A 144,179-nucleotide genomic window follows, 5' to 3' on the forward strand; every position below is an offset into this window, starting at 1 on the left:
TGTATCCATTTCTTATACCTTTTACCAAATCATTTGTGGAATGATGATACTTTGACCAATGGCTTTGAAATTTTTTGTGCTCAAACTAGACACATTCATGGTGATTTTGGTTTAGAGTTTGTGAATTTATCATCTCTGGTTGTTGAGTTATGATTTTTTGAAGTAGGGTGTGACAATTTGTGTCACACCATTGATGTGCAACTTGATGATTTTCTATACCATGCTTCTTGACCTCAAATTGGCTTGAATTTTTGCATGAATGAACCTATGGATGTCTAGTTTACATGTGATTTTTCTTGGAATTATTTGTGGCATTTCCTAATTGTTTGAGATTTTTCTCCCCTGTTTGGTCTTATGTTGACTTTTTGTGACACATCATGCCATTTCATTTGTGAAATACTCATACTCTATTGGATGAACATGAAATTTGACATGTGATTACTAGACATTTTAAGCTTTTCCATGGTGTTGATCCCATTCATTTCTTATATGTTATCACTGATTTATGAATTTTTGAAGTTGATGCATGTTTGGTTGACTTCTTTGAGCATGTTTGAAATTGTTTTGAATTTCTGATTTTCATTGACTATCTTCCCATGATCCAAATGAGCTGAAATTTTATGTGCATGTCATGTTATGGATTATGATTGACCTTGATTTATTTTATGATTTTTGGAATCGTTTATGATTGGTTTTGAGTTAAGTCTTGCTGTTGACTTCTATGAGCTTTCATTTTCCCTGCTTTGACTTCTTTTGCTTATGAAATGATGATGATGCATGATATGAACATGAAACCAATTGAGTTTGCTTCTTAAATGTTTGAACTTGATTTTGATTGGATATCACTTGCTGTTTTGACTTTCTCATTCTCTTTTGACCCTAGGCTTGCCCTAGTGGTCTTATTGCTTATGTTTGAGTTCATGTTTTCAGGTTAAGAAGCAATTGCCTCAAAGAAACTTATACAAGTTGAATAAGTTTATTTGTTTATCATGAGCTAACCTCTTTGTCTTTTAGGTTGCTTGGCTCATATGCCTTGAGACTTGTGCATTGCACATTTGTCTGTTTGTTTTGACTGTTAACCCTTACATCATTTTGCTTTGACTTTTGAACTGTGTACTGATTCTGTTTGACTATTTCAGGTACCATTAGTTGCTTAGTTCTTTGAACTTGCTTTGCTTTGCTATATAGCAATTTGCATTGAGGTATAATCCCTTTTCTTCATGTAGTCTGGAAGACCTGGCCTGTTATTTGGCCAGGCAACTGTCTGAAGTCCTCCTTAAGAGGCAATGCTTGTGTGTGTTTATATTTGTCCCAAGCAGGAAAAGTCCTTCAAATAAGGCAATTGGTAGAATCCAAGAGATAAGCAACCTATCTCCTACTATTCTGTGAGTCTTCTCCTTGCTCCCATTACATGGTTGTAGCATTGAGATCCAAACCCAAGATCTATAGAGTCTAAATATGTGGAGAGAGTTCCTACTTTCTGAACTCCCACACCTTCTGATATTCAAATGCTCTCCCTGACCAGGGATAAGAGCAATGAGGCACACCCCTCATATCCTTTCATCTGCTTCACCTTAGCCCCTCAATGGCAAGGTTAAAAGCACCTGTGACCCTATCCCAGTTGGCTTCAATGCCTAACCCTTTTGTATGAGCCTCCTTGTTTGGTTATAGTGTGTGCTGATTGACTTCATTGATTGATTGTTTGCTTCATATGCACATGTTTGCTTGCATGCTTTATGCATTTATCATCATTAATTGCTCATTAATGCATGATCATATCATTTGTCTTTGTGACATTATCATTGTTGATTTCCCCATGGAGAACAATTGTAAGACCATTCCTTTGGCCATTGTTTCTATGATATGGAAGTGAGTTGTAAGACCATTTCATTGGCCACTCATCTTATCTTTGCATGTTGCATTTGTTTGATTGTATGTGAGGATGCAATTATAAGTCCCTGTAAGTTGGCATTTGCTCTCCTATGATCACATGTTGCTTTGTTGGATTGTATGTGAGGATGCAATTATAAGTCCCTGTAAGTTGGCATTTGCTTTCCTATGATCATATGTTGCTTTGCTTGTTTGTATGTGAGGATACAATTGTAAGCCCGTGTAATTTGGCATTTGTATTCCTAGGACCATACTGTGGAGGTTAGAGTAAGCCCAGATAGATTGGCATCCGACATCCATGTTTTACTTTCTTTGTTTATGTGAGGATGCAATTATAAGTCCCTGTAAGTTGGCATTTGCTTTCCTATGATCATGTTTTGCTTTTCTTTGTTTATGTGAGGATGCAATTATAAGTCCCTGTAAGTTGGCATTTGCTTTCCTATGATCATATGTTGGATATTGGTATAAGTCGAGACAGATTGGCATCCGGTATCCAAGTTTCATTTTGTTAGGAGATTAGTATAAGTCCATTGAGTGGCATCTGATATCCAGTTTTGTTTTAGGAGATTGGTGTAAATCCATCTATTGGTATCCGGTATCCGCTTTTGTTTGTGAGATTGGAGTAAGACCATTGAGTGGCATCCGGTATCATTTGTTTGCTTATTATTATTATTATTGCCCATTCCAAAGGACGCACTTGAATCATCTTCCATATGATTTCAAGAGATGAACATTCTAGGAAGTTTTACAATCCATCCTCATCCATGCATCCCCATTATGTCCTAAACCTTTTCACACTTTGATTTCAAACTTGACATAGATATTGTGCAAACGTCTTCATGCTTTTTAAACTAAAAACCTGGACCCCAAGTCCTTGACTTTTTTCAAACTCCATTTCATGATACTTCTTTTGAATTAATCTTAATCATACTTTGACCCCACTTTCATACTCACAATCAATTAACTTCACCCATTCACTTGTTTTGGCTTTGTCCATTGATAATCTTTTCATGCATTAGCCATAGGTTTCAATTATCATTGTGGTTGATGTAAACCTCACCCTATCCTTAGTGAGTCGACTATAAGACTTCCGTACTGAAAACAGGGCTAACCCCTCTAGTACGTCGAAGCTATCCTCGCATGGTGGATGTTGGTCTTGGTCGAGTTTTCTCCCATTGATAATGAAAAGCCTCAGTGCTATTGTTTAAAATTGAATCCACCAACTTTTGGAAATCTTTTAGCCGAACTACGGCGTTTTGATCCTTACCTTTGATGGGAGGTACGTAGGCAACGGGTTCATCCGTTCGAACACAAAAATAACTAAATTGTACATTCTTTTCTCATCATCCCAATCATGTTTGCACAATACTTATGTCATAACAAATAACAATTTAGTACAACAAGTGTGAAAAGGGCTCCCTAGGAGTACCTAGGACGTAGTGGGTGCCTAACACCTTCCCATTGCGTAATTTACCCCTTACCCAGACTCTCTGATCTTTTTATTAGTTTTCTACGTGTAAAACTTCTTAGGCTTTTGTTCGCTTTTTAGCCAGTCCTTTGGATAAATAAAAGTGTGGTGGCGACTCGAAATTCATTGTATGCTTTGCTTATGGTTTAATCAATAGATCATATAGCGACGAATACACCGCTACACCTAGCACATGAAACGTTCTATCCAATTCCTCAGACAAACCCAATTGAGCTAAAGTATCAGAGCATAAATACCTTATTGGTGTTATCTTACGCTTGACGTGAGATTAGTAATGTCTCTCGTGCTCCGGGTTACCGAAAATTATGTCGTGAGAATTTGGATGACGGATGGTCCTTTTCCGAGGCCTTGATGGCTCAACCTCCATTTGCTTTCCCTTAGCAATTCGTTTAGGCGGCATAATTGGTCCCTGCAAAAATTTATGAATAGAAATAAAGTATGGAATAAGGAGAAAAGATTACCGTGTACTTGTAGAGGATGGAGAATGAAGCAGCTTTCGTGAAGTGAGTCGGCGATTTGGACGGCTTAAGGTGGTAAAGGAATGAGCTTTGGTAGTGGAAGTTATGGAGAAAAATGGAAAGTGATGGAGGAAGAAGGAGGGTTAAGTGAAAATGAGAGAGAGAAGTAATAAAAATATGATTAATGGGATTGATGGTGAGTTAAAAGGGTGTTAATTGGTGTAAAATCTGAATGGGGACCACACAAAGTGAATTTTGAAATTCAAAAATTCTGCCTCATACTGCCTGACACAGGCCGTGTCTTGTGACATGGGCGGCCGTATCAGCCTAATGGGAAACTCATGGTCCTGATGGCATTGCCTGACACGGGCCGTGTCAGGTGACACAGGCACCCGTGTCAGGACCCTGTTTTTTGCCAAAAAATTCATCTTTTCCATCTGTTTCTCCTTGCTCTTCTAGCAAAGTATATTCTATAGGTTAGGCTCAAACCTCTCCTTCCGTCCTGTGCGATTATTGTACGAACTTACAAACAAAAATATATGAACCACACCAAAACAACTAAAATCATTATAATTAAATAGCGTGGGTTGCCTCCCACGAAGCGCTGCATTTAATGTCACATAGCTTGATGGTTGTCCCTCTTATCCTCTGAGTCAAACATTGTCTATCAACCCACTCTCCTTCCCTTTTTAGTTATGTTTTAATCATTGTCCGTTCACCTTAAATGTATCCCCGTTACTTGGATTTTTAAGTTCTATTGTTCCACGGGGAAATACTTTGTGAACCAAAAATGGACCAGACCATTTGGATTTCAACTTTTCGGAAAGAGTTTAAACCTGGAATTGAACAAGAGTACCAATTGCCCCTCCACAAACTCCTTTCTATGGATCTTCTAATCATGCCACTTTTTTGTCTTCTCCGTATAGAGTTTGGCATTCTCATAGGCTTGATTCCTAAACTCTTCTAGCTCATGGAGTTGAAGAATTCGAGATTCACCAGCTTTGGCAAGATCATAATTTAAGAATTTGGAAGCCCAAAACGCTTTGTGCTCCAACTCGAGTGGCAAGTGACAATATTTACCGTAAACTAATGATAGAAGGACATACCTATAGGCGTTTTGAATTCCATTCTATACGCCCATAGTGCATCTTCCAGCTTCATTGCCCAGTCTTTTTGAGATGCACAGACAGTCTTTTCCAGGATTTGCTTTATCTGCTTGTTGGACACTTCGACCTAGCCACTTGTTTGAGGGTGATATGGGGTGGCGATCTTGTGTTTAACATTATATTTCTTCAGCAGATTTTCCATCAGTTTGTTTAAGAAATGAGTACCTTCATCACTGATAAGTTCTCTCCGTACTCCAAATCTCGAGAAAATATTATTCTTCAGAAAAGTCACTACCACTCTAGAATCATTAGTGGGCAATGCCACCGCTTCCACCCACTTTGACACATAGTCTACTGCTACCAAGATATAATTATTTCCAAATAAGGGTGGAAACGGTCCCATGAAGTCTATTCCCCACACATCAAACAATTTGACTTCCAGCATAGCATTCTGCGGAATTTGATTTCTCTTAGAAATATTGCTTTTTCTTTGACATCTATCTCACTCCTTGACTATTGTAAGACCCCAATTTTGACCCTAAGATCCCTCATGCTATTCTCATCATATGCATTAGCATTGGGATCACACCTGGGCATCCTCCTAACCCCTTTCTCATTGGGTTTGTATTGGGAGAGATCACCAAGCACCATTTGATTGTATCATACTTTGTATTTTTATCATTTTACTAACCAAAATGCCAAAAATATTTCTTTTCATTTGTCTAACTCTTTTGTAGGTAGGGCACATGCTCACCTTTGATCTATCAAGCTCATATCTAGGGTTTAAGACCCTCATTGCTAAGAGCTCAATCAAGAATGATCTACAATGGCTCTAGGAATCATATATGGATCCCCATGATCTTCACATGTTATTTTGATCAATAAATCATCAAGAGTTTGATGTTGGTTTGCCTTGGAAACCCTAGTTCATCTGGGTGTCTTGTGTAACTTCTTCAACAAGCTTCTTCAAATTTTGATCAAAATATTTCAAGGGATACTTCAAATTTCATCATCTATTGCATATATGATCCTCTTTGAGTCCCAAAAGTCAAGAGAATTGCAAGCTATCAAGTTGGTTGATGGTGGTTGACCAGAGGAATTCATCTGATCAAAACTGGGGTTCCCTAGACCCTATCTCCTATAACTTTTGTCATATGAAAATTATTACAAGAGAAAACTTACTCTAAATGACATTCCAAACAACTTACATGTTGAGGTCAAGAGATAGTTTTACTTTGAAAGTCATTTTTATGGTGAAAGATTATAGGTCATTTTGTCTAAGCCCTAATTTGGAGGTCAACTTCCCTAGGCCATAACTTGCTCAATTTTTATGAGATGAAAGATTTCCAAGTTGCACAATCAAATTCAAGATGTCTACTTAAACTTTTATGTTTTGAGTTAGAGCTAATTCAACTTTTATGAGCATTTGATATGAGGATACATTATAGGTCATTTTGGACCAATGTCATTGAATAAGTGATTTTCCTCAACTTCAAAAATGCATAACTCCTTTATATTAAACCCAAATGAGGTCAAATTTGTGACCATTTTGAAGGAAGTTGAGAGAGCTACAACTTTTATGAAGGAACGTTTCTCATTTGAAGCTCGCATAAAAAGTTAGCCAAGGTGGAATAAGTGATCGTATGGCTTGACACTCATAATTTTTTTTGACATGTTTGATTTTCCAAACTTCCACCTCAAAATTCACCATGATACAAGCTTCAAATGAAAAAGTGTTCAACATGAAAGTTGTTCCTCCCGATCTAACCTTTCCAAAAAGTCTAATTTCATCCATTTTGGAGAAGATTTTAGTAGGTTGCACATGGCTTGAACATTGCATCATCATTTGGCAAGATTGAACTTCAAACATACATGCACAATTGCCTAGCATTCCAACATGACTTCAACCTTGCTTACACTCAATTATGGATTAGATGGAGTGATTTCATGGGCCTGTACCCGCCCATGCACCCATGCATCACACATTGCTGATTTTGGAAGTTCACTTCAAGTGTGCAGATATCAATTGAATTGGCTATAAATAGAACCCTCCATGCTCAGAATTAGGGACCCTACGCGCCAACTTTGATCCTAAGCATCCAAACCCTTCCATTTGAGAGGATAAACCTGAGAATTTCCATTGGAAATTGAGTTTGAATCTCACTGTTTTGAGATTCAAATCTCCAGGGATCCAAAGCCTTTTGATCATTCTAATCTACTCCTTCAAGCATTCATAACAAGATCAAGCACAAGTAAGAGCAAGAACCATCGAATCCAGACCTGCATTGAAGGTATTTTTCATAAAATTTCATCTCTTCGATTCTCACCCAATTCTTTATAATTCTCTTGGATCTTTGGTTGTTTGAAGTCCTACCAATGTAGGCGACAAGATTGAGTTGCTTTGAGGTCAAATCGAAGCAACTCGGATCGTGCACCTCAAATTTCAACTCCTTGTATCTCTCAATATACTTGTAGTTAGGATAAACTGAGGCCAGATTCGAGCTCAGTGCTATTTATACTTTAAAATCATGTCCTTCTTTTTAATTTTGGTGATGGTTGTGACTGAACCAGTCCTGTGAAACTCACTGGAGAAGGAGACCGAAGTTGTAGCTATGGTGGTGAGTTGGCAGGTTCAGAACCATAGGATCCATTTGAAATGATTTAATCTTAAGCGTTGGTATGAATGACCATTGTTGTGGCGCGCTGACTAAAGACCATCGTGGATTACGCGTTTGTGACCACTTGATCTGCCACCTCAATAAATGAGGGAGATCAACAGGTCCACGTTTTTTCTAATTATTTGATTTCATTTTATTTGTTCTATTTTCATTAATTCATATTAATTTTAATATTGATCCAAAAAATATGAGAGTTTAACCGAAATTTTTTAAATAAATTCCTCTTTCATTTTTTGAATTAAAATTATTTTTTGGATCATTATTAATATTTTTCATGACTTAATTGATTTTATAAATATTATTAATTGTTTAAGAATACTTTTATGTTTCCAAAAATTATGAAATTTTTTCTCCATGGTCCTTTGATCTTGTTTGACCTATGATAAATCTCATGGCCATTTCTTTGGTGTTTTGATGAGATTTTAGGAATTTGACAAACCATAATTTTATTTAATGCATTATTTAATTGATTTTAATTGTTTAATTGCAAAATAAATTATGTTGAGCATTTGATATTGACTTGTTGAGTTTGACTTGTGTTGTTGGGCCTTGGTCAAGGTTGATTTGACTTTGTTGAGTTAAAATCATTGGATTTAGGGGATTCATGAAATGTATATTTCATCTCCCAAAATGAATGAATGATTTTAATTTGGTAAAAGTCCTCCTTTGACCAATTTGTGTTGATTCCATTTTCCCTCCCTCTTCATCTCATTCCCCTTCTCTATTCATTCATGTCATGGACCTATGATATCTCCATATCCTAAGGCTAGTTGATTGAAAAACCAACATGAGTATGGATGAGATTAGGTCCACCCTTTTGCATATTCTTTTTAACTGTGGTATGTTTTAGGAGCATGGTTCAAAATACCATGTCTCTAACATGCATTAACACTAAAATTTCTATTGTCCGACCTCAAATAGTTGTGACTTCTACATAAATCTAACTATGATTGCTTAACATAGCGCTAAATTTGTGACACAAAAGGCATATCATTCTAGTAAGTGAGATTTTAAGTCTCCCATCTTTCATGGTATTGTATGGAAACTTGGCCTTTTTTCCTTCCTTTGGAAGATGTCTTGGTTCAAAGATCCATGCTTGTGAATAGTGGGTTGAGTGTTCTCCAAAGAATGAATTAAACAAAACAAAACAAAAGCAATACTAACTTCTAATCAATTAACAACTAACATTTAATTTCAAGCCATTTACTTTTATGCACTTTAATTTCAAGCCTTTATTCATTTGCCATTATTCATACCATTCAATTTGTTTATTTTAATGTCATTTTCACTTTGCTCATTTGAGCCATACTTTGTGAATACATTGTGTTTGTATATACTTGTTTGTGTTTCTGGTCTTTTGACCTTAATGTACATAATAAGAACAAAAAACCCTAAAAGACATTTTGTGTGGACTGTTGGTTTGTTCTAAGACATTGGACTTAGAATTAGGCAACAATCCCTATGCAAAAGGACTTGGCCAATGCCAAATTTCAAAAACCAAGTGCTTGTGAAGTGAACTTTCATCTGATACCATATTGAAGATCCATTGGAGTTCATCTGCAGCATGATCATATTGAAGTTGTTATTTTGAACCTGTGTCTAGTGCATATCTTTGATGTTATTTGATACATGGCAAATTGTGAAGAAGATCATGGAGTTGCTAAGCTTGGATGTGACTATCTTTATTTGATGTCTTGCTCTTCATCTTGCTATTTGTGTATTGATATTGCTTGATTCTAAAGTCCAAGAGAAATTTGGGTTTCTATATGACATTCTTGACTATTGGATTGCAGCCCATTGGTAAGATCTTTTCAACTCTCAACTTTTAAATTTGTACTTAGGATTAGTCTCTTTATCTCCTCCCCATTTATTTAATTTCAAATCTATCCCTCCTTTTACAATCTTCTTTGTTTGTGATTTCTAAACTTTGACCATATTGCAAATTAGAAACTTTGGCCTTATGCCATTTCATTTTCAAACTCATTTTCTTAAGCAAACTTGTAAATGAACTAAATTATACTTGACTTAAAATTTCAAAAGACAAAAAGAACTAACACTCATCCAAACCTTTTTAGGCCCTTGTGCCTTTGTTAAACTTAAAATTTTGTTAAAAGCAACTCACTCACTTTGAAATTTATACCACAAACTACGAGGTTTTGATCCCTCATTTTATGTTGGTACGTAGGCACAAGTCCGAAGGTCTTGTCAAGCACAAAAATATAATTAATGAATTATTTTCCCATCCCCCACTCTACTTATTGTAAACATCATTTTGTACAAAAACACATATGCACACAAAAAAGGGCTCCCTAGGAGTACCTGGGACACTTTGGGTGCTAACAACTTCCCTCTATATAACCAACCCCCTTACCTGTAATCTCTGGCATTTTATTAGTTTTGATTTGAAAACTTCTTACCTCTTGGGTTTTGTTCGTACTTTTCCCTTTTCCCTTGGAAACAATAAAAGTACGGTGGTGACCCTGGTTTTATTGACGTCTAGCTAATCCATAGCTTTATGGTCATGAATTTACCGTTACAGAAATTAAGTGGCGACTCAGCTGGGGAGTAGTCTCTAGTGGGTTTAGCCTACTTTTTGTGTGTGTATATAATTGTATATTTGATGTATGCATATTGTAGCGGGGTATTCGTTACCATTAGAGATATTGACTAAATCCAAGGTAAATCATACAAGTCGAGTCGCCACCGCACTTCTATTTATCCAAAGGAATCGTTAGAAAGCGAACAAAAACCTAAAAGTTTTAACAAAAACTAGTAAAAGAGAAACAAAGATCTGGGTAAGGGGGTTAGTTATGTAATGGGAAGGTGTTAGGCACCCAAAACATCCTAGGTACTCATAGGGAGCCCTTTTCACACTTGTTGTAAGGTTGTTGTTTTGTGAAAGTTTATTTGTGCAAACATGATTGAAGAGATGAGAAGAGAATGTACAAGTTTATTTACATTTTTGTGTTTGGATGGATAAACCCATTGCCTACGTACCATCTTAAAAAAAGATTAGGATTAAAACCTCGTAGTTCGGGGTAAAAATCTCAAAAAATGAGTGGGTGAATTGATTGGTCCAAAAGCCTTAAGGTTTTTTGTTATCAAAGGGAGAAAACTCAACCAAACTACAAATCCACCATGTGAGGATAACTTCAACATGCTAGTGAGGGGTTAACCCTATAATAAGCATGGAAGACTCATTGTCCATCACTAAGGATATATGTGAGTATTACATCTACCACCAAGCTAACTCAAACCTAATAGCTAAAGGTTATGAAAGATTTGATTAATGAAGTGGCCATTGGAACCATGAAAAAGACATTTGAATGGGTTATATTTACCAATTAGAAGTATATACAAAATGGTCAAAGTTGACTTAAGGATTCAATCCAAAATAAGTGTTATGAAAAGAAGGTTGAAAAATCAAAAGCATAAGGCTTAGGTTTCTAATGTTTGAAAACAAAGGTTAAATGTTTGCACAAAAGTTTTGGCTTGGGTTAGAGTGGAGGGAAGAAGAAGAAGGGCTAAGTCCTAAGTAGAGCAAAGGTGAGGGATAGAGAAACAAAACCACAATGGAGATCCTCTCTTGAGATCATATTGATGATCCAAGTAGCTCCCATCCTTTGGAATAAGCAATCACACAAAGCATAAATTCAAGCAATCATCAATCAAAGTGAACTCTTGGAAAGACTCCTTAATGCATCTCGGATCTCTCTCTCTCTTAGAAGCTCATGGTAATGGTTCTTCAATTAAGCTCAAATGGGAACTCCTAGCACAAAGAAAACACACATCAAAAGGTTCTATAATAAAATGAAAGAATGGACAAAAGGGAGTTTAGAATATGGTCCTTTCAATGTTCATCTTCAATATTAAGCATTCTAAAGGCTCAATGCCTAGTTACTCTTTGACTCCAAGTTTGCATAGGGAAAGTCCTAAAGTCTAAGTCCATTTTGTCCATTTTTGCATTTTGGTTCACAACAATCAAAAACAAAACACAAGCACAATAGTATATACACAATTATGTGCTCAAGTGAGCAAAAGGCAAATGGCATTAACATAAACATGTGCTCAAGTGAGCAAAGGGAAAAGCAAATGGATAATATGTGCAAGAATAGTAAATTGCATAAAAGTAAAGAGCAAAAAGTAAATGTTAATGGTTAATAGTTATTGTTAGTAGTTAGTGTGCCATAAGGCAAAATTTAGCGCTATGTTAAGCAATCGTAATTGGACTTATGTAGAAGTCACAACTATCTGAGGCCGGTCAATAATAATGTAGGCAACAACACAAGTTAGAAGTCTTGATTAGTGAACCAAGTTCCAACAACTTGCCATGCCAAAAAGAAAAGAGAATTGATCTTGTATTGGTTTAAGCCTTTTGCATGATTTAGAAAACAACCTATCCTTAATGCAAAGTCATTCATTTGATCAATTGATCAAGATGAATTAGATTTGAATCAAGGAAGATTAAGTCTCCCTAATCAATACTAACTTATCAACCTTCAACTCATTGATCAAAGAGAAAGAAGAAGAAGAAGGAGATGAAGAATGGATAAGGAAATGGAAAGATTAAAATGCATAAGATGAAATAAGATGTACCAATCCATATGTATTGACCAAATGACATTGAAAGTCAAAGTCAAACAATGAGAAATCAGAAGTGAGATGAAGATTGGAGGTTAAACAATAAACAAAATATTTTTGGTATTTTTTATATTAAAATAAACTTGAATTAAAAATAAAAGAAAAGGTCAAACTTCAAAATCACTTCAAATCAACCTTGAAAGGTCCAAGTGATTTATCCTAAGTTCAACAAGGTCAAACAAAGCTTGACAAAAAATTTCAGCATTTTTAAAAGTCAGAAACTATTTTTAATCAATTAAAAATGAATAAAAATAACCTAATTAAACTAAAATCTCAAATAAATATCAAATCAATTATAAAATTGATGAGAGTATTTTTCATAGATTCATCATCATCCAAATAGGTTAGGAAAATATTTTTGTATTTTTTGAATATCAAAAACTATTTAAAATGAATTAAAAATAACATGAAAAGAGAAAATTCACAAAAAATATCAAATGATGAAATAAAATGAAGAAGATATGAATTTTTGAAAATAATGGAAATAAAAGAAATTAAATCAGAAAATCAAAAATGCCAAAAATCAGGGAGCCAAAACAGGGATACGAATCTTACTCGACTGGGGAAGAACAAAAGGCTTCGACCAAAGAGTGCATGAGATATATCATCTATTACCGTCAGAACGTAGATAATATACTCGCATGGAAGATTATCCACAACCGGTTACTGGGTTAATAAAGGATAAATCAACCGACAAAGAAAGGCACCGGGATACCGAAACTAGGTATATAATGATGACCATTCAGGGGAGCAACAAACATTACCGGCAACCGGTATATGAAAGATGACTTGCTGGGGATAAATTGCCTAGTATTGGATAATGATAACCGTCAAGGAGGGGATTACATCTACCGGATACTGGGTAGAAAACCACGGAAGAGTAACCGTCATCAATTAGGATGAATAAAAGGTTAACTCTACAAAGGGGAGAAAATAGGGTTTACAACTACCGGTATAAGGGTAGAAAACCACAGACTCCGCCGAGGATAAGATGAATGATTACTAATTACTGAGCAATTATTCATTTATACCACAGGGAAACATAGGAAACCGATCACAAGAGGCCAATTTAGGATCAAACCAAAGAGGCAAACTGAATCAAGACTCATCCTAGTGAGGGTATAACTCAGCAGGGAATCCCATCCCAATATGTGTTGGGAGGAAGCAAAAACAACCGTCGTCCACGAGGATATAACTCGGTGGGGAATGTGGAAAGAAAGATAAACACTTTCTGCTTAAAGGGCTGACTCTACATGGGGAGATCAGACACCGACATCTGCTTGGGAAATGTATTACCAACTAGCAGGGGATAAAAAACAAAGATATATGGCAAAGAATGAAATCATGAATATCTGAATGTTTGAAATTATATGCACACATGCGTGGTTTATGTATGATGAATGCTGACAAACACACATTTCTAACACAAACAGCTCCATAGAAAAAGTACACGAACATCCGGTACTACATCTCAAGAGAGAAAGCCAGGTTCACCGGAGAGTATCCAATATGATGAGGGCAAGAAAAACCAGGAAGCAAAGATCCCTGCAGGGAATGAACATCAGTTTTTCCAGTTGGGGACAGGAGTTATTGCACAGATAAAAATCTGCCGTATAAGCAACTCCACTGGGGAATCTATCCAGAGGATAAATGGATTCTGGGGATCAACCACCAAATACCATACTCACCTAGGAAATCACATCTGCTGAGGAGGAAAGGTCGCTACCCTGCTGAAGGGAAGAGTGGTGAATATCTCACCAAACACTCTACTCAGTAGAAAAACCAAAAAAAGCTCCGGAGGAAGAAGATATAGTCATGTCAGAAATATGAACAAATGTCTTACCCTGTTAGAGATCATACCATCCTTGGGAGAGCACTGAGGATCTCCTAAGTATCCTTTCGTCAATGTGAATGTTCACTTTGTTTAAAAACAAGTTATGAAAAATTCGATTATTCAAAACAATGGTATTTTCTCAATTAAAACATGCAAAACATTTGTTGAATAGAAACAAATAAGAGTGCCAATAATTGGATAAAAGGCTCAAATTCATTTGATGGAATGGTAGTCTGCAAATGGCAAGACTCCATAGATCTTTACAAGTTTGAAATTGGTGATATATATTAGAAAAGGGCTACATTGAACATAATGACCATTTCTCCGCCAATTCTGAATCCGATGTATTTGAAGCTTCAGTTGATGACGAATGAGCAAGAATCTCTGACGGATGACGATTGTAGAACAGAATCTTGTCAGGGTGCAGTTACTCGCCAAATCCCTAATTTTTGCCTAGATTGCCCCAGGATGAGGTACTCAATCTAGCGGGATACATATATTCATTTTTCATGTCTCTAACTTTTGCCTGGATCGCCCTTTCGGGTTTTCAATCCACCGAGACGCTCATTTTTGCCTAAGACGCCCTTTCGGGTTTTCAACTTAGCGAGCTATTCTGTTTTTATTTTTAGGCGAAGTATTTCTTGACTGCATCTGAATTCACAGGACGAGTGAAATCCTCCCCATCCATAGTTGTAAGTATCAAAGCGCCGCCTGAAAAGGCTCTCTTAACAACATATGGACCTTCATAGTTTGGAGTCCACTTGCCCCTGGAATCGGGTGCGAAAGACAAGACTTTCTTGAGTACTAGGTCACCTTCTCGGAACACACGAGGCTTGACCTTCTTGTCAAAAGCTTTCTTCATTCTTTGCTGATATAACTGACCCTGGCACATGGCAGTCAATCTCTTCTCTTCGATCAAGTTCAATTGGTCATAACGACTCTGAACCCATTCAGCATCAGTTAACTTGGCTTCCATCAAGACTCTCATTGATGGGATCTCCACCTCTACTGGGAGTACAGCCTCCATGCCATAAACAAGAGAGAAAGGGGTTACCCCTGTTGAAGTGCAAACAGATGTGCGATATCATGTAAAGCAAATGGAAACCTCTCATGCCAATCCTTATATGTGACAACCATCTTTTGGATAATTTTCTTGATATTCTTATTAGCAGCTTCAACAGCCCCATTCATCTTGGGTCTATAGGGAGAAGAATTATGGTGTGCAATCTTGAACTCACTACACAGTTCTTTCATCATTTTATTGTTCAAGTTAGATCCATTATCAGTAATGATCTTATCTGGCACACCATAACGACATATGAGTTGATTCTTAATAAACTTCACGACTACCTGCCTGGTCACATTTTCATATGATGTCGCTTCAACCCACTTGGTAAAGTAATCAATTGCTACGAGAATAAATCTGTGTCCATTAGACGCTTTCGGTTCTATCATGCCAATCATGTCAATTCCCCACATAGAGAAAGGCCATGGTGATGAGATCACATTCAGGAGTGTCGGAGGAATATGAATTTTATCCGCATAGATCTGACACTTATGGCATTTCTTCACATATTTGCAGCAGTCAGACTCCATTGTCAGCCAATAGTAGCCTGCTCTCAACATCTTTCTAGCCATGGCATGTCCATTGGAATGAGTACCAAATGAACCCTCATGGATCTCAGTCATTAACAGGTTTGCTTCGTGTCTATCCACGCATCTGAGCAGCACCATGTCAAAATTTCTCTTGTAAAGCACGTCGCCATTGAGGTAGAAACTTCCTGATAATCTCCTCAGAGTCTTCTTGTCTTTCACAGATGCCCCTGGCGGATAAGACTGATTCTGGAGGAAACACTTGATATCATAATACCATGGCTTATCATCTTTCACATCTTCTACCGCAAACACATGAGCTGGTTTGTCCAAGCGCATCACAGTGATATTGGGAACTTCATTCCAAAGTTTTACCACAATCATTGAAGCAAGTGTAGCAAGAGCGTCTGCCATCCGATTCTCCTCTCGAGGAATATGACGGAAGTCAACCTCAGTAAAGAACGTTGAAATCCTCCTCGCATAATCCCTATATGGAATGAGACCAGGCTGATTCGTTTCCAATTCACCCTTAATCTGGTTAACAACGAGGGTCGAATCACCATATACATCAATATGCTTGATCCTTAGATCAATACATTCCTCCAATTCCATAATACAGGCCTCATACTCAGCCATATTATTCGTGCATTTGAAAGTTAGCCTTGCTGTAAAAGGAATATGTGTGCCCTAAGGAGTTATAATCACTGCCCCAATACCATTTCCATACTGATTTACAGCGCCATCAAACACCATGCTCCATCTGGAACCAGGCTCTGGCCCTTCATCGAGTGTAGGCTCATCACAATCTTTCATTTTCAAATACAGAATCTCCTCATCTGGGAAGTCATACTGAACTGACTGATAATCCTCAATCGGCTGATATGCCAAGTGATCAGCCAAGATACTACCTTTAATAGCCTTCTGAGCTCGATACTCAATATCATACTCAGATAACAACATCTGCCAACGAGCAATCCTCTCTGTTAAAGCAGGCTTCTCAAAGATATACTTGATTGGATCCATTCTGGATATCAACCAAGTCGTATGATTCAACATATACTGGCGTAAGCGCTTAGCAGCCCAAGCCAAAGCACAACAGGTTTTCTCAAGCATTGAGTATCGAGACTCACAATCAGTGAACTTCTTTCTTAAGTAGTAAATAGCATATTCTTTCTTTCCTGATTCGTCTTGCTGATCAAGGACACAACCCATTGAGTCTTTAAGAACAGTCAGATACATAATCAATGGTCTTCCTTCCACAGGTGGAGACAGGATCGGAGGCTCAGACAGATACTCTTTAATACTGTCAAAGGCTTTCTGGCAATCCTCGGTCCAATCATGGGACTGATCTTTCCGGAGGAGCTTGAATATCGGCGCACATGTGGCAGTCATGTGGGATATGAATCTGGAAATATAATTCAAGCGGCCAAGAAAACCTCGGACTTGCTTCTCAGTTTTGGGCGCAGGCATTTCTTGTATTGCTTTGGCCTTTGTAGGATCAACCTCAATACCTCTCTCGCTAACAATAAAGCCCAATAACTTGCCGGAACGGACTCCAAATGTACACTTGTTGGGATTCAGACGAAGCTTGTACTTCCTCAAACGTTGAAAAAGCTTCAACAAGTGCTCTACATGTTCCACTTCCGTTCTTGATTTAGCGATCATATCATCAACATACACCTCAATCTCCTTGTGCATCATATCATGAAACAAGGTGGTCATAGCTCGTTGATATGTGGCTCCAGTGTTCTTCAAACCGAAGGGCATCACTCGATAACAGAATGTTCCCCAAGGTGTGATGAATGTTGTTTTCTCCATATCCTCGGGTGCCATCTTAATATAATTATATCCGGAAAATCCGTCCATAAATGAGAAGACATTGAATTTAGTTGTATTGTCTACCAACATATCAATATGTGGTAGAGGAAAATCATCTTTTGGACTAGCTTTATTCAAGTCCCTATAGTCCACACACATTCGGACTTTTCCATCTTTCTTAGGCACGGGCACAATATTGGCCACCCATTGAGGATATGTAGAAGTTACCAGAAACCCCACATCAATTTGCTTCTGAACTTCTTCTTTGATCTTCACTGCCATATCAAGATGAGTTCTTCTGAGCTTCTGCTTCACAGGAACGCACTCAGGTTTCAAAAGTAGGAAATGTTGCACAATATCTGTATCTAGACCGGGCATGTCTTCATATGACCAGGCAAAGACGTCAACATATTCTCGTAGCAACTCAATCAACTCCTTCTTCACAGATTCTTCCAAGGGTGCCCCAATCTTCACTTCTCGCACACAATCCTCAGACCCCAAGTTGACTGTTTCTAGATTCTCAAGATATGGCTGAATGATCTTCCCTTCATGCTCAAGTAGACGGGTAATCTCATCAGGAATCTCTTCAACGTCATCTTCTTCCGCCTCAAATACAGGGAATTCAAAGTTGGGAGATGGTGTTGGGTCATTATGTTCAATGGGTTTGATCAACCTGTATAATAATTTTGGATATGAAAAGCTTTAGAATTCAAGGCAAATCATTATGCAGATGAATAAATTGATTTTATTCTTATTTTTGAGGTTTTATATGATCACCAATTTCATGCAAAAAAGCGAAAAGGGAAAATAATTGGAAAACAAACATTTAACATGAATATATTGAATGAAAATATCATTGTATTTATGCGCCAGCAATGTCATCACTCCTCCTTTTGGCATGGGAGAAGGGTTTTCAAACGTAATGAACATTACTTTGACTTATGGATAACCGTTGGAATATCCACAGCGACCCAATTATTGCAGATTCCCCCAGGGATGACGAAGTTACCAGAATCTTCTTCGTCCTCTTCCAAGATGGCAGCAGCCTCCTCGCCTTGACTGGTATGGATGAACCCTCCACTCTTGAACAACCCTTGCGTGTTGAAGACCCCAGATGAATAACCTATGCCAGCCCGAGATTTGTTGTCTTCTAGCTCAATCATTTTTCCTAAACCAGCGGTTGCACCACGCTCAATGGCCAACTTTGCATCTTTGTAGGAAGCAAATGAAGGAGTTCTCTTCTCAATAGGTTCAGCAATAGATAAAGCTTGGAAAGGAGTTCCAACTTCATCCTCAGCATCTATATATGAGAAGGAAGACAAATGGCTAACCAGGAGAGCCTTTTCTCCCCCTACCACCACCAGCTTCTTATTCTTCACAAATTTCAGTTTCTGGTGTAGGGTGGATGTCACGGCGCCTGCCTCGTGAATCCATGGTCTACCTAAGAGACAACAATACGATGGGTGAATGTCCATAACCTGGAAGGTAATCTGGAAATCACTTGGTCCGATCTTGATTGGGAGATCAACTTCCTCAATCACAGTTTTGCGAGACCCATCGAAAGCCTTCACAACTACTCTACTCTGCCTCATGGGAGGCCCTTGATATGATAGTTTTGAGAGAGTGGATTTTGGCAATACGTTCAGTGATGACCCAGTGTCCACCAGCACATTGGACATGGCGTCGTCTTTGCAACCCATAGATATATGTAATGCCAAGTTGTGGTCTCTTCCCTCCTCAGGAAGATCAGAGTCACAAAAACTCAAGTTATTACAAGCAGTGATGTTTGCAACAATGCTATCAAATTGTTCTATCGTGACATCGTGATCCACATATGCCACATCCAAAACCTTCTGCAGAGCCTCTCGGTGTGGTTCTGAATTCAAAAGCAATGATAACACCGATATCTTGGATGGCGTTTGTAGAAGCTGGTCTACAACATTGTACTCGCTCCTTTTGATGAGTTTCAGTATCTCATCGCAGTCTTCTTTCATATTGCCGCCTGGGCCAACAGGAGCAGGAGTTTTCAATGTAGAGGAGGGCTTAACAACAAGTGCCGGATTCGAAGTGCTCACAGCATTCCCAATCGGGCGTTCAACAGAATCAACATTAGTTTGAGGCTTTGAGGGTGCTGAAAATACACGACCGCTACGTGTCAGACCGCTAACATCAGCAATGTTAACAACAGATGAAGATGGCAAGGACACCTCTTTCCCATTTTCTACTACGATAACATTGTAGCGATAAGGGACCGCTTTTTCAGAAGAGTATGGTACTGGTCCGGCCGGCTTGATGGTTAATGTGGGAGAAACCTTTTGCTTGCTACCATCATATTTGATGATAACAGGCTCAGGTATCCGGAACACCGGGGAAATCACGTTGACCTCATCAGCATCTTCGTCAACATTTCTGTTTTGAAGGATCTCAATAACTCCTTCATCCAGCATATCTTGAACATCTTTGTGTACCTGGCGACAACCTCTTTGATTAACAGAACAGATTCGGCATCTATCATGGTCATGCTCATAATGACTATAATCACATAGCAAATGATGCATCTCAACCAGAGATTGTCGAATATGACTGACATATTTGACTTTGTACTTGTCAGGGCAGCCCTGGACCATGTTGACAGATTTCCCATGCTCGGGAAATGGGTTCTTCTTTACGTTAGGACCTACGTCCTCGAAACACATAATGCCACACCTCACCAGGTCTTGGACTTTGGTCTTCAAAGGGTAACAATTCTCCACGTCGTGGCCGGGAGCACCAGAATGGTAAACACAGTGTAATTCGGGCTTATACCACCACTGGGGGTTAGTAGGTATAGCCGGTGGGTCTCGCGGAGTAATCAACTTTCTCTTTATCAAAGAGGGATATAACTCTGTATACGTCATCGGAATAGGATCGAAGGTGATCCTTTTCCTCTCGTAACTCGTGCTGGTTTGATTACTGTTTCGAGGCTGGTAGGCCTGCTGTTGCGGACGGTGTTGTTGATGTTGATATTGCGGATGTGGTTGCTGATTGTTGTTATGTTGCTGGTACTGTTGATTATCTCTGAAGACAGGTGCTATATGAGCCACCTGGTGCTGGTTACCGATGGGACGCACGGTCATTCTCCTCACAGGGGGTCTTCTTGGTTTCACATGGGAAGTCACAGCATGTGCCTCTCCATCTTTCTTCTTCGCAAACGACCCATAACGTTTGGCAGAAGAGCCTTCTTCTCTGGTCAGACGTCCTTCTCTAACCCCTTCTTCTAGACGCATCCCCATATTCACCATCTCGGTGAAGTCAGAAGGAGTGCTAGCAATCATCCGCTCATAATAAAAAAAACTCAAGGTCTTCAAAAAGATCTTAGTCATCTCTTTCTCTTCTAGCGGAGGCACAATCTGTGCTGCTAACTCTCGCCACCTCTGAGCGTATTCTTTGAATGTTTCCTTGTCCTTCTGGGACATGGCCCTCAATTGATCCCTATCGGGAGCCATATCCACATTGTACTTGTATTGCTTGACGAAGGCCTCGCCAAGATCGTTGAAGGATCGGATGTTCGCACTGTCTAAACCCATGTACCAACGGAGAGCGGCACCGGACAGATTGTCCTGAAAGTAGTGGATGAGCAATTGGTCATTGTCGGTCTGAGTTGACATTTTCCTGGCATACATGACCAGGTGGCTGAGAGGGCATGTATTCCCCTTGTACTTTTCCAAGTCAGGGACCTTGAATTTCACGGGGATCTTCACATTAGGAACCAAGCAGAGTTCGGCAGCAGACTTGCCGAAAAGATCCTTTCCTCTGAGAGTTTTCAATTCCTTGCGAAGCTCAAGAAATTGATCGTTCATAGCATCCATCTTCTCGTAGACATCTGGGCCTTCAGACGGCTCAGAATGATAGATGGTGTCGTATACTCTGGGCAGAGTATGCACGACAGGAGGAGGAACAGCAAGGATCGGGCTAGATACCGGCATAGAAGCAAAGGTGGGAGCAGGACCTTCGGGCATGAAATTTGGAGGCATCCCCCACGGGAATCCGGTTGGCATGGCCGTTGGAGCAAAGTATGCACTGGCTGCAGGCACAGTCGAGGAGACAATCTCAGAGATGACTGTCCTCTAGGGAGGAGTTGAAGGTGTCGGAGAAGACTGACTCTGAGCAGCCATGAATGACTCCATCAAGGCACTTATTCTGGCCACTTCCTCTTTCAGCTCGCGGTTCTCTTGTTCCAGATGATCCATCATTCTTGAAATGTTGGCTCTGGTGTAGTATCGGTGAGTCAGCTTGTCTTTGAAATAAATGAAGAACACAGAGTTAGACCACAAGACAAGAAGCCGGGAACAAAACCTGCTTACGCACATGATGCATGCGATGCTTGTGCATATGATATTTTCTTTTATTTCAAATAGGAACTTTAGGATTCTATTTGCAAATTTTTGGAAATATTAAACACTTTCATATGGAAACATAATATCTGGGAAACATTTTACACCAAAGAAGTACAGCATTGGTAACCATATACAAGAGAAATGGAAAATAATCATCTTATGGATCCCTAGAAACAATCATCTAAAGCTCGGGACACAGGAAGATAGGATGCACGAAGCCTCTTCACCTCCTTCTCATAGGCTGCCTCCATACCTGCCTTCTCCTTGGCGAGTCGGCCGTACTTCCTCTTCCAAAACTTGGAAGACTGAGGAAGTAGAGAAGTCCATGCATCATCAGGATCATCAATAACCTGGTGTTCGAGGAACTCTATCAAAGCATCCTTCTCCTTGATCTGCTGAAGCAACTCCTCCCTTTCACGGATCCAAGCACGTGATCGGTCTTCGTCTCTCAACTCCTCTACTCTTTGGTTAGGGAGGGTTGAAGGCCCAGCCATAACCTAAGGTGTGGGTCTCGGATACTCGTAAGGCATGAGATACTCAGACGCTCTCTTCCTAACCAAAGCAGTGTAAGGCTCCATAGCAACACAATTCTTAGGGCCCAACTATTTCCTTCCTTTCCTATGAATCTTGCGCCAAGCGCGGACTATTCTGCCCTTCAAGTTTTGGGGATCTTTACCCTCCTGAAAGAACACACCCTCTAACAGAATGTTATTGGGTTTATCCTTTAGGGGGAACCCAAGCTGACGACGTGCCAAAACAGGGTTGTAGTTAATCCCGCCACATATACCAAGAAGAGGTACATTGGAGAATTCACCACAAGAGTCGATAATCTGCACACCATCATACACACGGTTGTACCAAGAGATATCATCATTAGTCAGAGACATAAGTCTCGTGGACCACCGTAGACATCCCTTGTTCTCCTTGAAGGCGACCGTCTACGGTAAGTGAGAAATAAACCACTTATACAACAGAGGCAAACAGCACACAATGGCACCACCACCCTTTGCATTCCTCATATGCAAAGAGAAATAGGTATCACCCAACAGAGTCGGAACGGGATTAAGAGTAGAGAAAATCCTAATAGTGTTCACATCCACAAACTTGTCGATGTTGGGGAACAACACTAACCCATAGATGAGAAGTACAAATATGGCCTCAAAGGCGTCCTCACTCATGGCCTTCCCATACACACCAGCTTGAGCAATGAGGAACTCAGAAGGGAGACCTTGAATTCCACCTTTGGTAGTCATATGAGCACCAACCAGAGATTCATCTATGTGCAACATGTCAGCTATCTCTTGAGAAGTAGGAACACTCTCCAAGCCACTGAACGGCATCTGGTCTAGAATAGGTATACCCACAAGATAAGCATACTCCTCAAGTGTAGGCAAAAGCTAGAAATCCGGAAACGTGAAGCAACGGTACAAGGGATCATAAAACTGCACCAGTACACTCATCAATCCTTCGTCCACCTGAGTAGTCAGAAGAGGAAGAAGCTTCCCAAAACGAGCCTTGAAACCCAAGGGATCTAGTACATAGGATGTCAGGTTCCTTAACTCTTTCAAATCTGGTTGTCTAAAACTGTACTTCTTTGTATTCCTTCTTTGTCTTTCCATGTCTGAAAATTTTGCAAATAAACCCCTTAAGTTCCTTGAAAATTTTCTTCATTATTGATGATATGGATGCAAATGGGTGCATGAATGCATGAATGCAACAATCACACTCAAGGATCAAGCAAAGCACACCAAACAAAGGTCATGGGATGGATCATATTATCCTTAATATCAATCATCCATTTTGGTGGATTATGGTTTACACCTTATCAACACCCAAGTTCCACTAATATTAAGGATACATGAACGAATCAACCATGAATCAAGGGTTTGTTGCAAGTCACGAGCATGGAGTCTCGGTTAAGAACCACCTAAATGGAGTGTACTAGGGTTTAATCCTGCCAACCATGTTCTACAAGAGGTTCCCATAGTCATCATCCCATCTTTCGGATATTATCGAAGAAACAACTACTCGTATTCCAAAAATATTCTCAAGAGAGACTCTTATGAGTGTAGTATCGCGTAACAATCGTATCAAATCTCACACTTGAACGACTTTCGCACTACATCCTAAAAATAGGCCAAGATGGGCTTGGTAAACTAAGGTCCTTGGCTTCTAAGGTCTATATTGGAAAGAGTAATGTCTAACCACAACTTACTTGTGTGACATTATTGATCCCAATATGACCTCCACCAAGTGAATGGACTTGCAAGCCAACTTGCTAAGGAATAACTCCACACAAGTCAACAAGACTACGCCATTCTCCTATCCTAGGTGCACTCGAGTCCGGGTATAGAACTCATCTCACAAAGATCACCAAGCATACAACAAATTAATATCAAGCAATTCAATCATTGCATAAAATACAGTAATCCCAAATTGCACAAAAATATGTCACAACACAATACAATACAATACAACAAAATATTAAAAGTAGGCAAAACCCACTAGGCACATGTTTTGTCCCCAGCAGAGTCGCCACTTTTCTGTAGCGGGGTATTCGTTACCATTAGAGATATTGACTAAATCCAAGGTAAATCATACAAGTCGAGTCGCCACCGCACTTCTATTTATCCAAAGGAATGGTTAGAAAGCGAACAAAAACCTAAAAGTTTTAACAAAAACTAGTAAAAGAGAAACAGAGATCTGGGTAAGGGGGTTAGTTATGTAATGGGAAGGTGTTAGGCACCCAAAACATCCTAGGTACTCCTAGGGAGCCCTTTTCACACTTGTTGTAAGGTTGTTGTTTTGTGAAAGTTTATTTGTGCAAACATGATTGAAGAGATGAGAAGAGAATGTACAAGTTTATTTACATTTTTGTGTTTGGATGGATAAACCCATTGCCTACGTACCATCTTAAAAAAAGATTAGGATCAAAACCTCGTAGTTCGGGGTAAAAATCTCAAAAAATGAGTGGGTGAATTGATTGGTCCAAAAGCCTTAAGGGTTTTTGTTATCAAAGGGAGAAAACTCAACCAAATTACAAATCCACCATGTGAGGATAACTTCAACATGCTAGTGAGGGGTTAACCCTATAATAAGCATGGAAGACTCATTGTCCATCACTAAGGATATAGGTGAGTATTACATCTACCACCAAGATAACTCAAACCTAATAGCTAAAGGTTATGAAAGATTTGATTAAGGAATTGGCCATTGGAACCACGAAAAAGACATTTGAATGGGTTATATTTACTAATTAGAAGTATATACAAAATGGTCAAAGTTGACTTAAGGATTCAATCCAAAATAAGTGTTATGAAAAGAAGGTTGAAAAATCAAAAGCATAAGGCTTAGGTTTCTAATGTTTGAAAACAAAGGTTAAATGTTTGCACAAAAGTTTTGGCTTGAGTTAGAGTGGAGGGAAGAAGAAGAAGGGCTAAGTCCTAAGTAGAGCAAAGGTGAGGGATAGAGAAACAAAACCACAATGGAGTTCCTCTCTTGAGATCATATTGATGATCCAAGTAGCTCCCATCCTTTGGAATAAGCAATCACACAAAGCATAAATTCAATCAATCATCAATCAAAGTGAACTCTTGGAAAGACTCCTTAATGCATCTTGGATCTCTCTCTCTCTCTCTTAGAAGCTCATGGTAATGGTTCTTCAATTAAGCTCAAATGGGAACTCCTAGCACAAAGAAAACACACATCAAAAGGTTCTATAATACAATCAAAGAATGGACAAGAGGGAGTTTAGAATATGGTCCTTTCAATGTTCATCTTCAATATTAAGCATTCTAAAGGCTCAATGCCTAGTTTCTCTTTGACTCCAAGTTTGCATAGGGAAAGTCCTAAAGTCTAAGTCCATTTTGTCCATTTTTTCATTTTGGTTCACAACAATCAAAAACAAAACACAAGCACAATAGTATATACACAATTATGTGCTCAAGTGAGCAAAAGGCAAATGACATTAACATAAACATGTGCTCAAGTGAGCAAAGGGAAAAGCAAATGGATAATATGTGCAAGAATAGTAAATTGCATAAAAGTAAAGAGCAAAAAGTAAATGTTAATGGTTAATAGTTATTGTTAGTAGTTAGTGTGCCATAAGGCAAAATTTAGCGCTATGTTAAGCAATCGTAATTGGACTTATGTAGAAGTCACAACTATCTGAGGCCGATCAATAATAATGTAGGCAACAACACAAGTTAGAAGTCTTGATTAGTGAACCAAGTTCCAACAACTTGCCATGCCAAAAAGAAAAGAGAATTGATCTTGTATTGGTTTAAGCCTTTTGCATGATTTAGAAAACAACCTATCCTTAATGCAAAGCCATTCATTTGATCAATTGATCAAGATGAATTAGATTTGAATCAAGGAAGATTAAGTCTCCCTAATCAATGCTAACTTATCAACCTTCAACTCATTGATCAAAGAGAAAGAAGAAGAAGAAGACGGAGATGAAGAATGGATAAGGAAATGGAAAGATTAAAATGCATAAGATGAAATAAGATGTACCAATCCATATGTATTGACCAAACGACATTGAAAGTCAAAGTCAAACAATGAGAAATCAGAAGTGAGATGAAGATTGGAGGTTAAACAATAAACAAAATATTTTTGGCATTTTTTATATTAAAATAAACTTGAATTAAAAATAAAAGAAAAGGTCAAACATCAAAATCACTTCAAATCAACCTTGAAAGGTCCAAGTGATTTATCTTAAGTTCAACAAGGTCAAACAAAGCTTGACAAAAAATTTCAGCATTTTTAAAAGTCAGAAACTATTTTTAATCAATTAAAAATGAATAAAAATAACCTAATTGAACTAAAATCTCAAATAAGTCTAAAATCAATTATAAAATTGATGAGAGTATTTTTCATAGATTCATCATCATCGAAATAGGTTAGGAAAGTATTTTTGTATTTTTTGAATATCAAAAACTATTTAAAATGAATTAAAAATAACCAGAAAAGAGAAAATTCACAAAAAATATCAAATGATGAAATAAAAAATATTAAAAATCAGAATTAGAAACTAGAAATTATTTGGAGAAGAATGCAATTGGTCCCATATTTTTTGGATTTAAAATGAAGAAGATATGAATTTTTGAAAATAATGGAAATAAAAGAAATTAAATCAGAAAATCAAAAATGCCAAAAATCAGGGAGCGTTGGATCACATTCATTAATTGACGTGGCCAATCTGATGGTCCTGAAGTGCGCGCGTACCAAAGGCTTGAGTCAAACGCGTCACATGCTGAATTAAAAAAAGTCATATCATGCAATGACCAAGATTAGATCTGGAAAATGAATCCAACGATCCAGATTGGATCTGGCAATGGGACGGCCACCGGAGCCACCTTCTTCTCCGGTGAGCAAGAAGATTCCGGCCAGAATTGCAGGTTTTAAAAGCTTAACCAAAATACACGATCTATACACCATTGGAAAGCTGGGATGATGTACATCATCCCTGTGCCACTCAATTCCACTCTAGATCTCTATATTGAGAGAAATCAGAGATGGAAGTTCTGTGGTGTTCATCATGAACTTAATGGATTTCAAAAATTAAATGCATAGTCATGATGCCTCTATTGAGAGGACTTCAACCAACACAAGATCCAAGCAAATAGGTCAATATATGATGAGTTTCGAAGAAAAAACCAGTTGAAGAACAACCTTGATTTCTGGAAATTTGAGCTTGATTCCTTGCTTCCTTTATCAAAACAGAAGATCAATGAGCTGAAGGATGAAGGTTTAGAAGCTTTAGATCCAAAGATTCAACCAGATATAGTTGAATTTTGGATCTGAAAAAAAATGAAGAAAAGTGAAATAGCTTCTTTGGTGAGGTTGGGGAATCACTTCAGCAGGGTTTCAGGCGCCTTTTGGTTGGTTTATGATGGAGGTATGCACCTCTATTTATAGCAAAACCTGATGCAAGCAAGGTGAATTCCGTGTGCATGAAAGTTGAGAGCCTCCATGCATGGGCCTGTACAGGCGCATGGAGGGCCCAAAAGCCAATGCAAATGGATGCTGAAATGATTTGGAGAAGGTTTGGACGTATGGTTTGCACTCCAATTGCTTGCATATGAAGTTTCACCATGTTATGCATAATTGAACCAAAAACTTCCCCTCTTCGAAAATACCATTTGCCAAATCCAAACATGATCATGTGAGTAATGGTTGGAAAGGTTTTGATGTAAGGAACAATTGTTATGTTGGGAAAAAATCCATTTGAAGTGTAGAAATTGGTGAAATTGGAGTTTAAAGTGCAAGGTGCAAAACATGTGAAGGCAAAGTTTCTAAACTTATCCAATGTTCAAGCCCTTCTATTTTGATGATGTAAGCCCCAAATGGAAAAGCCTCCAACATCAGAGTTGTATATCTTTTCAAGACAATCAATTTGGACTTAAAGTTGGCATCATTTGGAATTTTGATGAAGAAGTTATAGGCATTTGAAGTTGGACTTTTTTGCCTTTCAATGCATTTGGTCCAAAGTGACCTATAATGTTTTGCATTATCATATGTATTTCCTTTGAGATTTTGAAGTTTTGTTCAACATAACATTTGAAGTAGACATCTTAATATTTCCAATGCATTTGATCCCACCTAAAAATCATAAAAAATGAATGAGTTATGTTCTTGGGAATTTGACCCAAAATTAGGGTTTTAGTCAAAATGACCTATAATGTATTGGAATGGGGGATGACCTTCCAAGCTTCAAATAAATTTTTGATGAAAATGAAAGTTGTTCATATTGTCCTTAAGAACATTTGTTCTTTTGGAATAATCTCTATTTGACCAACACATAAAAAGTTAGGTCTCAGTGCATTTCAAAATAGTCAGATGAATTGACTGATCAACTTATCAAGTCCATGACTCATATCTTGATGAATTGATGATTGAGGACACTCAAATAAGTTCAAATATGAATGAAATGATTTAAATAACTTCCCTTGATTGTATTTGACCATGGGTTGAGGTTGCTTCATGAGCAAGGCATTGTGGTGCATAGATGAATTAGGGTTCCTTTGGGGGACAAACCTCAAACCCTTTGACTTGCTTTGATAAAAATGATGAATTGAGATGCTAGGGATGGATGAGAGCTTTGGGAACCATTACCATGCTTGCTATCATCTTCTCTTGACCATATCTTTGTATCAATGATCTCTTTGAAGCTTTGGACCTTGTGATTGCTCAAGCTATAAACAAAAGATGTTAGTGACATATTTTTGTGCTTTTGGTTAGTAAACAAAATGAGAAAAGCAATGATATACAGTTCAAACATGCTTGGTGATCTCAAACCACTCACAAGGGGTCCTACCCAAAGGTAAGGGGAACCAAGATGCTTATGATCCTTGAGGCAATGCAAATGCAATGTTATGATGCCATGAGGGATCTTAGGGACAAAATTAGGGTCTTACACATATTTGTTTGTGTGATATAATATGCTTGTTGTGCTTAGTGATCTCTAAGTGGTGAGATAAGTTCTAACCCGAACTTGAGTGCAATTAAGATAACAGGGTGGTATAGTCATGTTTGACTTGTGTGGAGTAGTCCTTAACAAGTTGGCTTGAGACCCATCTACTCAGTGGAGACCCTTTTGGAGTTAGGAATGTCACACAAGTCATTTGTGGTTAGGCATTATTATCTCTGATTTGGGGTCCGAGAAGTTGAGGACTGTAGAACATTGAACCCCTCTTGGCCTATTTAGGACGTAGTGCAGAGACTGTTCAGGTGTTGACTTGATAACAGTTGTTACGTGATACTACACTCAGATGAGTTTCTCTTGAGAATATTATGGGTTGATGGGTCAGTCATCCTAACCTGTAGTATCTGACAGATGGAATTAAGACTCTGGGAACTTTTTAGAACATGATCTACCGGTTTTTATCCTTAGTTCATTCCTTTGGGATGGTTCTAGCCCAGACTCCATTCTCGTGACTTACAATAAACCCTTGATTATTGGTTATCCAATCAAGTCTTGTCAATATCAATTGAACTTGGGTGTTGATAAGGTGAAAACCATAATCCACCAAAATGGATGATTGATCTTAACAATGACTTGGTTCATCCCTTGACCTTTGTTTGTTTGCCTTGTGCGTGATCCCTTATTTGTGATTGTCGATTCATACATTCATGTGCATCATAACATTCGTCACATGAAAATTTCAAGGAACTGAGGTCTTATTTGCAAATATTTTCAGACCATGAATTATTGACCAAGGAACACTAAGAAGTATAGTTTCAGATGCCCAGATTTGAAAGAGTTAAGGAAATTATCATCTTTTGTATTAGATCCTTTGGACTTCCAGCAACATCATGGGAAGCTTATGTCCATCATGTCTGCTGATGTGGTTGAAGGACTTCTGAGTGTGTTAGTTCAGTTTTATGACCCTCTCTACCATTACTTCACCTTTCCTGATTATCAGCTTGTGCCTACGTTGGAGGAGTATGCCCATCTCTTGGGAATACCTGTTTCTAACAAAGTTCCCTTTAGTGGATTGGAAGAGATTCCTAGATCTCATCTTATAGCTGAAGCTCTTAACTTGAAAAAGTCTGAGATTAAGGCTCATTGGGTGAAGAAAGGAGGATTGTTTGGATTGACTGATGAGTTCCTCATCAAGGAAGCTACTGCCTTTTCTCAAGCCGGTAGTGTGGATGCTTTTGAAGTTATCTTTGTGTTTCTCATCTATGGTTTATCCTTGTTCCCTAACATTGACGATTTTGTGGATGTTAACGCCATTAGAATATTCTTGATTGGGAATCCTGTACCTACTTTGCTAGGTGATATGTACTTCTCTTTGCATCTAAAGAATTCTAAAGGTGGTGGAATGATTGTGTGATGTATTCCTCTTATGTATAAGTGGTTTATTTTGCACTTGCCTCAGACGCCTACTTTTATGGAGAACAAATAATGTCTACAGTGGTCTCAGAGACTTATGCTTCTCACTAATGATGATATAGTTTGGTATGATCTTTCCCTAAGTAGCTTGGAGATTATTGATTGTTGTGGTGAATTCTCTAATGTGCCTTTCATTGGTACACAAGGAGGAATCAAGTACAACCCTTCTTTGGCTCGTCGTCAACTTGGATTCCCCTTGAGAGACAAACCTAATAACATTCAGTTAGAAGGTCTTTTCTATCAATAGGGTAAAGATCCCTAAAATTTGAAGCAGAAGATTGTGCATGCTTGGCATAATGTGCATAGGAAAGGAAGATCCGAGCTTGGACCGTGCAATTGTGTAGCTTTGGAGGCTTAGACTCTTTGGGCGAAGAAGAGAGCTTTGGAATTGAAGATGCCTTATGCTTGTGAAAGACCTATGTCTATGGTTGTGGCTGAGCCATCAACTCTCCTTAACCAAGATGTAGAGGAGTTGGAAGACGCACTCGCCAATATGAAACAAGAGAAGGATATGTGGGAAGAGCATTTCCATGCTTTGAACAAAAAGCATGAGGAATTGCAGCTTGAGTCTAAGGACAACGATGCACTTATCGAGCTTCTTGAAGACTGAGTAACAAAGAGACAGAGAGAACCAGAGGTTTCATCTAGTATGCCTTAGCTTTCCATTGCTTGGAAGAAGATTATTGATCAGCTTGTCCTTGAGAAGACTCGGATGAAGACTTCTTTTGAGTACGAGATCCGACGCATCCGAAGGAAGTACGCGCCTGCATCCAGATCTTCTGATATTGTTGTTAAGGATCCTTAGGATGATTAGTCTCCCTTTATGTTGTATTTTGTATTTTGGTTTCTGAAAATGTACTCAGTGTAATCCTTCCAATTATATAAATAAAAGAGATTTTATGGTCAATCAAATTGTGCAATTGTTATTATTTATATATTTTGCAAATGAAAGAGTAAGTTCCTTGAAAAATAAAAACAATCAAGCATTGCATTTCATGCATCATTTGCATAGCAGGTTTCTCTTTCGCTAGATGTCTTATTGGTATCTCTTCTGTGCTTCAGTCAAGCTAACTCATCGATAAAGTACCCGTGCCAATCACTCAAGAATCATGGAACATCTAGAGAAAGAGAATAGAGACTTGAAGGACGAGATCGCTCGCCTGACTGCCATGATGGAGTCAGTATTAGATGCTCAGAGCCAATCTTCTCCAACGCCTGCAACTCCTCCTCCTCCTTAGAGGACTGTCATTTTAGAGGTTGCTACCTCTACCATTCCAGCTGCTGCTGCTCATTTTGGACCTGCCATGCCTGCCGGATTCCCGTGGGGAATGCCGCATAACTTTGTGCCCGAGGGTTTTGCGTCTACATTTCCTTCCATGCCAGCATCTATCCCGGTCCTGTTTGTGCCACCACCGGTTGTTCACACTTTACCCTGCGTTGAAGACACCACCTATGATTCTGAGTCGTCTGAGGGTCCGGATGTTTATGAGAAGATGGATGAAATGAAAGACCAATTCCTTGAGCTGCAAAAGGAGTTGAAGACCTTGAGGGGAAAGGATTTGTTCGATAAGAGTGTTGCAGAACTTTTCTTGGTTCCCAATTTGAAAATCCCGATGAGGTTCAAAGTCCCTGACTTTGAAAAGTATAAGGGGAATACATGTCCGCTCAGTCATCTCGTCATGTATGCTAGAAAGAAATTGATGCAAACTGATAATGATCAGTTACTGATTCATTATTTTCAAGACAGTCTGACTGGTGCCACTTTGAGGTGGTACATGGGTTTGGATAGTGTGAGTATCCGTACAGACAACAATTTGGGTGGAGCATTCGTGAAGCAGTACAAGTACAAAATTGATATGGCGCCAGATAGGGATCAGTTGAATCATTTTCTCAGAAGGATAAGGAGACGTTTAAAGAATATGCTCAGCGATGGAGAGAGTTTGCCGCTCAGATTACCCCTTCTTTGGAAGAAAAGGAGATGACCAAGATTTTCCTCAAGACCCTGAGCTCATTTTACTATGAGCGGATGATTTCCAGTTCCCCTAGTGATTTTACCGAGATGGTAAACATGGGGATGGGATTAGAAGAAGGTGTCTGAGAAGGACGGTTATCTAAAAAGGAGGTTTCGTCTAGCAAGAAATATGGCAGTGGGTTTGCCAAGAAAAAAGAGAACGAGACCAATGTTGTATCTGTTGGGAGGCAGAGGAGGCCTCATGTAAGATGAAGTCAACAACCCCGTCAACACCACCATCAAGTATCATCTATGATTCCAGTATTTTCGAACAATCAATCAACACCAATTCAACAACAACGTCAACAACCGCCACCGCAACAAACAAACACTTACAACAACAACAATATCAACAATCATTAATAACCATAAAATTTTGAGAGGAAGAAGGTCTCTTTTGACCCGATTCCTATGACTTATGTTGAACTGTATCCATCATTAGTTCTCAAGAACCTTTTGCAACCAAGAAATCCGCCTCAGATCCCTGAACCACTTCCATGGTGGTATAAACCAGAACTTTGTTGTGCCTTTCACCAAGGAGCTCCCGGTCACAATATTGAGAATTGTTACCCCCTGAAGTATGAAGTCCAAAAGTTGGTAAAGAGTGGGATGATGTCCTTTGAGGACCGTGCACCTAATGTCAAAGCTAATCCACTACCTGCTCATGGTAACCCTTTTGTCAATATGGTGGATGGGTGTCCTGGAGAGTTTAAGGTATTTGATGTCCGCTTTATTAGAAGGTCCTTGGTGACGACGCACAAAGATATCTGTTTGGTAAGCGATTGTGAGCATGACCATGATGGTTGTGCAATTTGTAGTGTCAATCCTAGAGGTTGTATGGTTGTGAAGAGAGACATCCAGAGGTTAATGGATGAAGGTATGATTCAGATTCTCCAGTCCTGTCACATGGATGACGATGTGAATGTTATTGTTCCAGTATTCAAGACACCAGAGAGAGTGGTAATCAGTTCAATAGCAGTAGTAGTAATAGTGTCAGCAACAGATCGGTATCGTAGTTGGTTATATGGTTAGCGGGTCCCATCCCGTATGCATCCGATAAGGTTGTCCCATATCAATACAATGCCACCATGTTAGAGAATGGTCAAGAGGTTTCTGTGCCTATGACCAGTTATGTTGTGAGCATAACTGATGTTACTAAGGTGACCCATAGTGGTCGTGTCTTTGGCTCGGTGTTCCCTAAGAATGTGGAAGATATGTCTGTCAGTAAGAATGTTGAAGTGCTTGCAGTTGATCCAACTAGCGCTCCAAAGTGTCAGTCTGGTGAATACAGCGGTTTGAAGCCTAGTGATGATGATGAGGTACTCTGGTTAATCAAGAAAAGTGAATTTAGTGTGGTGGAGCAGCTGCTCCAAACCCCCTCCAAGATTTCAGTGTTGTCTCTGCTTATGAATTCTGAAACGCACAGAGAAGCACTACAGAAGGTGTTAGAGCAAGCTTATGTGGAACATGATGTTACGGTGGATCAGTTTGATCATATTGTGGCTAACATCACTTCCTGCAACAACTTAAGTTTCTGTGATGAGGAATTTCCTAAGGAGGGAAGAAATCACAATTTAGCGTTGCGTATTTCAATGAATTGCAAGGAGGATGCTCTGTCGAATGTATTAGTCGACACTGGTTCTTCTTTGAATGTACTCCCGAAATCAACTCTGTCAAAATTGTCGTATCAAGGAGCTCCGATGAGATATAGTGGCGTGATCGTTAAAGCATATGACGGTTCTCGCAAAACTGTGATAGGTGAAGTGGACCTTCCTGTGAAGATAGGTCTGAGTGATTTCCAAATTACTTTCCAAGTAATGGATATCCACCCGACCTATAATTGCTTGTTAGGAAGACCATGGATACATGAGGCAGGAGCCGTTACATCCACATTGCACCAAAAATTGAAGTTCGTTAAAAATGGAAAGCTGGTTATTGTTGGTGGAGAGAAGGCTTTGTTGGTAAGCCACCTATCATATTTCTCTTATGTAGAAGCTGATGATGATATTGGAACTCCGCTCCAAGCCTTATCTATTGCTTAAGAAAAGAGAGTTAGGGAACCTATGTCCTCATTCAAGGATGCACAGAAGATTGTCGAAGATGGTAATTCTAATTAGTGGGGTCAGATGGTAGAGGTCGCGGACAACAAGAGCAGAGCTGGTTTGGGATTCCAACGAGGTTCATCTATGTTTAGAGCTGAAGATGTGCAACCCAGTTTCCATAGCGGAGGGTTCATTCATGGTAATGAACAACACTTAGCTGCTGTGATCGAGGGTGATGAAGACGAAGACTGCACCAATTTTGTGACACATGGAAAAGCCTGCAACAATTGGATTGCTGTTGATGTTCCTATTATTGTGCATCGATCTAAGTAATTGCTTTTATTTGTTTTTGAAAATCCTTCTCCTATGCCTAAGGGAGAAGTGAACATTGTTTGGGCACTTTCAAATGTGATCATCAATAAAATATATTTCTATTCATTCACATCTATGATTTTTGTTTTTACTTTTTTCTTTATTCTGAAAATGGTAATCATAAAAAACATAAATAAACAAATAGTAATTGTCCATCTGCATAATATTTGGTCACAATTCACTTCTCTAAAATCAAAATATCAAATCATTATGCAGGTTCGTTTCTAAACCCATTGAATACAATGATCCTTCTCCTTCTCCAAATTTCGAATTCCCTGTGTTTGAGGCTGAGAAGGAAAGTGATGAAGAAGTATCTGATGAATTGTCTCGTCTTCTTAAGCACGAAGGACAAGCCATTCAGCCATTCGAAGAGCAGATTGAGTTAGTCAACTTGGGTTCCGAGGATGACGTGAAGGAAGTCAAGGTTGGGTCTCGACTATGTCTAGAAGTGAAGAAGGGGTTGATTGATCTTCTTCGAGAGTATTCAGAGGTGTTTGCTTAGTCCTATCAAGACATGCCTAGTTTGGATTATGAGATTGTGGAGCATAGATTGTCGTTGAAGCCAGAATGCCCGCCAGTCAAACAGAAGTTGAGGAGGACTCATCCCGATATGACAGTGAAGATCAAAGAAGAAGTGCAGAAGCAGATTGATGTCGATTTCCTTGTTACTGCTGAGTATCCACAGTGGGTGGCTAATATTGTACCTGTTCCGAAGAAGAATGGAAAAGTCTGTATGTGTGTTGATTACCGAGATTTGAATAAATCCAGTCCGAAAGATGATTTCCCTCTGCCACACATTGATATGTTGGTAGACAATACAACTAAATTCAAAGTCTTTTCGTTTATGGACGGATTTTCCGGATATAATCAGATCAAGATGGCACCTGAAGATATGGAGAAGACCACGTCCATTACACCCTGGGGAACATTTTGTTATAGAGTGATGCCTTTCAGTCTAAAGAATGTTGGTGCAACTTACTAGAGAATAATGACTACTCTTTTTCATGATATGATGCATAAAGAAATCGAAGTCTATGTTGATGATATAATTGCTAAATCCATTGATGAAGAGGGACATGTTGAGCATTTGTTGAAGTTATTCCAGCTTTTGAGGAAGTACAAACTCCACTTGAATCCCAATAAGTGTACTTTTGGTGTTCGTTCTGGTAAATTGTTGGGCTTTATTGTCAGCGAGAAAGGTATGCAAGTTGATCCTGCCAAGGTCAAAAAAATAAAAGAAATGCTTGCGCCCAAAACTGAGAATCAAGTCAGAGGTTTTCTCGGCCGCTTGAATTATATCTTAAGATTCATTTCGCACATGACTGCCACATGTGCACCTATATTCAATCTTATTCGGAAAGATCAATCTTGTGATTGGACCAAAGACTACCAGAAAGTGTTTGATAGTATCAAATAATATCTGCTTGAGCCTCCAACTCTGTCTCCTCCTGTGGAAGGAAGATTGTTGATCATGTATTTGACTGTGCTTGATGAAAGCATGGGTTGTATTCTAGGTCCGCAAGATGAAACTGGAAGAAAGAATATGCAATTTACTACCTTAGTAAGAAATTCACCGATTGTGAGACTCGGTATTCTATGCTTGAAAAGACTTGTTGGGCATTGGCTTGGGCTGCTAAGCGTTTGCGCCAATATATGTTGAATCACACTACTTGGTTGATATCCAAAATGGATCCAATCAAGTATATTTTTAAGAAGCCTGCTTTAACTAGGAGGATTTCCTGTTGGCAGATGTTATTGTCTGAGTATGATATTGAATACCGATCTCAAAAAGCAATAAAAGGTAGTGTCTTGGCTGACCACTTGGCTCACCAACCAATTGAAGATTACCAGTCATTGCAATATGATTTTCCTGATGAAGAGATCTTGTACCTGAAAATGAAAGATTGTAATGAACCATTGCTTGAAGAAGGTCCAGAACCTGGTTCCCGTTGGGGCATGGTATTTGATGGAGCTGTTAATCAGTATAGTAATGGCATTGGGGCAGTGATTATTACTCCTCAAGGCACGCATTTTCCATTTACAGCTAGATTGACTTTCAAGTGTACAAATAATATGGCTTAGTATGAAGCTTGCATTATGTGGATTGAAGAGGCCATTGATCTCATAATCAAGTACTTAGACGTCTATAGAGATTCAGCTTTGGTTGTGAATCAAATCAAAGGTGAATGGGAGACGAATCAACTCGGTTTGATACCATATAGAGACTATGCGAGTAGGATTTCAACTTTCTTTACAAAGGTTGAGTTTCATCATATCCTCAAGATGAAAACCGGATGGCAGATGCTCTTGCAACGTTGGCTTCAATGATTATGGTGAAGTATTGGAATGAAGTTCCCAATCTGACTGTGATGCGTCTTGATAGGCCACCTCATGTGTTTGCTGTTGAAGAAGTCAAAGATGAGAAGTCGTGGTATTTCGACATCAAGTGTTTCCTCCAAAGTCAGATTTACCTGCCTGGGGAATCTTCGAAAGATAAGAAGACTTTGAGAAGATTAGCCGACAACTTCTACCTGAATGGTGATGTATTGTACAAGAGAAATTTCGATATGGTTCTGCTCAGATGCGTGGATAGACACGAAGCAGACCTATTGATGACTGAAGTCCATGAAGGTTCCTTTGGTACTCATTCCAATGGACATGCAATGGCAAAGAAGATGTTGCGAGCACTTTACTATCGGATGACAATGGAATCTGACTATTGCAAGTTTGTGAAGAAATGCCACAAGTGTCAAATTTATGCAGATAAGTTTCATGTTCCCCCGATATTGTTGAACGTCATTTCCTCCCCATGGCCCTTCTCCATGTGGAAAATTGATATGATTGGCATGATTGAGCCCAAAGCGTCGAATGGACACCGTTTCATTTTGGTGGCTATTGACTACTTCACAAAGTGAGTTGAAGCGATATCGTATGCGAATGTAACAAAGCAAGTTATTATGAGGTTTATCAAGAATCAGATCATATGCCGTTATGGTGTGCTAAGTAAGATAATTACTGATAATGGTTCGAACATGAATAACAATATAGTGGAAGCTCTTTGCAAAGACTTCAAGATTGCACATCATAATTCTTCTCCCTATAGACCTAAGATGAATGGGGCTATTGAAGCTGCAAACAAGAACATCAAGAAAATCGTTTAGAAGATGGTTGTGACGTACAAGGATTGGCATGAGTTGTGAAGGTGAGAAAAACAAGAAAGGGGGGTTTGAATTATTTTAAAAATTAAAAGCTTTTTCAAAAGTAAGAATACACAGAATTTTATACTGGTTCGCTTAGAAAACAAAGCTACTTCAGTCCACCCGGCCAAGGTGATTTCGCCTTCAAAAAAGGACTTAATCCACTAATCTTGAAAGATTAATACAACCAAACGTCTAAGAGAATGATCTCTTAGTCCTCTCAATTATACAGACTACGCAGAGTCACTTGAGGAACAAAAGCAATTTAGAAAAATAATTTTGTAATAGAAAGTGCTTCTAAGAGTAAGCAAGTATTATAGCAGAATATTTAAGCAAGGGTTTTCACGTATGAGCAGCAGCTCATAAAAAAACTAAGAGAGAATGTAAAGGATTTTTCTGTTCCTTGTTGTGTGTCTCTCAATGAGGTAGGCTGTCCTTTATATAGTAGTGAGAAGGACCGTTGGAGTGATGACAGAATATTCGTCTTTGATGAGCATTCAATTTCATTACTTCTGTGTTTCTTGCCATAACCAATTTGTCTCCCTGAATAACTTCTTTCTTAAAATACTTCATTTCCATATTGAGAATTTCTTTCCGTTACTCTTTCTGTATTTGGTGAGTCTTCATCAAAGTCTTTGTTGTCTCGGAGTCATACGTCAGAAGGAGATTATGTTGAGGTTACATCAGAGCTCCTCAGAGTACTAGTCTTCTAGATCATCAGAACAAAGACCAGTGGATGTTTAGAGCTTCTGGTTCTTTCTACTGTCTTGCTTTGCTCAGATTCAGAACTTCTTGGGCGCACTTCTTCCTCAGATGCATCTGATCTTCTAGTACTTTGTATCTGATCAAAGTTTGTATCTGATAAAATGATCAGAGTCCTTTGTTGCTGTTCAGAGTCCTGCACACTTAGAAAAATTTCGTTAGGGTGCCATTTTTGGTTTCATCCTTTGTTATCATCAAAATCCTGGAATTCTATTATAGAACTAATTTTGTTCTTACATTCTCCCCCTTTTTGATGATGACAAAACAATCTTAATTTGAAGATGAAACCTTTTTAGATAAGAGTTTTAGATCAGATAGAAGTGAGCTCCCCCTGAGATAAGTCTGGGAGTTCAGAAGTTCTTACCGGACCTTCCATGATATGGCGTTTCTAGATACTCTTCTGAAAAATTCTAAGTTAAAAGGATTAGAAACAATGTTTGTAGAGTACTGATAGGAGTTAGATATGTTTTCATCAGAGTTGTTTTTAGTTCTCCCCCTTTTTGTCAGAATAAAAAAGACTTAGTGAAATGAAGAAGCAAAAAAATGTATATAGATATATTCATAGATGACAGAAACACAGACAACAGATAACAGCCAGAAAGCAAAAATAAGCAAAATAGAAAGAAACAAGCAAAAGAACATATGAACAAGTCCTAGGTGCCTAAGGGTTTGGAGGTGGAGGCATCCTCTGGAGCAGCTGGGTCAGTAGATTCTGAATGTTGACATTTACTGAATCCTGTTGATCCAATCTGGCTTGGACTTCCTTCTGTTCTTTCTGAAGATCTTTAAGTGTCTTGAGAACCAGAGGGACAAAGGTGGAGGACTCCCCCTGAGTCAGAGCATCTGGTTCTACCCTGGTGGTAGACTCTTCAGCAAGGCGTGCTTCAGCTTCAACGGCTGCTTTGGCTTCAGCTTCAGCAGTAGCAGCGGCCTCAGCTAGAGCTTTGGCTTCAGCTTCCTTGATCCTTTGCAGTTCTTCTTGCCTGACTTTCTCTTCTGCTTCCTTGCGGGCTCGCTCCTCAGCTTCTCTGGCTAGGCGCTCCTGTAGTCTGATCTCAGCGTCTCTGATGAAGTCGTTGCGGACTTGCTCAGAGAGGCCCTTCAGTTTAAAGGCTTCAGCAGTCATCCAACCGATCACTCTGTTCCAGTGTGTCCTTAGAGCTGAAGGATCATCACTGATGCCAGAGTTGATGGTCAGAGACTTGACCTTGTCAACTGAGGCTTCTGCAAACACCATTATTGCTTCCTCAAGGGTTGGAAGGGTGTTTTCAGGTTCAGAGGCTAGGGGTGGAGAAGTGGGAGGGATTAGGTTGAGTGTGGGAGTTTCTGGTTCAGCGGATGTATTTGGTGGGGTTATGTCAGAGTTGGGTGGTTGTGTTTCAGCGTGGATTGTTTCAGATGGTGGAGGGTCAGAGGTGGTTGTGTTTGGTTCTTTTGTGGGTGAAGAGGTGACTTCTGGTTCAGGTGTGGGTTGTGTTGGCTGTTGTGAGGCCAAAGCACATGTTTGGAGCTGAGCCAGAGTCGGAGAGGGAGGGTCAGATGGTTCAGTATCTGTGGAAATGTTGTAGTAGGGGGTGATTCTGGAGAAGAAGATGAAGAGGGTGAGGTGGTTTCGTTCAACATTTCTGCTTCTAAAACAGGTAAGGTTGTAGTGGCAAGGTTGAATTTCTGAGATGGTTGGTTAGATGGTCTAGTGGTTGAGGGAGGAGTTTCTGAGTTGGTATAAATGGGTGTTGGTTGAGGGATAGAGGAAGCAATAGGCTTCAGTTGTACAGAAGGAGAGAGAGAAACAGACTTACCAGAAGATCCAGTCAGAGGTACTAGAGGTCTTGATCCTGAGGATTCTCCTAGCTTTGCTTTCTTCACTTACTTTGCCTTCTCAGATGGTCCTCGTGGTCGCTTCATGAAGTTGGGAGGCTCGTCTGGCAGCTGGCTTATGTTGAAATCTGAGATATTTACTCCTTGTTTTCGCAGATCATCTAAGTAATACAGGATTACCTCTGGAGGGTCGATCTTTGAGAACAGATAGAGTCCATTTGGGATCTTCCTCTGATCTTTGAGAGCTTCCCAGGAGGTGTCCATAGTGGGTTTGGCCCTCACTTGATCCAGAATCCCCATGCTCTTCAGATTGTGGGCGTTTAGAGCTCTTCCAGTGTCGATCATCACGTCGTCCATGAGTCTGAAGGTAATTAGATGATCTATGAGACCGCTTTCAATAAGAACATCAGAGATGAGTCTGCCCAGGGGAATGTAGTTTCTGGGCTTCATGTTATTTCTGGGATCTCGCATAGAGTCTCTGAGGTACTTGAAGAGAAGTGCAGGGAGGCTGAGCTTCAGACCCTTGTGGATGCAGTACAAAATGCACTTCTGGTCTGTGTTGATGTAGTCTGAGGAGTTTGAAGTTAAGCGATGATGGATGGTGCCCAAGATGATCTTCAGCCAGACCCGAAGGTTCTGATGTAGCTCCTTGTTCTTGGAGTGGTTGCCTTCAGCGTTTTGTTTGAAGATAGTTGGATTAATCTCATGGGACATATATTTTGCCCTAGGATTAATGTTGTAGATCCTTCTTCCTCCATCTTTCTCCATGCCCAGAAGAGCAGCAATGGACTTCTCAGTGATCACCATTTTGACTCCCAAAACATAGGAGACGATGTAGTGATCGTCAGCGTCAGCGAATCTCCAGAACTCCTTCACTAAGCTTGTGTAAACTGGACCATACAGACATTGGAAGTAGTTTCCCGAACCTTGATTCTTCAGTTCTTCAGTGAGGTCAATACCATTTCTTCGCATGTTTTCAAAGTCCACCAAAGATTCACATAAGACTTCCAGTTTCTCAAACGGTGTTGCAAGGTTGATATGTGGCTCACGATCAAGAATGTGAGGCTCTTTCTAGATGGGGGTTGAGACGACACCGGTAACTGCTGGGTTTCGGTTGCTTGAACTTAGAGCTTGTTCGTTGGAATCCATTTGTTGAGAGAAGTTATACACTGATTGTTGGTGGGATCCATGAATGTTGTTGATGAGCTGAGTTGAAGGATGAAGAGCTTGAAATGCACGCTGCAGGAATGCCTTGAGGGAGAAGAGGACTTGCAGAGGAATAAGAGTGTTTGTGAGAGGGAAAAGTGTGCAATGTGTGAAGAGAAGTGCTTAAATACCCAAATTAGGGCGCATGCAAAACGACACACAAAACAGAGTTTAGCCCAAAAACCAAGTATGCACGTTAGAGGGAAAATGATTACAGCTCATAAATGATGTCTAATCCCAACATGCAGTACACTTGTCGCGGCGCAAAAAATACCCAAGCGTAAGGAACGCTCGAAATATAAATAAAACAGAGTCGCCACCGAACTTTATTTATTCCCAAAGAGGGAAAGGGGAAATATCGATAAAACCCACGAAAAAACAAAAAGAAATGGTCGTTGCAACCAAATCGGGTTCGGGAATCGGTTATGCAAGGGGAAGGTATTAGCACCCCTCACATCCATCGTACTCGATGGGACCCATTTAGTTAATTTCGTGTTAGAGTGTTAGCGTGATATCGTTTGCGATCTTCTACTTATCGGGTAAGGAAAGAGAAAGAAAGAAAGGAAAGACTTAGGGTTTTTTAATATTAATATGCCTGACAATATTTCGCAATCCTGCTCCTACGTATCTCTAGGTGCTATGAAGAACTCAAGGCATACGTAGTTCTACCCAAAGAGAACTACTGGGTGGATTTCTTTTAAAGAGAGTGATGCTTGGATCATATTTGAGCGATTAAACCTTTACTTGCTGCTCGTTCTTGGAGGCTGAAGTCTTTGTTTGTTTCGCATTAAAATGGATGTTGCATACTCTTTTCTGAAAATGTTTTCGGAGTCGCACAAGGGCGGAAAATAAGTTTGATGAGTTTGAGTTGATTTTAAGCGGAGAGAGGCATCCAAGCAGGGAGCTCTACTGTAGTACTCGAATGCCCGAAAAGGAAGAGGCCTAAGCCCAATCACTCTCTTTTCATCCAAAAGTTTGTTTATGAAAATATGGCAAATTAGGTCAAAGTTCATTAACGGAAGACGATTAATCAGACATAGAGCTCTACAACAGTGCCCAAATAATCGGGAAAGAGAAGGTCGATACCCAATCAATCTTTTTCTTCTATAAGAGAAATGACCTAATTCTAGTAATTATTGTATTTTAATATGGAAGACGAATGTTTGAACATTGAGCTCTACAGCAGTATCCTAACATCCGAAACAGAGAAAGTCTAAACTTAATCAGTTTCTTCCATTTTTATTGTGAAAAGCTTTTGAAAATAAGGGGACGACTTGACATTGGATCAAGTCTCAGAAGTTGACTTATGAAAATAATTTGGATGTGGCGGGGGTGGTGCTCGACTTTACAATCAATTTGGATTTGATTTGGGAAAAAAGACTCGACGTTGGATCGAGTGTTTGTTTTTTGTTCTTTTCTAAAAGGGTTGATTTTAATCTTCTGTTAACAATCAACTAGTACAGTAAAGTAAATGAAAGCGGTAAATTTATTACACATGTTAAGGAATGGGGGTATAGTTTATCGAATGGGGATACAACACGATAATTAAATTATATAAGCTTTGAAAGACAATTGAAAAAATAAAAGAATCTCGTTGTAAGAAGGCCCAAGAGAAAGCCAAGGGACTCAAAAATAAAGAATAAATAAATGTGTACTACATAATTTGGCACTATGTTAAGCAATAGTAAGACGATTCATGTTGGAATCATCCTATCTGAGGCCGGTCAACAAAATTCTACGCGTGTAAACAATTTTTGAAGTTAAATTAAATTTTTAACTTCAAAATTGCTACGCATCTATAAGAAACTGACTGGACAAAAACAATCGAATCTTTTCATTAACAATTTAGAATAAAAAAATTTAATTAATAAATAAATAAGACAATAATAATAATAAACAAATAATAATCAACAATATAAATGATAATGATTTTAATGGTAGTTAGTAAGACAATAATAATCAATAATTATATTTTACAATAAAAATCAACATAAATAAATAATAATAATAATAATAAGAATAACAATAAATATTAATGACAATAATAATAATCAATAACCTTTAATAATAATAATTAAATAATAATAATAGTTATTAAAATAATAAACAATAATAATAATAATAAAAGTTATAATAATAACAATAATAATAATAGTAATATTTATAATAATAATAACAATAATTATAATAAATATATAATAGTAACAATGCCAACAATAATAACAATAATAATAATAGTAATACACAATATTTATACTAATCAATAATAATGACCGTAATAAATATATATAACAATAATATAATTACCATAATAATAATAATAATAATATTAATATTAATAATAAAGTATAAACAAAATAAAAATCAGAAAAACTAATAGAAAATAAAAAATAAAAAATAAAAAATAAAAATAAAAAAAATAAATCAAAAAAGTTAAAGAGAAAAATAAGGGAGAATCGAAGACAAGTTCAAATGGAGAGAGAGGAAGTTCATAATTTTAAAAAAAATCAAATCTATCTATATATGGCAGGTGAAGTATTAAAAAAACTCAATTTTACTCGTCTTCTCCCTCACGCCTACTGAAACAACAACAACAACATAGTTTTTTTCTTTTTTTTTAAATAAAATTATTTGCTCTCTCTCTCTCAAAATCAACACAATTTTTTTATTCCAAACCCCTTTTCTTGTTCAACCTCATATTCTTACTTTCCCCTAAATACTAATAATTATACTAATAACCATGTAATAAAAAATAAAATCAGTCAACAATTTTAAAAATAAAAAAATAATAATAAAACAAAAACATAACATAAAAGTTAGGTAAACATCAAAACATGATAAAATTTACCAAATAACTCAACCACTGCTTCTTTTTTTCGACGTTCTCCCTTTTTAATGAAAGAATTTCATGATGTTGTTGTTGTTCTTAAGAAGGAAGAATTTTTTTTTCTTTTAGAATATCAATGGCTTGGTACCGAGAAAATGATGCAAGAAGGAGTATTAAGTGTGTGGTTTGTGAGTTCAGATGTGATGTTATGGTGGGTGATTTTGATGTGTTGTGAGGTTGGTTTTTATGGGGCTCAAGAGGAAAGTAATCAATAGCTTTGTCTAAATGATAAACCCAAGTAGCAGGAAAAATAATTACACTAGCAGTAGAAAAAAGTGATGATGTGAATGGAATATCATGTGTACTATCAGCACATTATTCTCATTTTCTATTTCTTTTTTTATTTTATTTTTAAAACATGTTAGTTAAAAAAAGGATAATTTTAAAAAATCTATTATTTTCAATAAATTCAAATTAAATACTCATTAAATCTTAGTTAATTCAAATAATTATTTTGACTAAAAAAATAAAAATTAAAGGACAAAAATATTAACAAAAATCAAATACAAAAGTGCCTGAAAAATAAATGGTATGCACCAAAATAATCAGCGCAAAATAAAGTTCTCAGAAACATATAGGTTTCGATAAAGAATTTGAAATAAAAATCGACTAGTTAAAAGGCTCAGGCTATTTGAAATGCGACTGAAAAGGTAGTCGTAAAAATTAAAACAAGCACACCAGATTCAACTATGTGGAACGTAGATTAAGAAAACTAACACCTGCAAGCTCAATCTTACAAAAATTCCGCCCGCTAATTTGATGTACAATCGAGAAATAATTTGACCGGTCTGTCTGTAGATCCGAAAAATTTATCTGGCTGATACTTCAGGCATTATGCGGTACGACATGCATGTTATGATGAGTATAAAAATGTAAACGTCGTTGATCAAGAAGTCGTGAATAGACAATCAGATGCAACTAAATCGCTCTTAGATCATTTGCTTCTGATTCTCAAACACAAACAAGACTTCACAAAGATTTAGATGACGACAATACTCTTGATTATCACCCTCTAAACCTTTGAAACACAATGTAATGGATTTGAACGAATGTGCAGAGATTGAGAAATCAAGTCCTTTGACTTCTTAATCAACAAATGACTGAAGGAATATTATCATGATCAAATAAAATGTTAGAACTTCTGACTTTTCATCTAAACCCTTATGAATGCTTTTAACTGATGAAATGCATGACAAATGGACCAATTTATGCTATCTTGATGAAGACGAAATAATCATGGTAAAAATTTAGGGTATGACAGCTGCCCCTGTTTAAACATCTTTTACTTTGAGGATATGAAGAGCTCTTCTCTTCAAATCATCATGGTGAAAGATAGTTTAAATATCAAATAGACCCAAAATTTTCCTTCTAATGTAGAAGAATGATATGCTTATGATTATGACCGAATGCACTTGGATTTAAGAAATACTCTTGATTTCTTAATCAACAAACGATAAATGAAAATGAATGCAACGAGATTTTAAGAAATACTCTTGATTTCCTAATTGTCGGGCGACGGGGATGCAATGAAGGTTAAAAAGTACTCTTGACTCCTTAAAAAAATGAATTCAAATGAATTAAGATATACTCTTTATTTCTCAATTATATGAATGAAAATTGATATGGATGTTAAGAAGTACTCTTGACTCCTTTCACATGAATGAATTTAGAAATACTCTTGATCTCTTAATCATATAGCTGAATAAAAGTGCAGATGAATTGAGAAATACTCTTGATTTCTTAATCATTAAATGATAAATGATATGAGAAATGCTCTTGATTTCCCAGATGCTATACAGGTTAAGAAGTACTCTTGACTTCTTAAATATGAAATGGTATGAGTTAAGAAATACTCTTGATTTCTTAATCATGAATGCAAGTGAGTTAAGAAATGCTCTTGATTTCTCAATCATGAGATGACAAATGATATGTACAAGTTAATAAATACTCTTGATTTCTTAATCATGAATGTAAATGAATTGAGAAATGCTCTTGATTTCTCAGATGACATGCAAATGAGTTAAGAAATACTCTTGATTTCTTAATCATGAATGTAAATGAATTGAGAAATGCTCTTGATTTCTCAGATGAAATGCAAATGAATTAAGAAATACTCTTGATTCCTTAATCATGAATGTAAAATGAAATTTGTATGAGTTAAGAAATACTCTTGATTTCTTAATCATGAATGTTAATGAAATATGTATGAGTTAAGAAATACTCTTTATTTCTTAATCATGAATGTAAATGAAATATGTATGAGTTAAGAAATACTCTTGATTTCTTAATCATGAATGTAAATGAAATATGTATGAGTTAAGAAATACTCTTGATTTCTTAATCATGAATGTTAATGAAATATGTATGAGTTAAGAAATACTCTTTATTTATTAATCATGAATGTGAATGAAATATGTATGAGTTAAGAAATACTCTTCATTTCTTAATCATGAATGTAAATGAATTCAGAAATTCTCTTGATTTCTCATATGAAATGCAAATGAGTTAAGAAATACTCTTGTTTTCTTAATCATGAATGTAAATGAAATATGTATGAGTTAAGAAATACTCTTGATTTCTTAATCATGATAATGCAGATGAATTAAGAAATACTCTTGATTCCTTATATGAAATGCAAAATGAGTTAAGAAATACTCTTGTTTTCTTAATCATGAATGTAAATGAATTAAGAAATACTCTTGATTGCTCTTATGATGTGAAGATGAGTTAAGAAATACTCTTGATTCCTTAATCATGAATGTAAATGTACTGAGAAATACTTTTGATTTCTTAGATGATATGCAAATGACTGGGGATGAGAGAATCATGTTCAGTTGCTCTTGACTGACATTAGGTCTATGGGATGGATCTGTTATAAGGTAACATGCTCGACTGGTCTTCAGACGTTCTTCGTTTAAGGCATACACTCCTGGGGGAATAAATGATCATATTCAGCTGCTTTTGGCTAAAGATGTCATATTCAGCAACTCTTGGCTGAAGCTGATGCATCCAACGACTCTTGGTTGAAGCAAAAACTGTAAAATAAAATAGTGTTCAACTGTTTTTTGCTGAAAGCACTGCATTCAACTATTCATGGTTGAAGCAAAACTGGGAGATAAAAAATAGTGTTCAACTGCTCTTGGCTGAAACTACTGCATAAAATAAAATGGTGTTCAGCTGCTCTTGGCTGAAACTAATGCATTCAACTGCCCTTGATTGAAGTAAACTGCTGGAAAATAAAATAGTATTCAACTGCTCTTGGCTAAAACTAATGCATTCAACTGCTCTTGGTTGATGCAAATTGCTGGGAAATAAACAAAATGCTTCCTTTGGGGAATAACCGCATGTTCAGCTGTTCTTGGCTGACAGAAGACTCTTTTGGGGAATGAGAAGATCCCAGAAACTTGCTGGGGAGTTCATGAAATTTTGCTAGAGAAAATACAATGTTGGAGAAACTCTGTGGAGATATCTACTAGGGAAACCAAGCAGAAATTCTGTTTACACCAAAGTTCCAACGGAAGAAAATCAATCACCTTGCTGGGGAAGAAACTCGTCTTAAGAATCATTACCAATAATGACTATATTCTGAAAATACTATAGTACTGGAGAAGATAATTGCTCTACTCTTGAGAACACCTCTTGCATCTTGGTCTGCTGAGGATTACACTGAACTTTCTTGAGAGGTTGTTGAATTCGGCTGAGGTTTATGCATGATCTGTTTTTTTACATGATATGCAAAATGAATATGAAAGCATGAATATATTAGTTTATGCGTTTTGTGGGTATCAAGCTCGGATTCCCCAACACCTTGTCTTGGATAGCACTAACACCACGAAATAATTTTTTGTTGCAAAAAAAACTCTGATTTCTGCTTTTCCGCCAAGCGGGCTTCAATGAGGACTTTTTGCTTCTGGAAGAAAATCCATTTCAAACTTGCTTTAGATTACAATGATCCAGGAAATATCCAACGTCTTGTGAACCAGATGCAATATTGTAAACCAACAAAAATTCCTTTTATACTTTCAAAGTCAAAACAAATTAAAGTTTTCCAAAGCTTTGTTGTTTCCACTGTTTTAATACTTTTATCTTATCAAAAATAAAAGCGACACTAAGCATAAAAACATAAATATTTGGTAAAGCAATGTTCAACTAAACAATTTTATTTTATGAGAAGAATAACTCATACATGGGGTTCATGAAGATGTAAACCCCTCTAAGAGGAGATTACAGAGAAAGAAAGCAAGTAAATGGCAACAAAATTTAACTGATTTTCCAAAGAAATACAACTTTGCTACTTTCCCTTATGTCCTCTATTTCTCATTACTTTGCTGCTGGAGATGGTAATTAGATTGTTTTCTTCCATCTGAGCTTTGTTGTAGTGTTGACTTGTGTCGTTGCAGTATTATGCCTTTGGATGTTCCCTAACTTTTGCGCGAACCTCTCCTTAAGAGTTTCAGTTCACCGGGAAATTTTACCTTTTTTGCTTAAGCCGCCCTTTCGGGTTTTCGACTTACCGGGCTTAATTTTTTTGTTTATCCCTAATTTTTGCCTAAGTCGCCCTTTCGGGTTTTCAACTCACCGGGATGCTCATTTTTTTGCCTAAGTCGCCCTTTCGGGTTTTCAACTTAGCGAGATTTTATTATCCATCTCTTTTTCTTAGGCATAATACTTTCTGACTGCATCAGAATTGACGGGGTGTGTGAACTCTTCTCCGTCCATGTTCGTGAGAACTAAAGCTCCACCAGAGAAAGCTTTCTTCACCACAAATGGTCCTTCATAGTTTGGAATCCACTTGCCACGTGAATCCTTTTGGAGGGAGATTATCTTTTTCAAAACTAGTTCACCTATATTAAACTCTCGAGGTCGGACCTTCTTGTCAAATGCCCGCTTGAGTCTCCTTTGATATAACTGACCATGACACAATGTTGTCATCCTCTTTTCTTCGATTAGATTGAGCTGGTCAAACCTCGTTTGAATCCATTCTGCTTCTTCTAATTCTGTCTCCATCAAGACTCTCAACGAGGGGATCTCCACTTCTATCGGTAGCACATCCTCCATGCCATAGACTAGTGAGAAAGAGGTTGCCCCTATTGAAGTGCGAACAGCTGTTCGATATCCGTGCAAAGCAAAGGGTATCATCTCGTGCCAATCTTTATAAGTTTTCACCATCTTCTGAATGATCTTCTTGATATTCTTGTTAGCTGCCTCTACAGCTTCATTCATCTTTGGCCTATAAGGTGACGAGTTATGATGTTCAATCTTGAAATTCTCACACAACTCCTTCATCATCTTATTATTCAGATTTGATCCATTATCAGTGATAATCTTTCTAGGAGTTCCGTAGCGACAAATTATCTCTTTCTTGATAAACCGAGTGATGACTTGCTTTGTCAGATTGGCATAAGAAGCTGCTTCTACCCACTTAGTGAAGTAGTCAATGGCAACCAGAATGAACCGATGTCCATTTGCAGCTTTAGGCTCAATCATACCAATCATGTCTATGCCCCACATTGAGAATGGCCATGGAGCTGAGAAAACATTCAGAGGAGTAGGTGGCACATGCACTTTGTAAGCATAAATTTGGCACTTGTGGCATTTCCTGGCATAGTGGTAACAATCTGTTTCCATTCTCAACCAATAGTAACCAGCTCTAAGGATTTTCTTTGCCATTGCATGTCCGTTTGCATGAATGCCGAAAGAACCTTCGTGGATTTCTTTGATGAGTAGGTCGGCTTCGTGTCTATCCACGCATCTGAGCAGAACTAAATCAAAGTTTCTTTTGTGTAAAACACCACCACTTAGGAAGAAATTGGTTGATAACTTTCTTAAGGTCTTTTTGTCTGTGATGGATACATCATTTGGATACTCGTGCTTCTCAAGATATCGTTTGATGTCATAAAACCAAGGCTTGCCATTTGTTTCTGCTTCAACTGCCAAGCAATGTGCTGTCTCGTCTAGACATTGAATTGTAATAGTAGGTGATTCGTTAGCCCACTTGACCTTGAACATAGATGATAGAGTAGCCAAGGCATCGGCTAGCTGATTCTCCTCCCTAGGAATATGATGGAAATTAATCTCATCAAAGTAGGGGATTAGCTTCATGACATGCTCTCGGTATGGGATCAAATTGGGATGGCGGGTCTCCTAATCTCCTTTGATTTGATAGATGACAAGTGCTGAGTCCCCATACACTTCAAGAATCTTGATTCGTAGGTCAATAGCTGCTTCAATTCCCAAGATACATGCTTCATACTCCGCCATGTTATTGGTGCATTTGAAACATAACCTTGCCGTGAAGGGAAGATGAAAAACCTTTGGAGAAGTTATAATAGCCCCAATTCTGTTACCCAATGCATTTGAGGCACCATCGAACACGAGCGTCCATCGCGATCCTGGTTCGGGTCCTTCTTCCGGGCCTGGAATCTCATAGTCTCTTATGTACATGACGTCTTCATCTGGGAAGTCGAGCCTCATTGATTGATAGTCCTGCACTGGCTGGTGCGCAAGGTACTATGATAACACACTACCCTTAATGGCCTTCTAAGTTACATACTGAATGTCATATTCGGATAATAACATTTGCCAGCGAGCGATTCTGCCAGTTAATCCAGGTTTCTCGAATATGTACTTGATGGGATCCATCTTGGATATTAACATTGTTATATGGAAGATCATGTACTGTCTTAGGCGACGAGCAGCCCATGCTAATGCACAACAAGTCTTTTCTAGCATGGAGTATCTGATTTCACATTTTGTAAACTTCTTGCTCAGGTAGTAGATAGCATGCTCTTTTCTACCCGTCTCATCATGTTGCCCCAGTACACATCCCATGGATTCATCGAGTACTGTCAAATACATAATGAGAGGCCTTCCTACTGGTGGCACTAAGATTGGTGGTTCTTGCACATACTGTTTAATTTTATCGAATGCACTCTGGCCATTATCGTTCCACCTAACGGCTTGATCTTTTCTTAACAACTTGAATATTGGCTCGCAAGTGGCTGTCAGATGCGAGATGAATCTAGAAATATAGTTCAACCTGCCCAAGAAACCACGGACTTGCTTCTCTGTCCGAGGTGCTGGCATCTCTTGAATAGCTTTGACTTTGTCAGGATCAACTTCTATGCCTCTCTGGCTCACAATGAATCCTAGAAGCTTTCCAGATCTGACTCCAAAAGTGCATTTAGCAGGGTTTAAGCGCAGTCTGTATTTCCTCAATCTTACAAACAACTTATTCAGATGAATAACATGCTCCTCTTCTGTCTGAGACTTGGCAATCATATCATCCACATAGACTTCAATCTCCTTATGTATCATATCATGGAAAAGAGTCACCATGGCCCTTTGATAGGTTGCCCCATCATTTTCAGGCCGAAAGGCATTACCTTATAACAGAAAGTGCCCCATGGTGTAATGAAAGTTGTTTTCTCCATATCTTCGAGAGACATTTTAATCTGATTATATCCTGAGAATCCGTCCATGACGGAGAATACAGAGAACTGAGTTGTGTTATCTACCAATACATCAATGTGAGGTAAAGGAAAATCATCTTTGGGACTAGCTATATTCAGGTCTCTGTAGTCTACACACATTCGAACTTTCCCATCTTTCTTCGGAACAGGCACAATATTAGCAATCCACTACGGGTAAGTTGCAACAGCTAGAAAACCTGCATCAAACTGCTTCTTGACCTCTTCTCTGATCTTGACAACCATGTCTGGTCGAGTTCTTCTCAACTTCTGCTTGATGGGAGGGCATTCCGGCTTCAACGGCAGCTTGTGCACAACTATGTCGGTGTCGAGTCCTGGCATATCCTGATATGACCAAGCAAACACATCCACATATTCATGTAGTAGGTTGACTAGTTCCTCCTTCACATTTTTTTTCAAAGCAGTTCCGACCTTGACTTCCTTTCTATCCTCCTCAGTCCCCAGATTGATCACATCCACTGGTTCCTGATGAGGCTGAATCATCTTTTCCTCTTATTTCAAAAGTTTGGTCAACTCTTCTGGGAGTTCGCAGTCTTCCTTACCATCCTCTTCAGCTTGGTTAATCGGGAGGTCGAAGTCATAGGGAATTATAGCATTGTCGTGTTCAATGGATCCAGTTATTAATGATCTACATGGAAATGATTTTTCTTTTTAGAGAAAGATTTTGAAAAATGAAAGTGATGGGAAATAAAAATTGCCATTTTTTTGTTGTTTATTTGTTTGTAAAAAAAATAAATTAAAAAAGATGAAAGACAGGGATCTCAAAAAATGTGCTTTGTATTGATGATAAGGCTTAAATATTAACACGAAATGGGCCCTACAAAGCTATCCATATGCTTTGGGCATGGCATTGGATGTTTTAGAAAACAGTAAATTACTTCGAACAAGAAACTATATCCGGAACATCTGTTGCCTTCCAGTTAGTGAGAGCGGCATCCGGAGGTCCACGAAACACCATCTTGGACAAATCTGGATCTTCATCTTCAAGAGCATTCACTTGATCATCACTTCGGAAACCAGCTTTGGAGAATATTTCCTGGATGCTAGGAACCTTCCCCTGATGTATCTTCTGATCTTTGAAAAGTTCAATAGACGGCTGATATCCTAATCCACACTTGTCTTTCTTCTCTGGCAATTCAATCATTGTGCCCCAACTTCCAAGGCAACCAGCTTCAATTGCAGCTTTCACACTCTTCCATGAGGTCATGACCCCCTTGGGTTCTTCAACAAGTTTCGGCTTAGTCTGGACCACATTGACCACTTCAAGGGCTTGGAGAGGAGTTTCAACAATGTCTTCGCCTACTTTAATGTATCTGAAAGAAGTCAAATGGCTGACGAAAATATCTTCCTCTCCGGATACTGATACCAGCTTATCATAAGTAACAAACTTCAGCTTCTGGTGAAGTGTCGAGGTGACAACCCCAACAGCATGGATCCAAGGTCTACCTAACAGACAGCTATAGGAAGGCCTAATGTCCATTACCTGGAAGGTAATATGGAAAGTTTGAGGGCCAATCAAGATTGGGAGGTCAATCTCCCCAATAATTGTTCGCTTAGACCCATCAAAAGCTTTCACTATCAAAGCACTGGGTCTCATCTGCACCCCTTCAATATTCAGTTGTTCCAGGGTAGTCTTAGGTAACACGTTTAAGGATGAACCTGTGTCTACCAGTACTCGAGCCAAAGTGACATCTGTACACTGAATGGAGATATGAAGCGCCATATTCTATTCTCGCCCATTAGGGGGTAAATCATCATCAGTGAACATCAAACAATTACTAGCATTGAGATTAGGAACCACATTATCAAACTGAATAACACTGATGTCTTCTGCCACATATGCTTCGTTCAAGAACTTCAATAGAGCAGTCCTATGAGCCTTAGAACTCATGAGTAGAGAAAGAATGGAGATTTTTGAAGGAGTTTGGTTGAGCTGATCGACGACCTTGTAATCACTCTTCTTGATGATTTTCAAGAATTCTCTATCCTCTTCAGCAGTCACTGCTTTCTTAGATGAGCCTTCTCCTGCTTCTGGAGGATTTACCTCTTTCCCCTTTGTTGGTTCAACTGTTGGTGCACTTTCTTTGTTTGGGATCACTTCAGGAGCGAAAACCCTTCCACTTCGAGTCATACCACTAGCTCCAGCGATGTTAGTCACATCTGGCTCTTTCAAGATTACTGATTTGTTACCCACATAAACTACAGGCTCATAGTTCCAAGGCACTGCTTTGGTACTATCAAATGAGAATGGAGCGGGAACATAAATAACCATGGGCTCAATCTTCTTCACTGGATCTAGGTCAACATTTTTCTGATAAGGGACCACAAAAGGCTTGGGAAGCCTCTCTTGATCAAACACAGGCACAATCACAACAACGTCCTCATCAATCTTTGCTCTAGTGAATTGAATAACCCACTGATCCATCAAACGTTGAAGATAAATATTGAATTCACCACACTGATCAGGGTTGGACGAACACACCACACAATTATCATGTACTCCATTCATCAATTCTGCTTCCATCAATCTAGCATGGACCACTGTTAAAAGAGTCTTCAACTTGAACACATCCTTTATCAATCCATCATCCGTTGAACTTTCTATAGCATTGACACCTGAACTATCATGTTTAGGCAAAGGATTGTTCCCCATATTTGGAACATTAGCAAAAGACAATATTTTCTGATCTATCAACTCTTGAACCCGGAGTTTGAACACCTTGCAATTCTCTGTTGTATGACCCTCTGAATTAGCATGAAAGGTACATCTAGCATTCTCATCATACCAAGCCTTATGTGGCTTTGGCATTGAAGGTAATGCCCTTGGCACGACAGTCCCATTCTGAATCAGATACGGTAGCAATTGAGTGTAAGTCATTGGGATAGGAGTGGTATTCACATTATCGTACTGTTGATATGGCCTCTGTTGATTTGGTCGTTGCTGCTAAACTGGACGTGGTTGATTATTCTGTTGATTTCTCTGTTGATGTTGAGATGGAGGAGCCTGGAACTGAGGTTGTGGAGCTTGATATTGAGGAACTGGAACTTGATAGTGAGGTACCGGAGCTGGAATAGGAACAGGAGCAATTGGACGGTAAGGCATGGTTGGATATTGAGCAGCCGCTACGTAAGGGTACTGATAATAAGGCACAGAAGCAGAAGCCTTGTATGGTGCCCTCCCTCTCTGAGAAGAAATGGCACTAGTCTCACCCTCCTTCCTCTTAAATTCGTTGAAAGGCTTCTTCAAGATTGGTTGACTGCTGGAACCTCCCTGGATTTTACCACTTTTCAGTCCTTCTTCTACTCTTTCTCCCATGATCACCATGTCAGAAAATCCTGTGGACACACTACTGATCAATCTTTCATAATATTGGCCCTGCAAGGTACCCATGAAAATATCAATCAATTCACGATCAACCAAGGGTGGGTGCACCCTTGCAGCCAATTCTCTCCAGCGTTGTGCATATTCTTTGAAAGACTAACTGTCTTTCTGGGCCATACTCTGAAGCTGAGTACGATTTGGTGCCATGTCAGTATTATATTTGTATTGCTTTGCAAATGCTTCAGCCAACTCATCCCAAGTGTGGATGTTGCTACACTCCAACTGCATGTACCAATCCAAAGATGCCCCAGTTAGACTGTCCTGAAAGCAATGGATCATGAGCTTATCATCTCTGGCATAGGCAGCCATTTTTCTGCAATACATTTTCAAGTATATGTTAGGACATGTGAGGCCTTTGTATTTTTCAAATTCCGGCGCTTTGAATTTTGGAGGAATCACCACGTCTGGGACCAGACACATGTCCAAGGCACTCAATCGGGTTGAGTTATGTCCTTCCAAGATTCTTAGCTTTTCGGCTAGAGCACGGCATATCAAGATAGCCTCAGAATCTTGGGCAGCAGTAGGGATGACCATTGGAGTAGCTCCATTGTAATTCTGCATTTCAAACTCGTCCTGGAGCTCCTCATCAGTGCGGGGAATGACTACTTGATTGACTATCGGAGGTCCTTATGCAGCGACTCCATCAGCTACTCCAGAAGTATGTGCAGGTGGACGCACGTGAGTTCTTTCAGGCGGTGGAACAAAACCTGGAGGAAGACCGTAGATAACGGGATTTGGAATAGGAACCGAAGGTCCTGACTGAAGAGCAACCCCTTGAACTAGAGCATCATTCCTTGCAGCAGTAACAACACGAGCCTCTTCTTCCCTTCTAGCTAGAGCTTGTATAGCCTCAAAGATCTGCTCAATCTTGCTTTTGACAGAGTCCATCTCCTCTCTGAAGGTAGCTTGTTCTTCTCGAACTACATCCATGATTCTTCTTGTGTTGGAGCGGGTAGCGTATGCACGTTGAGGAATCAGCATGAACTACTGGAGAAGAGGAAAAAATGAAATGAATTTTTATTTTGAGAAATGAAATGCAGGATGCATACTTTGATGCACGTGGCTATAAAAAATGTCTTTTATGCTTATGTTCAATTTTATTTTCAGGGAACCGTGTTAGATTCCTTGTTATTTAGCAAGCATTCAAAGAAATCACGGGGAATAAAACAAGAATGGAACCAAACTTTTTGTACAAAAGAAACTCAAAATCCTTCATTCATTCAATTCAAAACAGAGTACAAGGATTGAGTACAAAATATTCTTTCAAACATAAAGGAAAGTACAAAACGACAGGGTTAGACTGTAGGCTTCTATTTGTTGAGCTCTTCCAACTCTCCTTTGAACCTTTTCATCATGTCTTCACAAAGATAAATAAATTCGGTCACTGAAAGAGAGATGTTGTCATTGTCTATGTCTTCCAGAGCACATCTTAGCATCAAAGGCACATTCGTAGCCATGCCATTACAGAAGTCTATCAAACTGGCAAACTTGTCTCGATACTCATTTCTTTGTTCATGTAAAAACTGGATGGTTTCCTCGCAGGCTGCCAAACTAGCATTCACATTTTCCCTTGCGTTCATCCAATCTTCACCTTCTTGTAGCAAAGAGTCATGTCGGCCTCTCCAGTATCGTTCCCACTCATTAGCATTTTCAGCCTCCTGGCACTTTCCTTTCCATATTTCAGGTGTAACCTGAGTAGCAGCCAGAGCACTCTCTTTACTGCGGCATTCTCGTTCTTCCCTTTCTTTTGATTCACAGAGTGAAACACTGAGGTTGGCTATCTCAGCCTCAAGCGTCTCTCTTATCTCCTTCTTTTGTTTTGTGGCGAGCTTCCACCATTTCTCTTTCTCACGACAATCCCTCTCAGCCTCTTTCAGTTGGCTTTTGACGGTATTCAAGCAGCTGTTAGCCTGATCTAACCCCTGTTTGACTCTTTTTCTCTTTTATTCCTCCTTATCAGTCCTTTCCACATTTGCTTGAAGTTGTGTTTTCTTCCGCCCAAGCTCCCACTTATGATTATCCCTTTCTTCAGTAATCCGGAGAAGGTTCAACCGTAGCTCTTCATTATCTTTTTCCAAACTTTTGATGACAACTTTGAGCTCTTTAGCTTCCTCCATAGTGACGTGAGTAGGTTCTAGAGGATTTGTATGCATTGGAGGCTCATAAGGGTATGGTAGTTTGTCTTGAGAAGCTCTGGCTTGGACCCAACTTGTATATGGCCCTCTAGCTATACAATTCTTCTTTCCACGCTCCATTTTTCCCTCTCTACGAACTTTAGTCCAGGCACGACCTATCCTCTTCACTAGATCAAAGTTCTTCACTCCTTCTCCCAGCAAGAAACCTTCTAACAACTTGTCCTCTGGTTTGTCATCCATAGGAAACCCAAGTTGCCGCATAGCAAGCTCAGGATTGTAATTGATGCAACCTCGAGTTCCTATGAGTTGCACATTATGGAAGTTGCCACATTTGACGATTATGTCCACATCATCATAAACACGAGAGTACTAGGCGATGTCATTGGCAATGAGAGACATGATTTTTTGAGACCACTTGAGGTTATCCTTGTTCTGAACAAAAGGCCCTTCGCTTGGTAAGTGAGATAAGAACCATTTATACAGTAAAGGAGCACAACACTGAATCATCCCCCCATTCTTCTCATTTTTCCAATGGATAGAGTGATAAACATCTGCAAGCAAGGTGGGAATGGGATTCTTGAGCAAGAAAATGCGTATAGCAGTCATGTCCACGAAGTCATCAATGTTCGGGAACAAGACAATCCCATAGAGTATCAAGGCTAACACAATATTGAAAGCGACCCAATCTTCTTTACTTTTGAAATCTGAAGCTTTTCTCACTAAGAACTTTAAAGTGAAGCCCAAAGTGTCTCCTTTTGGTCCAAGATTAGCTTTCACTTCCGCTTTATCTAGATGTATAGATGAACCTATTTGTTGATGTGTAGGAAATTCCCCTAAACCGGTGTGAGGGACTTCATCCTTGATACCAATGTCTGCTATATGTGAGAACTCTTCCAGTGTTGGCGCCAACTGGAAGTCCTGGAATGTAAAACACCGCAAGGGAGGATCATAGAATTGTGCCAAAGTGAAAATGGCCCAAGCATCCACCTCGGTGTTCATGATAGTCAACAGGTCACCATACTCAACACAAAATTTGTCCCTTCTAATTTTTTTCACATCTGAGATCAACCCCTTAATCAATCCTAGCTTTGGATTCCTGAACTTGAATGAATAAGTACTTTTTTGAGTGCTACCCATGTCTTCTGAATGCCTGAAATAAAACGAGTCTTTAGGTCCCTTGAAAATATGCACATGTCATATGTGTTATGATTATGAAATGTTTTATGTTTATGTATGTACAGTTGGGTAGGTGATCATTGGAACATTCCGATTAATTACTTCATGGAGGAAAGGTTCCAGGAATAGGAAAACCAAACACAGGTAAGCTCTAGGGTTTAAAAGGTTCCTAGAGTCATGGACCCAATTCAAGAATATTATCGCCAGAACGACTAATCATAAGACAATAATATCTTTAAAAGGATCTATTCTAGGTGAGGTCTTTATATTAACCCAACGAGTCCTAAGTCTCGTAGGTCAATACTACACAACCATCGACTCCATGGTTCTAGAAACGGTTCCAAGAGTCATGGATCACACCTGACAATATTATCGTCAGAACGACTACTCGTAAGACAATAATATCCTCAAAGAATGATCTATTCTGAGTGAGGTTTTCGCATTAACCCAATGAGTCCTAATTCTCATAGGTCAACACTACACAACCATCGGTCCTAAAAGCCATAGGTTCAGGGTTCTACAAAAGGTCCTCAGAATCATAGATCGAGGTTGAAAGTATCACCGCCAAAACGACTAATCGTAAGACAATAATACTTTCAAGGGATCTCATCTGAGTGGGGTTCTCGCATCAACCTAACGAGTCTGATGTCTCGCAGGTCAATACTACATAACCACCATCCTAACTTAAGTTTTTCTCATAGCACGGGTATAAAGCTTTTCCTCACACAAATGCCAATAGTCCAGAAAGTTCCAATGATACCATATACCAATAACACAACAATTGGAAATACAGATAATAAAGGCATATATATAGATAAAACAAATAAGAATTAAATAAACAGATAAAAGCAAAAACTCAAACACAAAACAAACTAAATTAGGGTGGACTCGCATAGGAGACGATATGTCCCCAACAGAGTCGTCAGCTGTCGCGGCGCGAAAAATACCCAAGCGTAAGGAACGCTCGAAATATAAAAAAAACAGAGTCGCCACCAAACTTTATTTATTCCCAAAGAGGGAAAGGGGAAATATCGATAAAACCCACGAAAAAAACAAAAACAAATGGTCGTCGCAACCAAATCGGGTTCGGGAATCGGTTATGCAAGGGGAAGGTATTAGCACCCCTCACATCCATTGTATTCAATGAGACCCATTTAGTTTGTTTCGTGTTAGAGTGTTAGCGTGATATCGTTTGCGATCTTCTACTTATCGGGTAAGGAAAGAGAAAGAAAGAAAGGAAAGACTTAGGGTTTTTTAATATTAATGTGCCTGACAATATTTCACAATCCTGCTCCTACGTATCTCTAGGTGCTATGAAGAACTCAAGGCATACGTAGTTCTACCCAAAGAGAACTACTGGGTGGATTGCTTTTAAAGAGAGTGATGCTTGGATCATATTTGAGCGATTAAACCTTTACTTGTTGCTCGCTCTTGGAGGCTGAAGTCTTTGTTTGTTTCGCATCAAAATGGATGTTGCATACTCTTTTCTGAAAATGTTTTCGGAGTCGCACAAGGGCAGAAAATAGTTTGTTGAGTTTGAGTTGATTTTAAGCGGAGACAGGCATCCAAGCAGGGAGCTCTACTACAGTACTCGAATGCCCAAAAAGGAAGAGGCCTAAGCCCAATCACTCTCTTTTCATCCAAAAGTTTGTTTATGAAAATATGGCAAATTAGGTCAAAGTTCATTAACGAAAGACGATTAATCAGACATAGAGCTCTACAGCAGTGTCCAAATAATCGGGAAAGAGAAGGTCGATACCCAATCAATCTTTTTCTTCTATAAGAGAAATGACCTAATTCTAGTAATTATTGTATTTTAATATGGAAGACGAATGTTTGAACATTGAGCTCTACAACAGTATCCTAACATCCGAAACAGAGAAAGTCTAAACTTAATCAATTTCTTCCATTTTTATTGTGAAAAGCTTTTGAAAATAGGGGGACGACTTGACATTGGATCAAGTGTCAGAAGTTGACTTATGAAAATAATTTGGATGTGGCAGGGGTCACTAGTACAAAAAGAATAATATAATTTGTAAATTTACACCCGTTTTACAAAAAACGGGTGTAAAAAGCAAATGCGGTGGCAGTTTTGTAAATAAAGTCTTATTTTGAATTTTAGTACGTAACAATAGACACCCTATTTTTAAATAACGGGTGTAAATTCAAATATTATTTATTATCAACTCTATATTACACCTGATATTCAAAAAAAGGGTGTAAATTTAAAAATAAAAATAAAATATTCGTGCCTTAAACAATAACTTTTATTATTCTTATTTGTTTAATCTTAAATTTTCTTTAAAAAATAATAAATTTTAATATTAATATATAACAATAGACACCCTATATTTAAAAATAGGGTGTATAATTATAACAATATAAATGACTAAATTTATATTAAACCCGTTATATTAAAATAGAGATAGATGAAGTTACTTAGAAAATAAACTAATAGGAAATTTAGGTTTGAGTTTAGGGAAGGTAAAAATTGTTTTCTTTCTGTCTTGTTGTTGGTCTAAACTAGGTAGTTTATGATTCAATCTCAAATGAATATATATATATATATATATATATATATATATATATATATATATATATTACTAAAAATCATTCCAAAACTTAAAAAAACAAAAAAACTAAACTAAACTTACCATGTGTCAATTTCTTTTAAAAAATAAGGAAATTTCAACTTTACACAGTAACCGTAGAAGAGAGTACTACAATTTTTTTAATTAAAAGAGTGCCCTAACACATTTAAAGCCCAAATTATACTTTCCTATGCATAGGACTACCACTTCAATATTTTGCACGCTGCACAAGCTAGCTTAGGTGTATTCATCACCCACTCTTCAAACTTCCCCTGTGCCGTTCTACTTCCTATTTATTCTACCTTCCTCCTCCTCACAACAACGCTTGCGGCGACGGCACACACGACGGAGACAGTTTCTTCTCACATTACACGAACAATCGTTTTCCCTCATCGCTGCTCCATTCAACGCAACGCCTCGTTTAGGGTCTCCACTGGACCGCTTCCTTGTCGTTTCGTTCTTTCTCTCTGTAACTGAAATCACTAACGGATTTTTATTATTGAAGAAAAACCCTACGATTGTTCACTCACTCTCACTATTGCTCTACCAATTGCTGAACTAGGTAATGCCTAATTTCTCTGCACTATTACTCTGCTCCTCTCATTAACATTTTTTCTATGACTGTAAAATCACTGCTTTTTCATGTGTATCTTTTTTGTGCGTGCTTATTTTATATTGGTTGGTTAGTCTTTTTGATCGCATGCTTATTGGTTGCGTTTCAAGAGGATTTGTTGAGTAGCTTTGTGTTCTTTTACTTATCATGATTTCTACATTATGAATGATACTAGTTTTTTGAATGAAGGAATTGTTGTTGAACTCTTGTATAGAGCCTATGAAGCACGAACACACCGAAAACTACTCTGACACTTATACGACACACTTATACGACGACACTGAAAATAATTTTAAAAAATGAATAAATTAGATGTGTGATGGTCGAGGTGTCCGACACGGACGGACACACATTTTTTCACCGGTGTCCATAACTAGAGTAACGGACACACTTTTTTTCACGGGTGTCCTTAACTAGAGTAACGGACACACTTTTTTTCACAGGTGTCCATAACTAGAGTAATTTTTGAATGAAGGAATTAGTATCGATCAACTTACTGATTTACCATGTTTTACTAGTGAATAATGCTAATAAGCTGTTTAAGTATGTTGGTTTTAGTCTGCTGTTAAAGATACATGCTACCATCAATTAGAGAAAGGAAAAAAGACTGTTTACCTTGGACACCGAAGATTTCTTAATCATAATCACCCATATCGAAGATTGAAAAAGGCTTTTAATGGATATCAGGAGTATAAAGTTGCCCCAAAGGCCTTAACTGGAGAAGAAGTCTATTATGTTTATTATTCATTTTAATTTTAGTTTTGACTAATATTGTTTTCTCTCTAAACAGGAATTATGGATAAACCATCTAGCTCTTCACCAAAAAAAAAGAAGACTAGAGGTGTCACAGCATTGCTACGTTTCATTGCCAAACTTCCTGATGGTGAAAAATACCAAATTGATTTTGATCCTGATACCTTCCAACCCATTGGTCAGTATGCTGCAAAGTTTAAAAGTTATTTGTCATTCATTGCACGTAGCAAGGTTAGTATAAATGAAAAGCAATGGAAAAAGATAAGCGATAAGTTGAAGGACGTGATATGGGACGATATCACGGTATGCATTTTTAATTAATTATTTTAAAGTTATTATCTATAATTGCTTCAATTACTAACACTCCTTATGTTTTGAAGTGTAAGTTCACTTGCCCCACTGATAAAGAATTTAGGAAGCATTGGTTTGTTTATATGGGGGAACGATTGAAGCAATTTAAGACATTGCTCTCAAATGTCTATATATTTGGGAAAGGAGATAAGCATGGAAATACAACTCCATTTGAAAAGTATAAATTTATCAAAGAAGAAGATTGGGATTTGTTTGTCCAGACTCGACAAAAAGAAGATTTTCAAGTTAGTTAAATTTGTAGATTTATTTTTATGTTATCTAAATTGATTTGGTTTTTGACGTTTAGTTTAATGTGATTTATTTGTAATAGGAGAAAAGGCTAAAAGGAAAGACACACTACGCCAAACAAGACCTTAGACAGCGCTTTTTTTAGCCTTAGACAGCGCTTTAAAGCGCTGTCTAAACCACCGCTGCTAAAGGTTTAGACAGCGCTTTTTGAAATCTTAAAAGCGCTGTCTAAGCCCCCCCCTTAGACAGCGCTTTGGCCTAAAGCGCTTTCTAAGACCCTCCTATTTTAATTTTTTTAGGTATACCTTAGACAGCGCTTTTGGCAAAAGCGCTGTCTAAGGTATACCTAAAAAAATTAAAATAGGGGGGCTTAGACAGCGCTTTTTGAAAAGCGCTGTCTAAGCCCCCCTATTTTAATTTTTTTAGGTATACCTTAGACAGCGCTTTAGGCAAAAGCGCTGTCTAAGGGGGGGGCTTAGACAGCGCTTTTCAAAAAGCGCTGTCTAAGCCCCCCCTTAGACAGCGCTTTTGCCTAAAGCGCTTTCTAAGCCCCCCCTTAGACAGCGCTTTTTCCAAAAGCGCTGTCTAATGTATACGAAAATTTTTGTAGCTTTTGTTTTAAACCACATTTTTTCCAGGTTTATAAACCAGAATTTCTACCTGTTTTCAACCAGATTTTGACAGACAGAATCACATTTTATACATGCCATTTTGGCCTTTTTTCTACCAATTTTTGGCTAACAAATATATATATACCAATTCAAACCAATTTTGCCTTAAATGTATCAAAATATATACAAATTTATGTACACATTTACAAGTCATTACCTATACTCGAAATTTATGTACACATTTACAAGTCATTACATATATTACAAATATACTACAAAATTACACAAATTTATGAAAAAACTTTGAGCTCTATCATGAATTGACACCACTCCTCTTTGATTTCGTCCACTTGATCCTTTGTATAAAATGCACACTTGAATTCCTCAAAGTACTACATATGAAGCAAAAAATATTTTGAATTAATTCCAACTATTTAATTATATGAGATATGTGTAAATATAAAATTAACTCATAAGTTAGTAATACATACATCGGTGGGAATCACTAATCGGCCCAAAGCAAGAGTATCCCGCATAAACCTCAACACGAAATACCCGCAATCTATTTGATTACGTTGTTGAGGACACTACATGAAAAAAAATATGGATTATAAATCCTAAGTTTTATCAAGTGTCATCACTAATATAATAAAAAATGTGGTAATTAAAAATATACCGCCACTTTAATCCATGTAATGCGGTTGGCGCCCCTCCTTGAGGTTTGGATATCTCGTTGGGCCCGAAAAGCTTGTAGGATGCTAATAAAATAAAAATGAAGCAATTAGAACAATTAACATAAACTAAGAAAAATTTTGAACATTCTCACTTACGTGTCAATTAGGCGCTTCATATCCGGGTATGTTGTCCAATCATTTCCTAACGAGTCAAGATAATACACAATTTCTCGGATAGGATTGATTGCGAGCAACAACCAATGTCCACTGTAATGATTAGGCAAATGTTAGATGGTAACTTGGAAAATAATTATAAAATATGAATTTAGAATGAAATGCTAACCCGGTATTAAACGGTATAAAAAACAACTTCTCCGCATTTTTATTGTCATTGAGGATCCGAAGAACGTACTCCGTCACGGAATCCGGGTTATTTAAGATTGCACCTAAGTTGATGCTCGCTGGTGCTAAGAATCCGAATGACTGGTCCAAATCATTGGGGCGCATCATTTTGTCATACAAAAACCTAATATAAAAACATCATTAACACCTCTTTTGAAACATAAAGTAAACCGGATTAACATAAAGTAAACCGAATTAATAAAACAAAGTAGACCGGATTTACCTAATATATGTATTGACAACGTTGACGCCGATTTCTTCATGACCAAATACTTGCATGAAGTCTTCATTACCAATCATTTGGTCGTGAGCAAAGCCGAAAATCCCTTCCTCCATATGTATAGTCCGAACACCTCCGGTCGGTATATCGGTCATCTCTATAAATGTCCTGAGGCACGACCTATACTTGGTGGTAGGTTTTTTCCTAGCTACGGTCTTCTTAGCACCAGAACTTTTTACCCGTGCGGAGGCGTTCTTAACCTCCTTTATTTGTTGTGCGGAGGCATTGCTAACCTCATTTTCTTGAACCTACATGTCATATAAATAGTTAGATCAAATTAAGAATGTAACAACTTCCATGAATATATGTCATATAATTGTATATTACCTCTTTTCTTGATTTGGATTTTGTGGGAGTCTATTTAACATAATCAAGGAAAATATGTAAGTAAAATTTTAAGCATAAATTTTAAACTTTGAATATACACATTAAAGTTAACATAAGTTTTAAGCATACCTCATATCCTACGCATATGAGGTTTGTCGGCCATGCAACAAACGAACCTACTGCTTCGTGCACCGTTGTTGCATCCGAATCATCGCTAGGATATGGTAATAATGCATTCGGGTCAACTGCAATATCAACTGATACCTTCAAACATCCAGCAGGGAGCTCTCTAGTGTGGAGTAATACTCCGCTAACGTTATGCACTTTTCCCTTGCCAACCATCCGATAGTGTGGTGACGACAAATACAGCTGACAATGGGAAATGCCCTAAAACCAATAATAACAAGAAATCGTTAATGTGTATATATGTCAAATACATAATTTAAGCAAACAGTTCAATTTAAGACAATTATATGTAATTACCTCTGGAATGTTCGGCTGAAAGGTACAGTTGATACTGTTTTTGTCCGAAGCATCTCTGTATACCGTTGAGGCGCTAGCCTCTCTTTCTCTCCTCAGTGCATCAAGCTCAGCTTGCATGGCTTCCAATCTTGCATGAAGCTCCCGATTACTAGGAGCCTTTCCTTTTCTAACACTGAGGGAGGTCGGAGTGACTCCAAATCCCTTACCCCTCACCCGACCAGAATACTCAGGGACATCTAATGCCCGACTAAGTATGTTCTTAGTATCATCGGGAGATAGAGTCTGAGATAGCTCCTCCTGAAAAATCAGATGAATACCGTATACTTGTCAAATATTTGTGAATAAAAATGTTATTCAATTAATGAAAAAATGTTATACTTACACATTTCTGGTATACGTTTAAAACGTCTTCTTGAGGAACTCCGGATTTGCCCACACGGGCTTCCTTCCACAAAACATGTGCAGGAAGAGATGTTTCTGAACTTTCCTCCTTCTGCAGCTACACATTAAGTCATACAATTTGATCAGATAAAACTAATATATGATGAACAAATTTGTTTTCGCAATTTATAAATACTTACCATGGATTGTTCTAAGCGTCCATATCCGACACGTCCTTTTCGGTACGGATATGCGGGACTCGATGCTCTTTCCCGATTCGTAGCACTTATTCTTTGAAAAGTCGGATCTTGTCTTTTGGATTTGAAAGCTTCCCATTCTTCAGCCGATATCAAACTTTCATATTTTCTAGGAAGCTCCGCATCCACAAAATTACCATCCGCATCCTTAAGGAACTTGGATGATAAAAATGTCCGAAACCCTCTAAGAAGCTTTCCGGCCAATTTCATGCAAAACCCTCTTCTTTCTTCTTCGATGTTAAAACATCGCTAAGAAAAACATACAGATTGATAGTTAGTATCGGTAATTGAAAAAAATATAATTGATACGGTATAATTAAGGGCCAAATGATTGTACCTTTATCTCACTCCAAATTTTTTCTTTGGACTCTTTCAACTCTTTATTTCTCCAATCATCACACGTAATGGGAATTTCATTCCTTACTAGTGCACCGATGAAACTAGTTAAGGTATGCCCATTAGGTTCTATAAGTTGTCCCTGGTTGTTCCAAGAGACATCTAGTATGATGCCTCGAGATCTTCCTTGGACCACCCTTCGCATTACTGTGATGCCTCTTCGGATTTCTTCTTCCGCGGATACTTTACTAACTTCCTCATGTTGGTCATCAGCCATGTCTAACCTGTAATAAACCAAGGAAACCATCAAATATCAAATATAACTTATAATCAAAACAATTGAAAACAAAAAAATAAAGAAATCATGCATTATCAGATATAACTTATAATCAAAGCAATTGAATACAAAAATATAATGAAATCATGCATTACCACATATAACTTATAATCAAAACAAATGAAAAAAAAACATAAAGAAACCATGGATAATTTACCTAAGTCACTAACATCTCTTTCTTTTCTTTGTTGGAATATTAATCACTTGTTTCTTAGCAATGCGTACGGATGAATTGATCCAAATTCCCTCATTATGATCGTTTCTTATATATGACTCATCCGGTATAAGATCCTCAACTTCATCATTTCTATTCAACTCATTCCGTCTAATGCATGACTCATTCTCAACATCAATATCACATTGATCGACACCGCTATCATCAGTCACTTTGTTAGAGAAAAGCACTATAGACCATTTTGTACTCTTCGGGTCATTCACATAGAACACTTGTTTAGCTTGAGATGCTAGAATAAAAGGTTCATCTTTGTACCCCACCCTAGTAAAATCAACTTGCAAAAATCCAGACTTATCCATTTGTATGCCACTACTACTCACCCACTTGCAACCAAAGATGGGAATCTGAAACTTCTCGTAATCAAACACCCAAATATGCTCTATAACTCCAAAATATGACAAATTTGCATATTTGGGGTTTAAGTCCTTCATACTTGATATATGCATTGCTTCAGCTAGCACGGTGACACCACTATTTTGCATAGTACTCTTATCATCTTGTTCTTTGGTATAAAATGTGTATCCATTAATTGAATATGCGCTATGAGAAAACACATGCAAACTTGGACCATACGCCAAACATCTCAACCTTTCTGTTACCGAAGAAGGATCTGAAGAGCGCTTCAAATAAATATGATCCTTCAACCATTGTATGAAACTTTGATTGTGCTCTATAACTATCCAATTTTCATTTCTGTTCGGATTTAACATTCGGAGTACATCCTTGTGCATTTCAACATATGGCTCAACCTCATTATTATTGTGCAGAACATACAAATGAACTTGATCCCGTTCATCCCTTGATATTGTCACAATTTTATTCCCAATTAATTTTTTACCTTCCATTTTGTCGAAAATCTGAGCTCTGGGGAGTCCAATCGATTGAACGTTAGACAAATATTCAGTACAAAACTCAACAGCTTCTTCAACAATGTATCGTTCAACAATACAACCCTCTGGTCGACTTCGGGATTTCACGTACCCTTTTAATATTTTCATGTACCGTTCAGCAGGGTACATCCATCTCATATATGCTGGTCCACACAACTGTGTCTCTTTCACAAGATGAACAACTAAATGAACCATTATGTCAAAAAAGACGGAGGAAAATACATTTCAAGCTCACACAAGGTAATTACAATCTCTTTTTGTAGTGTTGGTAAGATCTCGGGATCGATCACCTTACTACAAATTGACCTAAAGAAAAAACACAATTTAGTTATGGCACTTCTTACTTTTTCTGGCAAAATAGAACGTATACCTATCGGTAGAAAATGTTCCATTATAACATGGCAATCATGTGTCTTCAAATTCTTCAACTTGAGGTCTTTCATAGAAACAAGTCTTCTGATATCAGATGAGTATCCTTCTGGAACCTTAACTTCACTCAGAGACTTACACAAAATTTTTTTCTCCTTTCTAGATAAAGTAAAAGCAGCAGGTGGTAGATATGTTCGTCTTCCTTTCTTCACGGGTGCTAATTCAGTTCTCATTCCCATTTTTAACATGTCCTCCCTTGCTTTAAGGCCATCCTTAGACTTGCCTTTTATATTGAGTAATGTACCGATAACACTTTCAAATACGTTTTTTTCAATATGCATAACATCGAGAAAATGTCTCACGTACAAAGACTTCCAATATGGCAATTCAAAAAATATCGACCTTTTCTTCCACCCACCTTTCACAATCTTATGTGCAAAAGGCTTGCCAAACTCAGTACGCACATCTTTCACCTTTTCAAAAACTTGTTCACCTGACAATGCGGGTGGAGCTCTACGATGTTCGGTGTCTCCATTGAATGCTTTTCTCCACCCACGGTAGTGATGTTTAGAATGTAAGAATCTACGATGACCGAGAAACACATTCTTCTGGCAAAGTTCCAATCGAATCGTATCGGTTCCGTCTTCACAAACAGGACACGCACGTTGACCTTTAATGCTATACCCAGATAGATTCCCGTATGCTGGAAAATCATTAATTGTGCCAAACAACATCGCCCTCAAATTGAAACTTTCTTTCCTATATCCATCATAAACCTCCACACCGTTCTCCCACAAAATCTTTAAATCTTCGATCAGAGGTGTCAAGTATACGTCAATGTCATTCCCTGGTTGTTTAGGCCCAGAGATTAACATAGATAACATCATGTACTTACGCTTCATACATAGCCACGGAGGTAGGTTATAAATCATAAGAATCACAGGCCATGTGGTATGTGAGATACTTTGAAGACCATGTGGGTTCATTCCATCAGTAGATAATGCCAATCGAAGGTTTCTTGCTTCTGATCCAAACTCAGGATAATCATTATCAATCTTCGACCACTGTGGTGAATCAGCCGGATGCCGATACATTCCATCAATAATTCTTTCATCTGCATGCCAAGTAAGATGTCTTGCATCGGTTTCACTACGAAACATGCGCCTAAATCTCGGAATTATCGGAAAATACCATAAGACTTTTGCGGGAGATAATCTTTTCTTATATCGAGACAAACCGCATTTAGGGCACTCATTTAACATTGCGTATTCGTTACGAAACAAAATGCAATCGTTAGGACAAGCATGTATCTTATCATAGCTCATGCCAATAGAGCACAACATTTTTTTTGCCTCATAGGTTCGATTAGGAAGAACATTATCATCCGGTAGCATTTCTCTCATAAGGGCCAACAACTCTGTGAAACTTTTATCCGACCATCCATTGCCCGCCTTTAAGTTGTACAACTTTAATACCGCAGAAAGTCTTGAGAATTTAGTGCAACCTTTGTACAACGGTTTCTCTGCATCGCTTACCATCCTCTCAAACATTTCAGGACAATCATGAAGATCTTCTTCCAGTGCTTCTACAATCTCTTCAACTCGATCACAATCGTATGTTTCCGTGTCTTTGTCATATGAAGCATAGGTCGTACTACTTTTTCCACTCGATTCAACATTCTCGTTAATTTTCTCACCATGAAATATCCAACACTGATAACTTTGATCAATTCCATGCCTCAGCAAATGCGATTTCAATCCATGTGCGTCAACCTTACCAATATAACAACAACGCAAGCAAGGACAATGCATTCGTCTGGGGTTTTCAGCGTGTTGAACAGCATACTTAACGAATTCCAAAACCCCACTCTCGTACTCTTTGGTCATTCGATCGGCACAGATCCATGTTTTATCCATGGTTTTCCTACTTATTAAAGTAAACAATTAATCCAGACGAAAATACATAACTAAAGTAAACACTTTCAAGGTTTGATAGCTAGGATGTTTGTTATAAAGAGCATGGTATGGTGAATCAAACTTAGTGAGTATGGATGATGGTAACCTATTGATCAAATAAACTGCAGTGGAAAAACTATGATCCCAATAGGTTACAGGAATGGATGAATGAGCAAGTAGGGTGAGGCTCATTTCAACTATGTGAATGTGTTTTCTTTCTACATATCCACTTTGGTGAGATGTATGTGAGCAGGTAAGCCTGTGACTTATGCTTAGGTCTACTAAGAACTTGGAGAAAGATCTAAGTTTACCTCCATAGTCAGATTGGACTGACTTGATAGTTGTCTTAAATTGAGTTTGAATAAACACATGAAATAGCTTAAAGGATTGTAGAGCTTCTGACTTTTGTTTCAGAAAGTATAACCAAGTATACCTAGTGTGACCATCTACAAAGGCAATGTAATATCTATAGCCAGGACTAGACGGATTAGGAGAGGGACCCCACAAGTCAGAATAAATAATATCAAAGGCATTATCATAGACAGTAGTTGAAGTAGGGTCATGTAATCTATGAGCTTTGCCTAGATTGCAAGATTTACACAACAAAGAATCATGTTTATTAGGTAGAGAAACATTACACTTTCTGAGAATTTGTTTGACAGAATTGAAATTGGCATGACCTAATCTATGATGCCATACAGCCAAAGAATTACAAGAGGAAACCTCATCTAAACTAGGTTTGACAACAGTGTAGCCTTGAGCATCAAGCTGTGTAGGCAAGGATTTATTTAAGCAATTGAACCCTGAGAGCTTCAATGAGAGCTTGGGAAGGCAGTGCAAGCCATTATTATCAAGGAATCCCTCAATAAGAACTTGTTTAGAAACCTGACATTTCACACAATTTGTCAACCCTAAACTCAAAAACAACATTGTTATCAACAGAAAATTTGGAGACAGATATCAGGTTCCTAGTGATAGAGGGCACATGAAGAACATTGTCAAGCACTAACTTATGGTGAGATACTACCTTAGTCACCACAACTCCAATCAAAATTGTATATGAACTAGTACAACAATCAGCTACTTAAAAGCTAAAGCTTCACAATGATGCATAAGGGAATGACGCTGCAGAATGTATGAAGTGGTGGGTACTGTACTTGAAAAACCAGTTGTAATAACATGAACAATAGAAATGAAGAAAGATTGAAGAACATACCGCAAGTGTATTCGTGTTCGCTGGTGTTCGCCGTTAGGGTTGTCGCCGCTGGTTTTCGCCGTTAGGGTTGTCGCCGCTGGTTGAAGCTTGAAAACAAAAGAACAGAGAACGAAAATAGAAATGAAGTCTGAAATTTTATTTTAATTACACCTTAGACAGCGCTTTTGTGGAAAGCGCTTTCTAAGGGGGGCCTTAGACAGCGCTTTCCAAAAGCGCTTTCTAAACCCCCCTTAGACAGCGCTTTTGGTTTTAATTTTTTTTTAAAACTTAAAGACCTTAGACAGCGCTTTATCAAAAGCGCTGTCTAAGGTCTATATTTAAAAGCGCTTTCTAAAAGCGCTGTCTAAGGGGGGGTCTTAGGCAGCGCTTTTTAAAAGCGCTGTCTAAGACCCCCCCTTAGACAGCGCTTTCATTATTTTCTTGGAACATTTTCAGCGCGCTATTTTTATTTTACCCTTAGACAGCGCTTTCTTTTAAAAGCGCTGTCTAAGATGCGCTGTTAAAAGTCATTTTTGCCATAGTGACACATGCATCAAAGAATATCCACCCTCATATTTTGTCTCGTGGTGGTTATGAAAAACTTAGGGCCACCGTAATGGAAGAGAGGAGGAAAAAAGTGATTGAAGAGGCCAAAGGTGATGAAAGTTTGATGGTTGACCCTCCCGAACTAAAGCGATATGAGGCATGGTTGATGGCTCGACAGAAGCCATCGGGAAATTTTACATCTGAGGCAACAAACTTAGTAGCATCTAAGATTGTAAGTAATAAAAGATTTATTGATAAATTTAAATTTCATTCATAACTTAGTAATCATTTTACATCATTTTTATATGTATCTAAATGTTTTAGGGAGAGTTAGTGGAAAAAAATACACAAGGTACTATTGTCTTTGAAGGGCGTGACGATATCTTGACTGTTGCCCTTGGAATAAATGAACACCCTGGTCGGATCCGCACTGCTCCTAGGGGTGTGGGCTTTAAGAAATTCTATGGAAAAAGTTCACGCTCCACCTTAGGAGGTGTCTCTCAAGATGACCTTCTAGCCCACCTTCAAGCCTTGGAGCAAAAAATGAATATAGATTTCCAACATAAATTACAAAAACATCTCCAACAACAAAGAACAGAGCTCCAACAACAAATGCAAAAAGAGATGCAAGAGGAGAGAGCTCAAATCCAACAAGGAATGAAACTCCTACAACAGATGCAATTGGAGCTCCGCTCCGAGAGGCCTAAAGAGATGTTTATAAAAGAGGTATGCGTAACTGGATACAATTAATCTACTAAAAATTAGAAAAAAATTAATTTAATTAATGTTCACTTGATACAGCATGTAGAATCTGTGGGTACGAGCACTAACGGAAGTTGCTCAAAGGTTATGACTACTGAAGATTTAACTAAAAAAATGGATGCTTCTGAAGATTACCTCAAAAAGATTAACAATCTCAAGGAAAATTCATTCTCTCTAGATTTGGATCATGAAACAAGTGAACTCTCAGTTTTTATTGATAGGGTGGATCTTAATGAATTAACTTCCGGTATTAAATGGCTATCCACATCTATCTTGTCTTTATGGTGCACGTAAGTATCATATTCTATTGTTAGTTATTTTTTTTATGTATCAAATATAATTAATATTTGTTTCAAAAATTTAGATATCTACATCGCATGTGTATCTCCAAGAATTTCAACAAACTATTTGGGTTTCTCGATCCAAATAGGATACTAGTTCACACAAAACCGGCCGAAGTTATTCAAACATACATACAAAATAAGTTGGATGGAGAGCCAAAAAAATGTTATTTAGGACCATTGCTAAATAGGTAAGTACATGTTTCCTTCAAGGTTTTATCGTTTTTCATATGTTATTTTGTAATATTTAAATTTTATTGATTCTAACACTTTTTTTTTGTAAATTTACAGCAATCACTGGCAATTGTTTGTCATTTGTCCTGAAGATAATATTATTTTTTGGTTTTGTTCATTAAACAGATCTCCTAAGAAAAATATTAAGGTCATATTGGAGGGGTAAGAAGCCTAAATAGAGAGATATCATTTATACTAAATTTTTGTACACATAGTCTTTATATTTATAACTTACTTCGTTGACAACTCTTTTATCAGAGCTCTAGAAGGTTATCATTTATTAAGAGGTATTAAGAAGAAGAAGCCTAATTGGAAGAATATTATGGTAAGATTTGTTTTACTATATTGTCGTTTCTTGGAATACTGGTGTGTTGGCTTGATTTTTTAGTTCTTGAAAGATACCATTTATAAAGAGGTATTAAATGCCCATATATCTTGATTATTTATATTATTATAAATGAGATAAAGAAAAAGAAAATTCCGATTTTATAATTGCAAGTGATATATTTGTAAGTTATCATTATAAACATGTAGTATATTTATTACTGAATTGCACTTATGGTGATAAAATTATAGTTGTACATGCTCTGAACCAACTAAAATTGTATGTGTTTCTATGTCGAGTGAAGAAAGTTAGTGTTGGTACAAATTTTGTGAAAAAGGAAAAAAGTTTGTGATGTTGTTGTTTTTGGTGGCTTTAATGTAACTAGGAGTTTATATGCAGGGGCATCAACAAGATAACGGATGGGCATGTGGATATTATGTCATGAAAAATATGTTTGACATTATTGATGCTTGTATTGTTGAAAGATTCAATGAGGTATTCTATATTACATATATTTAATGAAAAACATGTAAATTATTGTTTTAACATGTAGTTGTTTAATTTATTATATGTTTGAACTTGCAGATATTCACAGACACCACATCATATGAAAAAGAGTCAATTGATCACATCCGACAACTTTGGGCTCAATTCTTTTTGCAAAAGGTTGAAGAGCAAGAGAACCAGGAAAAGAAAGATTTAATGACAAAACAGAAGCGATTAAAAAAAACTTATATATAGATATATTTTTGTTCCATGAATGATTTATTGGTACAAGTTACATTTGATATATCAAAAATAGGGTGTAAATATTTGTCATTTTACACCCGTTTGAATTATAATAGGGTGTAAATTCGTTTAACTTCAATGTATGTAGGTGACAATTTACACCCGTTTTATATTAAATAGGGTGTAAATGTCCTAAAATTCAATGTATATATCTACCAATTACACCTTTTTTTATCTAAAACAGGGTGTAATAGGTGACAATTTACACCCGTTTTATATTAAATAGGGTGTAAATGTCTTAAAATTTAATGTATATATCTACCAATTACACCCTTTTTTTAAATCTAAAATAGGGTGTAATATATTCTCTTTTTACACCCGTTTTAAAACGGGTGTAAATTCTTCATACATATCTCACCCTTTGAATTTACACCCTATCATAACGGGTGTAATATGTATAAAAAACGGGTGTAAAATCTTCTTTCTGCACTAGTGGGTGGTGCTCAACTTTATAATCAATTTGGATTTGATTTGGGAAAAAAGACTCGACGTTGGATCGAGTGTTTGTTTTTTGTTCTTTTCTAAAAGGGTTGATTTTAATCTTCTGTTAACAATCAACTAGTACAGTAAAGTAAATGAAAGCGGTAAATTTATTACACATGTTTAGGAATGGGGGTACAGTTTATCGAATGGGGATACAACACGATAATTAAATTATATAAGCTTTGAAAGACAATTGAAAAAATAAAAGAATCTCGTTGTAAGAAGGCCCAAGAAAAAGCCAAGGGACTCGAAAATAAAGAATAAATAAATGTGTACTACATAATTTGGCACTATGTTAAGCAATAGTAAGACGATTCATGTTGGAAACATCCTATCTGAGGCCGGTCAACAAAATTCTACGCGTGTAAACAATTTCTGAAGTTAAATTAAATTTTTAACTTCAAAATTGCTACGCATCTATAAGAAACCGACTGAACAAAAAAATCGAATCTTTTCATTAACAATTTAGAATAAAAAATTTAATTAATAAATAAATAAAACAATAATAATAATAATAAACAAATAATAATCAACAATATAAATGATAATGATTTTAATGGTAGTTAGTAAGACAATAATAATCAATAATTATATTTTACAATAAAAATCAACAGAAATAAATAATAATAATAATAATAATAATAATAATAATAACAAGAATAACAATAAATATTAATGACAATAATAATAATCAATAACCTTTAATAATAATAATTAAATAATAATAATAGTTATTAAAATAATAAACAATAATAATAATAATAAAAGTTATAATAATAACAATAATAACAATAGTAATACTTATAATAATAATAACAATAATTATAATAAATATATAATAGTAACAATGCCAACAATAATAACAATAATAATAATAGTAATACATAATATTTATACTAATCAATAATAATGACGGTAATAAATATACATAACAATAATATAATTACCATAATAATAATAATAATAATAATAATAATAATAATATTAATAATATTAATAATAATAATAAAGTATAAACAAAATAAAAATCAGAAAAACAAAAAGAAAATAAATAATAAAAAATAAAAAATAAAAATAAAATAAATAAATCAAAAAGTTAATGAGAAAAATAAGGGAGAATCGAAGACAAGTTCAAATGGAGAGAGAGGAAGTTCATAATTTAAAAAAAAATCAAATCTATCTATCTATATATATATATATATATATATATATATATATATATATATATATATATATATATATATATATATATATATATATATATATATATATATATATTAGTATTGCGACATGTGGCCGGTGAAGTATTAAAAAAACTCAATTTTACTCATCTTCTTCCTCATGCCTACTGAAACAACAACAATATAGTTTTTTTCTTTTCTTTTTTTAAATAAAATTATTTGCTCTCTCTCGTCAAAATCAACACAAATTTTTTATTCCAAACCCCTTTTCTTGTTCAACCTCATATTCTTTCTTTCCCCTAAATACTAATAATTATACTAATAACCATGTAATAAAAAAAAATCTCAGTCAACAATTTAAAAAAAATAAATAATAATAATAAAACAAAAACATAACATAAAAGTTAGGTAAACATCAAAACATGATAAAATTTACCAAATAACTCAACCACTGCTTCTTTTTTTTCGACGTTCTCCCTTTTTAATGAAAGAATTTCATGATGTTGTTGTTGTTCTTAAGAAGGAAGAATTTTTTTCTTCTTTTAGAATAGCAATGGCTTGGTACCGAGAAAATGATGCAAGAAGGAGTATTAAGTGTGTGGTTTGTGAGTTCATATGTGATGTTATGGTGGGTGATTTTGATGTGTTGTGAGGTTGATTTTTATGGGGCTCAAGAAGAAAGTAATCAATAGCTTTGTCTAAATGATAAACCCAAGTAGCAAGAAAAATAATTACACTAGCAGTAGAAAAAAGTGGTGATGTGAATGGAATATCATGTGTACTATCAGCACATTATTCTCATTTTCTATTTCTTTTTTTATTTTATTTTTAAAACATGTTAGTTAAAAAAAGGATAATTTTAAAAAATCTATTATTTTCAATAAGTTCAAATTAAATACTCATTAAATCTTAGTTAATTCAAATAATTATTTTGACTAAAAAAATAAAAATTAAAGGACAAAAATATTAACAAAAATCAAATACAAAAGTGCCTGAAAAATAAATGGAATGCACCAAAATAATCAGCGCAAAATAAAGTTCTCAGAAACATATAGGTTTCGATAAAGAATTTGAAATAAAAATCGACTAGTTAAAAGGCTCAGGCTGTTTGAAATGCGACTGAAAAGGTAGTCGAAAAAATTAAAACAAGCACACCAGATTAAACTACGTGGAACATAGATTAAGAAAACTAACACCTGCAAGCTCAATCTTACAAAAATTCCGCCCGCTAATTTGATGAACAGTCAAGAAACAATTTGACCGGTCTGTCTGTAGATCCGAAAAATTTATCTGGCTGATACTTCAGGCATTATGCGGTACGACATGCATGTTATGATGAGTATAAAAATGTAAACGTCGTTGATCAAGAAGTCGTGAATAGACAATCAGATACAACTGAATCGCTCTTAGATCATTTGCTTCTGATTCTCAAACACAAACAAGACTTCCCAAAGATTTAGATGACAATAATACTCTTGATTATCACCCTCTAAACCTTTGAAACACAATGTAATGGATTTGAACGAATGTGCAGAGATTGAGAAATCAAGTCCTTTGACTTCTTAATCAACAAATGACTGAAGGAATATTATCATGATCAGATAAAATCTTAGAACTTTTGACTTTTCATCTAAACCCTTATGAATGCTTTTAACTGATGAAATGCATGACAAATGGACCAATTTATGCTATCTTGATGAAGACGAAAAAATCAGGGTAAAAATTTAGGGTATGACAACACTGCTCGAGGAGATCTCAAGAGACTGTTCCTTGATTACTGCTAGACAGCTGTCTAGAAGTTCCAAGGTCAGACGCAAAGTACTCCACATGTTTGTTCTAACTGATCGTCAGGAATACCAAAGGATTGGTTCCTGGAGATTTCTAACTCAGATGACTTCTAACTTGGTAGGAGTATCAGAGTCAGAGGCAGAATCCACTTTGTTTACATCAGAATCTTATTTTACAAACTCAGAGGCACATTTTTTTCAGGGCCATTTTGAATGTTCAGATTCTTTAAGATAAAAAGAAATCTATCTTCAGCTAGGGGTTTAGTAAAGATGTCAGCCCATTGATGGTCTGTATCAATGAATTTCAACATTACTACCCCTTTCTGAACATAATCTCTAATGAAACGGTGTTTTATTTCTATGTGCTTAGCTCTGGAGTGTAAAATAGGATTCTTGCTTAAACAAATGGCATCAGTATTGTCACAGAAGATAAGAATGTTACTCTCAAAGATTTGAAGATCCTCTAATTGATTCTTCATCCAGAGCATCTGGGTAGTGCACAGTGATGTTGAAATGTATTCCGCTTCTGTAGTGGACAAGGTTATGGTTGATTGTCTTTTCCTGGCCCAGGATATCAGATTCTTTCCCAAGAGCTGACAGTTTCCAGATGTACTTTTTCGTTCCATTCTGTCTCCTGCGTAGTCTGCATCACAAAATCCAGAAAGTCTATACTCTGATGTTTTCTCATACATCAGGCCCAGGTTAGGAGTTCCTTTCAGATATCTGATAATTCTCTTAACTGCTGTTAAATGAGATTCTCTAGGATCTGATTGGAATCTGGCACAGAGACAAACACTAAATAGAATATCAGGACGAGTAGCAGTCAGATAGAAAAGGGAGCCTATCATACCACGATAGAGCTTTTGACAAACCTTTTGACTGATTTCTTCTTTTTCAAGAATGCAAGTTGGATGCATGGGTGTCTTTGCAGGTTTGCATTCAGCCATTTCAAATTTCTTCAGAATGTCTTTTATGTATTTACTTTGATGAACGTAGGTAACTTCTGAAGCTTGATTGATCTGAATTCCTAGAAAGAACTTTAGTTCTTGCATTAAGCTCATTTTGAATTCTGCCTGCATTAGCTCAGAGAATTCTTGACATACAGAGGCGTTAGCTGAACCAACAATGATATCATCAACGTATATCTGGCATATCATGAGATCATTATTAAAGTTTTTACAGAAGAGTGTAAAGTCAACTTTCCCTCTAATAAAGTCATGTTCCAGAAGAAAATTACTTAATCTTTCATACCAAGCTTTGGGAGCTTGTTTTAGTCCATATAGGGATTTCTTAAGTTTAAAAACATGTTCTGGACAATTTGAATTTTCAAAACATAGGGGTTGGTTGACATACACTTCTTCTGATATATAACCATTAAGGAATGCGCTTTTGACATCCATTTGATACAGTTTGATAGAATGATTTATAGCGAATGAGACAAGTAAGCGAATAGATTCTAACCTGGCGATTGGGGCAAAGGTTTCATTATAGTCAATGCCTTCTTGTTGACTGTAACCTTGAGCCACTAGTCGAGCTTTGTTTCTGACAACTTTTCCTTTCTCATTCAGCTTGTTTCTGAACACCCATCTGGTTCCGATAATGTGAGTGCCTTTAGGTTTAGGAACAAGATCCCAGACTTCATTCTTTGTGAAGTGATCTAGCTCTTCTTGCATGGCTAGAACCCAGTCGCTATCTTGAAGTGCCTCATCACAGGAAGTAGGCTCGATCAGAGATACTAGTCCCAGAGAAGTTTCTTTAGGTGTCTTGAAGGTAGACCTAGTTCGGATAGGTTCGTCCTTGTTTCCCAGAATCAACTCTTCATATATGTTGAGGCGACTTTTAGCTTTCTTTGGGATTGCTAGGGATTTAGTTCCTTCTAGGGTTTGAGTGCAGTTGCTTTAGGAGCTTTGATCTTCTCGTCAGAACCTGCAAGTGTAATCTCCAGATCTGCAAGTTTCTCAACTAGCTTTGACTTTTCAGGGTCAAGCTTATCATCAAATCTGACATGAATTAATTCTTCCACAATTTTGGTTTCTGTATTGTATACTCTGTAGCCTTTAGAGCGTTTTGAGTATCCTAACATAATACCTTTTTGTGCTTTGGAATCAAACTTGTTCAGATGTTCTTTAGTATTTAGAATAAAATAGGAACATCCAAAAGGATGAAAATAAGAAATGTTGGGTTTTCTTCCTTTACACAGTTCATAGGGAGTCTTCTCCAGAATAGGTCTTATGGAGATTCTATTATGAATATAACACGCTGTATTTACAGCTTCAGCCCAAAAGTGCTTCGCCATGTTTGTTTCATTGATCATGGTTCTGGCCATCTCTTGGAGTGTCCTATTCTTCCTTTCTACAACTCCATTTTGTTGTGGAGTTCTAGGGCAGGAGAAATCATGGGATATTCCATTAGAGTCAAATAATTTCTCAAAAAAATTATTTTCAAATTCCCCACCATGATCACTTCTGACTCTGATGATTTTAGAGTCAAATTCGTTTTGTACTTTGGAACAGAAGCTAGTGAATACAGAGTGAGACTCACTCTTGTGCTTTAAGAATTTTACCCATGTCCAGCGACTAAAATCATCAACAATGACTAGTCCATATTTCTTTCCATTGACTGATGCTGTTTTCACAGGACCAAATAAATCAATGTGAAGAAGTTCTAGAGGCTTAGAGGTAAAAACAATGTTTTTCTTTTTAAAAGATGATTTTGAAACTTTCCTTGCTGACATGCTTCACATAGAGCATCTGAAGAAAACTTCAGCTTAGGTAGACCTCTGACTAACTCGAGTTTATTTAGTTGAGATAACTTTCTCATGCTAATGTGGCCCAAGCGTCTATGCCATACCCATTGCTCTTCGTGAACATACATCAAACATTTTACATTTTGTTCTTTTAAATCCGAAAGATTTATTTTATAAATATTGTTTTTCCTCTTGCCAGTGAATATGACATATCCATTGTTTTGATTTATGGCTTTAAATGTTTTTTGATTGAAGATTACATCATACCCGTTATCACTTAATTGACTTATTGATAACAGATTATGCATTAATCCTTCTACATATAAAACATCAGATATAGAGGGAAGAGTACCATTACCAATAGTTTCGGAGCCTCTGATCCTTACTTTCTGATCTCCTCCGAAACCTACGAATCCAACGTCTTTAAGTTCCAGGTTTTGGAACATATACTTTCTTCCCGTCATATGTCGCGAGCATCCAGAGTCCAGGTACCATGACTGGTGTTTTAACTCTGCTGCGTAAGATATCTGCAACATAAACAATCTTATCCTTTGGTACCCAAAATCTTTTGGGTCCTTTGTGATTAGTTTTCCTAGAGTTTCTTAACACTTTAGGTTTTCTAGCATTATTAAATTGTTGTGCTTGTGTATGTGTATAGTGATAGGAAAATGGAGATTTAGGTTGGTCATTAGTAGAAGTTTTATCTTCACTAGGATCATACCCAATTCCTCTTCTATTCTTCTGACTGACCCCATAAATCATGGATGCCATTCTGCTCCTCTCTATCCCATTTTTCAGAAATTTTTGAAAAGATTTTTCATATTCATAAATTATTGTGTTTGAAGTTTGTGGAGCTTGAGATAACGCTTCTTCAAGTTTTGAACAATTTTTCTTTGTTGAATCTCTTTCTAATATCAAGGTTCTGTTTTCATCTTTAAGTTCTAAAATTGTTATCTCAAGTTTGCCACATTCTTCTAGTGTTTCTTCAAGCACACCTTTTATAACTTTAAATTTTCATTTGAGTTTCTGATATGAGTTTAGAGTTTTAGATAGGCATGATTCTAGGTCAGATCGAGAAAGTTCAGAAAATACCTCTTCAGATTCAGATTCTTCATCTGAAGTATTCTTGGATGTGGTAGCCATGAGTGCCACATTTGCCTGTTCATCAGAGTCTAACTCTGATGAGTCAGATTCATTGTCGTCCCAGGTAGCCATCAGTCCCTTTTTGGTTCTGAAGGATTTTTTCTTGAAGTTCTCTTTTCTGGAACTATCTTTCTTCAACTTGGGACATTCGTTTCTATAGTGATCTGTTTCCTTACATTCATAACACGTAACATCTTTGTTAGATTTACCTTTTGAGGTTGATTTTGATCGATCTCCTTTGGATCTTGGTTTTCTGAAGTTATTATTCCTTTTTCTCCAGAGTTGTTTTACTCTTCTGGTTAGAAGGGATAATTCTTCCTCCTTGTCAAAATCTTCTTTTTCAGAGTCATCAACGTCTTCTTCTTCGGCCTGGAAGGCTTTGTTTCTGTCAGACTTGCGCCTTTTAGATATGGACTTTAGTGCTACAAACTTGATCTTCTTCTGAGGCTCATCTTCCTCCAGTTCTATCTCATGACTTCTGAGTGAACTGACAAGTTCTTCAAGGCTGATGTTGTTCAGATCCTTTAATAGCTTTAAAGCTGTGACCATGGGTCTCCACTTCTTTGGCAAGCTTCTGACTATCTTTTTGACATGGTCCGCAGTTGTGTATCCTTTATCTAGCACCTTGAGACTTGCAATTAGAGTTTGATATCTAGAAAACATTACCTCTACAGCTTCATCATCCTCCATTTTGAAGGCTTCATATTTCTGGATTAGAGTCAGAGCCTTTGTTTCTTTGACTTGAGAGTTCCCTTCATGAGTCATCCTCAGGGAGTCGAGTATTTCTTTAGCTGTTTCCCTGTTGGTGATTTTTTCATACTCATTGTAGGATATGGCATTGAGAAGTATCGTTCTGGCTTTGTGATGATTCTTGAATTCGCACTTCTGATCATCTGTCATTTTGCTTCTGGGAATAGCAACTCCAGCATCTGTTACAGGAGGTATGTATCCAACTGTGACAATGTCCCAGAGATCAGCGTCGTAGCCCAGAAAGAAAATTTCAATTCTATCTTTCCAGTAATCGAATTTCTCTCCATCAAAGACTAGAGGCTTAGCATTGTAACTATCTCTTTCATTGGTGTTGGCCATAGTTTTTCTCGTTCTGGATCTCTCTACACTGTTAAGTGTTTGATTAGAAAATCAATAACAGAGCCGAAGCTCTGATACCAACTGAATGTGAGAAAAACAAGAAAGGGGGGTTTGAATTGTTTTAAAAATTAAAAGCTTTTTCAAAAGTAAGAATACACAGAATTTTATACTGGTTCGCTTATAAAACAAAGCTACTCCAGTCCACCCGGCCAAGGTGATTTCGCCTTCAAAAAAGGACTTAATCCACTAATCTTGAAAGATTAATACAACTAAACGTCTAAGAGAATGATCTCTTAGTCCTCTCAAGTATACAGACTACACAGAGTCACTTGAGGAACAAAAGCAATTTAGCAAAATAAATTTGTAATAGGAAGTGCTTCTAAGAGTAAGCAAGTATTACAGCAGAATATTTAAGCAAGGGTTTTCATGTATGAGCAACAACTCGTAAAAAAACTGAGAGAGAATGTAAAGGATTTTTCTGTGCCTTGTTGTGTGTCTCTCAATGAGGTAGGTTGTCCTTTATATAGTAGTGGGAAGGACCGTCGGAGTGATGATAAAATATTCGTCTTTGATGAGCATTCAATGTCATTACTTCTGTGTTTCTTGCCATAACCAATTTGTCTCCCTGAATAACTTCTTTCTTAAAATACTTCATTTCCATATTGAGAATTTCTTTCCGTTACTCTTTCTGTATTTGGTGAGTCTTCATCAAAGTCTTTGTTGTCTCGGAGTCATACGTCAGAAGGAGATTATGTTGAGGTTACATCAGAGCTCCTCAGAGTACTAGTCTTCTAGATCATCAGAACAAAGACCAGTGGATGTTTAGAGCTTCTGGTTCTTTCTACTGTCTTGCTTTGCTCAGATTCAGAAATTCTTGGGCGCACGTCTTCCTCAGATGCGTCTGATCTTCTAGTACTTTGTATCTGATCAAAGTTTGTATCTAATAAAATGATCAGAGTCCTTTGTTGCTGTTCAGAGTCCTGCACACTTAGAAAAATTTCGTTAGGGTGCCATTTTTGGTTTCATCCTTTGTTATCATCAAAATCCTGGAATTCTATTGTAGAACTAATTTTATTCTTACAAGATGCTCCCATTTGCTTTACATGGGTATCGTACATCCATCCGCACTTCAACAGGGGCAACCCCTTTCTCACTTGTTTATGGTATGGAAGCTGTGCTCCCGGTAGAGGTTGAAATCCCATCACTGCGTGTCTTGATGGAATCCAAGTTGACTGAGGCTGGATGGTGTCAAACCAGGTTTGACCAGCTGAATTTGATTGAAGAGAAGAGGTTGACTGCCATGTGTCATGGTCAGTTGTATCAGTAGAGGATGAAGAAAGCTTTTGATATGAAGGTCAGACCTCGTGCATTCAGAAAAGGTGACCTTGTGCTCAAGAAGATTCTATCTTTCGAACCAGATTCTAGAGGAAAATGGACTCCTAATTATGAAGGCTCGTATGTTGTTAAGAGAGCCTTGTCAGATGGTGCTTTGATTCTTGCAACTATGGATGGTGAAGAGTTCACGCGTCCTGTGAACGTAGATGCAATCAAGAAATACATCGCATACAAAGAAAAGAACAACTCGCTAAATTGAAAACTCGAAAGGGCGACTTAGGAAAAAATGAGTGTCTCGGTGGATCGAAAACCCAAAAGGGTGGTCCAGGCAAAAGATAGAGAGATAAAACAGAAAGAATTATCCCGATAAATTGAGTACCCCACCTTGGGGAAATTTATGCAAAAATTAGGGATTTTGGCAAGTAACTGCATCCTGCTGATCTTCAGTTTCAAAGATATTCTTGAGCACAACGGTCAAGTCTGATTCATCATCCCCAATAGAGTGGCCAAGAGTGCAGTGGGTATCAAGAGTTGGTAGAAGGGTTAGTGATTATTGTATTCAATGTAGCCCTTTTCTGTGTAAATTACCATTTTTCAAACTTTTGTAAAGATCTATGGAGTCTTGTCATTTACAGACTACCATTCTATTAAATAAAGTTGAGCTTTTATCCAATTGTTTCTACTCTTATTTAATTCAGCCAAATAGATTTAAATTTTATTATGATCATTTTTGAAATTAAATTATTTAATCAAAATCATATTTTTCTTAAACATATAAAAGCAGTAATGTTAAGCAATCGATTTCATTAAAAGAATATCAAGAGTAGTTTGAAAGCGGTAAGCCCTAAATGTGGAGCATTATTGGTTCTCCCCAAGCAGTTGGTGTGATTCCCTGTATCATCCCCGACAGTATGTCAGCACCCGGTGTTTGTTGATTTCCCCAGCCGAGTTGATTCGTCTTCTCCAGTTGTGTTTGTTGTCCTCCCTCGGGTTGTAGGCGTTTTATTGTAGCAATTTACATGGTTTCGGAAGAACTATGGACCGCCACAAATCGCCATCAGATTTCTCCCAGTCAGAGTTTCTGAGCAGCTATTTGTGTTCGTCCCCTACAGGGTTTCCTCCCATGTGATATGGTGTTGACTTAAAATTCCCCACGGAGTTGATAACAGTTTCCTCAATGCATATTCTCCTTTCTTCCCCAGCTAGGGTTGAGCCTTTGAGATGTGTGATCTCTTCTCCAGCAGTTGTTTCCCTCTTTTGTGGATTGGCTAAGAATTGTATCGATGATTCGAAGCAACGACATTTTGTATCCTTTGTGATTGTTTTGTCAGCATAATCATCATATATGCATATACACTCATACAGCTTCCATTATCGCATCATTGCATGTTTTTAATCCTTTGCTATGATGGTACTTTACCTCCATGCAAGTTTGGTGTGTTTGTCCTCTTTCAATTTTAGAGTGTCAGCCCCTTAAGCAGAAAGACTTTAACTTTTCTATTGATTCTAAGTGTTGGCAGCAAGTTTGGTAAAACAAAGAGTGTTCACAAGATGTTATGTGTGATGTCTTAACATGAGATATCCTATGTACCTGCTGGAGTTCAAGAACATGTGCATGCATGATTGTTTTAGAATGCCACATACAATGACAAGGCTTCTGATATTGGATGTACCTGCTGGAGCTTAAATGAAAGACATGTTCATGCAGGATTGTTTCAGATGACATACACAATGTCATGACATCTGATATGGTTGTACCTGCTGGAAGTTATAAAAGGAATTATTGGATTATGCAGGATTTTTCCAGGATGTCAGACCCGATGTCATGACATCCTGTACACAGAACATTCAGTATGAATGTCTGGTGTTTTGTGATTGCACAATTAATGGCAATCTTTGGATGATTGAAGATATGGCTAGCTGGCGCATTCAATCATGGATTACAACCTGATTTACTTATTTTCCAAGGAGATCTATACAGCTGTTATAAAAAGATTTGATTGGAAAATAGATTTAGGTTTTTCAAGATGTCCAAGCCCAGCTGAGAGCTTCTATAAAAAGGGACTTAGAAAACCTGTTTGTACACACAACCAAGACTGAGCGAAATACATAGAGAGAGCTAGGGTTTGTGTCTGTTTAGTCGTAAGACTTGTAGGTCATTCAAGTCATCCATTGATGATTGAATTGGACTGATTTGTGGTTGTAATTTGTCACTCTAAAGCTGTTAAGCAAGAGTGTGTGTCTTCTTGATCAAAGCCGTGAAGCAAGATCAAGAGTGTGTCTTCTTGATTGAAACTGTGAAGTAAAATCAAGAGTGTGTAATTGAAAAGTATTTTCTTTTCTCAAGGGATTGTTGTTTAAAATCACTGGTGTGTGATTGTAGGGAAGTGAGTGGGTTCTCATATCTAAGAGTGTTTAGGTAGAAATTGCACGGGTAGAGATTAGGTGATAAAGACTGTAACTTGTTGAAGTGTATGGAGAGTCTTTGAACTAATTCTATTTTAGTGAATTTCCTTCCTGGCTTGGTAGCCCTCAGACGTAGGTGAGTTGCACCGAACTGGGTTAACAATTGCTTGTGTTATTCGCTTTACCATTCTGTTTTGTTTATTCATTGTTTATTACCAGATATTAGTGTCGTGACATTACCTTCGACATCTTATATCTGATACCAGAATTTCAATTGGTACCAGAGCAGGCATCCTGCTCTGGTTCTGGGTGAGATCTAGGGGCAATACTTTCTGGTACAATGGAGAGAGATGGAGGATCTGTTCATAGGCCACCAATTTTGGATGGTTCTAACTATGACTATTGGAAACCTCGAATGGTAGCGTTTCTAAAATCCCTTGATAACAAGGCTTGGAAAGCTGTGTTAACAGGTTGGGTACATCTTGTCATTACTAAAGAAGGAAAAGCCACCACTAAGAAGCCTGAAGAACAATGGTCCAAGGAGGAGGATGATCTTGCTCTTGGAAAGTCTAAAGCCTTGAATGCAATATTCAATGGGGTAGACAAGAATATTTTCAGGTTGGTAAACAACTGTGAAGTGGCCAAAGAGGCTTGGGACATTCTCAAGACCACTCATGAAGGCACCTCTAGGGTAAAGATGTCTAGACTTCAGCTGCTCACCTCCAAGTTTGAAAACTTAAGAATGAAAGAAGATGAAAATATTCATGAATTCTACATGAGTATCCTTGAAATTTCCAATGCCTCTGGAGCCTTGGGTGAGAAGATGTCAGATGAAAAGTTAGTAAGAAAAATACTCAGATCACTCCCCAAGAGATTTGTTATGAAAGTAACAGCCATAGAGGAATCTCAAGATATCTCAAATATGAGAGTTGATGAGCTAATTGGATCCCTCCAAACATTTGAGATGGGAATATGTGATGGAGCTGAAAAGAAAGCCAAGAGCAGAGCATTTATGTCAAACACTGAAGAGGAAGATGAGGAAGGTGGTCAAGATATTGATGAAGACCTGGAAAATGAGATAGCAATGCTGGGAAGACAGTTCCACAGACTGATAAAAAGAGTAGATGTGAGAGCAAAGGGAAATGTCAAGAACATCACATCTGACATCAGTAAATCCAACAACTTTGGTAAGAAACCAAAGTCTGAAGAAAAGCCCAAAGAAGTTCAGTTCTATGAGTGTAATGGGTATGGTCATATTAAAACTGAATGTGGGACCTACCTCAAGAAACAAAAGAGGAGTCTTGTGGCCTCTTGGTCTGATGGAAGTGAAATAGAAGAAGCCACAAACCATGTGACTGCATTGACAGGAAGATGAGGGTCTGAGGAAGAGTCAATTGATGATGAAAGAACCCTTAAAGAGTTGTGCCACAGAAGGGCAGGAGTGTGCAGACAAGTTGAAAGCCAGAAGAAAGTGATAGCTCAGCTGGAAAATGAAAAGGAAGGGCTTGTGGAAACCATCTCAAAATTAAAGGTGGAAGTTGTATTCTTGAATTCCAAACTAGATGAGATGACTAAGTATGTAAGAATGCTTAACAATGGAACTGCCATCTTAGACAAGATTCTCCAGACTGGCCAAATAATAGGAAACAAATCTGGTATTGGATTCAAGGCTGAGTACAGTTACACTGGTTGCAAACCAAAATCCAAACCTCAGTGCAGCCATGTTAAAAGCAAACCTGAGATGTCACATCAGATGTCACAACAGCAAAAAGGGAAGCATCAAAGATGGAAATGCCAATACTGTGGAAAATTTGGCCACCTGAAGCCCTTTTGCTATAAGCTATGTGGCTATCCTGGCTCTGTTCGGTCTCAACACCAATCAAGGTCCAAGCATCACAAGACTGTCAACAAAAAGCAATGGGATCCTAAAACAAAGGTCACAAGTCTCATAGCTCACACTTCCCTCAGAGTTTCTGCCAAAGAAGATTGGTATTTTGACAGTGGTTGCTCCAGACATATGACTGGGAACAAAAATCTACTAATTGAACTTCATCCTCATGCCATGAGTTATGTTACCTTTGGTGATGGTGCAAAAGGGGAAATCAAGAGAATGGATAGGCTGGATTGCCCTGGAGTTCCTGACCTTGATGATGTCTTACTTGTTAAGGGATTAACTGCTAATCTTATAAGCATCAACCAATTGTGTGATCAAGGTCTGAATGTAAACTTCACCAAAACTGAATGTCTGATTACTAACAAAGAAAATAAAGTAATCATGAAGGGAGTTAGGTCCAAAGACAACTGCTACATGTGGAGCTCTCAAGAAACTGGATACTCCTCAATGTGTACCTTAGCCAAAGAAGAAGAGGTAAAGATATGGCATCAAAGATTGAGCCATCTACACCTTAAAGGTATGAAAAGGATCATATCTGTTGAAGCTGTTAGAGGAATTCCCAACTTAAAGATTGATGAGGGAAAAATCTGTGGAGAATGCCAGATTGGAAAACAAACAAGGATGTCACACCAGAGGCTTAGACATGACACAACTACAAGAGTCCTGGAGCTACTTCATATGGACTTGATGGGACCCATGCAAGTAGAAAGCCTTGGTGGGAAGAAATATGCATATGTGGTGGTAGATGATTTCTCCAGATACACCTGGATCAATTTCATAAGAGAAAAATCTGATGTATTTGAAGTCTTTAAGGAGCTTTGTTTGAAACATCAAAGGGAAAAAGAAAGTCCTGTTGTCAAAATTAGAAGCAATCATGGGAAAGAGTTTGAGAACAGTAAATTTGCTGAATTCTGCTCTTCAGAAGGAATTCATCATGAGTTCTCATCCCCCATCACTCCCCAGCAAAATGGTGTGGTGAAAAGAAAAAATAGGACTCTTTAAGAATCAGCTAGAGCTATGATTCATGCTAAGAAATTGCCCTATCATTTTTGGGCTGAAGCCATGAACACAGCCTACTATGTTCACAACAGAGTAACATTGAAGAAAGGAACTCCCACAACCCTTTATGAAGTCTGGAAAGGAAGAAAACCCACAGTCAAATACTTCCATGTATTTGGTAGCAAATGCTATATCCTGGCTGATCGTGAGCAAAGAAGGAAGATGGATCCCAAAAGTGATGAAGGAATATTTCTGGGCTATTCAACAAACAGTAGAGCCTACAGGGTCTTTAATTCCAGAACTAATGTATTGATGGAATCCATTAATGTTGTGGTTGATGACCAACAGACGGATGTCACAGACGATGTTGAGACATCGCTGAATGATTCTCCAGTTGACCACTCTGACAAAAATAAGGAAGAAGAACCTTCTCAAGCTGAAACTGAAGAGGACAAAATAAACAAAGGACCCTCTATCAGAATTCAGAAGGATCATCCCAAAGATCTTATCATAGGAGATCCAGATAAAGGAGTCACTACTAGATCAAGGGAAGTAATCTCACATGGCTGCTTTGTGTCAAAGATTGAACCCAAAAATATCAAGGAAGCCTTGACTGATGAGTTCTAGATCAATGCAATGCAAGAGGAGTTAGGCCAATTCAAGAGGAATGAAGTATGGGAATTGGTTCCTAGACCTGAAGGAGTAAATGTCATAGGAACAAAGTGGGTTTATAAGAATAAATCTGATGAACAAGGGGTTGTTACTAAAAACAAAGCTAGATTAGTTGCTCAAGGATATACTCAAGTTGAAGGAGTGGACTTTGATGAAACATTTGCTCATGTAGCTCGCCTTGAGTCCATTAGACTATTGCTTGGAGTGGCATGTATTCTAAAATTCAAGCTGTTTCAAATGGATGTAAAAAGTGCCTTCCTGAATGGCTACTTAAATGAAGAAGTATATGTTGAACAGCCTAAAGGATTCACAGATCCAAATCTTCCACAACATGTGTACAGATTAAAGAAAGCCCTTTATGGGTTGAAGCAAGCTCCCAGGGCCTGGTATGAGAGACTCACAGTGTTCCTCACGGACAATGGATACAAAAAGGGAGGCATTGACAAAACTCTGTTTGTGAAGAATGAAGGAGGAAAGCTCATGGTGGCACAAATATCTGTAGATGACATTGTTTTTGGTGGGATGTCAGAACAGATGGTTGAACATTTTGTTAGACAAATGCAATCTGAGTTTGAGATGAGCCTTGTTGGAGAACTGACCTACTTTCTTGGGCTACAAGTCAAACAGATGGAAGACTCTATCTTTCTATCTCAAAGCAAGTATGCCAAGAACATTGTGAAGAAGTTTGGAATGGAAAATGCAAGCCATAAAAGGACACCTGCTCCTACTCATGTGAAAATCTCCAAAGACGAAAATGGTGTCAGTGTAGATTAGAGTCTATATAGAAGCATGATAGGAAGTCTCCTATATCTCACAGCAAGCAGACCTGACATTGCATTTGCTGTAGGTGTTTGTGCTAGATATCAAGCTGAACCAAAAGTCAGTCACATAAACCAAGTAAAGAGAATACTGAAATATGTCAATGGCACCAGTGACTATGGGATGTTGTATACTCATGGATCTGGATCCATGTTGACTGGGTATTGTGATGCTGACTGGGCTGGAAGTGCTGATGATAGGAAAAGCACATTTGGGGGATGCTTCTTTTTGGGGAACAATCTGATTTCATGGTTTAGCAAGAAACAAAACTGTGTATCTCTATCCACTGCTGAAGCTGAATACATAGCAGCTGGGAGTAGTTGTTCTCAACTGGTCTGGATGAAGCAGATGTTGTCTGAATACAATGTCACACAAGAAGTCATGACATTATACTGTGATACCCTGAGTGCCATAAATATTTCCAAAAATCATATTCAACATAGTAGGACAAAGCACATTGACATTCGTCATCACTTCATCAGAGAACTAGTAGAAGAGAAGATCATAACTCTGGAGCATGTAACTACTGAAAAGCAATTAGCAGACATTTTCACTAAAGCTTTGGATGCCAATCAATTTGAATGTTTAAGGGGGAAGTTGGGGATCTGTATTCATGAGAACCTATAGCAAGCAAAGGAGTGTGTGGTTATCCCAGAGGATATTTCTGGCTGGGAAAACTGTGTTGTGGCAAGGACTAGACTGTGTGGCTGAAAGCTTTTCTGATGCTGATGTTTGAAAGATTGAAGTTTTATATAAGGTCACCTTTGGTCAATTTTGACTAAAAAGGGGGAGAAGTGCTTGATATGGAAGCTGTTGTGGAAGTTGTATGTGGCTGGACAGAAGGACAGCTATTATTGAAAGAAGTGCACAGGTGCTACAACTGAATGTTATTCTGTTTACAGATGTCAAATAGGATGTCTGATATGATGCACAGGTGTTGATGTTGAAGTAGATGTCAGTATGACATTCTGGCTGGTATAGGTGCTGGAGTTACAGTAGCTGTTATTTGATGAATGCACAAATTTAGGGGGAGAAGAAGTACCCAGGTGCATTGTGCATTTGTGTGTCTTACTAGTTGCATCCATAACTAGTAATTCTGTTGTTTGTTTCACAAATTTAGGGGGAGGAGAAGTACCCTTGTGCATGTGTGTATTACTAGTAGCCATAGCTAGTAATTGTTTTGCTTATGCTGCTGATTAAACTACTGTTATGTTGTTTAACTGCTGATAGTTTACCTTATGAACAAAAAGGAATGATATATGTTTTAGCCAAAATTTGCCAAAGGGGGAGTTTGTTGATTCTAAGTGTTGGCAGCAATTTTGGTAAAACAAAGAGTGTTCACAAGATGTTATGTGTGATGTCTTAACATGAGATATCCTATGTACCTGCTGGAGTTCAAGAACATGTGCATGCAGGATTGTTTCAGAATGCCACATACAATGACAAGGCTTCTGATATTGGATGTACCTGCTGGAGCTTAAATGAAAGACATGTTCATGCAGGATTGTTTCAGATGACATACACAATGTCATGACATCTGATATGACTGTACCTGCTGGAAGTTATAAAAGGAATTATTGGATTATGCAGGATTTTTCCAGGATGTCAGACCCGATGTCATGACATCCTGTACACAGAACATTCAGTATGAATGTCTGGTGTTTTGTGATTGCACAATTAATGGCAATCTTTGGATGATTGAAGATATGGCTAGCTGGCGCATTCAATCATGGATTACAACCAGATTTACTTATTTTCCAAGGAGATCTATACAACTGTTATAAAAAGATTTGATTGGAAAATAGATTTAGGGTTTTCAAGATGTCCAAGCCTAGCTGAGAGCTTCTATAAAAAGGGACTTAGAAAACCTGTTTGTACACACAACCAAGACTGAGCGAAATACATAGAGAGAGCTAGGGTTTGTGTCTGTTTAGTCGTAAGACTTGTAGGTCATTCAAGTCATCCATTGATGATTGAATTGGACTGATTTGTGGTTGTAATTTGTCACTCTAAAGCTGTTAAGCAAGAGTGTGTGTCTTCTTGATCAAAGCCGTGAAGCAAGATCAAGAGTGTGCCTTCTTGATTGAAACTGTGAAGTAAAATCAAGAGTGTGTAATTGAAAAGTATTTTCTTTCCTCAAGGGATTGTTGTTTAAAATCACTGGTGTGTGGTTGTAGGGAAGTGATTGGGTTCTCATATCTAAGAGTGCTTAGGTAGAAATTGCACGGGTAGAGATTAGGTGATAAAGACTGTAACTTGTTGAAGTGTACGGAGAGTCTTTGAACTAATTCTATTTTAGTGAATTTCCTTCCTGGCTTGGTAGCCCCCAGACGTAGGTGAGTTGCAACGAACTGGGTTAACAATTGCTTGTGTTATTCGCTTTACCATTACGTTTTGTTTATTCATTGTTTATTACCAGATATTAGTGTCGTGACATTACCTTCGACATCTTATATCTGATACCAGAATTTCACTTTCTCCTATTCCCCACTGAGCTATTTCCTTGTGGAAGATTATTATTTCAATTTCCTCCCCTGACGATTGCCTGGATGGAACCACTCCCCTTGAGTTATATCCTCATTGGATTAGGTCTTGATTGACCGTTTCTTTCTAGATCTTCCCTATATAGATGCCTTTGGTTCTCTAAGAGTCTATTACCCAGTAACTGGTAATATTCTTCTTAGTTTGCGGTTTGTTACCTCTATCCAATACCCAATAAGAGTAACCCCTTTTCTCCCCAGCGAATTTTGTTTTTACGTTTCCCAGGAAGTATGTCCTTGATATGTTCATCATAAATGATGACGGATATTGTCTTCCCCTAGCTTTGAGTCTATCCTTGATATGTTCATCTTAACTAGTGACGGATATTCTCTTTCTGGTATTCTACCTAGTAAAAGGTAGTTGTAATCCCTATTTTTGTTCCCCAGAGAGTTAATCCTTGATATGTTCATCCTAACCGATGGCGAATTTCCTTCTCTTTGCGGTCTTCTGCCCAATAACCAATAGTTGTAAATCCTGCTTTTCTCCCCTTTGTAGAGTTTATCCTTGATATGTTCACCCTAATCGGTGACGAATATCCTCTTTGTGGTTTTCTATCCCTAACTGATAGATATAATTCCAATTCTTCCCCTCGGAATCTATCCTTGATATGTTCATCCTAACTGGTGACGGATATTCTCTTTCTGGTATTCTATCCAGCATTCGATAAATGTAATTCCTACTTTGTTCAGGCGGCTTATCCTTGATATGTTCATCTTAACCGATGACGGGTATCCTCCTTAACACCCCCAGGCAAGTATATCCTTGATATGTTCATCTTAACCGATGACGAATTTTCTTTCCTTTGAGTCTATCCTTGATATGTTCACCTTAATCAGTGACGAATATTCTCTCCCCTTTGGTCTTCTGTCCAGTAACTGGTAGTTGTAAATCCTATTTTCAGCTTTTCCCCAACAAGTCTTTTCTTACCAAGTAGCCGGTAATGAATACGTCTCCTGGATGCCCTCAGCGAGTCATACTTGATATGTTTACCTTAACCGGTAACATATGTTCTCCCTGTCATATTTTTTATCTCCTTACCTAGTAACTGGTAATAGATAATATACTTCTGTTACTCCTGTGTCGAAGATCGTTTCTTCCCCAATTGAGTATGAGTGCACATTTCCTTAGTGAAATCTCCATTTTCCTGCTTCGCTCGAGTATTTCAGCTTTTGCTCTGATCTACCCGTTATCCCCTGCAGATGTCCTATTGTTTCCTGGCTGAGTCCTTCCATTAATTTATTTTTCATGGAATCCCACGTAGTCCCCCCAGCAGTTTTGAGTCGTAGCCTGACCTACGCACAACCTTTTTATCCCCTCAGAGTCTCTATTTCCCCAGTGATTTTTCCTTACAGAATGCATTACTCTCTTGTGGACTTTCGGTCTCTCCGGATTCTTTTCCTTTGTGGAAACATTTCCCCACAAAGATTTATTTTAACATTCACATCATATGCATCATGAGGTCTCTTAGGGACCAAAATTTGTTTCTGTATGTTGTTATTTAAGCCCATTATACTGAGTCGATACGAAGACTTTAACCTTCACCTCCTTAGTTAGAATATCCTTAAATAGGGGCAGTTGTAAGACCCCAATTTTGACCCTAAGATCCCTCATGCTATTCTCATCATATGCATTAGTATTGGGATCACACCTGGGAATCCTCCTTACCCCTCTCTCATTGGGTTTGTATTGGGAGAGATCACCAAGCACCATTTGGTTGTATCATACTTTGTATTTTTATCATTTTACTAACCAAAATACCAAAAATATGTATTTGTATTTGTCTAACTCTTTTGTAGGTAGGGCACATGCTCACCTTTGATCTATCAAGCTCATATCTAGGGTTTAAGACCCTTATTGCTAAGAGCTCAATCAAGAATGATCTATAATGGCTCTAGGCATCATATATGGATCCCCATGATCTTCACATGTTATTTTTATCAATAAATCATCAAGAGTTTGGAGTTGGTTTGCCTTGGAAACCCTAGTTCATCTGGGTGTCTTGTATAACTTGTTGCAAGACCCCAATTTTGACCCTAAGATCCCTCATGCAATTTCATCATATGCATAAGCATTGGGATCATACCTTAGCATCCTCCTTACCCCTCTTTCATTGGGTTTATTTTGGGAGAGATAACGAAGCACCATGTGATTGTATCATACTTGTATATTTATCATTTTACTAACCAAAAAACCAAAAATATGTCTTTGTATTTTCCTAACTCTTTTGTAAGTAGGGCATGGTCCCCATTGGTCTATCAAGTTCATATCCAGGGTTTAAGACCCTCATTGCTAAGAGGCCAACCAAGGAATGATCCACAATGTCTTTAAGCATCATATATGAGTCCCCTTGATTTTTACATGTTATTTTGATCAAGTTTTCTTCAAGAGTTTGGAGTTTATTTGCCTTGGAAACCCTAGTTTGTCTGGGTATCCTGAGTAACTTCTTCAACAAGCTTCCTCGCCAATTGATCAAATTTCTCAAGGGACACTCCAAAACTCATCATCTTACGCATATGTGATCTACCATGACCATATCTCCTACAATTTTCATGTTTAAGTCTAGAGCTAATTCTCACCATATGAAAATGATTCCAAGAGCAAAGTTACTCTAAATGACATTCTAAAATATTTTCATGTTTAAGTCTAGAGCTAATTTTTCTTGGAAAGTCATTTACTATGTTGGAACATTTTAGGTCATTTTGTCTAAACCCTAATTTTAAAGTCAATGTCCCAAGGCCATAACTTGCTCAATTTGTATGAGATGAAAGATTTCCAACTTGCACAATCAAATTCAAGATATCTACTTCAAATTTGATGTTTTGAGTGAAAGCTAAATCAAATTTTATAAGCATGTGATATGAGGAAACATTATAGGTCATTTTGGACCAATACCATTGAACAAATGATTTTCCTCAACTTCAAAAATGCATAACTCTCTCATTATAAATCCAAATGATGTCCAATTGGTGACCATATTGAAGGCTTTGAAAGAGATACAACTTTATGAATACACTTTTATCATTTGGAGCTCACATAAAAAGTTTAGTAAGGTGAAACATTGAGGTATATGGCTTGACACTTAGAAAATGTTTCAACATGTTAAAATTTCCAAACTTCCACCTCAAAATTCACCTTGATCCAAGTTCCAAATGGAAAAGTGTTCAACATAAGAGTTGTTCCTCTTGAACTGAGATTTCCAAAGAGTCCTAATTCATTCATTTGGACCAAGTTTGCAAGGGCTGCACATGGTTTTAACAGGCTTGCATCATTGGTGGAAATCAAAGTTCAAATGATCACATAACATTGCCTTTCCATTCAAGCTTCATTCCAACCTCATTTCAGATGCATTTGGACCTAATTGGATTGCTTCATGGGCCTGTACACGCCCATGCAAGCTTGCATCATGCAATTTCCAAAATTGGAAACATTTTCAAGTGTGCAAATAACACTTCCAAATGTAGGCAAGAAGATTGAGTTGCTTTGAGGCCAAATTGAAGCAACTCAGTTGACACACCTCAAAATTCAACTCCTCATATCTTTCTACATATGCAGAGTTAGTTAAAATTAAGGTCAGATTCGTGCTCTACGCCATTTTTTTTCAAATCATGTCCTCCTTTTTTATTTATATGATGGTGATGAGTGAACCAGTCCGGCGAGGTTCGTCTGAGAAGGTGACCGGAGGTTTAGCATCAGTGATGTGTTGGACGGGTTCTGAGCCACATGATCAATTCAAAATGTTTTAATCTCGTGCGTTGCTTGTAAATACCACTTGTGTTACACGTTGACTAGTGACTATGGTGGAAAGCGCGCTGAGGACCACTTGATCTGCCACCTCAATTAATGAGAGAGATCAAGTGGTCCACATTTTTTTGTATTTTCTGATTTTCATTTTATTCCTTTGATTTTCATTAATTCATATTAATTTTAATATTGATCCAAAAAATATTAGAATTTCACCAAAAAAATTTAAATAAATTCCGCTTCCATATTCTGAATTAAAATTATCTTTTGGATCATTATTAATATTTTTCATGATTTAATTGATTTTTTGATTATTTTTAATTGTTTAAAAATACTTTTATATTTCTAAAAATTCAGAAATTTTTTCTCCAAGGTCCTTTGACCTTGTTTGACCCATGATAAATCTCATGGCCATTTCTTTGGTGTTTTGATGAGGTTTTAGGAATTGGACAAACCATATTTAATTTAATGCATTATTTTAGTATTTTTTAAATTGAATAACTGCCAAATAATTGTGTTGAGCCATTTTGATTGTTTGTATAAGTTTGACTTGTGTTGTTAGGCCTTGGTCAAGGTTGATTTGACTTTGTTAAGTTAAGATCATTAGATTTAGGGGATTGATGGAATATACATTCCATCTCCTAAAATGAATGAATGATCTTAATTTGGTAAAAGTCCTCCTTTGTCCAATTTGAGTTTTGATCCATTCCCTTCCCTCTTCATCTCATTACCCTTCGTTATGCATTCATATCATGGACCTATGATATATCTACATCCTAAGGCTAGTTGATTGCAAAATCAACATATGTATGGATGAGATTAGGCCACCACTTTTGCATATTCTTTTTGTGTGTGGTATGTTTCATGAGCATAGTCCATTATACTATGTCTCTAACATGCGTTAACATCAAAATTCTATTGCCCGGCCTCAAATAGTTGTGACTTCTAATAAGTCCAATTACGATTGCTTAACATAGCGCTAAATTTTTGACACAAAAAGGCATAACATTCTAGTTAGTGAGATTGTAAGTCTCCCCTCTTTCATGGTGTTGTGTGGAAACTTGGCCTTTTTTCCTTCCTTTTGAAGATGTATTGGTTCAAGGATCCATGCTTGTGATAAGTAGGTTGAGTGTTCTCCAAAGAATGACTCAAAATAAAAAGCAAAAAGCAATATGGACTCCTAACTCATTAACAACTAACATTTAAAAACTTCTTTGTTTGTACTTGTTTTCTCTAAACTTAGACCATTTTGATAATTAGAAACTTTGGCCTTATGCCATTGCACTTTCAAACTCATTTTTCTTAATCAAACTTGTAAATAAACTTAACCATACTTGACTTAATGTTTCAAAAGCCAAAAGAACTAACCCATTCAAAACATTTTAGGCCTTTGTGCCTTTCAAACTTAAATTTTTGTTAAAAGCAAAACATCCATTTTGAAATTTGTACCCCGAACTATGAGGTTTTGATCCCTCATTTTTATGTTGGTACGTAGGCACACGTCCGAAGGTTTTGTCAAACACAAAAATATAATTAATTAATTCTTTTCTCATACCCCATTCTATTTTCTTGCTAACATCATTTGTACAAAATACATATGCACACAAGAAAGGGCTCCCTAGGAGTACCTAGGACACTTTGGGTGCTAATGATTATTACTCCTCAAGGGACACATTTTCCATTTACAGCTAGATTGACTTTCAAGTTTACAAACAACATGGAAGAATATGAAGCATGTATTATGGGGCTCAAAAAGGCCATTGATCTCCAAATCAATCATTTAGACGTCTATGGAGATTCAACTTTGGTTGTGAATCAAATCAAAGGTGAATGGGAGATGAATCAACCCGGTTTAATACCATATAGAGATTATGCGAGGAGGATTTCAACTTTCTTTACAAAGGTTGAGTTTCATCATATCCCTCGAGATGAAAACCGGATGGAAGATGCTCTTGCAATGTTGGCATCAATGATTGTAGTAAAGTATTGGAATGTGGTTCCCAATTTGACTGTGATGCGTCTTGATAGGCCAACTCATGTGTTTGCTGTTGAACAGATCAACGAAGAGAAGCCGTGGTATTATGACATCAAGTGCTTCCTCCAAAGTAAGACTTACCCGCATGGAGCATCTTTGAAAGATAAGAAGACTTTGAGGAGATTAGCTGGAAATTTCTACCTGAATGGTGACGTATTGTAAAAAAGAAACTTTGATACGATTATGCTCAGATGCATGGATAGACACGAAGCAGTATTGTTGATGACTGAAGTCCATGAGGGTTCCTTTGGTACTCATTCCAATGGACATGCAATGGCAAAGAAGATGTTGCGAGCAGGTTACTATTGGCTGACAATGGAATCTGACTGTTGCAAGTTTGTGAAGAAATGCCACAAGTGTCAAATATATGCGGACAAGATTCATGTTCCTCCGACATTTTTGAACGTCATTTCCTCCCCATGGCCCTTCTCCATGTGGGGAATTGATATGATTGGCATGATTGAGCCCAAAGCGTCGAATGAACATCGTTTCATTTTAGTGGCAATTGACTACTTCACAAAATGGGTTGAAGAGGCATCGTATGCGAACGTAACCAAGCAAGTTGTTGTGTGGTTTATTAAGAATCAGATTATATGTCGTTATGATGTGCCAAGCAAGATCATTACTGATAATGGATCGAACTTGAATAATAATATGGTGGAAGATCTTTGTAAAGACTTCAAGATTGCACACCATAATTCTTCTCCCTACAGACCCAAGATGAATGGGGCTATTGAAGCTGCGAACAAGAACATTAAGAAGATTATCCAGAAGATGGTTGTGACAAATAAGGATTGGCATGAAGATGGTTGTGACAAATAAGGATTGGCATGTGTCATGGTCAGTTGTATCAGCAGAGAATAAAGAAATCTTTTGATAAGAAGGTCAGGCCTCGTGTGTTCAGAGAAGGTGATCTTGTGCTCAAGAAGATTTTATCATTTAAACTGGACTCTAGGGGAAAATGGAATCCCAATTAGGAAGGCCCATATGTTGTTAAGAGAGTCTTTTCAGGCGGTGCTTTGATTCTTACAACTAAGGATGGTGAAGAGTCTACTCGTCCCGTGAACACAGATGTAGTCAAGAAATACTTCGCCTAAAAAGAAAAGAACAACTCGTTAAGTTGAAAACCCGAAAGGGCGGATTAGGCAAAAATGAGCGTCTCGGTGGATTCAAAACCTGAAAGGGGGATCCAGGCAAAAGTTAGATACATAAAACATAAATATTATCCCGAGAAATTGAATACCCCACCTTGGAGAAATTTATGCAAAAATAAGGGATTATGGCAAGTAACTGCATCCTGCTGATCTTCAAATTTTGAAGACTTTGTTGAGCACAACGGTCGACGGTGATTCATCATCCCTAGTGGCGGCCAAAAGCACAGTGGACGTCAAGAGTTGGTGGAAGAATTAGTGATCATTGTATTCAATGTAACCTTTTTCCATGAAAATTACCATTTTCAACTTTGTAAAAATCTATGGAGTCTTGTCATTTACAGACTACCATTCCATTAAATAAAGTTGAACTTTTATCCAATTGTTTCTACTCTTGTTTATTGCAGCAAATAGTTTTAAATTTTATTATGATCATTTTTTAAATTAAATTTTTTATCAAAATCATTTTTCTTAAACATATAAAAGCCTGAATTTTAAGCAATCGATTTCATTTAAAAGGAATATCATTAGTGGTTTGAAAGAAGTAAGCCCTAAGTGTGGAGCAGGATTTGCCTCCCCGAGCAGTAGGCACAATTTCTCTTTCATCCTCAACAACATTTTTTATCTTTCAGCAATCGTTGTCCGCTATTCGCCAGTAGGGTAGCCAGCAAAGTTAGTTGATTTAGTCCCCTGCGGAATGTTTATTCCTCAGAATTTGTGTAGTTGCGGTAGAACTTTGGTTTCGGTTGCGGTAGAACTTTGGTTTCCTCACCAATCTCGATCTGATTCGCTCCCAGTCAGAGTTTCCTTCTAATTTCTGAGCAGCTATTTGTTATTTATCCTCTGCATGGTTGTCTCCCATTTGATATGGTGTGGACCTAAAATTCCCCGCAGACTCGATAACGGTTTTTCTCAGCATATCTCTTCTTTCCCCGGCTAGGTTTGAGCCTTTGGGATGATGATCTCTCTTTTCTCCAGCAAGTCGTCACTCTCTTTTGTGGATTGACCGAGAATTGTATCAGTGATTCAAATTTATGACACCTTTGTATCCTTTGCGATCGTTTTGTCAGCATGATAATCACATATACATATATACATATACATATACATGTACATATATACTCATATATTTCATCATCATTTTTGTTGATTCACTAATGAGATTCTTATTCTCCGTTATGGCGGAACTTTATCCTCACACCAGTTTGATGTCTGTCCTCCCTTCATTGTAGAGTGTCAGCCCCTAAAGCAGAAAGACTCTAACCTTTCTCCTCTCCCCACTGAGTTATTTCCTCGTGGATAACTATTATTTCAGTTTCCTCCCCAATTGATTATCTGGATGGAATCACTCCCCTTGAGTTATATCCTCATTGGGTTAAGTCTTGATTGACCGTTTCTTTCTAGATCTTACTTAGATAGATGCTTTGGGTCCCCTGAGAGTTTATTACCCAGTAATTGGTAATATTCTTCTTAGTCTGCAGTTTGCTACTTCTTGCCCAATACCAGACAAAAGTACCCCTGTTTTCTCCGCAGTGGAGTCCCCAGTGGATTCATTTTTATGATTCCTCAGGAAGTATATCCTTGATATGTTCATCCTAACCGGTGACGAATATTTTCTTCCCCTGTTTTGAGTTTATCCTTGATATGTTCATCCTAACCGGTGACGGATATTCTCATCTTTGTTATTCTACACGGTAAAAAGGGTAAATATAATCCCTATTTTCATTTTCCGGAGAGTTAATCCTTGATATGACCATCCTAACCGATGCCGGATATCCTCCTTAACATCTCCTGGTGTAAAATTCCGAAATTTTATCCGAGATATTAGTAATATTTATATTATTTAAAATTTTACGGTTATATATATATATATATATATATATATATATATATTTTTTTTTTTCTTTGTGTATTTATAAAATAACTAGAGAAAGTGAACTTAATTAAAATTAGGAAGTCATTCAAATATTCCTAGTTGAAAAATCCATGTCCGCAATTCTAAACGAGTTTAAAAGTGCAAAGACTTAATGAAATATAAATAGTGTATCGTCACATTTTAGTTATTAGATAAAGTACTAATATTTTGGAAAACCTTGTTTTTTTCCCTAGTGCACGCTTCAAGAAACGTATTCAATAAGTCCTTTTTCCTTCAGTACCTAAAATCATAATTGTAAAGGGTCAATTTCCTTATCCATATTGATTCATACTCACCATAAACAAATATCATAAAATAATAACAAAACTTCACCAATTCAAAATATAATTATTAGTCCTTTCATCTAAAATGTTTTTTTTATATCATATGAAATGCAATATGACTCTGGTGACTACATGACACACACAAGTGATCCGGATAAATAAAGCCCATTCCAATGGGAAACTGCCACACAGGCTCTTGCCACAAAGGCCGAAAAGCGTCGAACTTTCCACAAAGCCCGAAGGCGTCAATCTTGCCACAAACGTTACTGCCACAAATGCCAAAAGCGTCAATCTTGTCACAAAGGCTACTGCCACAAAAGCCGAAAGCGTCAACTTGCCACAAAGGCTTAACACAATGACACTTCTATACATCCTATATGATGCATGTCTCAATGATATAAGAAACCAATCTCTAAAAATACAGGTGACTAGATACTACCAAAAACTAGTCCTTATCATTATCTATTTTTATTTTCCTTTGATTTTTATAAACTAGTCATCAATAGAGAGATATAATCTTCACAAGTTTTAGGACAATATAATTATATTAATAATGTCTATACATTTTGTGACAATATAGTTATATTTATAATATCTATAAATTTTGTGATAACATTATTATATAGGTATCAACTTAATAATATACTACATATAATTTTTTTCCCAAAACATGTGGTGGACAAAATAAAGAATAAATAAACATGCAGCAATCCAAATTAATACCACCGAGATTGAAATGAAACTTCTCACTTAAATAATATACTTCATTCTTATAGATAAATAATTAATAAAACTATTATCACATGACATATAATATGAATTCCATATTTTATTGATTCATTTTAGTAGAAACTGTAAATTTTCTATAACCAAATTAATAATAATAATTAAGCCATATTTTCTCACACATTTGTTTTTGGTACAAATTGTTTTACTACATCTACTGTACCTTTATGTTCAATCATTTCTCCCTGTCTATTTCATTTTGAGAAGGTTAATATTATCATGGATTAAGGTATGATGTCTTGGAATGAATTCCATTTTTATTAAAAACAAATGAAGAAATTTAACTAGATCATGAGAAAAATGAAAAGCTCTTACATTACCATACTGGAAAATTTTCTATCCATACTAAATTTTAATTGTTTATCAATATATGAAAATATACATATAGCAATTAACATATGGTATCTCATAACCAAGTTACATAGCTAATCAAATGCAAGATAAAAATATATTGAAAACATAATCAATTAAATTTAAAGCAAGATCAACAACATACAACTAATACATGAATCAAATGAATATATATAGTTAGATAATAATACCTCTTTTTTTTTTTGATATTTTTTATTAGATAAAAGTTTCACTACCATTTTACAATATTGTCCTATATAACATGAGTGTATGGGGAAAAAGCTCTTACCTTGTGCACTTTCTAACTTTGAACGATCAAGTGCTTAGTTCTCCCTTTTATTAAGAATTTCCGTAGAAATGCCCAAGATAAGTGGTAGTAAAAAGAGAATGATGATTTTGTTTGTGTATTTTTTTCTTTTCACATGTGAGATGAGATGAGTTTGTTAGTATTTATAGGAGTGGAATTTGGGAAATAAGAGGAATATGAGTGGCTTCTAATAAAAGAAGCACTAGAGAAAAGTAATCAATTAATTATAAGTTTTAGGATAGTGGAATGTGTATAGTATCATTTTATTAAATTAATTCAATATTACTTTATTCTAACTATTCAATTCTTAGTGCTCATAACACACTTATCTAGAATTGATCATTCTCACTGAAATGATATTTCACATTACTTTTCTATACACATGTTATGTATCCTTGCTTTTTCCCCCTTCATAATTATCATAATCCATATAATAGCATATGCACTACTTAATTCCTTAAAACTTAAATTAGAAAATAATAAGACACATATTCTTTTATTTTAGACTTATTGAATATATTAATTCAAACTTAATTTATGAAATGCTACTAACTATAACACATATATTTTTAAATTTTAGATTATTTATTTTTCCTTAAACTAATAAATTATTTATTATTTATTATAGTCACACTAGATTGACTAATTTAAATAAATGTATAAAACAGAATATTTTACTTATTTAAATAAACTAGAGAATTACAATCCTTGCTAAATTAGCTATCTTAAGTGATTAAAAGATTTGATTTCATTAACTGATAATTTAGTTAAAATAGAGAGTGCAATAAACCACTAAATCAATCACTAAAAAAGTATATGGTTCTAATTATTTAATTAATTAAATAGCATATTATGATTAACTATTTAAATAAAATAAATAACTAAATAACTAAATAACTAGATGAGTCTAGTTAATTACTTAAAATAGAGGGTGATACAATACTTACCCCCTTAAAATAGTTTCGTCCTCGAAACTAAATAGTCGCAAAAAGATATGGATATAACCTCATCATTTGATCCTCTCTCTCCCATGCAGCATCACCGGTCTTCTAGTTCCAGATTATCTTGACTAATGGAATTTCCTTGCCTCTCAACAATCTAGTTGAATGGTCACCAATACTTATTGGCGGGATCTCAAACGATAAATTATCCTTCAACTGAATGTCATCTTGTGTGATAACGTGTGAAGAATCCGCCATATACTTTCTCAATTGGGACACATGAAATACACTGTGAAGGTTGGCCAATTTTGAAGGTAAAGCAATCTCGTATGCTACAGGGGCTACACGCTTAAGGATCTGGAAAGGTCCAATAAACTTAGGGCTAAGTTTCTTTGACTTTAGTGCCCTACCTACACCAGTCGCAGGCGTCACCCTTAAAAATACATGATCACCTTCCTGAAATTCCAAAGGTCTCCTCCACTGGTCTGAATAACTCTTATGTATGCTCTGGGATTCATTCTTTCTTGAATTAAACTGACTTTCTCAGTCGTTTGTTGGACTAATTCAGGGCCTAATAAAATGTTTTCACCATCCTTATACCAACATAATGGAGTCTGACACTTGCGTCCATATAACGCCTCATATGGTGGCATTCCAATGCTTGCATGATAACTGTTATTGTAAGTGAATTCAATAAGTGGTAACAAACTGTCCCAGCTTCCCTGATCATCTAAGACATATGCCCTCAACATGTCTTCTAAGGTCTGAATAGTTCTCTCAGTTTGTCCATCTGTCTGAGGATGATAAGCAAAACTCAGTCTTAGTTTTGTAGCCAAAGCCTCTTGAAATTCTCTCCAAAAGTGGGAAGTAAACTTCATATCATTATCAGACACAATACTAGAAGGTATTGTGTGTAGTTTGACAATCTCTGCAATATATATCTCAGCGAGTTTGGCGACATTATAATTGGCTCACACTGGTGTAAAATGAGCTGATTTTGTCAATCTGTCAACAATTACCCATATAGAGTCAAACTTTCTTTGAGTCCTCGGTAACACCCCAACAAAGTCCATAGAAATGTCGTCCCACTTCCACTGTGGCATATCTAGAGATTGTAATAATCCAACTGGCTTTTGGTGTTCTACTTTAGCTTTCTGGCATGTCAAACACGAAGCCATATACTCAGCCACATGTTTCTTCATTCCTGGCTACCAAAATCTATGTTTCAAGTCTTGATACATTTTGGTCACGCCGGGATGAATGCTCAGATTACTCTTGTGGGCTTCATCTAAAATAGTCTTTCTCAACTCTGTATTATTAGGAACACATATACACTCATTGCATCGCAAGACATTGTCCAATCCTACTTTGAACTCTGGTGCCTTTCCAGTCTCAATCACCTTTCTCTTCTCCTGGATTTCTTCGTCAGCTCCTTGGAGGGCCCCGATCTCATTCATCAATTCATTCTCAATAGTCATCATTCCACAATGCACTTTATTGGTTGAGGAATTAAAGTTCAAATCTAAATCTCAAAACTTCTCTAACAATTCTAATCCTTTCATTGCGATACTCGAGAGGTGAACTCATTTTCTACTCAAAGCATCAGCCACTACATTTTCCTTCCCTGGGTGATATTGCAAAGTAAACTCATAATCCTTGATGAGTTCCATCCACCTTCTCTGTCTAATGTTAAGCTCCTTCTGGTCAAACAAATATTTCAAACTCTTATGATCACTGAATACTTCAAAGCTACAACCGTATAGGTAATGTCTCCAGATCTTTAGTGAAAATACTATGGCCGCAAGCTCCACATGTGTGGGATAATTCTTCTCGTGAGTTTTCAGCTGTCTCGAAGCATAAGCCATAACTTGTTTATGTTGCATGAGCACACAACCCAATACTTAGTAGGAAGCATCACAATAAACTTCATAAGCTTCTCCTGATTGTGGAAGTACTAAGACTGGTGATGTAGTCAGTTTATCCTTCATTAGTTGGAAACTCTTCTCACACTGCTCCGCCCATGCAAAATATGGTTCTTTCGAGTGAGTTGTGTCAGCGGTGCTACAATCTTTGTGAATCCTTCGATGAATCTTCGGTAGTATCCTGCCAATCCAACAAAGCTTCTAATTTCAGTGGCTATTTTTGGTTGTTCCCAAGAAACTACAACTTCAACCTTGGATGGGTCGACTACAATACCTTCTTTGGAAATTACATGGCTTAAGAACTTCACCTCCTCCAACCAGAACTCATACTTTTCCAGATTGGCATACAATTGTTTCTCTTTCAATACTTGCAACACTATGCCCAAATGGTTTTCATGTTCTTGATTGCTCTTGGAGTATATAAGGATATCATCGATGAAAACCATAAAAAATTTGCCTAAGAATGGATGAAAGATACGATTGATATAATCCATGAAAATTGTTGGTGTATTGGTAACACCGAAGGGCATCACCAAATACTCAAAATGTCCATATCGCGTTCTAAATGTTGTCTTGGGTATATCTTCTTCCTTCACCCGAATTTGATGATATCCCGACTTTAGATCAATTTTGGAGAATATTACAACACCTCTAAGTTGGTCCATTAAGTCATCAATTCATGGAAATCGATATCTATTTTTTATTGTAACTTTATTAAGTTGTCGATAGTCAACACACAATCTCGACTTTCCATCCTTCTTCTTCACCAATAGTACAGGAGCTCCCCATGGTGAGACACTTGGTCGAATAAACTTCTTTGACAATAGGTCCTCTAATTGATTTTTCAGCTCTAACATCTCAGATGGAGCCATTCTGTCTGGGGTAATATGAATAGGTCCAGTTCCTGGAACCACATCAATAGAAAATTCAATGTCACGTACTAGAGGTAACCCTGGCACGTCTGATGGGAAAACTTCCGGGAAATCTCCTACCACCGGGATCTCAGAAATTTCTACTTCTGGTCTCATGCTGATAGAATTTAAGAATACATACTTCTGGATTCCTCCCTTTAAAGAAATTTTCAATCGGTTGATATTGAGGAATCGGGAAACATTAGGGTCTAGAAAGATTATAGAATTTCGAGCGCAATCCAAAAGAACATGATGACTAGATAACCAATCCATCCCAAGGATCACTCCCAGATGTTTGAGAGGAATGCAAATCAAGTCGACTTTAAATTTCACGCCCAAGATATTCAAAGGACATTGTAAACAAGCTTCATTCAAGATTACAGGTTCAACAGACGGTATGGTGACTACCAATTCAAAAGGTAGTACAATAACATATAATTTTATAGAATTCACACAATCCACGGAGATGAAAGAATGTGTAGCTCTAGAATCAAATAACACAACAAATCATTTATTTGCGATTTCACACTCACCTTGGACTAATCCTGAGGCATTTGATGCTTCTTCTCCTCTAATGTGATAGACACGTCCCTTAGCAGTTGGGCGGGGGATTTCATTATTGTTATTTTGTGGATGGTATATGATCTCTTCTTGGTGCTCTACAATCCTTAGCAAAGTGTCCTGGTTGCTGACAGAGATAACAAAGTCTTGCTCTTTATGGGCACTGAATACTCACATGCCCCTCCTTATTGCAGCTTTTGACCTCCCTTGAAATGTCCTCGAGGTTGGTCCCTACCATTCCTTTGGGGTCGGGTGTATGGTTGTTGATGCTTTCCTCTATTATTGTGATATTGATGTCCTTGTTTGAAAAAGTGTTAGTCAGAGAAAATTCTCAACAAATTTATAGAACTCTTTTTTTTTCCACCTGGGGTCTTGACAGTCCTCCAGCAACCTCTTTATGCATACGTCCTTGTTTCATTCGTTCCACCTTCTTACATTTCTCCACTAGAGCTTGGAACGGACGAATCTCCAAGGGCTCCACGGACTCCTTAATTTCATATCTGAGTCCCTGTTCGAATCTCTGACACTTATAATTCTCATCCACATTGTCACGGAAATAGCGGAAATGTTTGACTAGGGAGTCAAATTTGTCAGCATACTCAACTATAGTCATGTTGCCTTGGTAAAGCTTAAGGAATTGGGCCTCTTTCTCCGATCTAGCACTTGATGGGAAATACTTGTCAAAAAAATTTGGTTTGAAAGCATCCCAGTTCAATGCTTCATTATTACTCTCCATTAGCTGTTTCGCACCTCGCCACCAAGATCCAGCCTCTTCCCTAAGCAAAAAGGTTGCATATTCCACCTTCTTAGCATCCTCACAATGGAGTATTTCAAAGATCTTCTCCATCTCATGTATCCATATATCAGCCTTATCTGGGTCATGTTCTCCATTGAATTTTGATGGATGTTATCGATTAAGATCAGTCAGTCCTCTCGCAGCAGCAACAACCTTCGCTCTTTGATCCCTTAGTGCCTCACGTTGAGCTCGATTTGCAACTTATTAAGCAGAAGTTGTTGCTTGTTGAACACTTGTTGCAAACTGTTGGGCCATAGCCGTGGCCATCGCGTGTATTGCCTGAATGGCGCTTGCCATGTCAGGAATTGGCTGGGGATTTTGTTGACTGGTAGGAGCTCTTCGTGGAGGCATCATAGCTTCCTACAATTGCACTTGCATTAGAAGGATTTTCAAGATCTCATTCCAACGCTTGGGTTAGAAATATCGGGGTGTCTAAAGTAACCTTCTAGGTGTAAAAGTTTATTTTACAACCTCTTCCAAAAATAAAGATTCACAATATTAACTTAACATATTAAAATTAAAATAAGTAATTCATGCATCATAATCTTCATAATCATGTGACATACAAGATCGTCCCACCGAAAATATTTGTGCATGGATTATTGCTCTGATACCAATTGTAACATCCCAAAATTTTATCCGAGATATTAGTAATATTTAGTTTATTTTAAATTTTATGGATATATATATTTTCTTTGAGTATTTATAAAATAACTAGAGAAAGTGAACTTAATTAAAATTAAGAAGTCGTTCAAATATTCCTAGCGGAAAGATCCATGTCCGCAATTCTAACCGAGTTTAAAAGTGCAAAGACTTATTGAAATATAAATAGTGTACCATCACATTTTATTTATTAAATAAAGTACTAATATTTTGGAAAACCCTATTTTCCCCCGTGCACGCTTCAAGAAACGTATTCAATAATTCCTTTTTCCTTCGGTACCTAAAATCATAATTGTAAAGGGTCAATTTCCTTATCCATATTGATTCATACTCAACATAAGCAAATATCTCAAAATAATAACAAAACTTCACCAATTCAAAATATAATTATTAGTCCTTTCATCTAAAATGTTTTTTTTATATCATATGAAATGCAATATGACTTTGGTGACTACATGACACACACAAATGATCCGGATAAATAAAGTCCATTCCAATGGGAAACTGTCACACAAGCTCCAGCCACAAAGGCCGAAAAGCGTCGAACTTTCCACAAAAGGCATCAATCTTGCCACAAAGGCTTCTTCCACAAAGACCGAAAGCATCAATCTTGCCACAAAGGCTACTGCCACAAATGCCGAAAGCGTCAACTTGCCACAAAGGCTTAACAAAATGACACCTCCATACATCCTATATGATGTATGTCTCAATGAGATAAGAAACCATTATCCAAAAATAGAGGTGACTAGAGACTACCAAAAACTAGTCCTTATCATTATCTATTTTTATTTTCCTTTGATTTATATAAACTAGTCATCAATAGAGAGATATAATCTTCACAAGTTTTAGGACAATATAATTTTATTCATAATGTCTATACATTTTGTGACAATATAGTTATATTTATAATATCTATAAATTTTATGATAACAGTATTATATAGGTATCAACTTAATAATATACTACATATAACTTTTTTCTCAAACTATGTGGTGGACAAAATAAAGAATAAATAAACATGCAGCAATTCAAATTAATACCACAAAGATTGAAATGAAATTTTGCACTTAAATAATATACTTCATTCTTATAGATAAATAATTAATAAAACTATCATCACAAGACATATGATATGAATTCCTTTTTTTATTGATTCGTTTTAATATATTGAAAAATATATTGAAAGATAAAAATATATTGAAAACATAATCAATTAAATTTAAAACAAGATCAACAACATACAACTAATACATGAATCAAATGAATATATATAGTTAGATAATAATACCTCTTTTTGTTTATTTTGATTTTTTTTATTAGATAAATGTTTCACTATTATTTTACAACATTGTCCAATGTAGCATGACTATAAGTTGGGAAATAAGAGGAACATGAGTGACTCCTAATAAAAGAAGCACTAGAGAAAATTAATCAATTAATAATTATAAGTTTTAGGATAGTGGAATGTGTATAGTATCATTTTATTAAATTAATTCAATATTACTTTATTCTAACTATTCAATTCCTAGTGCTCATAACACACTTATCTAGAATTGATCATTCTCACTCTAATGATATTTCACATTAGTTTTCTATACACATGTTATGTATCCTTGCTTTTTCCCCAGTCATAATTATCATAATTCATATAATAGCATATGCACTACTTAATTCCTTAACACTTAAATTAGAAAATAATAAGACACATATTCTTTTATTTTAGACTTATTGAATATATTAATTCAAACTTAATTTATGAAATGCTACTAACAATAACACATATATTTTTAAATTTTAGATTATTTATTTTTCCTTAAACTAATAAATTATTTATTATTTATTATAGTCACACTAGATTGACTAATTTAAATAAATGTATAAAACATAAGATTTTACTTATTTAAATAAAATAGAGAATTACAATCCTTGCTAAATTAACTATCTTAAGTGATTAAAAGATTTGATTTCATTAACTGATAATTTAGTTAAAATAGAGAGTGCAATAAACCACTAAATCAATCACTAAAAAAATATATGGTTCTAATTATTTAATTAATTAAATAGGATATTATGATAACCATTTATATAAAATAAATAACTAAATAACTAGATGAGTCTAGTTAATTACTTAAAATAGAGGGTGTTACACCAACCAAGTTTATCATTGATATGTTCATCTTAACCGATGGCGGATTTTCTTTCCTTTGAGTTTATCCTTGATATGTTCACTCTAATCGGTGACGGATATTCTCATCTTTGGTCTTCTGCCCAGTAACTGGTAGTTATAAATCCTATTTTTGTAGTTTTCCCCAGAAAGACTATTCCTACCCAGTAACCGGTAATGAATACTCCCTCCTGGCGGTTCCCAGCGAGTCATCCTTGATATGTTCATCCTAACCGATGATAGATGTCCTCTCTGTCAGATCTTTATTATCTCCTTACCCAGTAACCGGTAGTGGATAATAAATCTCGGTTCCTCTTGTGTCGAAGTCTATTTCTTCCCCAGTTGAGTTGAGTGTGCATTTCCTTAGTGAAATCGTTTTTCCTGCATGATTCAAGTATGACAGTTTTATCTTGATCTATTCGTTTCCCCTGCAGATGTTTTTCTTTCCCCAGCTGAGTCTTTCCATTTTTTATGGAATTCCTCTAGTCTCCCAACAGTTTTCAAGTCCTAGTCTGGCCTACGCATTACCCTTTTTATTACCCAGAGTCTCTGTCTCCCCAACGAGTTTTCCTTATGGAATGCATTATACTTCTGCGGATATTCAGTCTCCCTGATTTCTTTTCCTTTGTAGCAACATTTCCCCACAGAGAATTTGCTTTTACATTCATATCATATGCATCATGAGGTCTCTTAGGGACCAAAATTTGTTTCTATATGTTGTTATTTAAGCCCATTCTACTGAGTCGGTATGAAGATTTTAACCTTCACCTCCTCAGTTAGAATATCCTTATATAGGGGCAGCTGTAAGACCCTAATTTTTACCCTAAGATCCCTCATGCAATTTCATCATATGCATAAGCATTGGGATCATACCTTGGCAGCCTCCTTACCCCTCTTTCATTTGGTTTGTTTTGGGAGAGATCACCAAGCACCATGTGATTGTATCATACTTGTGTATTATCATTTCACTAACCAAAATACCAAAAATATGGCTTTGTATTTGTCTAACTGTTTTGTAGGTAGGGCATGGTCCCCATTGGTGTATCAAGTTCATATCTAGGGTTTAAGACCCTCATTGCTAAGAGCACAACCAAGGAATGATCCATAATGTCTTTAAGCATCATATATGAGTCCCCTTGATCTCTACATATTATTTTGATCAAGTTTTCTTCAAGAGTTTGAAGTTGATTTGCCTTGGAAACCCTAGTTTGTTTGGGTATCCTGAGTAACTTCTTCAACAAGCTTCCTCACCAATTGATCAAATTTCTCAAGGGACACTCCAAAATTCATCATCTTATGCATATGTGATCTACCATGAGCCTAAAAAGTCAAGAGAATTGCAAGTTAGCAAGTTGGTTGATGGTGGTTGGCCAGATAAATTCATTTGATCAAAATTGGGTCTCCCTAGACCCTATATCCTACAATTTTCACCATATGAAAATGATTCCAAGAGAAAATTTACTCTAAATGACATTCCAAACAACTTTCATGTTGAAGTCTAGAGATAATTTTGCTTGGAAAGTCATTTCCTATGTTGAAATATTATAGGTTATTTTGTCTAAACCCTAATTTGAAAGTCAACTTCCCAAGGCCATAACTTGCTCAATTTTTATGATATGAAGTATTTACATATTTCAAAATCAAATTCAAGATGTATACTTCAACTTGTATGTTTGGAGTGAAAGCTAAATCAACTTTTATGAGCATGTGATATGAGGAAACATTATAACTCTCTCATTCTAAATCCAAATGATGTCAAATTTGTGACCATTTTAAATTTCTTTTAAAGTGCTACAACTTTGATGAATACACTTTTCTCATTTGGAGCTCACATAAAAAGTTTAGGAAGGTGGAACATTGAGGTATATGGCTTGACACTTAGAAAATGTTTCAACATGTTGAAATTTCCAAAGTTCCATCTCAAAATTAACCTTGATCCAAGTTCCAAATGGAAAAGTGTTCAACATAAGAGTTGTTCCTCTTGATCTAAGCTTTCCAAAGAGTCCTAATTCATTCATTTTGGACCAAGTTTTCTAGGGTTGTGTAGGAGAATTGCCATCCAAGGCGCAGCGGAATTTAAAAATTTCTCCATTTAGTGATCCTTACGAATGGGCATGATCTGTGATAGAATCGTTACCTCTTATGGCGATTCAAACCTTTGGTGCAGATTTCTTGTAACGATCAAAACCTTGGATACAAATCCACGAAGCGATCATGAACGTTGAACGATGACAACGTTTCTACTCAGTCCACACGAACGGGTTCCTTCAATCTCAGTGCTAGCTGGTACGAATGAAGGCTTTGAGTGAGAGAGAGAGGGAAACGAAATTCCAATTCTTCACTTGAGTTTTAGTCTGAGTTTTTGTGACAATGCTTCTACCCAAGGGTTCTATTTATAGAACCACTTGTGTGGGCTTCAAGCTAAAAAGCCCACTTAAGTGTATATGGTCCATATCTCATAATATGCCAAAATCACTTAAGTATTTGGTACCTTACCATATTTCGTATTCCACTTAAGTGCACCGTACCTTACGATGTTCCTTAGTTACTCTATCTCTCATCAATCCGTCCTTTGTGTGTGACCCTGTAGGTTTTCGCGACGTTGGCAATTATATTAAATCACGCATTTAACATAATAAACAGTGAGCGGGATCTAGCAACACATCACTGCTACCCAAGACACGAAAATGTCATGTGATCTGACAAAACCTCCTGTGATAATAATTATGTGTATAATTACCCCTTTGCCCTTATGTCTATATTGAACACAAGGTATAAACCATGTCATCCTTGTCCAGTTCAATATTGGGCCCATAGACATTTATCCTGTTACGCAGGATGGGCAAATTCCATCTAGGTCACTCATGTCCCTCAACATGCTTCGTGGAGTACCCATCAACTGTCTTTATGGTTATCCAGTTACGGACAACGTTGGATCAGCAATAAAGCACTCGACTCTACATCTAGGATCCATAGTGGTTTCAGGTCGAAGAGTGGTATACACCATTATCACCATGAGAATAACTTATGACACTTTGCATAACTTTATATATAGTATTCTCATAGCGGGTCAATCCGGTATAAGTATTACTCTTAATATTCATACCTATGTTTAAGACTTGATAACTCTTTATCCATGATCCATGAGATGTGATCATCAGTCTACAAACATAATAGTCTTAATGCTTTAATGTTATCCCACTTCACAATAAAGCTCGACTACGGATGCTTTAAGAATAGTGTCCTTATGTTTAATGTGATCTCATGATTAAGTCATACTTGATACATTAAACGAACTAACTATTCTAGGGACTTTATTAATCAAACATAATAAAGAAAATGCCTTTTATTATTAATAAATAATTCGATACAAGTACCAAAAGTATTGGCCTCTAGGGCTTACACCAACAGGTTGTGCAGGGTTTTGACAGGCCTACATCATTGGTGGAAATCAAAGTTCAAATTATTACATAACATTGCCTTTCCATTCAAGCTTCATTCCAACCTCATTTCAGATGCATTTGGACATAATTGGATTGCTTCATGGGCCTGTAGACACCCATGCAAGCTAGCATCATGCAATTGCCAAAATTGGAAACATTTTCAAGTGTGCAAATAACACTTCCAAATGCTATAAATATGGACCCCTCTGAGCTCATCTGAAAGGATCCTGGCACGGCAACTTTTCCCCCTCTCTTCAAACCCTCACAATTCAAAGGAAAACCTGATAATTTTCACTTGAAAATTGAGTTTGAATCTCACTGTTTGGAGATTCAAAAACTCCAAGATCCAAAGCTTCTTTCCATTCCTAATCCATTTCTACAAGTCATTGGTGTAAGATCAAACAAGAATTGAAGCAAGGAAGAGCAAGTTCTGCACAACATTGAAGGTATTTTCCAGAAATTTTCTTCTCTTCGATTCTCACTCAATTATTATCAACTCTCTTGGATCTTTGGTTGTCTGAAGTCCTACCAATGTAGGCAAGAAGATTGAGTTGCTTTGACGCTAAATCGAAGTAACTCAATTGATACACCTCAAAATTCAACTCCTCATATTTTTCTATATATGTGGAGTTAGTTAAATTTGAGGTCAGATTCGTGCTCTACGCCATTTTTTCTTTTAGATCATGTCCTCCTTTTTCATTTATGTGATGGTGATGACTGAACCAGTCTGGCGAGGTTCGCCTGAGAAGGTGACCGAAGGTTTAACGCCGGTGATGTGTTGGACAGGCTCTGAGCCACATAATCAATTCAAAATGTTTTAATCGCGTGCGTTGCTTGTAAATACCACTTGTGTTACGCGTTGACTATTGACTATGTGGAAAGCACGTTGAAGACCACTTGATCTGCCACCTCAATTAATGAGGGAGATCAAGTGGTCCACGTCTTTTTGTATTTTCTGATTTTCATTTTATTCCTTTGATTTTCATTAATTCATATTAATTTTAATATTGATCCAAAAAATATGAGAGTTTCACCAAAAAAATTTAAATAAAATCCTCTTCCATATTCTGAATTAAAATTATTGTTTGGATCATTATTAATATTTTTCATGATTTAATTGATTTTGTGATTATTTTTAATTGTTTAAAAATACTTTTAAGTTTCCAAAAATTCTGAAATTTTTTCTCCAAGGTCCTTTAATCTTGTTTGACCTATGATAAATCTCATGACCATTTCTTTGGTGTTTTGATGAGGTTTTAGGAATTGGACAAACCATGTTTAATTTAATGCATTATTTTAGTATTTTTTAAATTGAATAAATGTCAAATAATTGTGTTGACCCATTTTGATTGTTTGTATGAGTTTGAGTTGTGTTGTTGGGCCTTGGTCGAGGTTGATTTGACTTTGTTAAGTTAAGATCATTGGATTTAGGGGATTGATGGAATATACATTCCATCTCCCAAAATGAATGAATGATCTTAATTTGGTAAAAGTCCTCCATTGTCCAATTTGAGTTTTGATCTATTCCCCTCCCTCTTCATCTCATTCGCCTTCTTTATGCATTCATATCATGGACCTATGATATCTCTACATCCTAAGGCTAGTTGATTGCAAAATCAACATAAGTATGGATTAGATCAGGCCAGCACTTTTGCATATTCTTTTTGTGTGTGGTATGTTTCATGAGCATAGTCCATTATACTATGTCTCTAACATACATTAACAAGAAAAATTTATTGCCCGACCTCAAATACTTGTGACTTCTACATAAGTCCAATTACGATTGCTTAACATAACGCTAAATTTTTGACCCAAAAAGGCATAGCATTCTAGTTAGTGAGATTGTAAGTCTCCCCTCTTTCATGGTATTGTGTTGAAACTTGGCCTTTCTTCTTTCCTTTGGAAGATGTCTTGGTTGAAGGACCCATGCTTGTGATAAGTGGGTTGATTGTTCTCAAAATAATGACTTAAAATAAAAATAAAAAAGCAATACTAACTCCTAACTCATTAACAACTAACATTTAATTTCAAGTCATTTACTTTAATGCACTTTATTTTTAAGCCTTATTCATTTGCCATTATTCATACCATTCTAATTGTGTATGTTAATGTCATTTTCACTTTGTCCATTTGTACCATATTTTGTGATATATTTTTGCTTGTATATATTGTGTTTGTTTGTATGGTCTTTGACCATTAATGTACATAATAAAAACCAAAACCATAAAAAACATCTTGTGTGGACTGTTGGTTTGAGATGAGACAATTAGACTTAGAATTTAGGCAACACTCCTTATGCAAAGGACTTGGCCAATGCCAACTTTCATGTAACCAAGTGCTTGTAATCTGAAACTTCATCTGATACATCATTGAAGATCCATTTAAGTTAATCTGCAACATGATCATTGTGAAGCTGTTACTTTGAACCTGTGACTTATGGCATTGTGGAATTCATCTGCTACCTGGGTAAATTTGAAGAAGATCATGGAGCTGTGTAGCGGTAAATTCATGATCATCAAGCTATGGGTAAGCTAGACATCAAATAACAAGAGTCGCCACCGCACTTTTATTGTTTCCAAGGGAAAAGGGAAAAAGTACGAACAAAACCAAAAAGTAAGAAATTTTCAAATCAAAACTAATAAAATGTCATACATTACAAGTAAGGGGGTTGGTTACACAGAGGGAAGGTGTTAGAACCCAAAGTGTCCTAGGTACTCCTAGGGAGCCCTTTTTGTGTGCATATGTATTTGGTACAAAAATGATGTTTACAAACAAATAGAATGGGGGGATGAGAAAAAAATTCATTAATTATATTTTTGTGTTTGACAACACCTTCGGACTTGAGCCTACGTACCAACGTAAAAATGAGGGATCAAAACCTCGTAATTCGTTATACAAATTTCAAAGTGGATGCATTGCTTTTAACAAAAATTGAATTTTGAAAGGCACAAAGGCCTAAAAATGGTTTGAATAGGTTAGTTCTTTTTGGCTTTTCTGAAAGTTTAAGTCAAGTTTAGTTAAGTTTATTTACAAATTTGATTTAAGAAAAGAAGTTTGAAAATGCAATGGCATAAGGCCAAAGTTTCTATCTTTTTGCAAAGTGGTCAAAGTTTAGAAAAAAATAAGTTCAATCAAAGAAGATTTTGAAAAGGGAGGGAGAGATTTTGAAATTAAAGAAACAGGGAGAAGATGAAGAGACTAATCCTATGCACAAAATTAAAAGTTAAGAGTTGAAAAGATCTGACCAATGGGTAGCAAACCAATAGACAAGAATGTCAATAGAAACCCAGAATTCCCTTGGACATTTAGAATCAAGCAACACACATATGCACAACTATATTATCTTGAAGAACAAGGCATCAAATGAAGATATCCACATCCAAGCTTAGCCATTCCATTATCTTCTTCAAATTAGTCCATGTAACAGATGAATTCCACAAGTCACTGGTTCAAAATAACAGCTTCACAATGATCATGTTGCAGGTAAACTCAAAGGGATCTTGAATGATGTATCAGATGAAGTTTCAAATTGCAAGCACTTGGTTTCACAATAAGTTGGCATTGGCCAAGTCCATTAGCATAAGAATGTTGCCTAAGTTCTAAGTCCATTTGTCCAAGATCAAGCCAACAGTCCACACAAAAGTTTTTTTAGGGTTTTTGTTGTTATTATGTACATTAATGGTCAAAGACCACACAAACAAGCAAAGTATACACAAATAAATTATATCACACAATATGGTCCAAACGGAGAAAGTGAAAAATTGTATTAACATAAACAATTAGAATGGTATGAATAATGGCAAATGAATAAAGGCTAAAATTAAATGACATTAAAGTAAATGGCTTGAAATTAAAAGTTAGTTGTTAATGAGTTAGAAGTTAGTATTGTTTTGCTTTTGCTTTTCACTTTTAAGTCATTCTTTGGAGAACACTCAACCCGCTTATCACAAGCATGGATCCTTGAGGCAAGACATCTTCCAAAGGAAGGAAAAAATGCCAAGTTTCCATACAATACCATGAAAGAGGGGAGACTTATAATATCACAAACTACAATGATATGCCTTTTGTGTCACAAATTTAGTGCTATGTTAAGCAATCGTAATTCGACTTATGTAGAAGTCACAACTATTTGAGGTCGGGCAATAGAATTTTGGTGTTAATGCATTTTTGAGACATAGTATAATGGACTATGCTCATGAAACATACCACACACAAAAAGAATATGCAAAAGAGGTGGCCTAATCTCATCCATACTTATGTTGATTTTTCAATCAACTAGCCTTAAGACTTTGAGATATCATAGGCCAAATGAGATGGATGCATAAAGAAGGGGAATGAGATTAAGAGGGAGGGGAATGAATCAAAACTCAAATTGCTCAAATGAGGACTTTTACCAAATTAATATCATCCATTCATTTTGGGAAATGGAATGTACATTCCACCAATCCCCTAAATCCAATGATATTAACTTGACAAAAGTCAAATCAAACTTGATCAAGGCCCAACAACAAGTGTCAAACTCAACAAGTCATCACAATTGGTCAACACAATTAATTGGCATTTATTCAAATTAAAAATACTAAAATAAGGCACTTAAATTGAATATGGTTTGTCAAATTCCTAAAACCTCATCAAAACACCAAAGAAATGGCTATGAGATTTATAATAGGTCAAACATGGTCAAAGGACGTTGGAGAAAAAATTTCAAAATTTTTAAAGACTTAAAAGTATTTTTAAATAATTAAAAATAATCACAAAATCAATTAAATCATGAAAATATTAATAATGGTCCAAGAAATAATTTTAATTCAGAATATGAAAGGGGAAATTATTTGGAATTTTTTGGTGAAACTCTCATATTTTTTGGATGAATATTAAAATTAATATGAATTAATGAAAATAAAAGGAATAAAATAAAAATCAGAAAATATGAAAAAAACGTGAGCCACTTGATCTCCCTCATTAATTGAGGTGGCAAATCAAGTGGACTACAACACGCTTTCCATGACGGAACCTAGTCAGCGCGCCACACGCGTGGTAATCAAAACTAACACATCAGATTAAAACAAAATGGCAAGATCATGTGGTTGGGAGACTTGCCAACGCACGGCCGGAGCTGTAGCTCCGGTCTTCTTCTCCGGTGGACCTCACCGGACTGGTCCACCCTCAACCATCACAAAAATAAAAAAGGAGGACATGATCTGAAAGAAAAAATAGCGTAGAGCACGAATCTGACCTCAATTTCAACTAACTCCAAATATATAGAAAGATATGAGGAGTTGAATTTTAAGGTGTGTCAACTGAGTTGCTTCGATTTGACCTCTAAGCAACTCAATCTTCTTTCCTACATTGGTAGGACTTCAGACAACCTAAGATCCAAGAGAATTGAGTAGAATTGAGAGAGAATCGAAGAGATGAAGTTTTCTGAAAATTACCTTCAATGCTATGCAGTTCTTGATGTTGCTTGCTCCAAACACGATCTGATCACACTTGAGAAGCTAGCAGGAAGTGATTAGAGAGGTTGCAAGGCTTTGGATCCTGGAGTTCTTGAATCTCCAACAGTTGAGATTCAAACTCAAATTTCAAATTGAAATTTCTCAGGTTTTCCTTCATAATGTGAGGGTTTCAATGGGGGGAAAAGCTGGCGCGGAAGGTGTGATTCAAATGAGCACAGAGGTCATGTATTTATAGCATGGATGAATGATATTTGTACACTTTAAATCTTGTCCAATTTTAGCAATATTGATGGCACGAGTGCATGGGCATGTGTAGGCCCATGATGCAATGCAAAAAGGTCCAAAATGATTCCAGATGAAGTCTGAATGGAAGCTTGATTGGCAAGGCAAAGTGAACTGAAGTTTTGAAGTTTATTTCTTTCCAAAGATGTAGCCCTGTTAAAGACATGCACAAACCTAGCAAACCTCATCCAAAATGCATGAACTTGGGTTCTTTGGAATGCTTGGATCAAGGGGAACAAGTTTGATGTTCAACACTTTTTCATTTGGAGCTTGGAACATGGAAAATTTTGAGGTGGAAGTTTGGAAATTTCAACATGTTGAATTTTTTTCTAAGTGTCAAGCCATATATCTCAATATTCCATCTTATTTAACTTTTTATGTGAGCTTCAAATGAGAAAAGTGTATTCATCAAAGTTGTATCTATTTTAAAAGACCTTCAAAATTGTCACCAATTTCATGTCAGTTGGATTTGTAATGATAAAGTTATGCATTTTTGAAGTTTGGAAAAATCACTTGTTCAATGGTATAGGTCAAAAATGACCTATAATGTAACCTCATATCACATGCTCATAAAAGTTGAATTTGCTTTCACTCAAAACATCAAAGTTGAAGTAGACATCTTGAATGTTAATGTGAAACTTGTAAATCTTTCATCTCATAAATATTTAGCGAGTTATAGCCTTGGGAAGTTGACTTTCAAATTAGGGTTTAGACAAAATGACCTATAATGTTTCAACATAGAAAATGATTTTCCAAGCAAAAATAGCTCTAGGTCTCAACATGAAAGTTGTTTAGAATGTCATTTAGAGTAACGTTTCTCTTGGAATCATTTTCATATGGTGAAATTGTAGGAGATAGGGTCTAGGGAGACCCAGTTTTGATTAGATGAATTCATCTAGCCAACCTCCATCAACCAACTTGCTAACCTTCAATTCTTTCGACTTTATTGGCTCATGGTAGATCATATATGCATAAAATGATGAATTTTGAAGTGTCCCTTGAGAAATTTGATCAATTGGTGAGATAGCTTCTTGGAGAAGTTACTAAAGATACCTAGCCAAACTAGGGTTTCCAAGGCAAATCACCTCCAAACTCTTGAAGAAAACTTGATCAATATAACATGTGGTAATCAATGGAACTCATATATGATGCTTATAACCACTCTTGGATCAATTCATGGTTGTGCTCTTTGTCATGAGGGTCTCAAACCCTAGATATGAACTTGGTAGATTAATGGAGAGCATGCCCTACCTACAAAAGAGTTAGGCAAATGCAAAGACATATTTTTGGTATTTTGGTTAGTAAAATGATGATATACAAGTATGATACAATCACATAATGCTTGGTGATCTCTCCCGAAACAAACCCAATGAAAGAGGGGTAAGAAGGATGCCAAGGTATGATCCCAATGCTAATGCTTATGATGAAATTGCATGAGGGATGTTAGGGTCAAAATTGGGGTCTTACAGCTGCCCCTACTTAAGGATATTCTAACTGAGGAGGCGAAGGTTAAAATATTCATGCCGACTCAGTAGAATGGGCTTAAATAACAACATATAGAAACAAATTTTGGTCCCTAAGAAACCTCATGATGCATATGGTATGAATGCAATAGTAAATTCTTTGCGGGGAAATATTTCCACAAAGGAAAAGAAATTAGAGTCCGAAAGTCCGCAGAAGTATAACGCATTCCGTAAGGAAAACTCACTAGGGAGATAGAGACTCTGGGGGAAAAGGTGTTATGGGTAGGCAAGGCTACGACTTAAACTGCTAGGGGACTTGAGGAATTCCATACAAAATGGAAAGACTCAGCCGGGGAAACAACAACATCTGTAGGGGATACGAGTAAGTCAGGATAAAATTGAAGTACTTGAATCATGCAGGAAAAGAGATTTCACTAAGGAAATGCGCACTCAACTCGACTAGGGAAGAAATAAACTTCAACACAGGAGGAGCAGAAATCTATTACCTACTACTTGCTACTGGGTGAGGAGATAATAAAGATCTGACAGAGAGAACATCCGTCATCGGTTAGGATGAACATATCAAGGATGAATCGCTGAGAAAAGCTAGGAGGGAGTATTTATTACCGGTTACTGGGTAAGAATAGCCTTGATGGGGAAAACTACATAAAAATAGGATTTACAACTACCAGTTATTGGGTAGAAGACCAAAGGTGAGAATATCTGTTATCGGTTAAGATGAACATATCAAGGATAAACTCAACAGGGAAGAAGATCCATCATCAGTTAAGATGAACATATCAAGGATCGACTTGCCTGGGAAATGTCAAGGAGGATATCCGTCATCGGTTAAGATGAACATATCAAGGATAAACCAACTGAACAAGAAGTAGGAATTACATCTATTGAATGCTGGATAGAAGACCATCAAAGAGGAAATTTGTCACCAGTTAAGATAAACATATCAAGGATAGACTCTGAGAGGGGGGAAAATAGGAATTATATCTATCAGTTACTCGATAGAATACCATCAAGGAGAAAATCAGTCACCGGTTAGGGTGAACATATCAAGGATTAACTATGTGAAGGGGACAAAAGCAGGATTTACAACTACCGGTTACTGGGTAGAAGACTGCAAAGAGAAGGAAACCTGTTGTAAGACCCCAATTTTGACCCTAAGATCCCTCATGCAATTCCATCATAAGCACTAGCATTGGGATCATGTCTTGGCATCCTCCTTACCCCTCTTTCATTGGGTTTGTTTTGGGAGAGATCACCAAGCACTTTGTGATTATACCATATTTGTATTTTATCATTTCACTAACCAAAATACCAAAAATATGTCTTTGCATTTGTCTAACTCTCTTGTAGGAAGGGCATGATCTCATTGAATCATCAAGTTCACATCTAGGGTTTCAGACCCTCATGAACAAGGAGATCAACCAATAATTGATTCAATAGTGCTTATGAACATCATATATGAGTCCCACTGTTCTCTACGTATCATATTGATCAAGTTTTCTTCAAGAGTTTGAGGGTGATTTGCCTTGCAAACCCTAGTTTGACTGAGTATCTTAAGTAACTTCTCCAACAAGCTATCTCACCAATTGATCAAATTTCTCAAGGGACACTTCAAAATTTATCATATTATACATATATGATCTACCATGAGCCACGAAAGTCAAGAGAATTGAAGGTTAGCAAGTTGGTTGATGGTGGTTGGCCAGATGGATTCATCTAATCCAAACTGGGTCTCCCTAGACCCTATCTCCGACAATTTTCACCATATGAAAATGATTCCAATAGAAAACGTACTCTAAATGAAATTCCAAACAACTTTCATGTTGAGACCTAGAGCTAGTTTTGCTTGGAAAATCATTTTCTAAGGGGAAACATTATAGGTCATTCTATCTAAACCCTAATTTGAAAGTCAACTTCCCAAGACCATAACTTGCTCAATTTTTGTGAGATGAAATATTTACAAGTTGCACAATCAAATTCAATGTGTCTAATTCAACTTTTTTGTTTGGAGTGGAGCTAATTCAATTTTTTTGAGCATGTGATATAAGGTTACATTATAGGTCACTTTTGACCTATACCATTGATCAAGTGATTTTTCCAAACTTCAAAAATGTATAACTCTATCATTTTAAATCCAAATGAAATGAAATTGTATAACTCTATCATTTTAACTCTATCATTTTAAACTTGTATGAAGACACTTTTCTCATTTGAAGCTCATATAAAAAGTTAAGCAAGGTGGAATATTGAGACATATGGCTTGACATATAGAAAAATTTTGATATGGAAAAAATTTCCAAACTTCCACCTCAAATTTCTCCAAGTTCCAAGCTCCAAATGAAAAAGTGTTGACATGAAGGTTGTTCCTCTTGATCTCACCTTTCCAAAGAGCTCAAATACATACATTTTGGACAAGGAATGCATAGGCTTCACATGGCATGAACATGGTGATATCATTTCGCAAGGATCAAACTTCAAACATCAATGCACACTTGCCTTGCAATCCAAGCTTAATTCAGACAATCCAATATTCATTTGTGGACCTCGAGCAATGATTTCACGGGCATGTGCGTGCCCATGCACCCTTGCATCACCATTTGCCAAAATTGGAAAGTGATTTGAAGTGTGAAATTATCAACTGTTTTGGCTATAAATAGAGCTTCAATTGCTCAGAAATGAACACACATTCGCGCCATCTTTGATCCCCCATCTCAAACCCTCACTTTGCAAAGGATAAGCCTGAGAAATTCTTTTGAATTTGAGGTTGAATTTCCACTGTTTTGAAATTCAAATCTCTAGGAATCCATAGCCTTTCAAGCATCTAATACTTCTTCTACAAGCAAGTGGAGTGAGACAAAGCACAAGCAAGATCAAGCTCAGTTGAATCCAGACCTCCATTGAAGGTATTTTCTAGAAATTTTGAACTCTTCGATTCTCTCAAATACTTGCTCAATTCTATTGATTCTTTGGTTGTCTGAAGTCCTACCAATGTAGGCAAGAAGTTTGAGTTGCTTTGAGGTCAAATCGAAGCAACTCAGTTCATGTACCTCAAATTTCAACTCTATGTATCTCTCAATATACTTGGAGTTAGAGTGAATTAAGGTCAGATTCGAGCTCATTACCATTTTCTCTTTAAGATCATGTCCTTGTTTTTCATTTTGGTGATGGTTGATGGTGGACCAGCCCAGTGAGGTCCACCGGAGAAGATGACCGGAGCTCTGGCTCCGGCGATGCGTTTGCAAGTCTCTGAACCACATGATCCTTTAATTTTGTTTTAATCCTAGGCGTTGGTTTTGATTACCAAAGTTGCCATGCGCTGACTAAGGACTATGGTAGATAGCGCGCTCCTGGCCACATGATCTGCCACCTCAGTTAATGAGGGAGATCAAGTGGTCCACGTTTTTTCTGATATTTTAATTTTCATTTTCTTTGCTTTATTTTCGATAATTCATATTAAATTCAATATTGATCCAAAAAATATGGGACTTTCACCAAAAAATTTCAAATATTTTTATCTTTCATATTCTGAATTCAAAATATTTTTTGGATCATTATTAATATTTTTCATTAATTGATTGATTTTACTTTTGTTTTTAATTGTTTAAAAATATTTTTAAATGTCCAAAAATTATGAAATTTTTTCTCCAAGGTCCTTTAACCTTGTTTGACCTATGATAAATATCATGGCCATTTCTTTGGTGTTTTGATGAGATTTTAGGAATTGGACAAACCATATTTAATTTAAATACACTATTTTAGTATTTTTAAATTGAATAAATGCCAAAATAAATTTGTTGACCAATTGTGCTGACTTTGTTTATGTTTGACTCTTGTTGTTGGGCCTTGGTCAAGGTTGATTTGACTTTGTCAAATTAATATAATTGGATTTAGGGGATTGATGGAATGTACATTCCATCTCCCAAAATGAATGAGTGATATTAATGTCGTAAAAGTCCTCATTTGACCAATTTGTGATTTCATTCATCCCCCACCCACTTCATCTCATTCCTCTTCTTCTTCATTCATTCCACTTAGCCTATGACATCTCAAAGTCCTAATGCTAGTTAATTAAAAAATTGACATGAGTATGGATGAGATTAGGCCACACCTTTTGCATATTCTTTTTGTGTGTGGTCTGTTTCATGAGCATAGTCCATTAGACTATGTCTCTAACATGCATTAACACCAAAGTTCTATTGTCCGACCTCAAATAGTTGTGACTTCTACATAAGTCCAATTACGATTGCTTAACATAAAGCTAAATTTGTGACATAAAAGGCATAAGCATTCTAGTTAGTAAGATTGTAAGTCTCCTCTCTTTCATGGTATTATGTGGAAACTTGGCCTTTTTTCCTTCCTTTTGGAAGATGTTTTGGTTCAAGGATCCATGCTTGTGATAAGTGGGTTGAGTGTTCTCCAAAGAATGTCTTGAAATGAAAAGCAAAAACAAAACAATACTAACTCTTAACCTATTAACTCCTAACTTTTAATTTCAAGCCTTTACTTCAATGCAATTTACTTTTAGCACTTTATTTCGTTTGCCATTGTTCATATCATTCTAATTGTTTATGTTAAGGCAATTTTCACTTTGTCTGTTTGGACCATATTGTGTGATATATTTTGTTTGTGTATACTTTGCTTGTTTGTGTGGTCTTTGACCATTGATGTACATAATAATAACAAAAACCCTAAAAAACCTTTGAGTGGATTGTTGGCTTGATCTTGGACAAATGGACTTAGAATCTAGGCAACCTTCCTTTGCTAATGGACTTGGCCAATGCCAACTTATTTAAGAACCAAGTACTTGAAATTTGAAATTCATATGATACATCCTTGAAAACATCTCTGAGTTCATCTACAACATGATCATTGTGTAGCTGTTATTTTGAACCTGTAACTTATGGAATTCATATGTTGCTTGGGCTATTTTGAAGAAGATCATGGAATGGATAAGCTTGGATGAGGCCATCTTTATTTTATGCCTTGCTCTTCAAGATAATATAATTGTGCATTTGTGTTGCTTTATTCTAAAAGTCCAAGGGAATTCTGGGTTTCTATTGACATTCTTGTCTATTGGATTGTTACCCATTTGGTCAGATCTTTTCAACTCTAAACTTTTAATTTTGTACATAGGGTAGTCTCTTCATCTTCCTCCCATTTCTTTAATTTCAAAATCTCTCCCTCCATTTTTTCAAAAATCTTCTTTGTGTGAACTACTTTTGTTCTAAACTTTGGCCTTATGCCATTGCATTTTCAAACTTCTTTTCTTAAATCAAACTTTTAAATAGACCTAACTAAACTTGACTTAAACTTTCAAAAAGCCTAAAATAACTAACTCATTCAAACCATTTTTAGGCCTTTGTGCCTTTCAAACTTAAATTTTGTTAAAATAAATGCATCCATTTTCAAATTTGTAGCACGAACTACGAGGTTTCGATCCCTCATTTTTATGTTGGTACGTAGGCATAAGACCGAAGGTCTTGTCAAACACAAAAATATAATTAATGAATTCTTTTATCATTCCCCCATTCTATTTGTTTGTAAGCATCACTTTGTACAAAATACATATGCATACAAAAAGGGCTCCCTAGGAGTACCTAGGACACTTTGGGTGCTAACACCTTCCCTCTGTGTAACCAACCCCCTTACTTGTAATCTCTGACATTTTATTAGTTTTGATTTGAAAACTTCTTACTTTTGGGTTTTGTTCGTACTTTTTCCCTTTTCCCTTGGAAACAATAAAAGCGCGGTGGCGACTCTTGTTATTTGATCTCTAGCTTGTCAATAGCATGATGATCATGAATTTCCTGCTACACCTGTCATCAGTTAGGATGAACATATCAAGGATTAACTCTCTGGGAAACAAGAATAGGGATTACAACTACCTTTTTACTGGGTAGAATACCAAGGACGAGAATATCCATCATCGGTTAGGATGAACATATCAAGGATAGACTCAGACAGGGGAGAGAAAGATATCTGTCACCGATTAGGGTGAACATATCAAGGATATACTTCCTGGGGAATCATAAACAAATGAAACCATTGGGAATTCCACTGCTGGGAAAACAGGTGTACTTTTGCTGTGTATTGGGCAAGAAGTAACAAATTGCAGACCAAGAGGAATATTACCAGTTACTGGGTAATAAGCTCTTAGGAGACTCAAAGCATCTATCTAGGTAAGATCTAGAAAGAAACAGTCAATTAAGACTCAACCCAAGAAGGACATAACTCAAGGGGAGTGGTTCCATCCAGATAAACAACTGGGGAGGAAACTGAAGTGATAATCATCAACGAGGAAACAACTCAGTGGGGAAGAGAAGAAAGGTTAAAGTATTTCTGCGTAAGGGGATGACACTCTACAATTGAGGGAGGACAGACACCAAACTTTGTATGGGGATAAAGTACCGCCACACAGAGAATGAGAACCTCAAACCAACAAGTCAAATATGATGGTGGCAATATGAAAATTAAGGAATTATATGAATGTACATGTATATATATGTATATGATGATTATGCTAACAACACGATCACGAAGGATACAAAGGTGTCGCAAAGAATTTGAATCATCGGTACAATCCTCGGTCAATCCACAAAAAGAGGGAGACAACTGCTAGAGAACAGAGAAATCAACAAACCAAAGGCTCAAACCTAGCCGAGGGGTGGAGATCTGCTGAGGAGAGGCGAAATTATCGAGTCTGCAAGGCATTTTAGGTCAACTCCATATTAAATGGGAGACAACCATACAGAAGATAAACACAAAACAGCTGCTCAGAAGCCAGGAGGAAACTCTGACTGGGAGCAAGTCGGATGGCGACTGGTGGGGACACCAACGTGATCTACTGGGGAAAACATCTTACTCTGCTGAATATCAACCCTGCTGGAGAAAGGTGAACTCCGTTGGGGAATACAGAAACGCTGCCAGGGAAATAACACGCCGCAAGGATATGAATCAACCAACTTAGCTGGGGAAAAGAATCGGAACTCTGCTAGGGAACAAACACTTCGCAGGGGAACCGGATGAACACAAACAACTAGGAATACCCGAAGGGTTAACTGCTTGGGGAACCTTTGATGCTTAACACTTAAGGACTTGCTGCTCTTTAAAGTGCTGTTGATACTTCCTTTTAATTTACAAAGTTGAAAATGGTAATTTACATGGAAAAGGGTTACATTGAATACAAATGATCCTTAGTCCTTCTACCAACTCTTGATATCCACTGTGCTGATGAATCGATGTCAACCCTCGTGCTCAACTAAGGTTTTTCTGATATTGGACGATCAGTAGACTATAGTTACTTGCCATAATCCCTAATTTTGGCATAAGTTGCCCCAAGATGGGGTACTCAACTTATCTGGAAAATTTTCTGTTTTTATGTCTCTAATTTTTTTCGGGATCTCCCTTTCGGGTTTTCAACTTAGCGAGTTGTTCTTTTCTTTTTAGGCTAAGTATTTCTTGACTACATCTGCGTTCAAGGAACGAGTGAACTCTTCACCATCCAAAGCACCGCCTGAAAAGGCTCTCTTAATAACATATGGGCCTTCATAATTAGGAGTCCATTTTCCCCTAGAATCTGGTTTGAAAGATAAAATCTTCTTGAGCACAAGGTCACCTTCCCTGAATACAGAAGGTCTGACCTTCTTGTAAGACCCCAATTTTTACCCTAAGATCCCTCATGAAATTTCATCATAAACATTAGCATTGGGATCATACCTTGGCATCCTCCTTACCCCTTTTCATTGGCTTTGTTTTGGGAGAGATCACCAAGAACATTGTGATTATATCATACTTGTATTTTTTATCATTTTACTAACCAAAATACCACAAATATGTCTTTGTATCTATCTAACTCTTCTGTAGATAGGACATGATCTCCTTGATTCATTGATCACATCTAGGGTTTGAGACCCTCATGAATAAAGAGCACAATCAAGAATCAACTCAAGAGTGGTTATAAGCCTCATATATGAGTTCCAATGTTCTCTACATGTTACATTGATCAAGTTTGCTTCAAGAGATTGAGGGCGATTTGCCTTGGAAACCCTAGTTTGACTGGGTATCTTGAGTAACTTCTCCAACAAGCTATCTCACCAATTGATCAAATTTCTCAAGGGACACTTCAAATTTCATCATCTTATGCATATATGATCTACCATGAGCCAAGAAAGTCAAGAGAATTGGAAGTTAGCAAGTTGGTTGATGGTGGTTGGCCAGATGAATTCATCTAATCAAAATTAGGTCTCCCTAGACCCTATCTCCTACACTTTTCACCATATGAAAATGATTCCAAGATAAAACTTACTTTAAATGACATTATAAATAACTTTCATGTTGAGACATAGAGCTAGTTTTGCTTGGAAAATCGTTTTCTAATTGAAACATTATAGGTCATTTTGTCTAAACCCTAATTTGAAAGTCAACTTCCCAAGGCCATAACTTGCTCAACTTTTATGAGATGAAAGATTTCCAAGTTGCAAAATCAAATTCAATGTGTCTACTTCAAAGTTTATGTTTCGAGTGAGAGCCAATTCAACTTTTTGAGCATGTGATATGAGGCTACATTATAGGTCACTTTTGACCTATACCATTGATCAAGTGATTTTGCCAAACTTCAAAAATGCATAACTCTATCATTTCAAATCCAAATGACATGAAATTTGTGACCATTTTGAAGTTCTTTTAGAGAGATATAACTTTGATGAAGACACATTTCTCATTTGAAGCTCCTATAAAAAGTTAAGCAAGGTGGAATATTGAGACATATGGCTTGACACTTAGAAAAATTTTGATATGTCAAATTTTTCCAAACTTCCACCTCAAATATCTCTGAGTTCCAAGATCCAAATGAAAAAGTGTTCAACATCAAACTTGTTCCTCTTAATCTCACCTTTACAAAGAGCTAAAGTTCATGCATTTTGGATGGGGAATTCATAGGCTGCACATGGCTTAAAAAGGCTGGTATCTTGTGTCATGGATCAAACTTCAAATGACAATCATTTCCAATACATCTGAACTTCATTTTGGACTTTCAAACAATCATTTCATGGGCCTATGCGCGCCCATGCACCATGCTTTCATCATTTGCCATTTTTGGAAAGTGAAAGTGAATGTGCAAATATCATTCAATTCCCCTATAAATACAGTTGCTTATGCTCAGAATTATCACACACCTTACGCCAACTTTGAATCCCCACAGAAAACCCTTCACACTAGGAGGATAAACCTGAAAAATTCAGTTGAATTTGAGCTTGAATCTCCACTGTTTTGGAATTCAATTCTCTAGGAGTCCATTGATTCTAAGCCATTCCATTCCTCTTATGCAAGTATTTTAAGTGAAGCCAAGCACGATTCAGATCAAGATCTAGCAAGCTCAGACCTCCATTGAAGGTAATTTGCAGAAATTTTGATCTCTTCGATTATCCTTGCTCTATTTTCTTGATTATTGTGTTGGCTGAAGTCCTACCAATATAGGCAAGGTATTTGAGTTGCTTTGAGGTCAAATTAAAGCAACTCAGATCATGAACCTCATTTTTCAATTCCATATATCTCTCAATATAGTTGGAATTGGAAGAAATGGAGGTGATATTCGTGCTCAGTGATGTTTTCTCTTTAAAATCATGTCCCTGTTTGAAATTTTGGTGATGGTTCATGATGACCAGTCCGGCGAGGCTCGTTGGAGAAGACAACCGGAGCTCTGGCTCCGGTTAGGAGTTGTCTTTGGTCTAAACTGTGGGATCCATTTCTCATGTTATAATCTCAGTCATTCCTTTTGATTAACATGTTTGCAACGCAATTGACTCACGTGTTGGTGGAATGCACGCTATGGATCATCAGATCTACCACCTCAATTAATGAGGGAGATCTGATGGTCCACGTATTTTAGCATTTTTTGAATTTCCATTTAATTCCATTATTTTCAATAATTCATAATAAATTTAATATTGATCCAAAAAAATATGGGACTTTCACCAAAAAAATTCAAATATTTTTCTCTTTCATATTCTGAATTAAAATTATTTTTTGGATCATTATTAATATTTTTCATGAATTAATTGATTTTTCATTTGTTTTTAATTGTTTAAAAATATTTTTAAGTGTCCAAAAATTATGAAAATTTTTATCCAAGGTCTTTTGACCTTTTTTGACCTATGATAAATCACATGGCCATTTATTTGGTGTTTTGATGTGATTTTAGGATTTGGACAAAACATATTTGAATTTAATGCATTATTTTAATATTTTTTAATTGAATAAATGTCATTTTAATTATGTTGACCATTTTGATTGACTTATTTGAGTTTCTCATTTGTTGTTGGGCCTTGGTCAAGGTTGGTTTGACTTTGTCAAGTTTATATTATTGGATTTAGGGGATTGATGGAATGTACATTCCATCTCCCAAAATGAATGAATAATATTAATTTGGTAAAAGCCCTCCTTTGACCAATTTGTGATCTCATTCATCCCTTCCCTCTACATCTAATTCCCCTTCTTCATCCATTTATTTCCATTAGCCAATGACATCTCAAAGTCCTAATGCTAGTTGATTGAAAGATTAACATGAGTATGGATGAGATTAGGCCACACTCTTTTGCATATTTTTGTGTGTGGTATGTTTAATGAGCATAGTTCTTAATACTATATCTCCAACATGCATTAACACCAAAAGTTCATTGCCCAGCCTCAAATAGTCATGACTTCTACATAAGTCCAATTACGATTGCTTAACATAACGCTAAATTTGTGATACAAAAGGCATAAGCATTCTAGTTAGTGAGATTGTAAGTCTCCCCTCTTCCATGGTATTGTGTGGAAACTTGGTCTTCTTTCATTCCTTTGGAATATGTTTTGGTTCAAGGATCCATGCTTGTGGCAAGTGGGTTGAGTGTTCTCCGAAGAATGTCTTGAAATCAAAAAGCAAAATAAAACTAATTACTAACTTACTAACCATTAACTTTTACTTTTAAGCTTTTTACTTTTAATGCAATTTACTTTTATTGTTCTATTATCATTTGTCATTGTACATATCGTTCTAATTGTTTATGTTTATGCAATTTTCACTTTGTCCACTTAGACCACAGTGTTTGATATACTTTGTTGCTTTTTTTGTTTGATTGACTTTTGACCATTAATGCACATAATAATAACAATAACCCTAAGAGACTTCTGAGTAGATTGTTGTGTGATCTCCCCAATTGGACTTAGAACTTAGGCAACCTTCCTTTGCTAATAGACTTGGCCAATGCCATTTTGTTGAAAAACCAAGAACTTGCGAGTTTGAATTCATCTGATACACCATTCAAGGTCTCTCCAGATACATCTACAACATTGATCATTATTAAGTTGTTATATTAGACATATGACTTGTGGAATTAATCTCATTCAAGGCTCTTTTGAAGAAGATCATTGAAGTGGATAAGCTTGGATGAGGCCATCTTTATTTGATGCCTTTGCTCTTCAAGATTGATATAATTGTGCATTTTGTGTGTTGCTTAATTCAAAGGTCCAAGGGAATTCTGGGTGTCTATTGACATACTTGTGTATTGGATTGCTCCCATTTGGTTAGATCCTTTCAACTTTAAACTTTTAAATTTTTGTGCATAGGGTAGTCTCTTCATCTTCTCCCCATTTCTTTAATTTCAAAATCTCTCCCTCCATTTTCAAAACCTTCTTTGTGTGAACTATTTTTGTTATAAACTTTGACCACTTTTGCAAGAGATAGAAACTTTGGCCTTATGCCATTACCTTTTAAAACTTATTTTCTTAAATCAAACTTGTAAATAAACTTAACTATACTTGACTTAAACTTTCAAAAAAAATCCAAAAAAGAACTAACTCATTCAAACCATTTTAGGCCTTTGTGCTTTTCAAGCTTAATTTTTGTTAAAACCAACATACTCACTTTGAAATTTCTAGAACGAACTGCGAGGTTTTGATCCCTCATTTATATGTGGTACGTAGGCACAAGTCCGAAGGTCTTGTCAAACACAAAAATATAATTAATCAATTCTTCTCTCATCCCCCAATTCTATTTGTTTGTAAACATCACTTTGTACAAAATACATATGCACACAAAAACGGCTCCCTAGGAATACCTAGGACACTTTGGGTGCTAACACCTTCCCTCTGTGTAACCAACCCCCTTACGTGTGATCTTTGACTTTTATTATTTTTTATTTGAAAACTTCTTACTATTTGGGTTTTGTTCGTACTTTTCCCTTTTCCCTTGGAAATAATAAAAACACGGTGGCGACTCTTGTTAATTGATCTCTAGCTTGTCAATAGCTTGATGATCATGAATTTCCCGCTACACTTCTTATCAAAAGCTTTCTTCATCCTCTGCTGATATAACTGACCATGACACATAGCAGTCAATCTCTTCTCTTCGATCAAATTCAGCTGGTCAAACCTAGTCTGACACCATTCAGCCTCAGTCAACATGGCTTCCATGAGCACACGCAATGAAGGAATCTCAACCTCTACGGGGAGCACTGCTTCCATACCATATACAAGAGAGAAAGGGGTTGCCCCTGTTGAAGTGCGGACGGATGTATGATACCCATGCAAAGCAAACGGGAGCATCTCATGCCAATCCTTATACATGACAACTATCTTCTGAATAATCTTCTGAATGTTCTTGTTTGCAGCTTCAACAGCCCCATTCATCTTAGGTCTGTAGGGAGAAGAATTATGATATGCAATCTTAAAGTCTTTGCAAAGAGCTTCCACCATATTGTTATTCAAGTTCGACCCATTGTCAGTAATGATCTTACTTGGCACACCATAACGGCATATGATCTGATTCTTGATAAACCTTACAACAACTTGCTTGGTTGCATTTGCATACGATGTCGCTTCAACCCATTTGGTGAAGTAGTCAATTTCCACCAGAATGAAGCGATGTCCATTCGAAGCTTTGGGTTCAATCATCCCAATCATATCAATCCCCCACATGGAGAATGGCCATGGGGAAGAAATAACATTAAATAGTGTCGAAGGAACATGAATCTTATCAGCATATATTTGACACTTGCGGCATTTCTTCACAAATTTGCAACAGTCAGATTCCATTGTCAGCCAATAGTAACATACTCGCAACATCTTCTTCGTCATTGCATGTCCATTAGAATGAGTACCAAAGGAACCTTCATGCACTACAGTCATCACCAAGCCTGCTTCGTGCCTATCCACGCATCTGAGCAAAATCATGTCGAAGTTTCTCTTGTACAGTATATCACCATTCAAGTAAAAATTGTCAGCTAATCTTCTCAAAGTCTTCTTATCTTTCAAAGATTCCCCAGGCGGGTAAATCTGACTTTGGAGGAAACATTTGATGTCGTAATACCATGACTTCTCGTCTTTGATATCTTCAACAGCAAACACATGAGTGTGCCTATCAAGACACATCACAGACAAATTGGGATTTTCATTCCAATACTTCACTACAATCATTGATGCCAATGTTGCAAGAGCATCTGCCATCCGGTTCTCATCTCGAGGGATATGATGAAACTAACCTTTGTAAAGAAAGTTGAAATCCTCCTCGCATAATCTCTCTATGGTATTAAACCGGGTTGATTTGTCTCCCATTCACCTTTGATCTGATTGACAACCAAACCTGAATATCCAAAGACATCTAGATACTTGATTTTGAGATTCATGGCCTCTTCAAGCCCCATAATGCAATCTTCATATTCTGCCATGTTGTTCGTACACTTGAAAGTCAATCTAGCTGTAAATTGTAGATGCGTGCCTTGAGGAGTAACGATCACTGCCCCAATGCCATTTCCATATTGATTAACAGCTCCATCAAATACCATGCCCCGACGGGAACCAGGTTCTAGCCCTTCTTCAAGCAATGGTTCATCACAATCCTTCATTTTCAAGTATAAAATCTCTTCATCAGGAAAATCATACTACACTGACTGGTAATCTTCTATTGGTTGGTGAGCCAAATGGTCAGCCAAGATACTACCTTTGATTTCTTTCTGAGATTGGTATTCGATATCATACTCTGATAATAACATCTGCCAATGGGAAATCCTCCTAGTTAAAGCAGGCTTCTCAAATATATACTTGATTGGATCTATTTTGGATATCAACCAAGTGGTATGATTCATCATATATTAACGCAGACGCTTAGCAGCCCAAGCCAATGCGCAACAAGTTTCTCAAGCATAGAATACCGAGTCTCATGGTCGGTGAACTTCTAACTGAGGTAGTAGATTGCAAATTCTTTCTTTCCAGTCTCATCTTGCTGACCAAGAACACAACCCATACTATCTTCAAGCACAACCAAATACATGATCAACGGTCTTCCTTCAACAGGTGGAGACAAAATTGAAGGCTTAAGAAGATATTCTTTGATACTATCAAAAGCTTTTTGGAAGTCTTCAATCCAATCACAAGACTGATCTTTTCGAAGAAGCTTGAATATAGGCGCACATGTGACAGTCATGTGGGAAATGAATCTTGAAATATAATTCAAGCGACCGAGAAAACCTCTGACTTGCTTCTCAGTTTTGGGCGCAGGCATCTCTTGTATTGCTTTTACCTTGGCAGGATCAAGATTCAATACCCTTCTCGCTGACAATAAAGCCCAACAACTTACTAGAATGAACACCAAAAGTACACTTATTGGGATTCAAGCGGAGTTTATATTTCCTCAAACACTGGAATAGCTTCAACAAATACTCAACATGTTCCTCTTCATCAATCGATTTAGCAATCATGTCATCGACATATACTTCAATCTCTTTATGCATCATATCATGAAAAAAAAGTAGTCATTGCTCTTTGGTAAGTTGCACCAACATTCTTTAAACCGAAAGGCATCACTCTATAACAGAATGTTCCCTAATTATATTTGGAAAATCCATCCATACACGAAAAGACTTTGAATTTAGCAGTATTGTCTACCACCATATCAATGTGTGGCAGAGGGAAATCATCTTTCGGACTGGCTTTATTCAAATCTCAATAATCAACACAAATACGAACTTTTCCATCTTTCTTCGACACAGGCACAATATTGGCCACCCATTGCGGATACTCAGCAGTCACAAGGAAACCGGCATCAATCTGTTTTTGCACTTTCTCTTTGATCTTCACAGCCATATCAGGATGCGTTCTTCTTAACTTTTGCTTGACCGGAGGGAATTTTGGCTTCAACGACAATCTATGCTCCACAATCTCAGAATCCAAACCAGGCATGTCTTGATAGGACCAAGCAAACACATCTGAATACTCTTGAAGAAGATCAATCAACCCCTTCTTGACATCTGGACACGGGCGAGACCCAATCTTAACTTCCTTCACATCATCCTCGGAACCCAAGTTGACTAGCTTAATCTGCTTTTCGAATGGCTGAATGGTCTTTTCATCTTGCTCAAGAAGACAAGATATTCATCACTCACTTCTACATCACTTTCCTCCTCGGCTTCAAACATAGGGAATTCAAAATTTGGAGAAGGAGAAGGATCATTGTATTCAATGGGGTTAGCAACCAACCTGCATAATGATTTGATATTTTGATTTTAGAGAAGTGAATTTGTGACCAAATATTATGCAGATGGACAATTATATTGTTTATTTATGTTTTTTGAGATTACCATTTTCAGAATAAAACAAAAAGTAAAAATAAGACATCATAGATGTGGATGAATAGAATTAATTTTATTAATGATCAATTTGAAAATGCCCAAACAATGTTCACTTCTCCCTTAGGCATAGGAGAAGGATTTTAAAAACATATAAAAGCAATTACTTAGATCGATGCAAAATAACAGGAATATCAACAGCAGTCCAATTGTTGCAAGCCTTTCCATGCGTCACAAAATTGGTGCAGTCTTCCTCTTCGTCATCCTCTAGCACAGCAGCTAAGTGTTGTTCATTGCCATGAATAAACCCTCCGCTATGAAAGCTAAGTTGCATGTATTCAGACCTTGCGGTTGATGAACCTTTCTGGAACCCCAAACCGGTTCTGCCTTTGTCGTCGGAGACCTCTACCATGCGCCCCTACTGATCAACATTGCCTTCTTCCACAATATTCTTAGCATCTTTCAACGAGGACATAGGTGCCCCAACTCTCTTTTCAGCATCAATAGATAAGGCCTAGAATGGAGTTCCAACCTCATCCTCAACTTCAACATAATAGAAAGATGACAGGTGGCTAACTAACAGCGCCTTCTCTCCACCAACAGTCACAAGCTTTCCATTCTTGACAAATTTGAGCTTTTGGTGCAATGTGGAAGTAACAGCTCCTGCCTCATGGATCTATGGCCTTCCCAACAAGCAATTGTAGGCCGGGTGTATATCCATTACTAGAAAAGTAATTTGAAAATCACTCGGACCTATCTTAACTAGAAGGTCCACTTTACCAATAACTGTTTTGCGCGATCCGTCAAAAGCTTTGGCGATTACCCCACTATACCTCATAGGTGCTCCTTGGTATGATAGCTTTGATAGAATTGACTTCGGCAGCACATTCAGCGGCGACCCGGTGTCAACAAGAAATTTGACAAAGCGGCGACCCTCCTCAGGGTGTTCTTCATCACAGAAGCTAGGATTATTGCAAGAAGTGATGTTAGCCATGATATGATCGAATTGATCCACTGTAACATCATGTTCTACAAATTCTTGTTCCAAAACTCTCTGTAGTGCTTCTCTGTGGGCTTCAGAATTCATGAGCAGAGACAACACTGAGATTTTTGAGAGGGTTTGGAGCAGTTGCTCCACCATATTAAACTTACTCCTTTTGATTAACCGAAGTACCTCATCATCATTGTTAGCCTTCAATCGTTGGATTCACTAGACTTACCCTTTGAAGCACCAACTGGATCTACAACAGGAACTTCCACCTTCTTACTCACAACTGATTCTTCCTTATCCTTTGGGAACACCGGCCCAAACACACGACCACTATGGGTCACCTTGGAAACATCAGTAATGCTCACCATAGAGCTAGTCGTAGGTAACGGGGCCTATTGACCACCTTCTATCATTTTAGCATTATACTGATACGACACAACTTTATCGGATGAATACGGGACTGGGCCCGCTAACCGTATAACCAACGACAATACTGATATATTGCTGACATTGTTACTGTTGTTGCTGTCTTACTGGATTACCAATTTCTCTGGCTGCTTGAAAATGGGCACTATGACATTTACATCGTCATCTACATGAAGATATTAAACAATTTGAATCAAGCCTTCATCCACCAATCGCTGGATGTCCCTTTTCACAACTTCGCAACCCCTCGAGTTAATACTACAGACACCACAACAATCATGATCATGCTCATAGTCACTCACCAAATAAATGTCCTTATGCATCTGCACCAAGGACCTCCGAATAAAGCGCACATTAAAAACCTTAAACTCACCAGGACAACCATCCACCATATTCACAGAAGAGTTCCCATGAGCGGGCAATGGATTTGCTTTCACATTCGGCGCACGATCCTCGAAGGACACCATTCCACTCTTCATCAACTTTTGAACCTCATACTTGAGCAGATAACAGTTCTCGATATCATGTCCGGGTGCTCCCTTATGAAAAGCGCAACGGAGCTCAGGCTTGTACCACCATGGAAGTGGTTATGGAATCTGTGGCAGGTTTCTTGGTTGGATGAGGTTCTTGAGAACCAAGGACGGGTACAATTCTGTATAAGACATAGGAATCGGGTCGAAAGAGACCTTCTTACTTTCAAAGTTTTGTTGATGATGATTGTTGTTGGTATTGTTGTTGTTGTAGGTGTTTGCTCGTTTTGCGGTTGTTTTTGTTGATATTGTGGTTGTTGAACTGGTGCTGATTTTTGATTAGAAAATACAGGGATAACTGAAGATACTTGATGATGGTGTTGACGGGATGGTTGATTCCTTCTGATCTGAGGCCTCCTCTACCTCCCACTGCTTATTGCATTCTCTTCATTATCCTTTTTCTTCCCAAAATTTCTACCATACCTCTTACTTGATGAGACTTCATCTTTCGATAAACGTCCCTCTCAGACTCCTTCCTCAAGCCTCATCCCCATGTTTACCATTTCGGTAAAGTCACTGGGGGCATTGTAACGGGGTTTTCGTTACCTTTAGGTTTATTGACTAAACCAAAAGTAAACATATAATTCGAGTCGCCACCACACTTTTATTTGTCCAAAGGAAAGGCTAAAAAGCGAACAAAAGCCAAGTAAGAAGTTTTATCAAATAAAAAACTAAGAAAAATGTCAGAGATCTAGGTAAGGGGGTTGGTTATGAAGTGGGAAGGTTTTACGCACCCAAAACATCCTTAGTACTCTAAGGGAACCCTTTTTGGAAACATGTGTTGTAGGTTGGTATTTGTGAAAATATGTGCAAAAGATTGGAGGGATTAAAAGAGAATAGATTATATTTACAAATTTGTTGTTTGAATGGATGAACCCATTGCCTACGTACCATCACAAAGGTAGGATCAAAACCTCGTAGTTCGGGGTAAAAATCACAAAGATTGGTGAATTGATTTGATCAAAAGCCTTAAGGTCTTTTGTTATCAAAGGGAGAAAACTCAATCTAAACCAACAATCCACCATGTGAGGAAGGCTTCAACATGCTAGCGAGGGGTTAACCCTATAATAAGCATGGAAGACTTATAATCCAACCACTAAGGATGAGGTGAGGTTTACATCAACCACTATGATAACTCAAACCTATGGCTAATGTTTATGAAACGTTTTAGCAAAGGTGGCCATTGGAACCACAAAACAACTTGAAATGAGTTGTATTTACAAGTTAGATGTACTTACAAAAATGAAGTCAAAGTAGGGTTAAGATTCATTCACAATGAGTATTAATGAAAAAAAATTTGAAAAGTCAAAGGCATAAGGCCTAGGTTTCTAGTTTAAAAACAATGTCAAAGTTTGAAAGAAAAGATTTTTGATTTTTGGCTATTCGTAAAGCATACAAAGATAAGAGAGAAGATAAAACCCTGGGAGTTCCTTTTTCTTAAAATCATAGAGATGATTCAAGATGCTCCTTTCCTTTGGACTTAGCAAACACAATCAAGCAATCAAACGATTTGGATTCAAGCTCCTAGGATCTCCATTTAGCTTGTCTCTCTTAACTTGGCTATTCATGACAATGGTCCTTTTGAGCATCTCAAGATGGAATCCGTATCACACAAGAGCAAACATCAAAAAGTTCACAACACAATAAGAGGAATGGACAAAGAATAAGTTTTGGAAAGGAAGTCCTTTGAAGTCAACTTTTAAATTTAGCATTCTAAAGGCATGAGGCCTAGTTGCTCTTCAACATATTTAGCATTCTAAAGGCATGAGGCCTAGTTGCTCTTCAACATATTTAGCATTCTAGAGGCATGAGGCCTAGTTGCTCTTGAACTCCTTTAAGCATGGGTATGTCCTAATTCTAAGTCCTTTCTCCTTTTTGCATTAGGTTCACACAAAAACAAAGATAAAACAACCACAAGGCAACAATATATTTATATACAATAATAAGCTCAAATGAGCAAAAGGAAAATGGCATAAACATAAAATATGTGCTCAAGTGAGCAAAATGAAAAGGCAATATGAATAAATGAGAAAGAAATAAAGTGCATTAAAGTTAAGGGCAAGAAATTAGATGCTCAAATTAAAATTAGTAATTAGTATGGTTATGTTAGTTTGTCATAAGACAATGTAGCGCTATGTTAAGCAATCGTAAGTGGACTAATATAGTAGTCACACCTATCTGAGGCCGGTCAATAAAACTATGGGCAAATAAACACAAGTTAGAGATCATGACTAGTAAGCCAAGCTCCAAAAACTTGCCATGCCAAAAGAAAAGAGAAAGGCCTTGTATGGACTTTAGGCTTTTTGCTTGACCAAGAAGCAACCTTTCTTGGACCCAAAACAACTCACTTGATCTTAGATCAAGTTGAGTTTGGTTTGGATCAAAGAAGGTTAAACCTCTCATTTTTCAAGACTAACCATAAGACATTAACTCATTGGCCAAAATAAAAAAAAAGAAAATGGGATGAAGATGAAATGAATGGACAAAGAAATAAAGCATCAAACACAATTGATCAAATGTGAACCAAGTCATCATCAACCAATACCAAACAGAAGAGAAATGAAGATTACAAGTCAACAAGTCAAACATATTTTTTTTGGTATTTTTGAATTAAAATAAAATGCAAAATAAAATAAACAAAATATGGTCAAACCTCAAATTCAATTCAAATCAACTTCAACAAGTCAACTTAAATTCTCATACGTCTAACATGGTCAAACAAGTTTTGACAAATTTTCTCAATAATTTTTGAAATCAGAAACTATTTAAAAACAATGAAAAATAACACAATATGAA

At 37.0% G+C, this 144,179-nt stretch overlaps 4 protein-coding genes across 4 annotated transcripts; 2 read left to right on the plus strand and 2 right to left on the minus strand.

The window, feature by feature from the left end:
- Nucleotides 1-58,456: 58,456 nt before the first annotated feature.
- On the minus strand, nt 58,457-59,224 carry LOC127101994 (uncharacterized). Its single transcript, XM_051039419.1, has one exon. It carries the CDS (start codon nt 59,222-59,224, stop codon nt 58,457-58,459), a length of 768 nt encoding a protein of 255 aa, XP_050895376.1.
- Nucleotides 59,225-63,143: 3,919 nt separating this feature from the next.
- On the plus strand, nt 63,144-71,542 carry LOC127101996 (uncharacterized). The gene is made up of 5 exons (XM_051039420.1): nt 63,144-63,156; nt 63,258-63,523; nt 63,601-63,816; nt 63,903-63,932; nt 71,486-71,542. The coding sequence occupies exons 1-5, from the start codon at nt 63,144-63,146 to the stop codon at nt 71,540-71,542; spliced, it is 582 nt and encodes a 193-aa protein (XP_050895377.1).
- Nucleotides 71,543-73,103: 1,561 nt separating this feature from the next.
- Nucleotides 73,104-75,501, plus strand: LOC127101997 (uncharacterized). Its single transcript, XM_051039421.1, has 8 exons — nt 73,104-73,330; nt 73,423-73,824; nt 73,900-74,150; nt 74,225-74,392; nt 74,493-74,597; nt 74,694-74,760; nt 75,160-75,255; nt 75,346-75,501. Exons 1-8 carry the CDS (start codon nt 73,169-73,171, stop codon nt 75,499-75,501), a joined length of 1,407 nt encoding a protein of 468 aa, XP_050895378.1. The 5' UTR covers nt 73,104-73,168.
- Nucleotides 75,502-108,754: 33,253 nt separating this feature from the next.
- LOC127101998 (uncharacterized) lies at nt 108,755-110,396 on the minus strand. The gene is made up of 2 exons (XM_051039423.1): nt 109,985-110,396; nt 108,755-109,392 (listed from the first exon to the last, which is right to left on the minus strand). The coding sequence occupies exons 1-2, from the start codon at nt 110,394-110,396 to the stop codon at nt 108,755-108,757; spliced, it is 1,050 nt and encodes a 349-aa protein (XP_050895380.1).
- Between the last annotated feature and the right edge of the window lie 33,783 nt (nt 110,397-144,179).

The sequence above is a fragment of the Lathyrus oleraceus genome, chromosome 7 (assembly GCF_024323335.1).
Source record: "Lathyrus oleraceus cultivar Zhongwan6 chromosome 7, CAAS_Psat_ZW6_1.0, whole genome shotgun sequence".
Taxonomy (NCBI): Eukaryota; Viridiplantae; Streptophyta; class Magnoliopsida; order Fabales; family Fabaceae; genus Lathyrus; species Lathyrus oleraceus.

What these genes read in the sequence shown, in the direction of transcription:
- LOC127101994 (XM_051039419.1), bottom strand. Translation starts at nt 59,224, where the DNA reads ATGGGTAGCACTCAAAAAAGTACTTATTCATTCAAGTTCAGGAATCCA.
- LOC127101996 (XM_051039420.1), top strand. An exon ending in TGATATGGGACGATATCACG is followed by an intron (nt 63,524 to 63,600) that starts GTATGCATTTTT and finishes TATGTTTTGAAG; the next exon opens with TGTAAGTTCACTTGCCCCAC. An exon ending in GACAAAAAGAAGATTTTCAA is followed by an intron (nt 63,817 to 63,902) that starts GTTAGTTAAATT and finishes TATTTGTAATAG; the next exon opens with GAGAAAAGGCTAAAAGGAAA.
- LOC127101997 (XM_051039421.1), top strand. Translation starts at nt 73,169, where the DNA reads ATGGAAGAGAGGAGGAAAAAAGTGATTGAAGAGGCCAAAGGTGATGAA. An exon ending in AAGAGATGTTTATAAAAGAG is followed by an intron (nt 73,825 to 73,899) that starts GTATGCGTAACT and finishes CACTTGATACAG; the next exon opens with CATGTAGAATCTGTGGGTAC. An exon ending in CTAATTGGAAGAATATTATG is followed by an intron (nt 74,761 to 75,159) that starts GTAAGATTTGTT and finishes GTTTATATGCAG; the next exon opens with GGGCATCAACAAGATAACGG.
- LOC127101998 (XM_051039423.1), bottom strand. Translation starts at nt 110,396, where the DNA reads ATGGAGAAGATCTTTGAAATACTCCATTGTGAGGATGCTAAGAAGGTG. An exon ending in CCAAGCTCTAGTGGAGAAAT is followed by an intron (nt 109,393 to 109,984) that starts GTAAGAAGGTGG and finishes TTGAATTGGTAG; the next exon opens with TCACCATACCGTCTGTTGAA.